This window comes from Gigantopelta aegis, chromosome 12, assembly GCF_016097555.1.
Source record: "Gigantopelta aegis isolate Gae_Host chromosome 12, Gae_host_genome, whole genome shotgun sequence".
Lineage (NCBI taxonomy): Eukaryota > Metazoa > Mollusca > Gastropoda > Neomphalida > Peltospiridae > Gigantopelta > Gigantopelta aegis.
The window spans coordinates 40,193,774-40,337,952 of NC_054710.1; the positions used below are offsets into that span (position 1 = coordinate 40,193,774).

At 36.9% G+C, this 144,179-nt stretch overlaps 4 protein-coding genes across 7 annotated transcripts; 2 read left to right on the forward strand and 2 right to left on the reverse strand.

The window, feature by feature from the left end:
- The first annotated feature begins 26 nt into the window (after positions 1–26).
- On the forward strand, positions 27–3,165 carry LOC121386040 (zinc finger MYM-type protein 1-like). Its single transcript, XM_041516839.1, has 2 exons — positions 27–340; positions 1,690–3,165. Exon 2 carries the CDS (start codon positions 1,702–1,704, stop codon positions 3,163–3,165), a length of 1,464 nt encoding a protein of 487 aa, XP_041372773.1. The 5' UTR covers positions 27–340; positions 1,690–1,701.
- Positions 3,166–3,269: 104 nt separating this feature from the next.
- On the forward strand, positions 3,270–4,220 carry LOC121386041 (52 kDa repressor of the inhibitor of the protein kinase-like). The gene has a single exon (XM_041516840.1). It carries the CDS (start codon positions 3,270–3,272, stop codon positions 4,218–4,220), a length of 951 nt encoding a protein of 316 aa, XP_041372774.1.
- Positions 4,221–30,500: 26,280 nt separating this feature from the next.
- LOC121386306 (AMP deaminase 2-like) lies at positions 30,501–113,099 on the reverse strand. 3 transcript variants are annotated; one of them, XM_041517163.1, is made up of 18 exons: positions 112,963–113,099; positions 111,364–111,589; positions 99,877–99,912; positions 87,354–87,495; positions 86,029–86,221; positions 81,968–81,985; positions 57,949–58,168; positions 57,174–57,303; positions 52,075–52,209; positions 49,458–49,520; positions 47,170–47,301; positions 45,131–45,294; positions 44,345–44,471; positions 43,191–43,354; positions 40,954–41,074; positions 38,671–38,844; positions 35,182–35,292; positions 30,501–33,102 (listed from the first exon to the last, which is right to left on the reverse strand). In XM_041517163.1, the coding sequence occupies exons 1-18, from the start codon at positions 113,021–113,023 to the stop codon at positions 32,917–32,919; spliced, it is 2,403 nt and encodes an 800-aa protein (XP_041373097.1). In that variant the 5' UTR covers positions 113,024–113,099; the 3' UTR covers positions 30,501–32,916. The 3 variants fall into 3 exon arrangements, with proteins under 3 accessions (XP_041373097.1, XP_041373099.1, XP_041373098.1); XM_041517165.1 differs by lacking the exon at positions 99,877–99,912; XM_041517164.1 differs by lacking the exon at positions 81,968–81,985.
- An 11,254-nt stretch (positions 113,100–124,353) lies between these two features.
- Positions 124,354–135,711, reverse strand: LOC121386297 (vacuolar protein sorting-associated protein 26C-like). 2 transcript variants are annotated; one of them, XM_041517147.1, is made up of 9 exons: positions 135,536–135,711; positions 133,629–133,772; positions 132,814–132,963; positions 132,241–132,321; positions 130,876–130,950; positions 130,577–130,657; positions 130,125–130,221; positions 127,518–127,643; positions 124,354–125,714 (listed from the first exon to the last, which is right to left on the reverse strand). In XM_041517147.1, the coding sequence occupies exons 1-9, from the start codon at positions 135,584–135,586 to the stop codon at positions 125,632–125,634; spliced, it is 888 nt and encodes a 295-aa protein (XP_041373081.1). In that variant the 5' UTR covers positions 135,587–135,711; the 3' UTR covers positions 124,354–125,631. The 2 variants fall into 2 exon arrangements, with proteins under 2 accessions (XP_041373081.1, XP_041373080.1); XM_041517146.1 differs by having other exon boundaries at positions 130,876–130,956; positions 135,536–135,709.
- Positions 135,712–144,179: the final 8,468 nt, after the last annotated feature.

Sequence of the window (144,179 nt, forward strand, 5' to 3'; positions counted from 1 at the left end):
TATCACCATGGGCGTAGGCTGGGGGGGTTCGGACGAACCCCCCCGCTGAAGCAAATGGTCCGCTTTCAGAAGTAAAATATTACTATTTTTTTTTTTTTTTTTTTTTAATTATTATTAAATTTTGTTTAACACAGTGCTGTATATGGCTCTATATTCATATAGGCGTCCATGCGTGCCCGTCGCTTGTTATTACATAGTTTTATTTTGTTATAAAATAATGTAGTACACCGAGCTCATGTTAAGCTTTCGAAATGTATGGTCATCAACAAGGATATGACGTCAGACGTTGACGAAAATATGATCCAAAGACATAGAAGCCTGGTGATTTCGAATTCCAAACGTAAGTACTTGCAAATGACACAGCCCAACTACATGTACCTATATGCACTAGTAGCGGCAGTATACTTATTTCAGTTGTTTTCCAGCCTAATTTTGTTTTGTTCAAAGGATAAGGAACATACACACTCGTTTTCAATATTTGATGCGCAAGCCAAAAATTAAAGCCGCATTATCGCCCAACCATACTATCCAAAGACATCTTATCTGCTCAGTGGTGTAGGAAGGTGATTTCCAAACGTAAGTAGGCCTACTTGCAACAGATATTCCCCCAACTATCAATATGCACTTAGACTAGTAGATATAGTATACTTATTTCAGTTGTTTTCCGGCCTAATAAATTGTTTTGTTCAAAGGATAAGGAACATACATGTAGCACTCTATTTTGAATATGTGACACGCAAGCCAAAATTAAAGTCGCATATCGCCTAACCATGTTATCCAAAGACAGTGCTCCACAACTAGTTAACGAAGGTCATGGTATGTGTTATCCTGTCTGTGGGATGTGCATACAAAAGAGCCCTTGCTGCTAATCGGAAAGAGTAGCCTATGTGTAAACATAATTATGGTCCTTGACCATATGTCCGACGCCATATAACCGTAAATAAAATGTGTTTAGTGTGTCATTAAATAAAACATCGGCAGTGTCGTACCGGATATACGTTTTTTCATTGGTTCGTATCGATAATTTGATGTAATTTTAGTAAGCGACGCCAGCTTCTCTGATAGCACAGTGCATTTTACTTCATAAACATGTTGGTAATAAATAAAATACCGCACTCGTTTCACTAGATATCATTAATTTTAGAAAACTCATGAACTTCCCAAAGTATCTGACCTCACTTTCGTTCGGTTAGATACCTTTGGGAACTTCATTCGTTTCGTAAAAATGATATCTAGGGAAAACCTGTTTAGTACTCTCTTGCTCACTCTCTTTTCCCCCATCTCCCTCTATCTCATGCATACGTGTCCACACACACACACACACACACATACACACTTGACATTGACAACTTACCTTAAGCTTAAAATGTCCAGTACTCATGGCGACTGTCATTTTAGAGTAGGCCTACACGATAGGTTTTATTAGCGAACAAACAAGAGCTTTTTAAAATAATTTTTGTGGTCATATTTTACTGTAGGAAACATGCTAACAATGTAACTTTAAATAAAACAGTAGAGCTAGTGTTGTTGCCTAGTTAGGCCTCGCATTATTGATAATATATACTGTAGTTCAACTCGAACCTTTGATCGTTGTACTCCGTTTTGAATTACGTATGCAACTTTCTATTCCAATCCAATACAATGGAATAAATGAAAGTATAACTTAGTGTGGTTTTAAATTGTTTGCAGCAAACATTCGAGATGGGCAGGCCAGAGAAAAGAAAACAGGAACTGAAAATTGCATCCAAGAGATGTCAATCCCTGGATAAATTCTTTAACAATAAACGACCACGACCAAGAGAAGGGCAAACCCAACAGGCACCACGAGAAGAACGCCCGACTCCTGACGAAAAAAGTAATCCATCAGAATCGCCATCAGGGTCTGCTAGCGAAGGATACAAAGAAGAATCCCAAACCAAGACACCTACTGCAACAATTAACGATATTGGACATATCATTACTGCAACAATGTCAGTACTAGATATTAAAAAAGCAATTGAAGGACTCTCTGATGGAGAAAAATATACACTAATCAAACACCATAGCCAGCCGTCCGAAACATATACATTTCCTATAATATATGTTGGTGGCTGTAACCGCAGTTTTAAACTCAGCTGGTTGAAGGAATATCAATGGTTAGTTTATAGCCAAAAACTCGATGGTGCCTTTTGCATCATGTGTTCACTTTTCTGTATGAATCGAGAAGGGAAAGGGCAATTTGTCAATCGGCCATTTATAAATTGGCAAAAGAAGTCCGAAAAGTGCAAAAGCCACGAAAGCAACGAGTACCACCAAGAGGCAATGCAAATTGCAGACACGTTCATCAAAAGTATTGAAAATCCTAATGCCACTATTCCAATTTTGATGGAAAACAATAGGTCAAAGAACATTGACAAAAACCGAGAAATACTTCGATGCATTGCAGAAGCAATTGTGTATTGTGGCAAGCAAGGTATAGCATTACGTGGGAAGAACGAACACTTGGAGGATGAGAAAACAAACCCGGGAAATTTTCTCTCCTTGATCAAGGTACTGGCTAGGTATTGCTCAACCTTACATGAACATTTAATGGAGCCACAAATGAAATGTGTCACTTACTTGTCACCACAAACACAAAATGAGTTACTCGATGTTATAGGCAATCACATAATTCTCGGTGACCTTGTCCAAGAGATAAAGACAGCACAGTTCTATAGTATCATGGCGGATGAGGTGACATCTCATAACACTGAACAGCTGGCTCTGTGCGTCCGCTTCGTGGATTCAGATGAAAATATTAGGGAGGAGTTCATACAATTTTCAAAAGTGATTCGCACCACGGGTGAATATCTGGCCAATGAGATCATTCACATACTGGAAAACCTTGGTATACCATTGAAAGATATGCGTGGTCAAGGATATGATGGGGCGAGTAACATGTCATCTGGTCGAGTTGGCGTCCAGGCTAAAATCCGAGAGCATGCTCCATTAGCAACATATGTGCACTGTAGTGGCCATTGCTTAAATCTGGTTATAAGTCACGCCTGTAACATACCAGAAGTGCGTAACATGATCGACAAACTTAAGAACTGTTGCCTTTTTTTCCGAAATAGCCCAAAGAGAAATGAACTTCTTGAGTTGATTACAGCGATTAAAGTCGAGAACCAAACAAGAGAAAAACTTTAATTGATCTCTGTCGGACCCGATGGGCGGAGCGCCAAAATGCCTACCAACACTTTTACCAGTGCTATTTCTTTATTGTTGATGCCCTACAGGTGATCGGCTACAAGATGCATCTTGAAGAATACAATGGTCTACATGAAGGTTTTGCAGAATTGTATTGGGATTGGAAAACACAGACCCGCAGTGATGCGCAGCAGTTGCTCACTGGTATAACAAGTTTTGGCTTTATTATAGTTTTCCTCACAGTCTACCAATATCTCTCACATCTTTCTGGACTTACTGTTCAGCTCCAAAGCTCCTCTCTGGATATTATTCATGCATATAATGCCGTGAACGATATTAAAGATATCTACAAGAAAGAGCGCCATGACGTTGACAGTAATTTCGAATCTGTAATTTTCAAACAGGCAGAGAGAATGGCAGCAAAAGTGGGTGTTGAGCCCAATAAGCCAAGGGTCAGTGGGAGACAGATATACCGTGCCAATAATGCTGCAAGTAGTACTGTACTGGAACACTACAAACTGAACTTGGCAATTCCTTTCTTGGATCATGTGTGTGAAAATTTAAACTCTAAGTTTTCTGGACTGGCTAAAACTGCAATTTCACTGCTAGGACTAGTACCATCTATACTTTGTGAAAACAACATGTCGATTGACGAAATCCTACGTATGTACAACGAGGATCTCCCATCACCCGAGGTGACCGACCTAGAATTGAAACGTTGGAAAATGCGATATGAAAATGTGTCACCTGAGAGGAGACCTTCTACTCCAGCTGCTGCGTTGAAGGATTGTGATGGAACCCATTTTCCTAACATAAAAACTCTTCTCAGGATCGCATGTACTATTCCAGCAACCTCCTGTGAGTGCGAACGAAGTGCAAGTTCATTAAGGCGTTTACATTCATATGCGAGGGCAACGATGGGGCAAGAACGCCTGTCTGCATTGGCACTCTTGCACATTCATTACGATAAGGAGATTGATCTTGACCGTGTCGTGAACGTGTTTGTACAATGTCATCCAAGGCGTCTTGAACTCTCATCGATAATTAAACCATAAACCAGTTACGATCTAGTAAGTGGAATTTCTGTGGTTTGTTGTTCGTTTGTATTGTTTCTTTGGGTTTTTTAAAATATATAATTGTAATATATATATATATGTATACGTTGTGTGTGTGTATGTGTGTGTGTGTGTATGTGTGTGTGTGTGTGAACAAGGGTCCACTTGGTTCATATCCGAACCCCCCCCCATGACCAGGTCACGCTACGCCCCTGATCACTAAGGGGTATTGGCGTAACCAGGATTTCAGATTGGGAGTGGGGAGCAACCCGCTATCGGTGGGTGCCACCCATAGTATGTATGTATGATTTTATAAAATTTAATAGTTAAAAAAAGAGAGAAAGGTTTGACATATACAATATTATAAGGAAAAAAAACCATCCGTGTTTTTGATGTAAGTGAATTTTAAAATAATAATAATAATAATAATAATTTAACAACATCATAGCGCATTGATTAATTAATCACCCATAGCAAATGAACCAAAATGAGGTGGAATTTACGTGACCACCATCAGTTTTGATGAAACTAACTGTATTTTTTTATTTGAATTCCAGAAAGAAACAAACAAGTGTTACCTACACATTACTGTATATATGATAATGCATAACATGGTGATTTTTTATTTTATATATATTTTTTTAATATCATTAATTTTTTAAAAGAGTTATTCATGGTCTACCGCTGAAGAGTGAGAGAGTGGAGTAGCCTGCCATGTTGCTGCACATTAATTGGACAATCACAATGGTGACGTTGCTCATTAGCACATATTATGTGCAAGGTCAGTTTGTTATTTTACTTTGTATTTTTATCATTTGTTCGGGAGGGATTTGGTTTTTGTTTCTGTTTTGGGGTTTTTTATTGGGGGGGGGGGGGGATGCAGACGTTGCCTCAGACGCGTAGGGATGATATATTGAGGTGGTGAAGGGATCTTGTGTGTTCAAATAGACCATTATTCGAACATTAGTTCAGAAGTGAGTATTTTAAATATGTACCACAGAAGATACTGCTCATAAAATGTGGACATAAACGGAACAGAGGCCCATCGTAACTTTACCATAGTTTGACACCCAATAGCCGATGTATTGTAATCTACTATGTTCTATAGCCCATCGTAACTATAACATTGACAATGTAATATTAATGGACGGAAGAAGGTTCCAGTTTTACTGATGTACATATAAAATGGTTCTGAAATTCTCACCAGTAGTCAAGGTGCTTGACTGTGATTATTTCATGGCAGACAGCTTTGAAGTGACAAATATTAGACTGAAGATGACAGGTTAGAGCAAGTAGTTTGGAAACGTGAAACTTGTTAACAGTGAAAACGTTTTGTGTGGTAATTCCACCCATGCAAATATAGTACTTTTTGTGTAAAATAGATGTACTCCATTTAGGTTTAGTAGATGTGTTCATCCTGCTACATTTTCCCGTTAGTAACTACATATATCATGCACCAGTTTATTATTTTTATTTATTGTTTTGTTGGAAGGATGACCAAGATAACGTCATTTAAATTTGATGTAATTATCATCCAAGAATAGACCGGCTTCCGAATGAGATAAGTGCCAGCTGGAGAGGACATTATGTAGACCTACATTTTTTATATTAACAAAAAGGGGATTATTGTGGTGGGTGCGGAACATATGGTGGTCAAAGTAGGGCCCCCTCCCAGAAACATGGTAAACTACTAATAGCACTACTGGGATAACAGATAACTGGGAGAACCTTTCAAATGATGATACAAGAATGAAACTTGGCACAGATGATGTCAATGGAGTGTTCTTCAAATAAGGATACTATGGCGGTTATCTTGCAAAATGGTCGCCATATTGAAAATTCAAGTGGTTGATTGACTGAGCAATAAATGGATGATTCATAATGACAACAAACAAAAAAGGATGAACAATCATTGATTAGTTTTAATTCATCTACATATGAAAGACACGTGGGGTCACAATGAAAAGTCAGTAGCGCGTATGACCACCATCTGCAGCAACACAAGCCATGCAACGTCTTCTTATCGACCCGATAAGTCTGCGAATAGTGTTCTGGGGGATAGTATTCCACTCCCGCTGTAGTGCGTTTTCCAGTTCTCTAAGGTTATTCATTTGTGGACGACGTGAGATGCGTTGACCAAGATAATCCCAAAGATGCTCTATTGGCAATGAACCAGGGGACATGTTGGCCATTCAAGCAAAGGGACCTTATTGTTCGCTAGATACTGTGTTGTAACACGTGCTGTGTGCACTCGGGTGTTGTCCTGCTGAAATGTGTGCATATCCCGACGCTGATGAAAGAAGGGAATGACATGTTTTTGCAAGGCGTTATCCCGGTAGTAAATGACATTCATTCTGCCACGGCAGACATGGTGATAACTGATCCCGCCCCACACCATGACACCATGTAGAAGGAAGTATGGAATTTTGAAAGACCTCCATGACACAGGCCTAAGAACAAGTTTGTTTTGTTTAACGACACCACTGGAGCACATTAATTAATCATCGGCTATTGGATGTCAAACACATGGTTATTCTGACTCGTAGTCATCAGAGGAAACCCTCTACATTTTTCCCAATGCAGCAAGGGATCTTTTTATATGCACTTCCACACAGACAGGAAAGCACATCCAACGGCATTTGTCCAGTTGTGGTGTACTGGTTGGGCCTTATAGGTCGTATGCCTGACAATCACTTTTTTAAAAAGGTATTTCAATGTATAAGTGGGATCTACGGTATTCGATTCTCACTCCCAAGAGATGGGTGTGCCTCAAGGTAGCATCCTGTCAGTAACTTTATTTTCTGTGAAAATAAACTGCATCACCCAGTGTTTAAAACCTGGTGTTATTAGTTCGTTACATGTCGATGATTTTCAAATTTGCTACAGGTCGTCCAGTATGCGTATCAATGAACGTCAGTTGCAGCTTTGTTTGAATAAACTTCATCAATGGGCAACTGACAATCGGTTTCAATTCTTAAAGTCAAAGACTGTCTGTATGCATCTGCCAGAAAAGATGTCACCATTTAGATCAAACAGCTGTTTCTGAACAAAAATCCGATTCCAGTTGTGGAAGAAACCACATATCTGGGGGTTAGTTTTGCACCTCATTTACAATATGTAAAAAAGATGGGCTTAAAGGCCCCCATTATGTTGTAACGTTATTGACAAGACTGAATGGGGAGCTGATCGAAAAGTTATGCATCGTCTGTATAGATTTCTAGTGAGATCAAACCTTAACTTTATATGCATTGTGTATGCGTCAGCACGCAAGTTTTACTTGCAGATGCTATTTCCTGTACACAACCAGGCACTTAAGCTTTGTCTTGGTGCTTTTAGAACATATGTGGAGAGCGTGTACGTCGATGCACACAAACCTAGTTTTCTCTGCATTATGTTACGAACATTATATGAATGCCAAAACATCCTGCACATAACGTGATGTTTGATAACAAATATATTTGATGTGAAACCGGATGCCATCCGAACATTTTGTCTTCGTATTAAAACTACATTCCCTGGAATATTTTTATTATTTAAGCTTATAGAACAGAAAATCCAATTACGTCTGGTCCATATACTACGCTGGCTTATCCAGGTCAAAACCAAAGCCAGTATTTTGAAAGTGGGACAATTTTGACGGGCTCGTACCGATCTCGGTTTTCTTTGGCTTATCACAAGTATAGAATTCCCCAACAAGAGATCTCGCAATTTTTGAACAAATTTAACTGTCTTGATTGAGGGGTCGTGTCATATCTCCAAAACATATTTATATCCATAGAGGTATGGTACAACGCCTTTCCAGGGGTCGCTGAGTGGGGAATTTCCCTTGAAATTTTGACAGTGGCCAGCTATTGGCATACGCGTTACATGTAAGGGGGTGTTACTAATTACGTAACGCTCTAGGGGTAGAGGAAGAGGGTACTGTGGTCGATTTACGTGACATTTTTCAAGACTATATTTTATTTTTATTCATTACTTAGACTTAAAAAGGTGGGGTTTTTGGAAATGCGCGATCAGTCTAGGATCGATCCTCATCGGCGGGTATACAAAAAGACCATGGTATGTGATATCCTGTCTGTTGGATGATACATATAAACGATCCCTTGCTAAAACAAAATGTAGCAGGTTTCCAAGGCGCGTGTGCAGGGATTTCAACGGGGTTGGGGTTATAGACTGTGTTGAGCGAAGTTTATATGGGGTCATGCTCCCCCCAAAAATACATTTCAGTTGTTTTTAAGCTTGGGTAAGTAAGGGTTTCGACCTCCAATACCCTCCCCCTGTACATGCACCCGATTCCTCTCTAAGATTATATGTCAAAATTACCAAATGTTAGACATCCAACAGCAGATGGAAGGAAGGATAGGACATGTTTTATTTAACAACGCACTCAACACATTTTATTTACGGTTGTATGGGGTCGGATGATTATTAAATCAATATGCTTTATCTATGATGTCGTTAACCCCCCCCCCCCCCCCCCAACTTTACCCTTTCCAAACGAAATAATATTTACTTGAATTTGTAGATTTTAACACGTAAAATTAAGAAGTGAAAACGTTCATTGTCTACTTTAGTATATTTTATTTTAAAAATATATACATGATTAATGTGTTCCTAGTATACAAACAAAACTTTGAAAGTTCTACTAACACTTTATAAAATATAAATTCTGAAATAGGAAGGTACGACTGTCGATAATACGTTGTCAAGATCAACTCGGTTTTAACTAAAGACTATAGTACCGTATCCTCAACCGAAAGTCTACTTAATCAAGGGTTTTACAGAATTACTTACAGTAATAAACCAGGACGGTCCATTACGATTTGAGGTTATCACACAATACCCTGTGATCTCAATAAAAGAGGCACGTCTTTTTGGTCTGTCTAGACATAGTGTCTGGGGACCATCTAAATATACACCTGCCAATCAGGAACCACAGGTACATGCCACGGAAAGAAAAGACAAATTAACCAAGAAAACACTCCGATTATTATTTCAGTACATGGGTTAATTTATGTACAAATCACAATACAGTTATTTCAGCACTTTGACAATGGTGGTTTATTTTGTATTGAAAAATAATATATAATTGTTACTGGCTGACTGGGATGGTTATTATTACAGAACATTGCGATGCATCCGCAAAAATCAGGTATGTTTTGTTTCTTCAGTTCGAAGACTAATTCCTGACGTGACACGTTAGTTATTACGTAACCACCAACTCGCCAGAGGGCGTATTCACTGGGATGGTACAAAATGGCTAAGCCCGTTATATATAAATAGCCGTTACATTTAACCGTTTTATTAATTAACTATACGATTATACTCGTTGATATTAAGTAATAGTGTGCATTGTATATCGTTGAATATGCATACCAGTCCAAATGCCTTAATTGTCACCTCCTTTAAGTTGGCCGTCTATCTTACTCTCAGCGCATGCGCACTCCATATGCGTGGTTTTTGTCTGCTGTTGGTTGCGAATGTAAAAACGTCAAGGTTAATAAAGAAATGTATCAATATCTCGATTTTTATGGGCTCTTATGACTTTGGAATTGATTGTACATTATGTTAAATGTGTAATATTTGTAACGTTTGTCTTATAAATGACACGAAGGTGTTTTTGTGTGTCTCTTGGTAAATATCTGATGTGAGTGGGCTGTACCATTGCTGCTGCTGCAATGGTTGGATGAGTGGTGTGTTATGTGCATTTAATTGTAGATTGAAATAAACAAAATAAAACATTGTGTACAGATTTAAAGGCCCCTGTTCCACAAACACTCAACTCTGAGTGTCGGCGTGCAGCAATATTGTACTGTACAGCACAGGTAAATATTGTATGATTACCCCACTTCTCTGTAATGGTCTATTCCGGCTCTGTTGCAGACAGCGGGTTAACTATTCTATATTTAGGATGGTTGATGAACCTTTCATTAATTAAATATGGAGAAATTCAAAAATTTAATTCAAAATTCCGATGGGACCCTGAAAAGGGTCCATACCGAAGTTTCGTACTTCTTGTCTTCGGACGAGGAGTCCATGAAATCAAGAACAAATGTGAAGAAAACCAAAGTTCCACTGATGACGGGGCCTTGAATAAACTTTCTCCTTTTGCCATTCAAAAGGCAATTATTGGCTTGGCTGGTGAGCTAAAATCTGTTAAGAAAATCAAGAATGGGTTGCTGATCGAGTATTTAACCGAAAAACACTCAGCCTGCCTTCTCAAATCGACAGTTTTTTGCAATGTTGCAATTAAGGTAACTGCTCATACCTCCCTCAATTCGTCAAAGGGAGTGATCAGAAGCAGAGATCTGGAAGGAGACAGTGAGGAAGAAATATGTGAAAATCTTAGCTCACAGGGTGTTATTGCCGTGAGGAGGATAAAGGTTCGTCGCAACAATGACTTGTTACCGACGAATACTTGCATCCTCACATTTAATATCCCTACTCTTCCCCAATATGTCAAAGCTGGTTACCTTAATGTCTTGGTGCTTTCAAAACATCTCCTGTGGAGAGCTTGTACGTCGATGCACACGAACCTAGTTTGGGTGCTAGACGTGCAAAGCTTTCTCTGCAGTATGCTACAAAGATTAAATCAATGCCAAAACATCCTGCACACAATGCGGTGTTTGATAATAAATATATGAAGTTATTTGATGCGAAACCGAATGCGATTCGAACATTTGGTCTACGCATTAAGCAGTTTTTATCAGTTTCCAACATTGATTTAACAGACATTTTGGAAACACCTTCATATTTTATTTTGCCACCTTGGTGTATCAAACCACCAAAAATTGTATTCGATCTTGTGCATCTGAAAAAAGATCGCACAGATGCAGTTATTTATAAACAACATGTCATGGAAATCCAAGAGCGGTACTGTGATTACATTCCTGTTTACACAGACCGATCACGGGATGGGAATTTTGTGGCTTGTGCTACAGTGTTTCCATCAGACGCAATAATTTCCATGAGATTGCCCGATTCAGCATCAATCTTTACTGCTGAAATTTGGGCAATCATTAAAGCCCTGGAACAGATTAAGGACTCATGTGCATTCAAGTATATTATTTTTACAGACTCGCTTTCGTGTCTCCAAGCTCTACAATACATGAAATTGGAGCATCCCTTAGTTGGGATGGTGATACGAAAGTGCGTCTTTTTATCAATTGCCAATAAAGATGTTATATTTTGTTGGGTACCCAGCCATGTTGGCATTACGGCTAACGAAAAGGCAGATGTTGCTGCCAAGTCTGCTTTGAACTTGCCCCGTGTTCATGTTGGTGTCCCCTACAGTGATTTTAAATTTCATATTAACCAATATATCTTTTCGACTTGGCAAGACGATTGGGACAGTGCGGTTGCGAACAAGCTTCATTCTGTCATGGCAGTCCTGGGAGAGTGGCAGTCATCCTACAGGCGATGCAGGAAGGATGAAGTAGTCTTGTACAGTGCCCGCATTCGTTTATTTTAAAGAAGGACCCTTCCCCTCAGTGTGAACATTGTCAGTGTACACCGACTGTGCGGCACATTTTGGTGGAGTGTGATCATCTCAAGCCGACAGAAATGTTTTCGAATCTTTTAAATTCCATCCAGAATTAATTGTAAAGTTTTTAAAACACTTTGACTTCTATACAAAGTTTAAAAATATACTTACCTTGATTTTATGTATGATATTATACTTTTCCCCCACAGCTCCTTACACTGTGTTTTTACATGAATAGATATAAATATTTCCACATACTTACCATTTGTGACACCCAATTGCCAATATGTATTTTTGTGCTGGGGTGTCTTTAAACATTCATTCATTCTACGCTGAAATTAATCATTTTAATTACAAACCTAGAGATCTTCAAGATCTCGTTGATCAGTTTCCATCCCCCTTTATTATTATGGGAAATGTCAGTGGTCAGACACGTGAGTGTACTGTACTCTTACCATTGTGCAGGGGGGAAACATTCTCCTTGAGAATAGCTGATGTAGTACAACTGCCCTTCTGGGGCTTTGTGGTTATTTTGTTTGTCTCAACTGCAAGGGCAAGCATTGTCCATACTCGCTAGACTGTCCACGATGGAAACTTGAAAAACGAGTTCAACAGGTGAAGGTACAAACTGAACTATCCTTCATGGATGCCAGAAATGTGGTAGAGACAGCAACACCGACTGTGGCTGACAAGTCATATGTAACTGCAGCTGCGGCCAAGGTCGCCACTAAATGTGTCGCTGTCAACACAGAGTTAACCAGGCATTGTGATGAAGCCACATACAACAAATTGTCTGAGAAACAGGTGCACAAAGCAGCACAAAAAGAAAACGTTACTCCCCAGCACGCCAAATCTGCTTTGGATTTGCCTCATGCCAGGGTTGGTGTACCTTATACTGATTTAAAACAAAATATCAACAAATTTATCGTGATTGGGACGGTGAGGTTGCGAACAAGCTTCATGCTATCAAGCCAGTCTTGAGAGTGGTAGTCCTCCTATAGACAGTGCAGGAAGGATGAAATAGTCTTTGTGTCGTGCCCGCATCGGTCATACTTACTTGACCCATTCATTTATCTTAAAGAAAGATCCTCCACCTCAGTGTGAGCACTGTCAGTGTACTCCGACTGTGCGTCACATTTTGGTGGAGTGTCAGTTTCTGAAAGAAATTCGAAAAGATATATTTGGACCACGAACTGTGATGGAATCCTTTCGATTCCATCCAGAACTTTTATTGCAGTTTTTACGCGATACTGAATTTTATTCCTAATTTTAATTATATCTATCTGTGATATTTGTATTTTTACACAGTCCTTTACACTGTGTTTTTATTTAACTGTTGAATTTTTATATTGATGTTGATCATCAAATTGGGTTTGCATTTACCATAGTTTGACACCCAATAGCCGATGTATTTTTCGTGCTGGAGTGTCGTTAAACATTCATTCATTCATTCATTACTCCCCAGCACAAGGAAATTGAAACCCAAGTGTCATTGAATTTTAAAAAATAATCCACCAAATAAGTCGAGCACTAGTGTCCCAAAGAAAGGCATTGACAAAAAATAATCAACAGAAGAACTAATGGTTTCTATAAAGTTGATTTCAAAGACCAAAATAATAAGATTTCTTTTAAAGGGACTTTCCCGAGTTTTCAGCATTGTAAGATATTTCCGACTAATAAAATATTTCTACAATTAAACTTACATATTAAATATAGTTTCTTGTTTAGAATATCTGTGTCTGTATATTTAATGTGTTTCTGGTTGTCTTAATATTTGTAAGAAGCCCAAACTGGATTTTGTCTTCAAATAATTTCGTACATACGAAACAATATTTTTTAGGAAATAAATTTAAATTTAACCTAGTACAAATATTAGAACGATCAGAAACACGTTTAATATACAGCCACTAATATTTTATACAGAAAAATGTATTTGATATGTAATTACAATCGTTAAAAAGTCTCTGTTTGTAGATAACATCTTAAACATTGCAGCAAAGTCAGGAATGTCCCTTTACGGCAGTGGTTTCTTCGAAGCATTTAATTCGATTGTGATACACGAATAAGAAACATCTGATTGGCTGGAAAACCCTTTCATGGGTATATAGTGATGACACATTTCTCAGTCTGAAACGGAGACATCCCATTGCCTACACAATTCTTTGGTGGTCAAATGGTATCGCACTCTGGTGAAGCTTCATTTGTCAGTCGTCTGTCAAGATGGCTGGACGTGATTACAGCGTTCTTTGCTATGTTCAGTTTGTTCTCTGTTTTCAGAATGCAAATACTACACTACTGACGACGAAACGTGAAAACACTGGAAGTAGCAAATTGCTATCATACGCAGTAAACTGTTTGAGTTCCTCCAGTTGTCGGTGGATAACGCACGACAAGGACTGGAATAAATGTGTTGGAAGTGAATCTATAGACTGCGACAAAGCATACAAGAATGGTACTGCTCGGAACAGTTTGGAGATATACCAAATGTTGCCATCTCCGATACAAGCTGAGGAAAACAAGAGACATTCGAACTGGTTGATCTAACAAACACGGCGTGTTGCGGTTCCCCAGTAATGCTGACGTTGAGTATGACGCAGAGATCCAGGGATCTAAAGCAAGGTACGTTTGTAAAACGAGATTTACATTCTGCGGTGACATGTTTAGTTAATGGATCGTGGGAGGGACCAATCAACGGCTGTCGACAAGACACGTGGATAAAAAGCCCGAACAGACGTCAGCTGATACCATGTCCTTTGAAATTATTGGAAATTCAAGAAAGAACAAACCCATCGAGTTTTCCTTGTTCGTGAAGACAGAGACAGCATTCACTTTACGTGTAACTGTTCCAAAGACTGGCAACTCACATGTTGCAGCTAGGAATGGTCTGAAGCCATTTACAAAGTAGGGTAACTCAATATCAGCTGAGATACCTCGTTTGCACGTGGGAAAGCAGTTGAACGTTACAATCACTGTGGACACACGTCAGTACAACGTCATCGTTGACGGCGAACATGTTTTGTCACTGACACATCACCACTCGTTCAGTGGAACTGTAAGTTTAAGAATGAATACAGTGCTACATATAAATAGACTCGTTTCAGTTATATCACAATTTAAAGTTACTCGACCCAGTGTGGTATTTTTGCCTAAACGTTTGTTTTTTGCGTTTACGACCCCCCCCCCCCCCCCAAAAAAAAAAAACATTTAAAAAGCACGGTTTTTCAGATCTAATCACGTGAAATACATTTCTGAGTGTATAGTCACCTACAAATTCGTCTGGCAAGCAGGGCCGGATTTAGACCTGGGGGGCGGTGGAGGGGCCTGGGGCACTTTAGGTTGGGGGGGGGGGGTGTCAACAGAAATTAAATAAATAAAAAAAACTAATTTTATAATTATTACATTTAAAAAAAAAGGAAGTCCTTAGTCGGGGGGGGGGGGGTGCCTCTGACAGGGGGCTGGGCAATTGCCCTCTTTGCCCCCTTATAAATCCGGCACTGCCGGCAAGTCCATGCTAGCACGACTGTCAAAGTATCCATTGACCCAAAGGCTTCAGACTACTTTTGTCACAACATGTATGCTTTTTGTCTGTTCCGAGCATACCAAGGTTTTTCTGTGCAGCAATGTTAATAACAGCTGGTAATGAGTACTACATATCCAGAAATGCATTTCAAGTTATTTTAATCTAATTACATTTTAATATTACTTTGAAATTTTGAGGTTGGCATGTTTGTTCTTAATTTGGGCTTGCATATTTTGGTCATTCTTATTTGCTGCAATATATAGCCCTGGACCTGTGTTTTGTACTAATGGATATTTGTCAAATCAATCTTTTGGTTAAATGCCTTCCAAAATACAAAACAATATTATCGATGTATCATTCTGCAGAGTTGCTGTCCTCTTAAATATACAAGTAAAATGGATCTACCATTCCGAAGAGTGGCTGTCCTAAATACGAAGCAACAAAAATACTTGGATGTATACCCTCATTCTAGAGAGCGTCTGTCTTTTTAAATATCGGGCAAGATGGGTGTATTATTCTGAATACCCATATCATGCCATATTTAGAAAAAAAAATTCTAATTTTCATTATTATTCATACTTGCCTAGTACTAGCACAACGACAATGCTATACGACCCTGAGTTATAACCTCCACTGCAGAATTATCTCCCCTTGCCGGATGTATAACCTACACCCGCGCATGGGTAGACCGTATATCCTCGTTATCGATTCAAAGTCCGGAATGACTGAATCAAAAAAGACCTCCCTCGGGGCGGGTGGGAGGTAACGGTTGTTGCGCAACTGACCGTCCGTATTGTAATCCACCAAAACATGCAAAAAAGCATGAATCTCACTAATACGACGGCAAGCCGCTAGTGAGATCAGAAACAAAGTTTTCCATGTCAAATGACGAAGACTGGCGAATTTCAAAGGCTCATAGGGCTTGCCTATGAGTGCATGAAGAACCAGAAAAACATTCCATTTAGGCAAAATGGAAGGCTTCTCAACCGTGTTTTGCAACGACTTAAGCAAGTCATGCAACACGAGATTCGTTGAGAAATCTTGACATCCACACTGCCTCAGAGTAGTGAAAATGGACGACCGGTGACTTCTCACTGTTTGAACCTTCAGCTGTTTTTCTTGGACAAGAGCCAGAAAGTACTCTGCTAAGTCATTAACAGTAGGCGACAAGGGATCCACGTCCCTCTCAGTCGCCCAACGAACCCAAGCGCGCCAGTGACACTGATAGACCCTTTCCGTAGACTGGCGCTTCGAAGAGGAGACGAGCTCAGCAACCCGTTCAGAAAAGCCTCGGTTTCGGAGGGAATCCCCGACAACCGCCATGCGTGAAGTCGGAAAAACCTCCGGCTTCGGATGCCACTCTGTCCGACACAGTCTCTGACTGAGTAGATCGGGTATCAACGGCAACCGCACCGGCTCCTGCACTAAAAGTGACAGGAGCGGAGGAAACCAGGCTTGAGCTGCCCAACTCGGGGCTACGAGCGTGACACGACAAGGTTGCTGTCTGATCTTTGCCAGAACCTTGCCAAGCAGAATCGGAGGGGGAAAGGCGTAAAAATCCAGTCCCGTCCAGTCCATGCTCAACGTATCGTACTCCAGTGCCAGTGGGTCTGGTACCGGCGATACAAACACTGGCAACTGATTGTTCAGGCGAGTGGCAAACATATCGAGTTGAGGACTCCCCCACAACTGAAGAACTTGATAAGCCACTGTCAGGTGCAACATCCACTCCGTCTGAACCGGGGAACGACGACTTAAAGCGTCTGCCAAGACGTTCACGGACAAAGGAATGTGTTTGGCCGATAATACCACTCCCCAATCGTCGCACCATTCCAGAATCTACAAAAAGCCGCAAGACTCAGTGACAGGGATTTGGTGCCTCCCCACCGATTGAGGTATGCAACAACCGACGTGTTGTCCGACCTCAACAAAATTCGACAATGTCGAATAACAGTCCTGAAATGGAGACAAGCGCGACGCACTGCTTTCATCTCCAACAGGTTGATGTGACGACTCCTTTCTGAAGGAGTCCACACCCCTGACAGATGTTGATCCAAAAGGTGTGCACCGAACCCCTCGAGGGAAGCATCGGTAAACAGGACCAACTCTGGAGAAAGTGGGTGTAAAGGAACGGCCTGGGACATACACTTGTCCACTAGACACTCTTGGATCGGAAGAATGAACCAAGGCCCCAATGGTATCACCAAATCCCAGCTGAGACCATCCCACACCCGGGACAAATGCCATTGAAGCGGTCTCTTGAACCATCTGAACCGCACATTCAGCGCCGCCAGCGATTCGAGATGGCCTATCAACACATGGAGCGTGCGCACCGACGCACTTTGCTCCACCAGAAGACGTTGCGCTAACGTCGTGAAATTGTGAAGTCGTGAATCCGTCGGAAGAACGGACGTCTCCACAAGGTTGAAAACATGCCGTCTGTGACGCCGCTGGAATTAACCAATCGTCCAAGTAATTGTGCATCCGTATACCCAACAGATGTACACGCCCGACCACTGCCTTTACTACCCGAGTAAAGACGTGAGGGTTTGTGGCCAATCCGAACGGCAGAACTTGAAACTCGTAAGCTCTGCCGTCGTAGAGGAACCGCAAGTACTTCCAAAAATCCCGATGGATTCGAACATAAGCAGGTAAGCGTCCTTCAAATCGATGGACGCCGCCCATTCCCCCACGTGAAGCAAAGCGCGAACAGACTGAACCGTCTCCATCTTCATAGATGGAATAACGACGTAAGAATTCAGCGGCTTCAGGTTTAGAATTGGTCGCCACTCGCCATTCTTCTTCTGGGCGAAGATCAGATGGGAATAAAATCCTGGAGTGCCCAAATCTACCTCCTGGATGGCTTTCTTGTCGAGAAAGTCGACAACCGGTACTGCAGGTAACCGGGGGGGAGGACTTCAGTGGAGGGGGTGATGAAAACGGAATTCTGTACCCTTTGCGGACAACCGACAAAACCCATGGGTCCAGATCTGGCAGTTCGCACCAACTTTGAACAAAATGGCGCAATCTGCCCCACACAGGAAGATCTGCTAACGGAACCTCCGTAAGCAGATGTCGATTGTCCACGCACCCTCATCCCGGCTGCTTCCCACCCCTGGGCGCCTTTCCCCGAGCGGAACCACGAAAATGTGCCGGCTTCTTCCGCAAACGTCCCTGTTTCGATGAACCACGGGCATTACCCTACTGCACGCCCGAATCAGACACCACAGGGATCTGATACCTGTCAAGAAAAGTCGATTTCTTAACAGGTGGAGGCTTAAAAGTAGACGCCACCTGGCGTTTACGAGCAGTTCGGGACTGAGCAGCAGGGACGAATTTCGCCGATTCTTGGTCCATGACCAACTTAAAATTGGTCCCAAAAAGGAAGATTTTCCTTACTGAGCGACTACGAAAGTAGGTTTTAACCACACCCGTCGCTCTCAGTCCCGCCAGGTAGTGATCCCGACGCAGAAGTAGACTGTTGGCTAAAACACGCCCAGCAAGCTGACCGACGTGATGAAAGGTTTTCGAAGCCGCCAACAAACAACCCTTAGCCATCGGCGGAAGACCCGTGACTGCTTTATCTAACCCAAATAGGAACGTACCTAAATGGTTATTGACTTGAAAAAGAAGTTTAGATAACCTCTCCAAAGTCTCTAAATCCGTGAGTGGCACACTGATATTAGGGGATGGGTGGCAGTCTGCCTTCACCCTAGCGGAAACGACCGCTGGATGTGAAAGGAAGGAAGCTCCCAGTGTCTTATACGAAGACGTGGACAAAACCTTCGCCGCAGACAACAGTTTCCCGGTAGCTAACGCTGCCAGAAACTCTTCCACCACCGCCCCTAAAATACGATCGCTACCCGCAATCAAAGCATCAATCTCCGCGAAGCGTCCGTCGCTAAAGGCTGGTTTCCAAACGAAACAGCCTTGTAAGACTGAACAGCCTCCTCCGACGGAATTGCATCCGCGCACACCAGTCGGACCTGTTCCCGTACAAAACCAAGAACCGCCTGGTAATCATAATCGCCGTCTGGCGTACCATCGGCCAAATTGGGAATCTCATCGAGAACCTAACCTGGTGCCGACCCTTCCCCCGAACCACACACCGATTCGGGGGAAAAATCCTCTTCCGAAGAAGAACTTTTTTCAAACAACGCGCCATGCGCTGACCGTAACGGAAACGAACCTGCATGGGCAGGACGATGCGGACCGGCCGAATCTGCAAACTGGTCCAACCCCGGCGGTGGAGGGACTGGTGGAGGCGATTCCCCAAGCCAGGCCATGAAATTCTCAAAAAGAGAAATATAGTCCCCCCGAGTCCGCCCCTGAGGGCGACCCGAAACCATCGGACCCTGAACGAAAGGTTCCGCCCACGCAGTCGAGGGATAACGCCTGGAACCTCTACCCCGATCTGACAGGTCTGGATTGACCATCGGTGTAGACACAGGCGCACCCAAGAAAGCTGCAGTTTCCCTGATCCCTGCCGAAGCTGGTGGCGTCGGCTGAACCGGACCGTCAGGAAATTCGTACATGTACGAATCCGCGTCGAATTCTGAATCCCAACGTACCACGTGTGCATTAGCCAACCCAGTTGACGTAGCCACGTGCGAACGATCTAAAAGTTTATGACGCTGTACAGGCGCCCCAACAACAGAAGGGACGCCCACTGGCGTCGCACCCGAAACAATGCCACCCGGCTCCGTGACCGAGACAACGTTGTGAGACTTCGAGATTTCGCCAAGTGGCTCGTTCACCGAAGTAGTGCCGAAAGATGTGTTGGCCGAAACAGCGCCCTCGGACGCCACGACCAACCCTGCACCAGAAATCTGTGAGACAAACGGCGCCGCGAAGCGGACTTCATTCTAGAGCTAATCGACCCCTCCACAGAAGGACCGATAACCCTGCCCCCATCAGCAAGATGGGAGTCGGAACTGATAGACACAGTCGTTCCTGCTACGACTGCACTCCCTCCGACTGTCGCCCTCGTTACAACCATAACAGGCGGCGCCTCCACCGACGGAGGCAAAAGCAAATCCCCAGGTGGAACGGAGCCCTACCTGGAAGAAACCTTCCCTGCTTCAGCCGAAGCAGGGAGCAACAGCGTCCCCTCCGCGCCAAGCGGCGCTTCGGGTTTACTGGTATCACCATGAAGATGGCGAACAGATGAGGAGGCGCCCTTGCGCCTACCACTTGTCCGCGAGCTCTTTGAACTGGACACCGACTTGCCGACCGACGGCAAATCGGTATGGAGCACGACCCCGGAGGTTGCCACTGTGCTCCGCCCGTCCCGTTCACGTCTAATCATCCTCTTACGCTCGGCATCTTTTGACAGCTTCTTAGCCTTCCCCCATGTGGAGGGGGACCAATTTACACAGATATGACACTGGCATTCAAAACAACAAGAACGACATGCCCGACATAACAAATGCTGATCAAACTGGGGCAGTCGTTTAAGACAACCCCCCTCGGCACACACAACCAACCGGTTGGAGCCCGAGGAAGCCGTGTCAGACATTAACCCCCTGTGTAAATCACCCAAAAGACCTCGTATGACAGAGTAAAACAAAATTACAAATTAATAAACAATTTGACAAAACATTTACTACAGAATTCGAACACGACTGCAATGGAGGACTGCAGAATCAAAAACGAGGATATACGGTCTACCCATGCGCGGGTGTAGGTTATACATCCGGCAAGGGGAGATAATTCTGCAGTGGAGGTTATAACTCAGGGTCGTATAGCATTGTTGTTGTGGTAGTACGGCAAGTTGAATAAGACTATTTCTAAATATGAAAGCAGTTTAAATATGAAATATGAGAACGAGGTAAAGAATGAAAGAAAGGAAAAAAAGAGAGAAAAAGAAAGGATGCAACAGAGTAAACTTAGAGATAGAAGTTAGTGCATTTTGTGTTGTCAGAAATTTATCTAGAACAATATACTGACATGCCTTGTTTCCAAGAATTTGGAATAAGATGCCCAATAGTCATCATATTCTTTGAATTGACAGTTTTTATATAGTATATATTTTTAACTTTGTATTTTATCTTTTAAAACATTTAAAAGAGCATATACATTAGGTTCTTGTTTTTGCATTTTACATTAATAATGAGTTAACTAGCAAATAGTATTAAGGTTTCTTTTTGTTATTTATGATTCCAAACACAACTGTCTGGTTATCAAATTGTATGTGTTCACCTTTGTCCTGGTTCCACTCTTCAATTTCTTTCCATATATCGAAGTCTTTGGAATAGTCAAAGAACAAATGTCCCAATGCTTCTGGCTGTTCATGGCAAAACGTGAAAATATATGAATCTACATATTTTATTTTAGCCATAAATATACAACTTTTAATTAAGTCCAGAATATTAATAATCAAATGTGTCTGTCAAAACCGATTAAGTCACTTTATTTGAGCACTCATAGGCAATATTCAGATAAACACCAAAAGTCAAAACTAAAACATATATGATTCTGTTTTAATAAATTACACAATATTAAAACACTGGACTAATGAAGTGCAACAAGTTCAAAGATGCCATCGCCATGAAAAGTATCCCAGTCAGAAGAGTACAGCTGTTGTTTTATACTGGTGTCACCAAACCTAGTAAGGGATGATAAACCACACTTGTTTTATGTCCAACTAACAGAGTTCAACAATATTTTCAAATACCACCAGTTCTATTTAGTAATCATATACAGTGGATGTTGCACGTAACAGACTTCGAACACACCAGTTCTATTTAGTAATCATATACAGTGGATTTTGCACGCAACACTTCGAACACCACCCGTTCTATTTAGTAGTCATATACAGTGGATTTTGCACGCAACAGACTTCGAACACCACCAGTTCTATTTAGTAGTCATATACAGTGGATTTTGCACGTAACAGACTTCGAACACCACCAGTTCTATTTAGTTGTCATATACAGTGGATGTTGCACGTAACAGACTTCGAACACCACCAGTTCTATTTAGTTGTCATATACAGTGGATTTTGCATGCAACAGACTTCGAACACCACCAGTTCTATTTAGTAATCATATACAGTGGATGTTGCACGTAACAGACTTCGAATACCACCAGTTCTATTTAGTAATCATATACAGTGGATGTTGCACGTAACAGACTTCGAATACCACCAGTTCTATTTAGTAATCATATACAGTGGATGTTGCACGTAACAGACTTCGAATACCACCAGTTCTATTTAGTAATCATATACAGTGGATGTTGCACTAACAGACTTCGAACACCACCGGTTCTAACTAGTCATCATATACAGTTGCACGGAACAACAGACTTCAAATACCACCAGTTCTGTTTAGTAATCATATACAGTTGCACGTAACAGACTTCAAATACCACCAGTTCTGTTGAGTAATCATATACAGTTGCACGTAACAGACTTCAAATACCACCAGTTCTGTTTAGTAATCATATACAGTTGCACGTAACAACAGACTTCAAATACCACCAGTTCTGTTTAGTAATCATATACAGTTGCACGTAACAGACTTCAAATACCACCAGTGGAGTAATTATATACATTTGCAGTTCTTCAAATACCACCAGTTCTAAGTAATCACCACCAGTTCAAATACCACCAGTTCTAGTAATCATATACAGTTGCACGGAACAGACTTCATACAGTTCTGGATGTTGCACGTAACAGACTTCAAATACCACCAGTTCTGTTTAGTAATCATATACAGTTGCACGTAACAACAGACTTCAAATACCACCAGTTCTGTTTAGTAATCATATACAGTTGCACGTACAGACTTCAAATACCACCAGTTCTGTTGAGTAATCATATACAGTTGCACGTAACAGACTTCAAATACCACCAGTTCTGTTTAGTAATCATATACAGTTGCACGTAACAGACTTCAAATACCACCAGTTCTGTTTAGTAATCATATACAGTTGCACGTAACAACAGACTTCAAATACCACCAGTTCTGTTTAGTAATCATATACAGTGGATGTTGCACGTAACAGACTTCGAACACCACCAGTTCTATTTAGTAATCATATACAGTGGATTTTGCACGCAAGACTTCGAACACCACCAGTTCTATTTAGTAATCATATACAGTGGATGTTGCACCTAACAGACTTCGAACACCATCGGTTCTAACTAGTCATCCGATACAGTGGATGCTGGACCTAATTGAGTTCAAACACCACTAGTTATGGGCTAGTCATCAGATACAGTGGATGTTGGACATGATCGAGTTCTATTACCACCCGTTCTGGACTAGTTATGAGATACAGTGGATGTTGGACATGATCGAGTTCTATTACCACCCGTTCTGAACTAGTTATCAGATACAGTAGATGTTGGCATTTGATATATCAGTCATAGTGCACTGGCTGGAGCAAGAAATAGCCCAATGGGCCCACTGACGGGGATCTGTAGTTGGGAGGTTTTAAATATTTGTGATATCTGGAATTATCATCCAGCTTTCACATATTTATTTTCGATTCATTACTGAAATAAAAACTATTTTTAAAGGACATAATTACCTGAAGATCTATTTTCTTGCCTCATTTTCTAATCCAGATGAATACAATATGTATATTGGATGTATTCGTACAATCAGTAATCCACTTAGTAACACTGGGTAATACAGCTTTAACAATAAAATAAATTATCTAAAACTAGGCAGCTATTTGTTGGATATTTTGACATTTGGTCGAGAGACGAAGAGGAAACATGATCCCGCCAATTATGCTACTCCTAGCGATAAATCGGCAAGGAATCTTTTATATTATCTTCAGTTTTGTCCATCCTCCCTCCTCTTTCTATTCTTGTTTGCATCACTTTTTTGCTGAAGCGAATAAATTAATTAAAAATAACAATAACCATAAAATAAACAAAACACCAACATACATAGATACATTTCTTTAATATTCGAATCAAAACAGCTGAAGATCACAGTAATTTTACACTCAACAAAAACTATCTCGGTACGATATGTATGGACTTCACTAACTGGTTATAAGGGAAATATCAACCAGTTATATCGTAAACACCAACAAAGAGACTCGCGTACTGGTACAACAAAGATATCAACTAGAATAAATTATTATTAATTAGTTATTTCTTCAAATTGTTACATGGCTGTCTGGTGAAGACACTGAATTATTTTTAACAAACCTACACCTCCTCGTACATTCTCCAATATATATATATATATATACATAGCCAAAATCGTTTAGCAATTTGGTAAATGTGCTCAAATAAAAGAAAACTTGTGACTTACAAAATACAATCAGACACTGGGTTTAATCGAAGCATCTCCGATTAACAAATCATTTTAACGACTATAGTTACACATTTTTTTTTAAAGAGTGTCGGTATGATGAATGTGTTTCTGGTTGTTCTAATGTTTATAATAGCTAAAACTTCATTCTATCATCCATTAAAGGATTTTGTAGGAGATATCACTGGCACTATAATTTGCGATATTCTCCTAGGAGATATCGCTTCTTATAATTACATCACTTGCATGTTTCAGCGCTAAACCTATCATAGGTGACGTCAGGCCACTCATTCTGCTAGTTAACGAGTCTACCATTGCCAAATATAGTGACATTCAACCCACATTACTGACATTGTTTACAATTGTCGCAAATGAAAAGAATGATAATGGATGACAAAAAGAACATCTCCCTCGTGTCTTGTGATGTAATGTGTCGGCACTCGTTAATAAAAGTATAAAAATCCTCAGCAAGCCTCGGATTTCATACTTTTATCAGCTCGTGCTGATAAATTATGATATCACAAGACACTCTGGGATTATCCTCTATTTATTCCCAATACAATGTACCTTTTTTCTTTCTTTTTTATTTTCAATTACAAAATTATTATGCTAAAATCCTGTTTCGGCTGTAACAAACATTAAGACAATCAGTAACACATTCAATACATAGACCCTGATATTGTAGATACAAAAATGTAATTAATGCTTTATTTATCAAAAACATCTTACCAAAAAGTAAAGTAAAATTTGTTTTATTTAACAACGCCACTAGAGCACATTGATTTTTGTATCTTATCATCGGCTATTGGACGTCAAACATATAGTTATTCTGAAACCTTTTTTTTTTTTTTTAAAGAGGAAACCTGCTGTCGTCACATAGGCTACTCTTTTACGATAGGCAGCAAGGGATCTTTTATTTGTGCTTCTCACAGGCAGGATAGCACAAACCATGGCCTTTGTTGAACCAGTTATGGATCACTGGTCGGTGCAAATGGTTTACACCTACCCACTGAGCCTTGCGGAGCACTCACTCAAGGTTTGGAGTCGGTATTTGGATTAAAAATCCCATGCCTCGACTAGGATCTGAACCCAGTATCTACCAGCCTGTAGACCGATGGCCTAACCACGACGCCACCAAGGCCGGTTAAAACATCTTACAATGGCAGCATATTCAGGATGGTCTTCTTTAAAGCAACAGACTCTAGTTTTTAAACACTACGACATAGCTTTCACTATTAGAGCCGTTTATGGTCAATGGAATCAAACATTATTTACATTTTATTCTTTAGCTTACGGTATCCATTTCCGGTTCTTCCGTAGAACCAAACTGTTTTTGGTCATCCTGGTGTTTCAAATAAAATAAAATAAATGCATTTTCATATTTTTAAAAACGCATGTGCGTCCGAGAAGTAGCGGTTATTGATTTGAGTTCGTCTATTTTTAGGGACATTTCCCGGTTTCAACGTCACACTCTTCTTTCATTCTATTGTAACTTATTCAAATGAGTTACAGGTTTGTAAATTAACTACAATGTAAATTTTGTGTCCATTTCTTACGGGTTAAAACTAGGGTCTGCACCTTTAAACAATACTAAAGTTACACATTTTAATACATTATATAACATGCCCAAATCTGAATAACACTGGTTCATACTAGCATTACTACCAAACAGCTATATAGGGTTGCCTGAATTTGATAATTTGCTCCAACATGGTGTGGTGTGTGTGTGTGTGTGTGTGTGGATTTACCATAGTTTGACACCCAACAGCCGATGTATTTTTCGTGCTGGAGTGTCGTTAAACATAGGCTTCGTCTCATAGGCTTGTGTATTCTAAATGAAAATTCATGTGTAGGAGTTGTCATGGTTGATACATGTATAATGGCATACAAAATCTTGTCATGCTAAAGGGAGTAATTTCCCTTTACAAAATTATCTACCAACTGTATGAGGTATATAAAGAATTCCGATTGAAACTCTACTAATGTCAAAACCTATATTAGCTCTGAAACTTTCTTTTTGGCCGACCGTTCAAAATTGTGCCAAAATTTCTCAATCAAAATTGCGCACCTTTTCTCTTTGGCATAATTTCTGCTCCATTCAAAATTCCATAGCACCATTACCCAACTTCAAGCAAAAGAATGGTTGGATACACAATGTAGAAATATTATATACAAATATATTATCAGTAAATAACTGGATATTGTAACACATTTAAAAAGCTTTTTATTTTTTTTGACATTTATTTTTCTTCTCTTTTTTTTGGGGGGGGGGGAGGGGGTCTGCTATGAGTGGGAAAGATTTCAAACTAATGATGTTCTTTTTAATAATAACATTGTGCGATTATTATTAAATATTACACACACATTTTTATCTCACATCACGGTTTCTGCTTGAGGATATGAGGGAGGGGGGGGGGGGGATTATGTACCCTATAATTGTTTAACATTTGTCAATTGCATGAAATGCACTCCCCAAGTTTCAAAACCATTTAAACTCATAACCACTCACTGGCGTAGTGCCCCCACACACACACACTTTGTGGCAGCAGTGATGTGGTTTTTTAAAATATATGTTGACATGTATTTATATGTTAGTTTTAATTTCTCACAAAAGATGATATGTATGTAGACTAGTTGAACACATTTGTTTAATTTAATTAAAATAATAATAAAATTGAAACAAATAAATTAACCTCCACTAACGGGATTCGAACCACAGATCCTCTGCGTGAGAGTCAAACATTCTTTCATCTGAGATAATGGGGAAATTCCCACTACCTACTGCTAGTAGGAACACTATAAACAAAAATTACTGCAACAAAATAATAATAATAAATATGTTGGAGACCGCTCATAATTATCAGTAATTGCACAAGCGTATGACGTGGGTGAAGAAAGAGTATTAATGTGCTTCTGGAACGAAAATATTTATGGCAATATAAAAAAAAATTTACAGATGAAATTGTTTACTATTTTGAATAGATCAGTAGGAAAACTCTGGTTCTAAGTTTCAAGGAGCATTAAAAAAAAGTGAAAGCAGGAAAACAGATACTTACAAATAAAACCCCTGTAAAATAAGATTATGAAATAAAGGAAGAAAACCAGTTGTATTTGATCAATCACATCAGTATTAAACTATATATGCATGGTGTCAGCTTTTCTGTTAAAAAAACCCACACATTATAAATGAATTATAAAAAGGGCTGTGATATAGTCTACTCACTTTCACATCCGCAGGGACATGTTCATCTTGGCATGATGTACAGAATCATTTAACAAAACATTAAAAACAATCCACTGAAAACTAAGTTAGATACACATTGTTCATACTAGTAACAATCATTTTTGGTTTATTATTGTTATTTATTTTTTAATTTTTACATGTATAAAATAGTATATATATTTCAATATTTCTATAACATTTTAAAACAATCCATTAAAAACTGTCATTAACAAATATAACTTTGGATATATAGATCTACATGTATGTATAAATCCATCAATCCATCCATCCATCCATCAATCTATATGTACCCACTAGATCAACACGTCTGTAGAATACATAATTACATGTACGGCTGTTCCAGAGTAGTTTCTGGAGTACTGGTTGTAACAAGAGAAAACTATATAGTGTGTTCATCGAACGTTTGACATCCAGCAGCCGATGATTCATAAATCAATACATTCTAGTGCTGTCGATAAACATACTTTAACTATTTAACATAAACTAATACTCACTCAAATGAAATTTCACAGCCTGCACAGATCAAATTATTAACAGATGAATACCAGTCTTCATCAAGAAGTACAGCAGTGTTCGAGATTAACGGTATCCCGATATCCCGGGGATACCAGACTTCAAGAAACCAGTATTCCACCATATAATATTGTTGTTTTTTAAAAAACATTTTTAATAGATGCAGCAAATTGATGCGCATTTCACAAATTCAATTACGGCATAGCAATAGACTGGGAACGAGAACAGTGTCATCCAAGTTTGTTACGATGTTATTTATGAATTTCATTTAAGTGGGATACTAAATTCTCCGGTGGGATACCAGATTTTGAAATGTTAGTATCCAACTGGGATACTACCCAAAAATGTTTATCTCGAACACTGGTGCAGTGTTTTCAATATTCCGTGGCATTTATATTCCTGCTCCCATCCACACTCACCCAGGAAGTTTTAGGAGAACTGCAAATTGATCACCTTGCAATGAAATGATTAACAATTTCATCTGAAAACTTCAAGTGATGGCTAGCCTGGCATCATTTAAGTAGAGTGATAATCCACTATTAATTTAAGACTGGACTGACTCCGTGACACAGTCGTTAAGCCATTGGACTACAGGCTGGTAGGTACAGGGTTCGCAGCCCAGTACCGACTCCAACCCAGAGCGAGTTCTTAAGGGCTCAGTGGGTAGGCCACTATACACCCTCTTCTCTCTCACTAACCACTAACCAACTAACAACTAAACCACTGTCCTGGACAGACAGCCCAGATAGCTGAGGTATGTGTCCAGGACAGTGTGCTTGAACCTTAATTGGATATAAGCACGAAGATAAGTTGAAATGAATGAATTTTACTTTAAGTAGAGTGATAGTCATTATTAATATATGATAAAACACACCTGAAACTACATTAGTAACAGCAGAAATACATTATACACAAAACTGTTAACAGTCTATGAATGAAACACACTATATAGTCAAAATTAATAAACATACATGAAAACATCAATGCCACCATACTACAGACCAAACATATAAGAGTAGATACATATAAAACACTATAGACATAATCAATAATATTATGAAATGTTCAAAACATCAAAAATAAATTGTACACAACATGATAATATCAGCTTATTTAAAGCCCAACTATTGAGTATATTTTAATTTGGCTTTTTTAAGTATTTTATAACACATAATCTACATTTTTCTTCTGATGATATGACACCCTTCAATTTCATTATTGCCTATTATGTGGAATACACAGACGAAGACCAAATGAAGTTTTCATGATAATTATGAAAGTTCACTGCATCACTATAATAACCCAAGTTAGTTAACTGAACTAGTAATAAGGTATTAATAGTATTAATAAACACTTAAACCTATTCATATGCATATATGGATAGTTTGTTTTGTTTAACGACACCACTAGAGCACATTGATTATTAATCATCAGCTATTGGATGTCAAACATTTGGTAATTCTGGCATATAGTCTTAGAGAGGAAACCCGCAACATTTATTTTCCATCAGTAGCAAGGGATCTTTTATATACACCATCCCACAGACAGGATAGCACATACCATGGCCTTTGATATATCAGTCGTAGTGCACTGGCTGGAACAAGAAATAGCCGAATTAGCCTACGAATGAGGATCGATCCCAAACCGACCGAGCATCAAGCAAGTGCTTTACCACTAGTCTTCGTCCCGCCCCTATATGGATAGCTGCATTCATATACGTAAAGTAAAAATCGCTTATAATTAATATTTTAAATGGGCACACATCTCACGTTTCAAGGCTTAATAGATACACTGGTTTGTTTACCCATAATATGTTGAGTATGTGACAATAAAAGGCTGATTAATGAACAAATTTTCTGAGCACATTATAAAGAATCTTTTCTGTTGCATTACTGCTTCCATTTTTAGAACACTTGAAAAGTTTCAATGCAAAATTACTCTATGACTTGAGGGTGGGACGTAGCCCAGTGGTAAAGTGCTCGTTTGATGAATGGTCGGTTTGGGATTGATCCCCATCGGTGGGCCCATTGGGCTAATTCTTGCTCCAGCCAGTGCACCACAACTGGTATATCAAAGGCTGTGGTATGTGCTATCCTGTCTGTGAGATGGTGCATACATGTATAAAAGATCCCTTGCTACTAATGAAAAAATGTAGCAGGTTTCCTCTCTTAACACTATATGTGAAAATTACCAAATGTTTAACATCCAATAGCCGATGATTAATTAATCAATGTGCTCTAGTGGTGTCATTAAACAAAATAAACTTCTACTCTATGATTTTTAAAAAAATTAGTTCGAAGGTTGCTGGGGTAATTTAAAAAAAAAAATTGTAATTTAAAAAACTGCACCAGTTACAAAATATGGATATGAAGTGAAAGTATGGTAATTAAGATATGCTATATTTATTGGGTATAAAGAAAAACAGTGATGGTACAGAAATTGTTGTTGACCAAATTTCCTTGAGAAAATGTCTCAGAAAAGTGGAAAAATGGTTCTTTCCTTTTCAGAAAAAAAAAAACATCACTTGGATCCAGGGGTTTATCAAATGGGGGAAGTGCCAGGGGTTTCAATGGGCTTTTTAAATTTTTATTTTTATTTTACGTCGGTGCCCCAACTGGATCTGCGCCTGTACATGCATCCAGGTTAAAATTTGGGATATGAACTTGCAAACAACCAGACTTAATCACAACGGTTAATTATACAATGATCATGTGACAATAACCTCGTATGATTATTACACCAGTGCAATAATACGGAGGTAATGTAATAACTTACCACTTCATAATAATATGTTTGTCAATGCAATATATATATTACATGTATCTACATATATATGGTTCACAATAAACAGTTATATAAATATTGTTTCTCCATGCTATTTTTATGGTATGGTCCTTAACAATCCACTAAATATAGTTGTGGCACACTTCTGACATCACTAGTCTGTAAACACATGTAACAGCTGCAAGCCTGCAGCAGTTTGTTTGTGAAACTGACATTATTCTGCATCTTTGTAACTGACTTTATTCAATGTTATTAACAACGATTGTTAACAGATTATAATCATACCTAACATTTACAATAAATCACAGTTCATGGATGGATATTAATAATCACATTTCCGTAAATGCCACACACAATTTATGGAACTCATTTGGGAATTATCTTATACCCATTATAATAAAAGTGAATAAAATAATTTTCAAATGTGTTCCATATATATATATATATATATATATATATATATATATATATATGTATTATATGTATATCTATATATTAATAGCCCGGTTATAATTAAACAATAAATAGTTTATAAAGTAGTTTGCTGAACACACACAAACACACTAAGAGCCACACGTTCTAATCCAGTTACTAAAATGTAAGTATTATATTATTAGGCACATTTTACATTTATATCAGTTGCCATATACTTTGTACAATTAAAAAAAAAAGCGTAAAGAATCAATACAACTGTGCTGCAAACAAGGATACTGACATATTGTCTCAATTAAGCCACATTAAACTTTATAAAGACACACATGGTTAGAAAGCTAGCATACTAAACTGTACCCCCCCACTCCACCCCACTCCACCCCACTCCACCCCACTCTGACCAATCAGCTACTACTGTACTTGAAGCATATTCAGTGTCTTACTAATGACTGGATGACAATCTTTGTGCAGCTAAAACTAGCAGCTTATCCCCACCCACATTAAAAAAAAAAGTTACATCAAGGGTGAGGGATTGTAGTAGAGTGGTTGAATAGAATGTTGTATAATAATCATTAGATTTGTATTATTAGTTTTGTGAATATTCGTTGCAATTATACATATAAATTCTTCACTAAATGTATTTAAAAATAACAGAATTTGTTCAACAGCTTTAATTGTATATTTAGTGAAAAATTATCAGTGTGAATTAATTTTTCTTAAAACTCAATTTAGATCTTAACTGCAGGGCTGCACAGATTGGAAATTTGGGTTACTTGAATTACTTTTTGGATAACCTTTTTTCTTTGCAAAACACATTTTCAAAATAATATCAAACATTACATAATTTATTGATTTATAATGAAATAAAATCATTATTTAATTTTTTTAAATAATTTAATGCATAAAATTATTTATATTCATTAATTTGTTTTTCCCTCTGCAAAATATCAATTAACAATGTGCAAATTTTGTGCAAATGACAAATAGGTTACCTAAAATCCATCACATCCTTCTACAAAAATGGTTAATGTAAATAATTTCAGTTTGGTTTGACGTGAGAAAAAAAATAAAAGAGTTTTGGAAATAACAAAAACAAAATACTATTTTTGTGTACAATTTAGAAAACAATAGACTCAAAAATAAATAACTTGTAGTAAATTCCACTGTATGAAAAAAAAGTGATCCCTGTGGGTAGGACTACAAGCAAACAACTGTTCCGCGCCATCATGCAGCACACAATCAAAATGATCATTCACGCAGTCTGTGCAGCCCTATATATAGATGTTAGTAATGTGTTCAGGTTCATGACTGCCCTCTTTGGTATGTATTCTGAACTGCATATCACGTGCTGTAGCTAGGATGGGAAGACACACCGTCCACAAACACTGAATGCACCGGTTTTGGTACAAAAGTGACTAACTGGAGACAGTGGCTCATGCAGCCTACTTGGATGGCCTGCGTTGTTCGTTGCGGTCATACGACAGTGAGCCGCGACAGATACACCGCAGTTCCTCAATGAGCGTGTCGTAGCGGTATGCCACTCGGATGTCCGGGATGTTCGTACGAGACACGTCGTTGCCGGCCACGCCCTCCTTCGTCCAGTTGGGCCCAAGCCAGTGCTGCTTCATCTGGTTTTAAACAGAATGAAAGCAAAGTTAAGAAAACAGTAAGTTAAGAAAACAGCAAGTGAAGAAAACAGTAAGTTAAGAAAACAGCAAGTGAAGAAAACAGTAAGTTAAGAAAACAGCAAGTGAAGAAAACAGTAAGTGTAGAAAACATTAAGTTAAAACAAAGTTAGGCCACATAAAAAAAAAATACTTGTTTAGCGTCCCCGCCCAACCTGAGAAATAATGCCTCCCAGACCTCCAAATATTTTTATTTTTTATTTTTAAAAAAAAACCCACTTCAAATAAAATCTATAAAGTCTCAAAACGTTTTCCCACCTATTATAGTTATTGTGCAATTACTGACGAACTTCATCATGACGTCCATTTTTTATCGGACAAAGGATGTACCACTTGCTCCTGTGTATTAACATCAACGCCATTTGTTTTGTTTTCTGTTCAATCATTATCATGTAAATACAACAATCATGCAATGGAGTGAGTGAACAGGTTAATGCATGCCTTTGTCTGTCTATAAATAGCGGCAAAAATTCGTTAGATGTCTTTTTCTTGCACTCCGCCATTCTACATACGAAATAAAAAATAAAAGCCTCCCTTCTTATAGCTGTAAAAATTGAAATGGGTGGATGCTAAACAAGTATTGTTTTATGTGGGTGGCCTTAAGGGACAGCAAGTTAAAAGTACAATGTAAGGTATATTTTTAACAAATATTCTGAGAGTACTGCAAAAACTATACATGTCCCCAACACGCCCCAATAAATTTTCACATTTCCTAAGTTCGAGGGGATAACTCTGTAAAAAAAATTGGTAACTTGCCATGAAAGTTAAACATGATCTGTAACAAAAGATCATACACTTTCTAAACACATATACACATGTATGTGCAAATAATATAAAAAAATTATATTTAGGGTAGCAACTCTGTAGCACACTGTTGTTCTATATCATGTTACCTGGCGTGGGAAGCCACTCTGTAGCACACTGTTGTGTTCTATATCATGTTACCTGGTGTGGGGAGCCACTCTGTAGCACACTGTTGTGTTCTATATCATGTTACCTGGTGTGGGGAGCCACTCTGTAGCATACTGTTATGTTCTATATCATGTTACCTGGTGTGGGGAGCCACTCTGTAGCACACTGTCATGTTCTATATCATGTTACCTGGTGTGGGCAGCCACTCTGTAGCACACTGTCATGTTCTATATCATGTTACCTGGTGTGGGGAGCCACTCTGTAGCACATTGTTATGTTCTATATTATGTTACCTCCTGTAGCACACTGTTATGTTCTATATCATGTTACCTGGTGTGGGGAGCCACCCTGTAGCACACTGTTTTGTTCTATATCATGTTACCTGGTGTGGGCAGCCACTCTGTAGCACACTGTTATGTTCTACATCATGTTACCTGGTGTGGGGAGCCACTCTGTAGCACATTGTCATGTTCTATATTATGTTACCTGGTGTGAGGAGCCACTCTGTAGCACACTGTTATGTTCTATATCATGTTACCTGGTGTGGGAAGCCACTCTGTAGCACACTGTTATGTTCTATATTATGTTACCTGGTGTGGGAAGCCACTCTGTAGCACACTGTTATGTTCTATATTATGTTACCTGGTGTGGGAAGCCACTCTGTAGCACACTGTTATGTTTTATATTATGTTACCTGGTGTGGGAAGCCACTCTGTAGCACATTGTTATGTTCTATATTATGTCACCTGGTGTGGGAAGCCACTCTGTAGCACATTGTTATGTTCTATATTATGTTACCTGGTGTGGGAAGCCACTCTGTAGCACATTGTTATGTTCTATATTATGTTACCTGGTGTGGGAAGCAACTCTGTAGCACACTGTTATGTTCTATACTATGTTACCCAATGTGTGGAGCCATTCTGTAGTAAACTGTTATGTTCTATATTATGTTACCTGGTGTGGGGAGCCACTCTGTAGCACACTGTTATGTTCTATATCATGTTACCTGGTGTGGGAAGCCACTCTGTAGCACACTGTCATGTTCTATACTATGTTACCTTGTGTGGGAAGCCTCTCTGTAGCATACTGTTGTGTTCTATATTATGTTACCTGGTGTGGGAAGCCACTCTGTAGCACACTGTTATGTGCTATTTCACACATGTCGCATGTGCTGAATTTCCACACCTGGGCAGCAATGCTGTATTCTTCCATCAGTGGTTCCTAGAAACAATGATAATAAAAATGATAAAACTTATAAATCAGGTCACCATGCTGTATTTTACTATTAGTGGTTCCTACAGAACCACTGATGAAATGATCAAATAAAATAAAAACTAAACTAAACTTGTTCTAGTCTAATGATTGAACACCTAATGTGCAACACATCAGAGGACCAATTGAAAAATACTACTTCATTGCAAAAACATTGCAAGTTATCTTTAAAATATATCCTCAGTGGCGGATCTAAGGGGGGACAAGGGGCCTGCTCCACACCCCTAAATATTGCAACAGTTATATATATATATTGTTTTTTTTTCATTTTTTAGGTTGGAGAATCCAAGGAATCCCTACAGGAACATTTGTGCCCACTACCCCACCCCCAACCCCACCCACACCACCCCAGTGGATTTTCTGGATCCGCCACTGATCAAAATCATCAGTACATACAGTACAAAAATCATGATTCAATACCTAAGGGTCATGTAACTCACCACAAATATTTACATAACTGAACCATTGGTCACCTGCTACTGTCGATGTTTGTACACAAATATGTTATCACGAGTTGCTCTTGTACATGTATCTCAATGTTAATAAAAAGGTACATGATTGTGTTGTTAGAAAAGTAATATTTCAACGGAGGCCATTCGCATTATAATATTATGTTGCATTTAATGATTTTAGTCTGACTACTTAATGATTGAAACATATTTTATTGCTTTTTAAAGAACAAATGGATCAGGCAGAAGTGACACTATAAGTTGTAGAAGCATCACGAGGAGTATATGGCTTTTTATGTACCCTCTGTGTAATCTTTTACCCCGAGCCGAAGGCGAGGGGGTAAAAGAACACACAGAGCGTACATAAAACGCCATATACCCCGAGAGATGCTTCTACAACAAATTTATCTTGCCGACATGTTAAACCATATAGCTAAATAATCAAAATAACGCCAGACAATAATTGTTAACAATTTATTAACGAACCCGTACCACACGGACGCGAACGAAACAACTTGCCAGTGACGAAATATAGTTCCATCGATAAACGAGTTTTTAACTTTAAATGTTTGTAATACGAAATTGTCTGAAACAGATATTAATAAAAAAATTTTTAAAAAAAACTTTTTTTTATCAGAAATGTATGTAGTAAAAAAATAAAAATATTAAAAACAAAAAAACAACTGTTGCTAATCGCGCATTAATACAATAACACCACGACCGTAATTAGGTGGCCGAGTTCAACATTGCAGCTTTTAAAAATATTGAAATAGTGTATTTTATAGTAAAAATAAAATTAATTATGTATACTTGATTGATTATCAATGTTATTTATAATCTAATTATTGCTTTAGAATTAACTGGGGCGGCTGGAAACTGTTGGAAATTACAGACGGGGTATAAGAGAATTTGGCTCCGCCCACAGGGGGATAAGGGATTTGTCCAACGGCAAACAACCAATGAGATTAAAGAATTTTACATGAAGGCGAGATAAAACTTATTAGGCCTACTGCCAATCGCATTAATTTCATGGTATTAGGATGCCATTGAAATTTCATTATCTGTTTTATTTTTATAATATATTTTATTATTACATACATTTTTGTACATGTAGTAATTTTATTCCTACAAATATAATACAAATCTTCTTTCTCCATCTGGCCTGTACATTAATATTGTTATTATTATTAAATGGTGTTGTTGTTATTGACGTTGTGTGTTTGTTTATTTTTTATCTGTTTGCTGAAACCAGTTTGTTTGGTAATATGCAATAAATTTAACTGAAATTGAAACTGAATTGAATTGTTATAATTGGTATGCCCCGAACAACCGATCAACATTCAACTGCACAATCAGATATGATCTTAAGAAGGATTTGAAGTATGATAATCATGCATCTATTGTCTTGGACCGGCCTCGGTGGCGTCGTGGTAAGCCATCGGTCTACAGGCTGGTAGGTACTGGGTTCGGATCCCAGTCGAGGCATGAGATTTTTAATCCAGATACAGACTACAAACCCTGAGTGAGTGCTCCGTAAGGCTCAATGAGTAGGTGTAAACCACTTGCACCGACCAGTGATCCATAACTGGTTCAACAAAGGCCATGGTTTGTGCTATCCTGCCTGTGGGAAGCACAAATAAAAGATCCCTTGCTGCTAATCGGAAAGAGTAGCCCATGTAGTGGCGACAGCAGGTTTCCTCTCAAAATCTGTGTGGTCCGTAACCATATGTCTGACACCATATAACCGTAAATAAAATGTGTTGAGTGCGTCATTAAATAAAACATTTCTTTCTTTCTTTCTTTCTTTCTATTGTCTTGGTTACCTGGATAGATCCTACAGAATGCTAATGGTAACTATTTAATACATTTTTCCTTTGCATATATACGAAACAAACATCTACCCATACATACATTGTATTTACATGAATTTCATAATCTATACTGTAGGCACAATTACAGTTAAGATTTTCTGAGACTAGCGATTATGGATCAGTAGAGCCCAAGTGTCTGCTGTGTAACAGGAAATTTTTGTGAATTTTTATTTCCATGGGTTTCTAAGTTACGTGGGCAGCCTCGAAAATATAAAATCTTGAAAATATCAGAAACATTTCAACAAATTCTATTAAAATAATATTCATTGTGATCATCATAACAGAATGGCAATTTACTGCAACTTGCTTCCATTTCAGTTGTCACAGTAATACCATACTATATTTAATTGCAATTAATTAAGTGCTCTATTGTTTAACTTTATGCATTGGCGATATCATACAAAGTTTTAATGTTTATTATATATGGAATAGAATATTCAATATGCTAAACCACAAAAATAAAACACTTTCATTTCAGAGTTGCCAAACTCTGCAAAAATAAGAAACCTCGAAACGATTTTAATCCCGAAACCATGAGAATTGGAGACCATGAAAATGTCCTATTACACTGTACAATCATTCACTGAAACATACCTATTACACCAGGACTTCTAGATTATGGTAGCCCCACTCCCATGGCTAGTGATATTCAATGTTGGGCTAGTAAATAACTACTATTGCCATGCCTGGCGGCTAGTGATTTTGGGGGTAAAATGTTGCAGTTAAGTCTATTTTGTAAATATGAATATCCTGCCCCAACCCAACCGTTAGTGTTTTTAAGCTCTATCTCCCTCTTTAGGTGGCATATATCTGACTATTACTATTATTTAGTAAACGTTTATAAACTTAAAGTGAAGTATGGCTAGATAATTGTTATTGTGGCTAGTAAATGTTTTAAATCACTGATCCAATGGCTAGTGGATTTTATAAAAATTCCAGAAGCCCTAGCTGTATTATAGTATGTATCTTGTGACTGACGTAAGTAAGTGATGGAGGATCAAACTGACCTTTGTGAAATGAAACTGTAGCGGGTCATCTGTGGAGACGGAGACATTGAGACCGCGGGCGAAGTAGTCGGGAAGCGGGTTTCGGTGGTAGTTGAGGAACAGCGAGTTGTTGCTCAGTGGAGACATGGCGATGCCAATCTGTGCCAGGTAGTACAGGTACTGCAAGACGGGCACCTGTGGAAATTCATTAATCAATGGGAAATTAAAGTTAACGGTTAACTTTATAATAAAATTGTTAACTATAAACTATATATATACAGATTATATACTGATGGAAAGAAATAAAGGATCACACAGATAGCAACAAGAAATAATGACTGTATCAAAAATCAATTCATATTGTCAGAAGTTGATTAGGAACATATAGGCAGCACATTCAATACTACAGACATTCAGTCCCACATTACAACTTGGTATGAAATACAAACATTACTATGCTAGTAGTGAATTAAATTTGGTCTACAATTTGATGTGTTCCCTTATTTCTTTCCATCAGTATTTCTTTTTTTACTGATTACTATGTATTGCCAATTGTTTAGGACGACCGGGCGACCGTAAAATGCACACCCTCTATTTATTGTGTACGAAGCCAAAACATGGATGCCAAGAGTGACTGTCGTCGACCTTCCTGAAGTATGAATGAATGAATGTTTAACGACACCCCAGCACGAAAAATACATCGGCTATTGGGTGTCAAACTATGGTAATGCAAACAAATGATGATCAACATCAATATAAAAAGATTTAAATAAAAACACAGGGTAAAAAACTGTGCAAAAGTACAAATATCACAGATAGATACTGACTTTTACTAAAAATTTCAATCTGTGCAAGCCTGTGTGATATGCTAATTTACCTTTCTGAGAACAAGCCCATGTGATATGTTAATTTACCTTTCTGAGGACAAGCTCATGTGATATGCTAATTTACCTTTCTGAGAACAAGCTCGTGTGATATGCTAATTTACCTTTCTGAGAACAAGGTCATGTAATATGCTAATTTACCTTTCTGAGAACAAGCCTTTGTGATATGCTAATTTACCTTTCTGAGAACAAGCCCATGTGATATGTTAATTTACCTTTCTGAGGACAAGCTCATGTGATATGCTAATTTACCTTTCTGAGAACAAGCTCGTGTGATATGCTAATTTACCTTTCTGAGAACAAGGTCATGTAATATGCTAATTTACCTTTCTGAGAACAAGCCTTTGTGATATGCTAATTTACCTTTCTGAGAACAAGGCCATGTGATATGCTAATTTACCTTTCTGAGAACAAGGCCATGCGATATGCTAATTTACCTTTTTGAGGACAAGCCTGTGTGATATGCTAATTTACCTTTGTGAGGACAAGCCCGTGTGATATGTTAATTTACCTTTCTGAGGACAAGCTCGTGTGATATGTTAATTTACCTTTCTGAGAACAAGGTCATGTAATATGCTAATTTACCTTTCTGAGAACAAGCCCGTGTGATATGCTAATTTACCTTTCTGAGAACAAGGTCATGTAATATGCTAATTTACCTTTCTGAGAACAAGGCCATGTGATATGCTAATTTACCTTTCTGAGGACAAGCCCGTCTGATATGCTAATTTACCTTTCTGAGGACAAGCCCGTCTGATATGCTAATTTACCTTTCTGAGGACAAGCCCGTCTGATATGCTAATTTACCTTTCTGAGGACAAGGCCATGTGATATGCTAATTTACCTTTCTGAGAACAAGGTCATGTAATATGCTAATTTACCTTTCTGAGAACAAGGCCATGTGATATGCTAATTTACCTTTCTGAGGACAAGCCCGTCTGATATGCTAATTTACCTTTCTGAGGACAAGCCCGTCTGATATGCTAATTTACCTTTCTGAGGACAAGCCCATCTGATATGCTAATTTACCTTTCTGAGAACAAGGCCATGTGATATGCTAATTTACCTTTCTGAGAACAAGGTCATGTAATATGCTAATTTACCTTTCTGAGAACAAGGCCATGTGATATGCTAATTTACCTTTCTGAGGACAAGTCCGTCTGATATGCTAATTTACCTTTCTGAGGACAAGCCCGTCTGATATGCTAATTTACCTTTCTGAGGACAAGCCCGTCTGATATGCTAATTTACCTTTCTGAGGACAAGGCCATGTGATATGCTAATTTACCTTTCTGAGGACAAGCCCATGTGATATGCTAATTTACCTTTCTGAGAACAAGCCCATGTGATATGCTAATTTACCTTTCTGAGAACAAGGCCGTGTGATATGCTAATTAAGCCGTGTGATATGCTAATTTACCTTTCTGAGGACAAGCCCATGTGATATGCTCTCTGCAAACATGAAACCTGCCAGCAGGTGTGTCACATTGCCGGCCTCCCCACAATGAGGTCGGAATACGAATGGCTCGAAACCACGCTCTCTGAAAACAAAATATTTTCGAGATTAAAGGTGATATATTATAAAAGTCTCCTAATTATATTTTCCTATTTTACATTTATTTCTAATAACAGTGTGATGTTAGCGTACATACAGTACAGGTAAAAGCTGTATGGAGTTTAGTGTACATATAGTACAGGTAAAAGCTGTACGTAGGTTAGCGTACATATAGTACAGGTAATAGCTGTACCTAGGTTAGCATACATATAGTGCAGGTAATAGCTGTATGGAGGTTAGCGTACATATAGTACAGATAATAGCTGTACAGAGGTTAGCATACATATAGTACAGGTAATAGCTGTATGGAGGTTAGCGTACATATAGTACAGGTAATAGCTGTACAGAGGTTAGCATACATATAGTACAGGTAATAGCTGTATGGAGGTTAGCATACATATAGTACAGGTAATAGCTGTACAGAGGTTAGCATACATATAGTACAGGTAATAGCTGTATGGAGGTTAGCGTACATATAGTACAGGTAATAGCTGTATGGAGGTTTCTCATCTTCTCAACTGGTTCAGCACTGTGAGGTTAGCGTACATATAGTACAGGTAATAGCTGTACGGAGGTTAGCGTACATATAGTACAGGTAATAGCTGTACAGAGGTTAGCGTACATATAGTACAGGTATTAGCTGTATGGAGGATTCTCACCTTCTGAACTGGTTGAGCACTGTGAAGTTAGCGTACATATAGTACAGGTAATAGCTGTACGTAGGTTAGCGTACATATAGTACAGGTAATAGCTGTACAGAGGTTAGCGTACATGTAGTACAGATAATAGCTGTATGGAGGATTCTCACCTTCTGAACTGGTTCAGCACTGTGAGGTTAGCGTACATATAGTACAGGTAATAGCTGTACGGAGGTTAGCGTACATATAGTACAGGTAATAGCTGTATGGAGGATTCTCACCTTCTGAACTGGTTCAGCACTGTGAGGTTAGCGTACATATAGTACAGGTAATAGCTGTACGGAGGTTAGCGTACATATAGTACAGTACAGGTAATAGCTGTATGAAGGTTAGCATACATATAGTACAGGTAATAGCTGTATGAAGGTTAGCATACATATAGTACAGGTAATAGCTGTACGGAGGTTAGCGTACATATAGTACAGGTAATAGCTGTACAGAGGATTCTCACCTTCTGAACTGGTTCAGCACTGTGAGGTTAGCGTACATATAGTACAGGTAATAGCTGTACAGATGTTAGCATGCATATAGTACAGGTAATAGCTGTATGTAGGTTAGCGTACATATAGTACAGGTAATAGCTGTATGGAAGTTAGCGTACATATAGTACAGATAATAGCTGTATGGAGGTTTCTCATCTTCTGAACTGGTTCAGCAAAGTGAGGTTAGCGTACATATAGTACAGGTAATAGCTGTACAGAGGTTAGCATACATATAGTACAGGTAATAGCTTATGTAGGTTAGCGTACATATAGTAGAGGTAATAGCTGTACGGAGGTTAGCATACATATAGTACAGGTAATAGCTGTACGGAGGTTAGCGTACATATAGTACAGGTAATAGCTGTACGTAGGTTAGCGTACATATAGTACAGGTAATAGCTGTACGAAGGTTAGCATACATATAGTACAGGTAATAGCTGTACGGAGGTTAGCGTACATATAGTACAGGTAATAGCTGTACAGAGGATTCTCACCTTCTGAACTGGTTCAGCACTGTGAGGTTAGCGTACATATAGTACAGGTAATAGCTGTATGGAGGATTCTCACCTTCTGAACTGGTTCAGCACTGTGAAGTTAGTGTACATATAGTACAGGTAATAGCTGTATGGAGGTTAACATACATATAGTACAGATAATAGCTGTATGGAGGATTCTCACCTTCTGAACTGGTTCAGCACTGTGAGGTTAGCGTACATATAGTACAGGTAATAGCTATACGTAGGTTAGCATACATATAGTACAGTACAGGTAATAGCTGTACAGTACATATAGTAAGGTAATAGCTGTACATATAGTACAGGTAATAGCTGTATGAAGGTTAGCATACATATAGTACAGGTAATAGCTGTACGGAAGTTAGCGTACATATAGTACAGGTAATAGCTGTACAGAGGATTCTCACCTTCTGAACTGGTTCAGCACTGTGAGGTTAGCGTACATGTAGTACAGGTAATAGCTGTACGGAGGATTCTCTTCGCCCGTCCACTCGTTCGGAGCCGGAGATTCGCGGTCAAACATGATGTGTTCCGACTTTGATTCGTCATCCACTGAATCAAATGCAGTCACCTAAAATTGTGATTTTGTTTCATAAGACACATATGGTGAATGTACATACAGAATATAGTGCTCTAAACTAATTTCTTTGTAGTTCATTCACTTCCCACTAGAAATATCAGTCAGGGTTCATACACTTTGGAAACAAAAAGGTTCCAGACCTTTTCCAGACTTTTTCCAAGACAATTTTTTTTTTTTCAAGACTCATGTTACTTTTAGTATTTGTGACTCATAGTCACCAGAGTTAACCCATTACATTTTTTCTAATTCAGCAAGGAAATCTTTTATATGTGCACTTTCCTACAGACAGGAAAACACATACCACGTGTACGGCCTTTGACCAATGGTGGTTAGAATAAGAACAAACTCAATCAACTGAATGAATCCACTGAAGTGGTTCGATCTCATGACGCAAGCACCTCCAGCGAGCACTCAACCGACTGAGCTAAATCAAGCCCTGAAACTGACCTGAATGCAAAACTTTAATGTAAAATTAAGGCTTCTATTATGGAAGCTATTTTTCATGCAATTTGAAAAGGCCTGAAATTTGCATATTAAAATGTTGCCTTATTAAAGTGTGTAAATAAAGAAAAAAAGAAAGAAATGTTTTATTTAATGATGCACTCAACACATTTTATTTACGGTTATATGGCGTCAGACATATGGTTAAGGACCACACAGATTTTGAGAGGAAACCCGCTGTCGCCACTTCATGGGCTACTCTTTCCGGTTGGCAGCAAGGGATCTTTTATTTGTGCTTCTCACAGGCAGGATAGCACAAACCATGGCCTTTGTTGAACCAGTTATGGATCACTGGTCGGTGCAAATGGTTTACACCTACCCATTGAGCCTTGCGGAGCACTCACTCAGGGTTTGGAGTCGGTATCTGGATTAAAAATCCCATGCCTCAACTGGGATCCGAACCCAGTACCTTCCAGCCTGTAGACCGATGGCCTAACCACGACGCCACCGAGGCCGGTAGTGTGTAAATATTTCACTTACATACTGCAGGAAAGCATGGAGCTCAGGGTGACTCCTTGGATCGTTGGTGACCTCGAACAGAGGAATGAAGACATTCTCCAGAATCTGCTGAAAGTTCTTCACTTGCTTGTTGGTGTGGTACACGTCACTGAACAGAAACAAAACACAGCATGTCAGAGTTAACATTTAGTAGGGCTTCTACAATTCTTATAAAATCCACTAGCCATGGGATCAGTGATTTTAAACATTTACTAGCCACGATTAAAAATTCACTAGCCCTACTTTAACTTTAAGATAACACAATTTTACTAAACAATAGTAATAATTAGGTATGTCGCCTGAAAAGGGAGATATGACCAATGACTTACTATAGTCTGACCAATGACTTACAATAGTCTAGGAATCTGACTTACTACAGTCTGACCAATGACTTACTATAGTCTAGGGACCTGACTTACTATATTCTGACCAATGACTTACAATAGTCTAGGAACCTGACCGATTATAGTCTGACCAGTGACTTACTATAGTCTAGGGACCTGAATGACAATGACCGGTGACTTACTATAGTCTGACCAATGACTTACTATATTCTAGGGACCTGACTTACTATAGCCTGACCAGTGACTTACTATAGTCTGCCCAATGACTTACTATAGTCTAGGGATATGACTGACAATGACCAATGACTTATTATAGTCTGACCAGTGACTTACTCTATAGTCTGACCAGTGACTTACTATAGTCTGACCAATGACTTACTATAGTCTAGGGACCTAACTTACTATAGTCTACCCAATGACTTACTATAGTCTGGGGATCTGGATGACCCAGCGCACATTGTCAGAGTACACTTTGTGAGTGACGGCCCACTTGGCCAGCTTGTCCCACTCGTTGATGTTGCGGCCATAGATGGAGAGGCGATACTCAGCATTCTGGTACTTGCTCTCCTCCAGGTCACTCATCACCTCCTGGGAAACAAAACAACGAAATGCTGGTTCAGCAACATCTTTTTATTTTTATTTTTGTTTATCTCCACTGTCCCCTTTCCTTTTACTCCTTTCAATTCCATCTCATTTCTTTCACTGTGCACCTCCACATCCCAGTCCTTGTCTCTCAAACTGTGACATGTGCTTGTCTCTTGTGGCTATCCATGCCACACACACCTATCATTCCCCATCAGCATTTAGTCTGACCACTTTGGAGAGTGTTCAGTAGTTACTTCTGGCATTGTTAAGAGGCACTTGTAACCTACTACCAGTGGTTGTTAAAGTTAAAGTTTGTTTTATTTAATGACACCACTAGAGCACATTGATTTTTTATCTTATCATTAGCTATTGGACGTCAAACATATGGTCATTCTGACACTGTTTTTTTTTAGAGGAAACCCGCTGTCAACACATAGGTTACTCTTTTTACGATAGGCAGCAAGGGATCTTTTATTTGCGCTTCCCACAGGTAGGATAGCACAAACCATGGCCTTTGTTGAACCAGTTATGGATCACTGGTCAGTGCAAGTGGTTTACACCTACCCATTGAGACTTGCGGAGCACTCACTCAGGGTTTGGAGTCGGTATATGGATTAAAAATCCCATGCCATGCCTCGACTGGGATTCGAACCCAGTACCTACCAGCCTGTAGTCCGATGGCTGGGTCAGATCAGCTTTATTAACGGCAGAGGACAAGAATGCCAGGTTGTTCAGCAACATCTAATTATGCCTTAAACTATAACTATCTGGATACAGATTTTCGAAGCCATCTTTCTGCTACAATATCGTAAAACTATCGTAAGCTATGTAGAGATGGGCGGTATTGAAATTTTAGGTTCTTTATGGATATCGGTATTTTGGGGGTGATTTACCTCGGTATCGGTACGGTATTCGATACTGACACGATACCGATATCAAGCACTATTTTCGGTATACTCGGCTTTAAATGCATGCCTGTGTTATGGCTCACCTGCTAATTTCATCTAAATACAATTAAATTCCATACACAAGACTCTCGTCTGATTTATTATTAATGCTTTCCAGGAAATATTTTTCAATACTGAAATTTTTGTATTTTAAGATTTGCTCGGTATGGTAAATCGGTATTGACATAATACCGATACCGAATTGTATATATGGTATACCGCCCAGCTCTAAAGCTATGGTTTTACGATACTATTGGTTGGTATCACTAGGGAAATAATAACAGACAATTGTTATATCTAAATTTGAAACATACTTACTAATAAATTTAATAACAGTAAAAAAAATTATTTTATCTTGAAAATTGTTTTTGGTTCTTAACAATAACACTCTTTAAGAAAAAGAACCAATATAAAGTGACAACATCAGATATGACCTTCCTTGACAAAGTGATTATTAAGTTCATCGGGAAATGAACAAACTCACGTTGCGATGATTGGACTAAATGGATGAAGTTAAATTGTAATTAATAAATGTAATAGAATTTAATTATCACAGAATTGTTAGATAAACTTTCATGTTTAATAAAATCAAGATGATAGGAATGGGAATAGAAATGCCAACTGTATCCAGCTGTTTAAAAGAGGTATCAGAGATCAGCAGCAGCAACAGAGGTAAACCCTGCCTGCTACCGACCCTGGTCGGGCTACTTGTGCTCTCTTGCACTTGTCAAGCGTGGGCGGTCCCCCTCTCCAACCACCTCCTCAAACCTGTTCCTGTCCTGGATGCAGGAGCCGGCGCAAGTCAACACCTACACCCATGACAGGCGTGCACTACAAAGCTATATCTCTCTGAATGTGCACGTAAAACCCTATGACTATGACTTGAGAGATAAATTAAAACCTCTGATCTAATTCATGTTGATCAATTCACCTTCAGAACATGTGCGAAGTATTTTCCTTGAATATGGTTGTCTGTTTTAATGAAGATTTCCCTCAGTCGACTCTGCCCCACAGGATTGTACTTGGCGTTGAACTTGTCAAACCGGTGGAATGTATTGCGATCCTAGAAAAGGTAAAAATAGATCACTATTGATGATTGAAGAAGTTTGTTTTGTTTAATGATACCACTAGAGCACATTGATTTATTAATCATCGGCTATTGGATGTCAAACATATGGTCATTTCGACAGTTATAGAAAGGAAACCTGCTACATTTTTAGTAGCAAGGGATCTTTTATATGCACCATCCCAAAGACAGGATTGCACATACCACGGCCTTTGATATACCAGTCGTGATGCACTGACTGAAAAGAGAAATAGCCCAGTGCATGGGCCCACTGACAGGCAGGGGCGTTGCCAGTTTTCTAGAAGGGGGGATCACACAGTTTTGAGAGAGGAAACCCGCTGTTGCCACTTCATGGACTACTCTTTTTTATTAGCAGCAAGGGGTCTTTTATATGTACCATCTCACAGACAGGATAGCACATTCCACGGCCTTTGATATACCAGTCGTGTTGCACTGGCTGGAATGAGAAATAGCCCAATGGGCCCACCAACAGGGATCAATCCTAGACCGACCACGCATCAGGCGAGTGCTGTACCACTGTGCTACATCCCGTCCTTAGCTGATTAAAGGATGTACTGCAATCATAGAAAATTGAAAAACCCATTCAAGGATTTTTACTCTCATCTTTTCATATATATTTTGATTATTTAAAAATCCTAAAATTGTTGGAATGAACCTTAAACTTATTGAAGAATGTATTGCAAACCTATAAAAGGTCAAACTAGATCAAGAATTGATTCAGAAGGCATTGTGATCTTAGAAAATATGAAAATAGATCACAAACTGATTAAGAATGTACTGCAATCCTGGAAATTAAAAAATAAATCACAAACTGATTAAACATTTGTTACAATCTTGAAAAGGTAAAACTAGATTAAGAATTGATAAAGAAGGCATTGTGATCTTAGAAAATATAAAAATAGATCACAAACTGATTAAGAATGTACTGCAATCCTAGAAATTAAAAAATATATATCACAAACTGATTAAACATTTGTTACAATATTTGAAAATGTACAAACTGATTGAAAGATATTGGTTTCGTTCTCATCATTTAAGATATACTTCATGTTTTTCAAATAATTTTTATCTTTACTATTAAAAAATATCTAATTAATACTAAAGTTGTTTTTTTCTCTTGAGAAAGAAAACTATACAAGAAATAAATTAATTGAACTGCATGTGTGACAAATGTTTTAGATGTTTTTGATAGGATTGTTTCAGTAGAATATAATGTAAGTTAAAAAATAATTTTTGGACATCCTAATTCTGAGTGATAAAGAAAGAGAAACAAATATTAAATAAAATAAAAATATATATAATAGTATATAATATGACTTTTCCAAAATACAACTTTTCTCTGATAGTAGTTGTTCTCCGTTTATTTTGTATAAAATATGTAGGAAATGAAATGTGTGCCTAATATTTTAGTAATATTCATATAAAATGTTAAATCATCTCTCTCAAATGATGAAACATACATAACATATAACTATGTTTTATTTATTATTAAAATATCTGCTTAAACTACAGAATGTTCTTAATGTTTTATATACTGACGTTCAAAAGAAACTTTACAAGGCTTGAAATTGAATTACTGAAAACCAACAAATGGTATGGTGGGATATGAAAGTAACATGAAGTTCAACATCTAAACGTCACAATGCACTTCGTGATACATGCAAAGTGTTTGTTACCAAATTATTCAAATTTTACTTATGTAAAGTTTCTTTTGGATGACAGTATACATGTATATTATTAACATAATCAGAAGACACATATTTATAAATTAAAATATTAAATCATCTTTTACTAATAATTATACAGGAACATAGCTAGTGGGCCCCCCCCCCACCACCCCCCCCCCCAAAAAAAAAAAAATAATAATAATAAAAATAATAAAAAAAAATAATAATTATTGATATTTACGTTTTAAGAATGCACCCTCCCTGAAATGGCTACAAAATGATATTTCAGAACCTCTATATTTCAAAATTTCATTGGGGGGGGGGGGGGGGGGGGGCATGCCCCCAGAGCCCCTACTGTCTTGGGGCTTCTATGCTTATTCATTCCAAGAATTCATTTGCTCCCACCCACCCAAAGCTACGGCCCTGTTATAGAGACACAAAAAGGATTCAATTGTTCCAACTCACTGCATGAACATCCAACATGTCAACACTCAGGTCAAAGGTGGTGAGGTTCAAACTTTTAAACACCTGAAAAGTTGAAATTTAACAAATACAGTCACCGCATTAAACAGGACATCTTTCAAGCTAACTGTTGCATATCTTTTAAACACCTTAAAAGTTGAAATTTAACAAATACAGTCACCGCATTAAACAGGACATCTTTCAAGCTAACTGTTGCATATCTTTTAAACACCTTAAAAGTTGAAATTTAACAAATACAGTCACCGCATTAAACAGGACATCTTTCAAGCTAACTGTTGCATATCTTTTAAACACCTGAAAAGTTGAAATTTAACAAATACAGTCACCGCATTAAACAGGACATCTTTCAAGCTAACTGTTGCATATTTAACAAATACAGTCACCGCATTAAACAGGACATCTTTCAAGCTAACTGTTGCATATCTTTTAAACACCTGAAAAGTTGAAATTTAACAAATACAGTCACCGCATTAAACAGGACATCTTTCAAGCTAACTGTTGCAAATCTTTTAAACACCTGAAAAGTTGAAATTTAACAAATACAGTGACCGCATTAAACAGGACATCTTTCAAGCTAACTGTTGCATATCTTTTAAACACCTGAAAAGTTGAAATTTAACAAATACAGTTACCGCATTAAACAGGACATCTTTCAAGCTAACTGTTGCATATCTTTTATATATAATGATATACAAGTAGGTTCTTTCATGATAGAGCTCGGTATATATCATGTTGGAACTTTATTTGAATCAAATTAAACACGTGTGTAATGCAAAAAGATTCCGGTAACAAGTCGAGGCTGTCTGTAATTTTTCTATAAAAAATCCTCTTCCCTTTTTTAATAATTAAGTTTCCCCAATAAAGCGGAGTGTGTAATGCTAAAACATTTCTCTGGCTATGCCCCTGTGAAGTACAAAAAATAAGCTTCATGTATATCATTACTCAATGCATCATTCTTCAAAAAATTTCAATTAAAAAGACTTTCATGTTTATTGTTCACTGAGTAAACAAGTTCTGAGGGCTTGTTTTGTTAACATATATATGGCCGATGAACAATGTATGGTTTATTAACTTAATAACATGTATTCCTTAATTATTCTCTGATAATTTCATAAACAATCAGCCTGATATGGCAGCAAATTTTCTCTCTGCACCAAATTTAATGTTGAAATAACAAGGCTCGAACTTAAAATTACATCACCAGTTAATTGCTGTGGGTGAAACGGCCCAGCAACAGCAATTTTGAGCCTCCCTAAGGCAATCTTTCTAAAGAGAAGGAAGGAAATGTTTTATTTAACGATGTACTCAACACATTTTATTTTCAGTTATGTGGCGTCGGACATGTGGTTAAGGACCACACAGATATTGAGAAGGAAACCAGCTGCCACCATGCAATGGGCTACTCTTTCCGATTAGCAGCAAGGGATCTTTTATATGCACCATCCCATAAACAGGATAACACATACCATGCCCTTTGATGTACCAGTCATGGTTTTGCAGCAAATAAAAGATGACAATTGCTGTCGGTGGTTATGTTATTAAGTTTGAGCCCTGTACTTAAAAATGTGCTGATTTGTTGCTAAACATTCCTTTTTCATTATAAATTGTATATATTGTACTGAAACTAATGATTTAAAGAATATGGTTATTTAAAGTTTAGTGTGAAATGCCCGAGCGCATCAGGCTTATATGTCACATCGTCGTGACCTATATTTTTGGTCAGTGACAGAAAATATAGAAATTTATCTAATCATCATATCTTGCCAATGTTTGTAGTGATTGCAGGATAAAAAAATAAATACACCTTGTTTGCCTTACACCATGTTTGATCAGCAAGCCACTAACAAAGTCTTGATCAGAACTTCGCAGCTCAGAAAATGAACATTAACAAAATATCCTTGTTTATATTCGAAGTTCTAGTGGCTGTTGCAAGCTGACTGCATTCGTAGCACGATCAGTCAAACACTGTTAAAAGAAGTATCCACTGTCTAAACATTACAGAACAATACAATCCAAAATGAATTTTGGGAATGGGAGTGTTTTAGGGTAATACCACCAAATCAAATCAATTCCCATAGACATAAATAGTAACATATATGGCTAAAACTCCACAAAGCAGCGTAGCAGATATAAAATACTACCACCCCTCAACCTTAAAGTAAATCAGAAAAAATGGGGGGATATAAGCTGCTCATTTCAGAGATAATGGATAGAAGGAAGGAAATGTTTTATTTAACAATGCACTCAACACATTTTATTTACAGTTATATGGCATCGCACATATGGTTAAGAACCACACAGGTATTGAGGGAGGAAACCCGCTATCTCCACTTCATGGGCTACTGCTTTCAATTAGCAGCAAGGGATCTTTTATATGCATAATCACATAGACCGAATAGCATATACCACAGCTTTTGATTTACCAATGGTTGTGCACTAGATGGAGCGAGAAATAACGCAATGGGCCCACTGACGTGGATTGATCCCAAACTGTACGCACATCAAGCGAGCACTTTACCACCGGGCTACGCCTTGGCTCTTGAACTGCAGGGAGTAATTAATGGTGGTGTGTAACCGTAAACTAGAAATGTGTCCGTACCTCTTCCAGTGACATTTCTTTCCCATCAGTCGTCCTGGACACGATCTCATCACCTTTAGTCCTCATCATTTTCTTGATGAACCGCAGAAGGTGTTTCTGGTTCATACATGAAGAGGCATGGACGTGTGTGTCGACCTGTATAGACAATAAAAAATATAGATACGGAAATACTTGATCACTTCCTAGGTCTCTTAATGCAGAAAGTTATTTGGAATGGATCGAAGGATGGATGGATGGATGGATGACTGGATGGATGATTGGATGGATGGATGGATGGATGGATGGATGAGTTGGTGATTGGGTGTGTGGGTGTGTGGGTGGGTGGATGGATGGATGGATAGATGGATGTTTAACTACACCCAAGCACAAATTATACATTAGTTATTGGGTGCCAAGCAAAGGTAAGTATATTAATTAAGTGATTACCAAATCAATATACAAATTAAAGTTAAATTAAAATACAGTGTAAAGAGCTGTACAAAAATATGAATATCACAAAAAAGTATATTAAACTTTCATATAAAATTCAGTCTATGCCAGGAAAGGCGAGTGATCACTCCCGCTCCCCTCCACACTTATCTGGAAGGTCTTAGGAGAGTGGCAAACTGATCGCCTCTCACTAAAACATTTAATACATTTTATTTGACACATCAATAGATTGCTTGCCTAGCATAATTTCAGGAGAGTCATCTTCAGCTCACCTTGATTTTACTCATGACGAAGACTGAAATTTGTCATCTCGGGGGAAAATGTTTAATGAGTTGTGGGTGGAATTGAAATTCTATCAGATTTCGCTGACAAATACATCTTTCCTCCTCAGTCCATTATATGGTTATTTCGACATATGGTTGAAAAGAAAGAAGAAACCTACTGTCATCACAATAATCCAGCATTACATTTTATTCTGCAACTATTGTTTGTTTTCACAGATTATGATGACCAACTGAAGCAATAAAATTCTCATCCCAATCAGTGTTCTAAGTGTATCAGTCTGTGGTATGTGCTGCCTTGTCTGATGGAAAAAGCATATAAAAGATACCTTGCTGCTAGTGGAAAACTGTCGCAGGTTTCCTTAAAGACCATGTGTCAGAATTATCAAATAGCAGATGATTAAGAAGTCAATATGCTAAGTGGTGTCATCAAATGAAACAAATGTTTAAAACTGCATCATTTTTATATCATACAGTATGTGAAAAAGAAGTTTTATGTAGTGGCAGACGTAACAAAGTTACCTATTTAATATGCACAAAGGGTTTTAAAACATTTTTATATCATACAGTATGTGGAAAAGAAGTTTTATGTAGAGGCAGACGTAACAAAGTTACCTATTTAATATGCACAAAGGGTTTTAAAACATTTTTATATCATACAGTATGTGGAAAAGAAGTTTTATGTAGAGGCAGACGTAACAAAGTTACCTATTTAATATGCACAAAGGGTTTTAATTTTTTTTTATATCATACAGTATGTGGTAAAGAAGTTTTATGTAGTGGCAGACGTAACAAAGTTACCTATTTAATATGCACAAAGGGTTATAAAACATTTTTATATCATACAGTATGTGGAAAAGAAGTTTTATGTAGTGGCAGACGTAACAAAGTTACCTATTTAATATGCACAAAGGGTTTTAAAACATTTTTATATCATACAGTATGTGGAAAAGAAGTTTTATGTAGTGGCAGACGTAACAAAGTTACCTATTTAATATGCACAAAGGGTTTTAAAACATTTTTATATCATACAGTATGTGGAAAAGAAGTTTTATGTAGAGGCAGACGTAACAAAGTTACCTATTTAATATGCACAAAGGGTTTTAAAACATTTTTATATCATACAGTATGTGGAAAAGAAGTTTTATGTAGTGGCAGACGTAACAAAGTTACCTATTTAATATGCACAAAGGGTTTTAAAACATTTTTATATCATACAGTATGTGGAAAAGAAGTTTTATGTAGAGGCAGACGTAACAAAGTTACCTATTTAATATGCACAAAGGGTTTTAAAACATTTTTATATCATACAGTATGTGGAAAAGAAGTTTTATGTAGAGGCAGACGTAACAAAGTTACCTATTTAATATGCACAAAGGGTTTTAAAACATTTTTATATCATACAGTATGTGGAAAAGAAGTTTTATGTAGAGGCAGACGTAACAAAGTTACCTATTTAATATGCACAAAGGGTTTTAAAACATTTTTATATCATACAGTATGTGGAAAAGAAGTTTTATGTAGTGGCAGACGTAACAAAGTTACCTATTTAATATGCACAAAGGGTTTTAAAACATTTTTATATCATACAGTATGTGGAAAAGAAGTTTTATGTAGTGGCAGACGTAACAAAGTTACCTATTTAATATGCACAAAGGGTTTTTAAAAAAATTTCACTTGAATTTTACATAAACTTATATCATGAATCTTGTATGGAGTCATAGAAAAAAAGGACTACTTGCTTAGACTAATCAAAAAACATTTGAATTATTTAAAGTACAAATGAATATGATTTCCCATCTATTGTTTGTCAGATAGCATAATAAAAATAACAGGTTATTGGCAAAGAATGGAATGGAATGAATGAATGAATGAATGAATGAATGAATGAATGAATGAATGTTTAATGACACCCCAGCACAAAAATACACATTGGCTATTGGGTGTCATGAAAATATTATTTATATATATATGTATGTAAAATCACAGTGGAGAATAATTCTGCTCAGACTTTCTGTTTATTATCTTCAAAGAATAAAGCTAATATCCTATGTCATTATGTCCATCAACTGGGCGGCCCCAGTGTTAAGTGTCAGTGGATGCCTCTCTGATGTTGTAGAAGATGAATGTTAAGTGTCAGTGGATGCCTCTCTGATGTTGTAGAAGATGAATGTTAAGTGTCAGTGGATGCCTTTCTGATGTTGTAGAAGATGAATGTTAAGTGTCAGTGGATGCCTCTCTGATGTTGTAGAAGCTGAATGTTAAGTGTCAGTGGATTAAGTGTCAGTGGATGCCTTTCTGATGCTGTAGAAGATGAATGTTAAGTGTCAGTGGATGCCTCTCTGATGTTGTAGAAGCTGAATGTTAAGTGTCAGTGGATGCCTTTCTGATGTTGTAGAAGATGAATGTTAAGTGTCAGTGGATGCCTCGCTGTGTAGAAGATCAATGTTAAGTGTCAGTGGATGCCTCTCTGATGTTGTAGAAGATTAATGTTAAGTGTCAGTGGATGCCTCTCTGATGCTGTAGAAGATGAATGTTAAGTGTCAGTGGATGACTTTCTGATTCTGTAGAAGATCAATGTTAAGTGTCAGTGGATGCCTTTCTGATGCTGTAGAAGGTGAATGTTAAGTGTCAGTGGATGCCTCTCTGATGTTGTAGAAGATGAATGTTAAGTGTCAGTGGATGCCTCTCTGATGCTGTAGAAGATGAATGTTAAGTGTCAGTGGATGCCTCTCTGATGCTGTAGAAGATGAATGTTAAGTGTCAGTGGATGCCTCTCTGATGTTGTAGAAGATGAATGTTAAGTGTCAGTGGATGCCTCTCTGATGCTGTAGAAGGTGAATGTTAAGTGTCAGTGGATGCCTCTCTGATGTTGTAGAAGATGTATGTTAAGTGTCAGTGGATGACTTTCTGATTCTGTAGAAGATCAATGTTAAGTGTCAGTGGATGCCTTTCTGATGCTGTAGAAGATGAATGTTAAGTGTCAGTGGATGCCTTTCTGATGCTGTAGAAGATGAATGTTAAGTGTCAGTGGATGCCTCTCTGATGTTGTAGAAGATGAATGTTAAGTGTTAGTGGATTTTGCGATAGATGCCTCTCTGATGTTGTAGAAGACGAATGTTAAGTGTTAGTGGATTTTGCGATAGATGCCTTTCTGATGTTGTAGAAGACGAATGTTAAGTGTTTAGTGGATATTGCGATAGATGCCTCTCTGATGTTGTAGAAGACGAATGTTAAGTGTTAGTGTATATTGCGATAGATGCCTCTCTGATGTTGTAGAAGACGAATGTTAAGTGGTAGTGGATTTTGCGATAGATGCCTCTCTGATGTTGTAGAAGATGAATGTTAAGTGTTAGTGGATTTTGCGATAGATGCCTCTCTGATGTTGTAGAAGATGAATGTTAAGTGTTAGTGGATTTTGCGATAGATGCCTTTCTGATGTTGTAGAAGACAAATGTTAAGTGTTTAGTGATTTTGCGATAGATGCCTTTCTGATGTTGTAGAAGACGAATGTTAAGTGTTAGTGGATTTTGCGATAGATGCCTTTCTGATGTTGTAGAAGACGAATGTTAAGTGTTTAGTGGATTTTGCGATAGATGCCTTTCTGATGTTGTAGAAGTCGAATGTTAAGTGTTAGTGGATTTTGTGATAGATGCCTCTCTGATGTTGTAGAAGATAAATATTAAGTGTCAGTGGATTTTGCGATAGATGCCTCTCTGATGTTGTAGAAGATGAATGTTAAGTGTTAGTGGATTTTGCGATAGATGCCTCTCTGTTGTAGAAGATGAATGTTAAGTGTTAGTGTATTTTGCGATAGATGCCTCTCTGATGTTGTAGAAGATGAATGTTAAGTGTTAGTGGATTTTGCGATAAGATGCCTCTCTGATGTTGTAGAAGACGAATGTTAAGTGTTAGTGGATTTTGCAATAGATGCCTTTCTGATGTTGTAGAAGTCAAATGTTAAGTGTTAAGTGTATATTTTGCGATAGATGCCTTTCTGATGTTGTAGAAATCGAATGTTAACTGTTAGTGTATATTTTGCGATAGATGCTTTTCTAATGTTGTAGAAGTCGAATGTTAAGTGTTAGTGGATTTTCTGTGATAGATGCCTTTCTGATGTTGTAGAAGATGAATGTTAAGTGTTCGTGGATTTTGCGATAAGATGCCTTTCTGATGTTGTAGAAGACGAATGTTAAGTGTTAGTGGATTCTGTGATAGATGCCTTTGTGATGTTGTAGAAGACGAATGTTAAGTGTTAGTGGATTCTGTGATAGATGCCTTTCTGATGTTGTAGAAGACGAATGTTAAGTGTTAGTGGATTCTGTGATAGATGCCTTTGTGATGTTGTAGAAGATGAGTGTTAAGTGTTAGTGATTTCACGATAGATGCCTTTCTGATGTTGTAGAAGTCTCGATGTGGCACTTCCTTCTGAGAAGCAGATTCCTTCAACTCGTTCAGTAGAACGTGCAGCTGGAACTTCGAGGAGAGGAACGACAAACGTCGGAAGCAAAATGATTTCCTACAAAACAAATGCAAGTTCTTTAATGTGTATTCCTTTCATATATAGAGGATTCGTCATGAGTGTTTTTTAATATGGAAAATATTAACCGAGTCTATGTTAATTGGTATTTGTCGAGGAAACTTGCGACTGTTTTTTCGTTAGAAGCAAAGAATCTTTTATATGCACCATCCCACAGACAGTATAGCACATATCATGGCCTTTGCTATACCTGTTATGGTGCATTGGTTGGAATGAGAAATATCAATCACTTAAAGAGGCCCCTCACTGATGGGCTCTAAATGAGACCTTACTGCAATAATGACCCAATTGCTAACTGGCTCCTAATGGGACCTGATTGCAATAATGACCAAATAGTATTGTTAAATGGCCCCAATGGGACCCGACTGCAATAATGACCCAATATTATTGTTAAATGGCCCCTAATGGGACCTGACTGTAATAATGACCCAATAGTATTGTTAAATGGCCCCTAATGGGACCCAACTGCAATAATGACCCAACTGCTAAATGGCCCCAAACGGGACCTGACTGCAATAATGACCCAATATTATTGCTAAATGGCCCCTAATGGGATCTGACTGCAATAATGACCCAATATTATTGTTAAATGGCCCTTAATGGGACCCGCCTGCAATCACTTACAGAGGCCCGTCGCTGATGAAGGCATACATGAGGTTCTGGTCGTCCAGGTAGGTGCACGCGTCGGGGTAGGGCCACTCGATGGGCTGGGACTGGGCCATGTCCTCCATGTTGCGGTAGACATACATCACGCCCTGGATCATCTTGAAGCAGCAGTTCACATTCTCAGGCATCTCCACCTTGAACGGGTCGCCCGACCGCCGCGGTGGGTGGATCGGGTGATCTAAACGTTCACAAACAGCAGAGCATCAAAACTGTTACATATCTGTTTATATAGGTTCTAGGATCCAAACATTCGGTAAATGGCAGAATATGAAAACTGTTATAGATCTGTTTTATGATCCAAACATTTGGAAATAGCAGAGTATCAAAACTGTTATAGATTCTATTATTATAGCCTCTTTGATCCAAACATTCGGTAAATAGCAGAATAAGAAAACTGTTATAGATTTGTTTTATGATCCAAACATTTGGAAATAGCAGGATATAAAAACTGTTATAGATTTGTTTTTCTAGGCTTTATGATCCAAACATTTGGAAATAGCAGAGTATCAAAACATATAGGCTTTAAGATCCAAACATTTGGAAATTAATAGCAGAATATAAAAACTGTCATAGATATGTTTTTCTAGGCTTTATGATCCAAACATTTGGAAATAGCAGAGGATGAAAACTGTTATAGATTTGTTCATATAGGCTTTATGATCCAAACATTTGCAAATAGTAGAATACAAAAACTGTTATAGATTTGCTTATATAGCCTTTATTATACAAACATTTGGAAACAACAGAATATAAAAACTGTTACAGATGTGCTTATCTAGGCTTTAGATGTATATCCACACTTTTAAAAATAGAATATGAAAACTTTTACATATACATGTGCTTATCTAGGCTTTATGATCAAAACATTTGAAAATACAATATGAAAGCTGTTACAGATTTGTTTATCCAGGCTTTATAATCTTAAAATTAGGCTTTAAGGTCCAAACATTTGGAAATAGCAGATTATGAAAACTGTTACATATTTGTTTATCCAGGCTTTACAATCGAAATGTTTGAAAATAGCAGAATATAAAAACTGTTGCAGATGTCTCTATCTAGGCTTTATGATGCAAACATCTGGAAACAGCAGAATTATATATGAAAACTTACTGATTTGTCTATGTAGTTTTTCAAAATTAGAGAACTTCACGTCGCTGTTTTATAATACATGTAACTGATAAATACTATAAGGTATATCTTAACTAATTTTAACTATTAAAGGGACAGTCCTGAGTTTGTTGCCATTATAAGATGTTCCAACTGATAAAATATTTTAATGACTAAAATTACATACTAAACATTGTTTATCTTTAGAATATAAGTGTCTGTATATTCAGTGTTTCTTGTTGTCCTATTATTTGTATGTTGCCCAAACTGGATTTGGCCTCCCAACAATTTTGTATGTATGAACAAATATATATATACATTGGGAAACGAAATGAAGTTTCAGCTAGTATAATACTGGGACGACCAGAAACACATTTACATATACAGACACTGATATTTTATGCAGGAAAATGTATTTAATTCAAATGTGTTGTCTTTGAATCGTCTCTGGTAGTCCACAACATCTAAACAATGGCAACGAACTCAGGACTGTCCCTTTAATATTCAAATACACATTTTCTTTTCGGGTTTTTTTTTGTTAATTCTATTTTACAAAATATTGATTATTTACTCAAATCTAATGAAGCCAATTACATCTATGAGTTTGAAATATTACATCTACAAACTTGTAATATTATCAAGCAATATATAGATTTAACACTTGTAAAACTGTAAAATGCAATCAAATCTTGTCTCTTTTTTTCTCAATATTTTTTTTACTTTATCAATGAATGATCTCATGAAGATATGAATGATTGAATGAATGGATGGATGGATGGATGGATGGATGGATGGATGGATGGATGGATGGATGGATGGAAATGTTTTATTTAAAGATGCACTCAACACATTTTATTTTCGGTTATATGGTGGCAGACATATGGTTAAGGACCACACAGATATTGAGAGGAAACCTGCTGTTGCCACTTCATGGGCAACTCTTTTCGATTAGCAGCAAGGGGTCTTTTATATGCACCATCCCGAAGACATGATAGCACATACCACAGCCTTTTGATATACCAGTCGTGGTGCACTGGCTGGAACGAGAAATATCCCAATGGACCCACGAATGGGGATCGATCCCAGAATGACCATGCATCAAGCGAGTGCTGTACCACCAACCTACGTCTCGCCCCGGATGGATGGATGGATATATGGATATATGGACAAGTGAAAATGAACAGATGGATGGAAAGATTATGGAAAGATTATTGGACAGATGGGAGTCAAAACTAGACAGAAAAAATTAAACGGAAAAAAAAGAAGAAAGAAAGAAAACATGAAAGAATGAGAGATAAATCATTATTGTTAATTATTCATTTGGCTTTTATTTAGACCAATACAAAATATGCCAAAATATGCCACACATTTCCACCCATCAGCCACATGCATCACATGCAGGAGTAGGTATTCCATCAACAGTTGGCATGGCAGGTTGGAGTTTATCTAGCTTTCTTAGTGCAGTTGGCAACTGAATATCAGCAACATGTGAAACTGATTCACTGCATCTAAGTGCTGAGTGTTAACACTGTCTCTTGTTGACCTGATCCATCCACTGATGATGTCCAGGGTAAAAATAGATGAAGTGTTTCTTTCTTGTGTCTATTTGTGCTCACACAACCTCACAGAAATGTTTGGAATTTATTAAATTTGTCGATGGTGAGTTCCATCTCTGCAGGCATCAGAGGGTAAAAATAGACTCAAGTGACTCCAGAAAGTGAAGGTTAAAACTGCACATGGCCTTTTTATCATTTCATTTCAACTTATTTTCCTGCTCATATCCAATTAAGGTTCAAGCATGCTGTCCTGGGCACACACCTCAGCTATACCTGGGCTGTCTGACTAGGACAGTGAGTTAGTTAGTGGTCAGTGAGATGGAAGAGGGTGTAGTGATCTTATACCCACCCACTGAGTCGTTAAAACTCAGGTGGGAGCCAGTACAGGGCTGCGAACCCTGGACCTACCAGCCTTGAAGTTTATTACTTAAAACACGGAATATATGGATCACATCGGTGTATTAAAACTTATTTAATAATGTTATGGCTCTTAAATCTTTAAAAACAGTTCAGAAAACCAGTCAAATCTAGAAATGGGGGTTTCCAACTTAAAAAGAACTTGAAATATGTAAATTACGGTGTGTATATTGGTACAGGTAGGTTGTATTATAATACATATTATTTACCTTTTAAATCATAATATATTGGTATACCAATAACACCATACATCCCTACTATATATCCAGCCAGTGCACCACGACTGGTATATCAAAGGCCGTGGTATGTGTTATCCTGTCTGTGGGATGGTGCATATAAAAGATCCCTTGCTGCTAATCGAAAAGAGTAGACCATGAAGTGGCGATAGCAGGTTTCCTAGATCTCAATATCTGTGTGGTCCTTGACCATATGTCCAACGCCATATAACTGTAAATAAAAATGTGTCGAGTGTGTCGTTTCCTACTTATATAGTTGCCAAGAGAAGTTAATGGTCCCCAAGAAAAACTATTATCCCCTCAAATTATTGGTTAGTAGTAAGGGGCGGGATGTAACCCAGTGGTAATGCGCACGCCTGATGCGCGGTCATTCTAGGATCGATCCCTGTTGGTAAGCCCATTTGGCTGCTTCTCGTTCCAGCCAGTGCACCACGACTGGTATATCAAAGGCCATGGTATGTGCTATCCTGTCTGTGGGATGGTGCATATAAAAGATCCCTCGACACTAATGGAAAAATGTAGCGGGTTTCTTCTAAGACTGTCAAAATGACCATATGTTTGACATCCAATAGCCAATGATTAATATATCAATGTGCTCTAGTGGTGTCGTTAAACAAAACAAACTTTGGTTAGCAGTATGAGAATGACAGATATAAAACATTTATTACCTATTCGGGGTGGGATGTAGCCCAGTGGTAAATAAGCTCTCACTTGATACATGGTCGGTCTGGGATCAACTCCCATCGGTGGGCTCTTGGAGTATTTCTCATTTTAGCCAGTGCACCACAACTGGTATATCAAAGGCCATGATATGTGTTATCCTGTCTGTGGGATAGGGCCTATAAAAGATCCCTTGCTACTAATGAAAAAAATGTAGTTTCCTCTCAAAGACTATATGTCAAAATTACCAAATGTTTGACATCCAATAGCCGATGATTAATAAATCAATGTGCTCTAGTGGTGTCGTTAAACAAAATAAACTTTACCTTGTTACCTATTCTGAGAAGAAAAATCACAGGACTTTTGTAATTACATGGTGTACGGATTTGCCAATACAAACAATCATGAAATAAATAAAGCAAAAATCAACATAGGAAAGTATCTACTCGCCCACTGAACTAACATCAGTTACACTGCAAGTGATTACTAGTATTGCCAGCCTGCATGGGCTAAAGATGCAGGTTATTAGTTTCTATTTCTGTATCACAAAGCTGTTTGAAAGCTAAGACAAGAAAGTTAATGGTGTCGATTATCAGTCCAGAAACAGGTGATAAAACCCTGCATGTATACGAAGAATACCTGCCTCGGTGGTGTCGTGGTTAGGCCATCGGTCTACAGGCTGGTAGGTACTGGGTTCGGATCCCAGTCGAGGCATGGGATTTTTAATCCAGATACCGACTCCAAATCCTGAGTGAGTGTTCCGTAAGGCTCAATGGGTAGGTGTAAACCACTTGCACCGACCAGTGATCCATAACTGGTTCAACAAAGGCCATGGTTTGTGCTATTCTGCCTGTGAGAAGTGCAAATAAAAGATCCCTTGCTGCCTGTCATAAAAGAGTAGCCTACGTGGCAAGTGTCAGCATGACCATATGTGTGACGTCCAATAGCCGATGATAAGATAAAAAAAATCAATGTGCTCTAGTGGCGTCGTTAAATAAAACAAACTTTACTTTACTTTGTATACAAAGATTCTATTATACTGCCGATAAATGCATTTACCTGCCTTCATTACCACTCCTTTAACTGGCAGAACATGATACATATGGTGCAGATTTATGAAGATTCCAGAAAAAAAACTATTGGTAGACATGTAGGTGCACAGAAGTTAGTTTGTGAAATGTTTAATGACACCACTAGAGCACAATGGCTGTCAAACCATTGATATTCTGACATACAGTCTTAGTGGGGGGAACCTGCTACATTTTTCCATTAGTAGCAAGGAATCTTTTACATTCACCATCCCATAGACAGGATTATGCACCAGAAACCTGCTGTTGCCACTTCATGGGCTAACCTTTTCGATCAGCAGCAAGGGATCTATTATATGCACTTTCCCACAGACAGGATAGCACATACCACAGCCTTTGATGTACCAGTTGTGGTGCACTGGCTGGAGCAAGAAATAGCCCAATGGGCCCACTGACAAGGATCGATCCCAAACCGACTGCACATCAAGCGAGCGTTTTACTTTTACCACTGGGCTACATCCCACCCCTGGGCTCACCGATGGATATCAATCCTAGATCGACTGCACATTAGGCAAAGCGTTCTAATTTACCACTGGACTACATCCCGCCCTGGGCTCACCGATGGATATCAATCCTAGATCGACTGCACATTAGGCAAAGCGTTCTAATTTACCACTGGACTACATCCCGCCCTGGGCTCACCGATGGATATCAATCCTAGATCGACTGCACATTAGGCAAAGCGTTCTAATTTACCACTGGACTACATCCCACCCCTGGGCTCACCGATGGATATCAATCCTAGATCGACTGCACATTAGGCAAAGTGTTCTAATTTACCACTGGACTACATCCCGCCCTGGGCTCACCGATGGATATCAATCCTAGATCGACCGCACATTAGGCAAAGCGTTCTAATTTACCACTGGACTATATCCCACCCCACTGTAAGACCAAAACACATGGCTGACAGACCTACATGTACATGCAGGACATATACTGATGAGTGTGTATTTTCACAGCAGCACATGCAGTGATGAATGAATTCTTGTGTGACAGATGCATTCAGTGTATACAGGTTTTGTCAACAGCAGCAATGCACTGCTGATTTGTCTTGTTCTGACCCTATCACATGTATTTACCACTAAGCACCAAAACCATAACGCCATGGTGTGAATGAATGACAAGGCTTTAGATCTCAATACATTTGTGCACAGCATGTTTTATTGTCTGTTCTGAGTGCAGTGAGGTCTTTTTAGATCAATAATATTATTAACAGCTGGGGAAGAGTTGTGGATATATATTTTAAAATTCATACCGAAAGCTTAACATCTGACTGGTTTTGAGTTTAAATGTTTTGAGGTCAGCATGTCTGTACTTGATTTGGACGTGATTGTTTTGAGGTCAGCATGTCTGTACTTGATTTGGGCGTGATTGTTTTGAGGCCAGCATGTCGGTACTTGATTTGGGCGTGATTGTTTTGAGGTCAGCATGTCTGTACTTGATTTGGGCGTGATTGTTTTGAGGTCAGCATGTCTGTACTTGATTTGGACGCGATTGTTTTGAGAAAACATGTCTGTACTTGATTTGGGCGTGATTGTTTTGAGAAAACATTATTTTGGGCATAACATTTATCGACCTTGACTTTGGTGCAGTTTAAACCCCTGGATGGATGGATGAATAAATGAATGAATGAATGAATGAATGAATGAATGAACAATGAATGAACAAAGAATGAACAAGTGAACAAACAAACAAACAAACGTATGAACGAACGAATGAATAAATGAATGAACGAAGGAATGAACAAACAAACAAATGATTAATTAACAACATCCAAGCACAAATATAAAATTTGGCTAATGGATGTCAAACAAAGGTAAATGGATGAATGAACTGATTATCAAAATCAATATAAAAATTCTGAAATGCCATTGATCAAATCAGTTAAATACTAGCCTAATAATGTAGTGTTAAATTTGCTAATATTTATGTTACACAGTAGAATGTATCATATTGAAACAATGTGTCTTATTATTTACATCATTTGGCCAATTAAAACATGACAAAAAAAACTTTTTACCTCATCTTTATGTTATATTGTTTATTTTTTTCTAAATTGTTTTATGTAACAGAAAAATCAACCTCTACTGAGGAGATTTGAATCACAGACTCTCATTGCCAGAGTCCAGTGCTCTACCAACTGAGCTAATAGGGAAATCCCACTAGCTACTGCCAGTAGGAGCACTTTATACCAACACTACTACATTGATATAGAACATTACATAATATATAAACCTAATGCAATACAGTATATTAAATTAGACTGGAGTTAGCAAACATTCCCGAAATTATGTTGAGTAGTATAGATCATAAATGTCTGTACATGTAGATATATGTACCATGGGAATGTGATATATGTGTTTATGTGACAAGTAAACACAGTTTATTTACAGAAGATGTACTTTTCACTTAGACAAACATTCCCCAAGCATATTTCCAGATACTTTACACTCCTTGAACTCGCAGGCCTATTCATGTCTCTAGGTGGTGTACTGTACTCCACGGGAATGACACAATGAACCTCATAACCGACTTGCTCCAATTACAACCTGTGTTATATATGTCATTTTAAAAATCCACCTTACACAATATTTCAATAAATCTACCACTGGTTTTTCTTCTTCGTCTTTTTTTCCCCCGTTTCCCCTCCCCCCAATTTTTTCCCCAGTTTATCTGGGGGTTTTTGTTTTTTTAACCCAAGTTTTATAATTGTAATATGGAATTTAAAACCAATTATATATTTATGAGAGCACAAAATTAAGGTAACTCAGTGTAATCTCAAAAACTGTGAAATCACTTTTGTGTCGTCGTGGTATAATTTTGGTTTAATTCATGGACTAGAGTAGCCAACAAGTTTAAGAACACAACAAACATATAATAACATTAACATAAGTACATTTAATACCAATTTACGATACCATTTTTTTATCCATGAATTTAAGTACACACAGAAACCTTTTCACTAAAAATTTAAGCTCACAAAAATAAACAATTTCACAGCACATAATTAACAACTAGTCAATGATATAGAGAAAATACTACAATCATTTCTATTAGATACCATTTATCTTACAAACTGTTTCAAAATGTATCTAACATGAAAATGAGTTGAATACATTTTTAATTGAGCTGTAAGGTAAATAGTATCTGATGGACACAAGTGGAGTATTTTATTATTTCAGCTACATTGTACGATGACCTAGAGGTCAAATGAGCTATTGTGTAATGTAGCTTTGCATGTGACGTCACATTAGTGACATCAAAAGTCGTATTCTGCTAGTATAGGTTTATGACTTTGCGTTATCCGTCCTCATAATCTGTCCATACAGTGGTAAATACAGTTAATTCTCATTAACCTACATGTATATGAAGAAAAAAACAATAGCTACATGATTATTAATAAAATTTCTGTTCACATAAATGAAGAAATGCAACAGTCTATCAATATATAACACTACGAAAATCCCGTAACTATGTAGAAAAAGACAGTTAATTGGAAATAGTTCTATTTAACTACGTTCTAAACACATTTTATTTACGGTTATATGATGTCAGACATATGGTTAAGGACCACACAGATATTGATAGCGGAAACCCACTGTCACCACTTCACGGGCGACTCTTTTTGATTAGCAGCAAGGGATCTTTTATTATATGCACCATCCCACAGACAGGGTAGTACATACCACAGCCTTTGATAATGTATACCAGTCGTGGTGCACTGGCTGGAACGAAAAATAGCCCAATGGGTCTAGCGACGGGAATCGATCCCAAACCGACCACACATCAAGCGAGTGCTTTACCACTGGGCTACATCCCGCCCCACAGTTAATTGATGAAGGCAGCAGGATGCCGGCGAATCATACGACACAACTGTAATGAATGTGTATCCTTAGAATGTCACCTTATTCGTGCACGTTAACAAACTATCAAACGTTGAGAAAATTAAGTGGTTGAGACAAAGACTTTGTTTTCACTCACGAACTATCAAATAACTGTTCAAGTCAACACATTTTAATATATAGAATTTCACATATACACAACAGTTGTTTGTTTTAGGTTTTGCTGTTCCTGTTTTGTTTTTATTGGACGGGTTGTAAAATTGTTATATCATCCAAAACAAAAGTTTGATTTTCCAAACCAGTAATGATCATAATTATACATAACAGAGTTTATAACTAAATAAATATTACCTGGTACATTAAAAAAAACCCACCTACACAACACCTAATAAAATTACAAATTCAAAATAATCTAGGTTCCTCATAAAATAATTGATATTAAATTAATTAGTAGTGAACAACAAACATGTTAATACGGCACACAGACATTAGTATGTGTGAATATAAAACATCTATCAAATTGAACACACCCCACACCCATGGAAAACAATGCATATAAGTACAGAAAAGCTAGAATTCTATACTCAAATTTTGGTACATGCTTTGATTCAAAAGCTCAGGATTTTGCAGAACTTTTCATAGTCCCATATACAGTAAGCATGCATGATTCAACATAACCTTCCAAATGTACTTATGCCTGAAACCCTAGTAGTAGTAGGCACATGTTAAAAAGTACTCTCCAAATCCAGATACATTCTGTGTATTGTTATTTTAACCTTAACACATTTTTGTAAACCAGAGAATAGAATGTACAAATTAAAATGTACGTCCTCTGACAAGTGTTGACATGTTGGTGTCTGAAAACACTGGCTCTGTGTATATTTATCCAGATAGGTTATGTATTAAGTACATGTAAATAGAACAAGTTCAACTTCCATTGTACAGGCTTTATTTCATGGTAATTGTGTATTGTGCAATATCTTGTTATTATATAATTGCTGTATAAATACAATGTATACATCATGTACATGTGTAATTTTTAATTATTTAATTTTATCTTTTTTATTTATTTGTTTTATCTTTTTTTTCTTTTTCTTTTTTTTTTTCTTTTTTTTTTTTTTGGGGGGGGGGGGGGGGGGGCATTGCCATACATCTTTGTGACAATAAAAATATATTTAAATTCTTGATGAAAACTATACTGAAAAGCCAAAAAATACTAATAATTGGCATCCAAACATGTTTCCAGTACATATGTATATCTATAATCAGAATTAACTGCAATTTATATTTATAATCAAAATATTTATGATCAGAATTATTTGCTATTTATGTCTATAATCGGAATATCTATAATCAGAATTAACTGCTATTTGTAGTTATAATCGGAGTATGTGTAATCAGATAATATTTGTAGTTATAATCGGAGTATGTGTAATCAGCATTATCTGCTATCTGTAGTTAGAATTAACTGCTGGTCGGTAGTTATAATCGGAGTATGTGTAATCAGCATTATCTGCTATCTGTAGTTAGAATTAACTGCTGCTCGGTAGTTATAATCGGAGTATGTGTAATCAGCATTATCTGCTATCTGTAGTTAGAATTAACTGCTGGTCGGTAGTTATAATCGGAGTATGTGTAATCAGCATTATCTGCTATCTGTAGTTAGAATTAACTGCTGGTCGGTAGTTATAATCGGAGTATGTGTAATCAGCATTATCTGCTATCTGTAGTTAGAATTAACTGCTGGTCGGTAGTTATAATCGGAGTATGTGTAATCAGCATTATCTGCTATCTGTAGTTAGAATTAACTGCTGGTCGGTAGTTATAATCGGAGTATGTGTAATCAGCATTATCTGCTATCTGTAGTTAGAATTAACTGCTGGTCGGTAGTTATAATCGGAGTATGTGTAATCAGCATTATCTGCTATCTGTAGTTAGAATTAACTGCTGGTCGGTAGTTATAATCGGAGTATGTGTAATCAGCATTATCTGCTATCTGTAGTTAGAATTAACTGCTGGTCGGTAGTTATAATCGGAGTATGTGTAATCAGCATTATCTGCTATCTGTAGTTAGAATTAACTGCTGGTCGGTAGTTATAATCGGAGTATGTGTAATCAGCATTATCTGCTATCTGTAGTTAGAATTAACTGCTGGTCGGTAGTTATAATCGGAGTATGTGTAATCAGCATTATCTGCTATCTGTAGTTAGAATTAACTGCTGGTCGGTAGTTACTTGTTACAGGGACAGATTCTAGTTTCAACCCGTAAAAATTAACACTATAAGTTTACAAACCTGTAACACATTTGGATAAATTAAGTTACAATTGAGTGAAACATGTGTCTCTGATTTTGAAATGTTGAAATACCCTCTAAAAAAAAGACTAAAACTCGACTCCGTGACTGTTACTTCTCAGACGCACGTGCATTTTTATAAATATGAAAAATGCATTTTGTGATATTGAAAACACCAGGATGACCAAAAACACTTCGAATATACATAAATTGATAATCTAAACCATAAAATCTAACAAAAGTATGATTTCAGTTATAAAATATTGCCTATAATAGTCAAAAATATGTTTTAGTGTTTAAAAACTAGGGACTGTCCTTTTAATGGATGGCTGATGTAGCTCTGTGGTACAGTGATCACCTGATGTGCAATGGGCCAGAGAATCAATCTTCTTTGGTGTACCCACTGGTCTTTATCCCATTCCAACCATACCCCATGGCCAGTACATCAAAGACTATGACTCATCTGTGAGACATGTGTATAACAGATATCTTGCTATTTGGCAGCAGTGGGTTTCCTCTTTATTTAGACCAAGTGTTGTAATAACCATCTTGAACACCAAAAAGCCATAAGATAAAAATTGGATGGGGTGTTGTTAAATATTCTTTACTTTTTCCTCATATTATTCAAACCTGGGTTTTATTTATAAAATTTGACTTGACACCCATGGCTTTGACTTTGAGAATTTGAGTGTTGTTTTACAAAATTTAGGGAATTTTCAGTTTCATTTAAAAAACATCTTAGTAAGCCTTGTTTGAAAAGACTAATACTATACTTGTATTTATTCAAATCAATATCTTGTCTTATGTATTTTTTTCAAAATATGTCTTTATATAATAATAATAAATGATAATTATTTACATAGATTGTGAAATTTTTACTCCAAACGTACGAATAAAAAATGACATAGTTAATGAGGAAAGGTGGGGAAATGGGGCCGATTATCGGAGTCTAAAAACATAGGTGATAAAACCCTGTCAAACCTCACCATGAAAGAACTTGTAAGGAGTGAATATTGCTCCCCTAACTTAGATTATGAGGAGCCATTTAAGATATTATCACCATATTGAGGATTGATTTTTAATCCTTTTGTGTTACCTGTTGTTTGTGGGGGGTTTTCATTTTGGTTTTATATTCACATGATAAGGGGAGCTAGTAACTGCTCTCCTTGAAGTAGTCTCAATCAAAGGATTACTGGCCTCAGTGGTGTCATGGTTAAGCCATCGGACATAAGTCTGGTAGGTACAGGGTTCACAGCCCAGTACCGGCTCCCAACCAGAGTGAGATTTAACTACTCAGTGGGTAGGTATTAGATCACTACACCCTCTTCTCTCTCACTAACCACTAACAACTAACCCACCTACACAGACTGAAGCTCTCGACTACAACAACGTGTCTATGTGGATGTGGACAGGGAGAAGAGACAACAACCCACTTCCTCAAGGACTGCAGGCAGCACCAAGAAATAAGAGACCAGGGCCCGGTAACATAAAGCACTCGTAACACTTACGTGAGACGTACCCCATACATAATGTGCGGCGTATGTCTGACGTAAGTGTTACGAGTGCTTTGTGTTACAGGGCCCAGGGGCCTAATTCACAAAGATCTCTTAGGCTCTGCTAGACAACAAAGCATCCTCTTTGCAAGACTTTTAGCATTGCACTGCAAGATCGCAAAGTTGCCAGAGTTTAGTGAATTAGGCCCCAGATATGGCCTGCTTACGTATCCTTGGCGACAATGAACACCTTAAGAAAACTGCCCAGTTCACCCTGATGTCCGATAGAATAGATTAAGTTGTGAAAGCAACCTATTTAGGACTTGACAGTCATGATTAGAGTGAACAAAAAGAAGAAGAACAAGAATTAGTCTAAGGGGAGTTATGGGGTGCCAGAATGATGCCTGCCACAAAGTAAGCTATTGATGTAGATGCATGAACATTAAAGTTTGTTTAATAACACCAGTAGAGCATACTGATTAATTAATCATCATCTATTGGATATCTAACGTATGGTAATTTCGACATGCTGTCTTCAGAGGACACCAGCAACATTTTTCCATTAGTAGCAAGGGATCTTTAATATCCATTCTCTCACACATAGGACAGCACATACCACATCCTTTGATATACCAGTAACTCAGGGTTGAAAATTTGCTGATTTTTTTTTTTTTTTTCAAGTTAACCTTTTGACAAAATGAATTACTCTTATCATTACTGTATGATTTTCTTAACCCTAACCCTAAACTTAACCCATTTTTGTTCGGGGGGGGAGGGGGGGCACGTACCATACCCCCTGTTGACTGTGGTTGCATTTATTTCCATAGCGCCATATCCAAATATTTCTTTCTGGTAGAAACACTGCAGTTAAGATACATGAATCCATGCACTCTTTACTAACTGGCAATTATGTCTTGGCATACACAATGAAAATCTACAAAGATTCCTGAACAGAAACCTAGTTAAGATACATGAATCCATGCACTCTTTACTAACTGGCAATTATGTCTTGGCATACACAATGAAAATCTACAAAGATTCCTGAACAGAAACCTAGTTAAGATACATGAATCCATGCACTCTTTACTAACTGGCAATTATGTCTTGGCATACACAATGAAAATCTACAAAGATTCCTGAACAGAAACCTACTGGGGTACACAAACGCAAGTACGTTCTTTAGCCATAGTTATCTCATGATACACCTATAATAAATTTAAGCCAGTGCACCACGACTGGTATATCAAAGGCTGTGGTATGTGCTATCCTGACTGTGGGACGGTGCATATAAAAGATTCCTTGCTACTAATGGAAATATTGTAGTGGGTTTCCTCTCTATGTCGGTGTCATAATGACCATATGTTTGACATTCAATTTCAAAGGCTGTGGTATGTGCTATCCTGTCTGTGAGATGGTGCATATAAAAGATTCCTTGCTACTAATGGAAATATTGTAGCGGGTTTCTTCTCTATGTCGGTGTCATAATGACCATATGTTTGACATTCAATAGCTGATGATTAATAAATCAATGTGCTTTAGTGGTGTCGTTAAAAAACAACAACAAAAAACCTATAATAAATTTAACATTATTATTAACAAGGATTTCAGAATGGAAACCAACAGTAGTGTATATGAATGACTACATGCATGACAATTTCCTGAGTAATATCAGTGTGGTGAACACAAACAAAGTCACTGACTCAATGCATACACTATTAATAAACATCAAATTGGATTCACACAGTTACTTTAACACACACACTGCTTAATTGAACCCAATCCTTTATAACTGTGTGCACACTGAAAAGTTAGGTTTTGGTTCAACCGATTTGGTTACGGGTGGAGGTTTGAGAAAAGGGCAGCTATAAAGTGACAAAAACATTATAGTATTATGATTATCTGGTTCACTTCTGGCAAAATTTATATTGACAACAAACAAGATCTTCAAATTCAGGTCCCTATGTGCTCTCAATGACCTGTCATAATTAGCAATGGATGAATCATAAAATATAGAGATCATACTTGTCCATGCTGTTAACATAGTGGATTTGTCATTTTGACAATTCTAACACTTTTATGATCATAATGCTTGTTGGTGTTGTGAAATGGTTCTGACATTTTTTTTATTCACACAAAAGAGCTAATTCCATTTAAAGCTTAAATATTTTGATGTAGATATGATTTTTTTTTTTTTTATTTAACAACGCACTCAACACATTTTATTTACGGTTATATGGTGTCAGACATAATATGGTTACGGACCACACAGATATTGAAAAAGGAAACCCGCTGTCGCCACTTCATAGGCTACTCTTTTCGATTAGCAAAAGGGATCTTTTATATATGCACCATCCCACAGACAGGGTAGTACATCCACGACCTTTGAAATACCAGTCATGGTGCACTGGCTGGAACGAGAAATAGCCCAATGGGCCCCACCGACAGGGATCGATCCCACACCGACCGTGCATCAAGCGAGTGCTGTACTACTGGGCTACATCCTGCCCCCTGCAGGTATGAACTATTTATAGCGAAATGTAAACATTTACACAAGAATACATCAATATTCATGAAGTCACAGACAATTAAAAATCCTATTTAAATTAGTAGAATGTATGCTGGACCAGCACGACACTGTATTGTTATAGATGGATCTACTAAATATTTCACAGTTCTAAACGAATGTTCATAAAGTGCAACTCCAGCTGTGAGTATTCTGAAACCATCACAACCTACATGTCACGTAAAGTTTGTTTTGTTTAACACATTGATTAATTAATCATCGCCTATTGGATGTCAAACATTTGGTAATTCTGACTCGTAGTCATCAGAGGAAACCCGCTACATTTTAATTAAACAGTGAGACAAGAACCCTTCCACATACATGTAGGTTACCTATATCAACTAGCAGCAAGAGATCTTTTAGATACACAAAAACCCCACAGTCTTAGAAAGAAATAGATACACTTTGCAAAAAACAGGCATGGCAGCAAATCATGGCAGCTGATATACCATACATGTATATATAGCACTATATATAGTGAGGGGGCAAATAGAACCACCACCCCACAAAAAAACCCCACAAAAAACACCAAATAAAACCACCTAAGGCTGATCCATCAAAGAAAACTGATCCAATAACACAGCACAGCTCATGCAGGACAGTATTTATCTTCCAGTGAAAAGATAAAGTTTTTGTTTAACGACACCACTAGACCACATTGATATGTTAATCATTGGTTATTGGATGTCAAACATATAGTAATTTTGACATAATATAGTCTTAGAAAGAAATAGATACACTTTGCAAAAAACAGGCATGGCAGCAAATCATGGCAGCTGATATACCATACATGTATATATATAGCACAATGGTTAGGATAGTGAGGGGGGAAATAGAACCACCACCCCCCAAAAAACACCAAATAAAACCACCTAAGGCTGATCCATCAAAGAAAACTGATCCAATAGCACAGCACAGCTCATGCAGGACAGTATTTATCTTCCAGTGAAAAAGATAAAGTTTTTGTTTAACAACACCACTAGACCACATTGATATGTTAATCATTGGTTATTGGATGTCAAACATATAGTAATTTTGACATATAGTCTTAGAAAGAAAACCCGCTACATTTTTTCATTAGTAGCAAGGGATCTTTTATCTGTCCCATCTTACAGACAGGATAGCACATACCATGGACTTTGATATACCAGTTGTGGTGCACTGGCTGGAACCAGAAATAGCCCAATGGGTCCACCGACGGCAATCAATCCTAAACCAATCATGCATAAAACAAGCACTTTACCACTGAGCTACGTATATGTCCCCCCCCCCCCACACACACACACATACACACACACACATACACACACACATACTGTCATACACACATACACATATACACACACCTTCTGGTAAAGAACACCCCACCCTTAAAATTGTATATCACAGTCATAATGTTCGTTTGCTCACAGCTTGGGACATATTTAGTTTAAATCTCAAATTATCAGCTGTTGTGGGGTAAAGATATTTTTTAATTCAGTAATAATCCTCACATTATCACCAGAGAGATCTCTGGGGCAGAGTAATAACAAATAATAATAAATTAAAATTCTGTTATGGCATTATTATTATTTGTTTAAAATCTGTAATAAATCTCATTTTAATATTAAAGGTCTGTGTTATTCAGAGATAAAATGACCTTCAGTTCTTTTGAGATTTTCTTTTACCAAAGAACAAAGACAAGAACAGTATTTGGTTGACATATTAAAATTTGGAAGTCTGGAATTCATGTTTGTTTTGTTTGGGGTTTTTTGTGGGGTTTTTGTGTTTATTTATTATGTTTTAATTATTATTTTTAATGCCTACTTTATTATTTATAAAAATAATAAATATAAAAATAAATAAATAAATGAAAAAAATGTAACAAATAAAATAAATAAATAAATAAATGTAAACAAATTAATAAGCCATAAAATATTTTCATTCAGCATGTACTGGTTAGTTAGTTGAACAAAGGGAAACAAAGTATACTATAATTTTGGTCTAACTATAAGTAAGTAAACAAACAGTTGTTAGTACATGTACATGGTCAGTATAATCTGTTGTTAATAAAAACAATATTTCTCTTCTCTAACAAACAAATATCACATGTACTTAAACGAGTGGAATATTTTTGTTATAACACGGGTGGAATATTTCTGTTATAACACAAGCGGAATATTTCTGCCGAAATTGCACTGACCTAAACAGCATACAATATGGTGAACAAAATCAATGTTTAACCCTTTCACCTCTAATAAAACACTAGTCTAGCCACAAATCAATCATATAAAGGCCTGTATATACATATATATCAGAGAATGAAGGGTAAAACGGATTATGTCAGCATTATAGTTGTCTACTCAAGCTCCCAGTTCAGTGAAAAAGTATATATATATTATTTAAAAACAATCTTTTTTATTTAATCTACTGAAAAATGTTCTTTCTTTTTCTTAATCTTTCTTTTTAAAAACAACTACAGCACTTGTTAAAAATTACATTTTAAAAAATAATTATAATAAATAAATTAAAATATTAATAATTTTAAAATGTTTTTCTAATCTCTCGCAATAATCCTTGAAGAATTTATAAGCTTCATACTGTATATTACGGAACAGATACTTTTAAATTAATTGTCTAAAAAAGTTTTGTTTAAAGACACTACTAGAGCACATTGATTTATTAATCATTGGCTAGCTCATTGATTTATTAATCATTGGCTATTTTGGTAATTCTGACATTTAATCTTAAAGAGAAAACCCACTACATTTTTCCATATGCACCATCCCACATACAGGAAAGCACATACCACAGCCTTTGATATACTAGCAGGATTACTGGTATGTGTGTGGTTTAAAGAGTAAAATTCACTGATTATCATGAGCATTATTAATGTTTAACCAACACTATTAGTATATATATACACAATGTATTTTATGTCCTTGCAAGGACAAAAAACCTATGGATGTGTCAGGGGTGATCATACTGTTTTCAGTTCATTTAAATCAAAGGAATATCTTGTGTTTAGCTCAGCACATTTTATTTTAAATCTATTTGGTATCCAACAATCGTGTTGCTATTTATTTATCGGGGTGGGGGTTGGTGGGGATGGGGGGATCGAGTTACACTCCCAAAATTTTGCTTGAGCAGGAATGGGTTTTGATCCCCAACACCCTCCCCCTGCACACCCGCCTGCACAGGCCTTGTGACTCATCACACTTTCAGGCCAGTGTTCTTCCCCTGAGCTTCCTGTACATTCTGCTACCAGTTTGTGGGAATTTCCATGGTAGGTCAATAACCGGCATATTTCATTAGTGTCTGCATGGACCTGGTCTCAAGTGCAGTGTACACATACTTAAATATCTAGCAAACTGAACATCTGATCCCCAGGATATTAGGTATTGTATGTAATATCACAGACTCTCTGTTCAATGGTACTAGACTATGGTAGAGTTTGGAAGGTCATTCTGACATTACTAACAATGGTTTTATCAAGTTATTCTGACATACTAAATAAACAAGGCTTTTAGAACTATGGCATACAAAACGTGGTTTCACTCTGTCATGATACAATTATGCTATACATGTCTCATACCATGTTATACAAAATTAATTAAAATTTCATAGGTAATAAAGGAATATTTGTTTAACGACACCTCAGCACATTTTAAAACTACAGCTCTTTGCAAGGGCTTAAAATAGGAAAAAAGAAAGAAAGAAATGTTTTATTTAACGATACACTCAACACATTTTATTTACGGTTATATGGCGTCAGACTTATGGTTAAGGACCACAGAGATTTTGAGAGGAAACGCGCTGTCGCCACTACATGGGCTACTCTTTCCAATTAGCAGCAAGGGATCTTTTATTTGCACTTCCCACAGGCAGGATAGCACAAACCATGGCCTTTGTTGAACCAGTTATGGAACACTGGTTGGTGCAAGTGGTTTACACCTACCCATTGAGCCTTGCAGAGCACTCACTCAGGGTTTGAAGTCGGTATTTGGATTAAAAAACCCATGCCTCGACTGGGATCCGAACCCAGTACCTACCAGCCTGTAGACCGATGGCCTAACCACTACGTCACCGAGGCCAGTGGCTCAAAACAGGAAGTAAAATAATCACCTGCTGTTATTATTTATTTTTAATAGCAGGCAAAACGAAACACGTCCTGCTAAGAAAAAAGATCTATATAGGGTACTTGGCCTGCTGGAAATACAACAGCATAGGGGTGGAGGGAGGGGGAAGCATTTGGGGGTTAACAAAATCTCAGCACAAAGAAACCTGCTTTGAAAAAATATATAGTGAAACCTCTCAAGACCGGACCCTCAGTAAACCAGACATTTTACAGAGTCCCTTTTTAAAAACCAGTACAGTATGTAACCTCCCTAAACCGGATCCCTCTTAAAACAAGATAAATGTCTTGGTTCCAAGGGTGTTTGGTTTAGAAGGGTTTCACTGTATATACATGGCCTGCTGGAAATGCAACAGCACAGGGGTGGGGGGGAGTTTTTGGGTGTAAAAAATCAGGATCTCAGAGGTATTTCAGAGCTTTTTGGAATTAAAGTACCACTGATGCTGGTGAGTTCTAGCAGGTCAGGGGCCTAATTGACAAAGATCTCTTAGGCTCTGTTAGACAACAAAGCATCCTCTTTGTAAGTCTTTTAGCATTGCACTGCGAGATCACGAAGTTGTGTTTAGTGAATTAGGCCCCAGGATCCTATTTCACAAAACATCGTAAGTTTATGTCTGCGACTGGCAGTTATACCAGGCATACATTTACACCTGTCTGACATCTATTTCACACAGAACTTACATTACAGAAGATGGAGCATTTTAAGGACAAAATAAAATGAAATATATGTACTTTTAACTATATTTGTTGTACTATAATAGTAATAAAAACTGTAGTTTAGTCGTAGATTTACGTTTAAGTGCAAAACTAGGCTTACGATGTTTTGTGAAATTGGGCCCAGGTCAGGTCGTATGACTTAACGTGCACATTCACAGCAAGCTGTTGTAGCACACGCCCGTCACGGGAACAGGTGTCAACTTATGCCGGCTCCTCCACCCAGGACAGAAAAGGCTTCTGTGTGGGTGGGAGGACTGATCGCCCATGCTGGCAAGTGCAAAAGAGCACCAGCAGTGCGACCAGGGTCGGTAGCGGGTGGGGGCATTTGTGGTGCTATTTGATTTTGAATGTCCTGTAGGATTAAGTCCATAAAAATAAAAGATTGTGCGGTTTTCATGACGTAATTTAGCATATAATTTGGAATGGTTCATCGAAAAGAAATGGAGATGAATTCTAGCAGTGGAGAGCTGTTTTCATAAAACATTTGTTATTTTACATGTTTCAGCCCTTTCAAGCCTGCAAATTTAGCAGGATCCCCAGATTCTGTGAATCCCAGATTTTGGGTTGGAAGTGTTACATTGAGATAGAATCCAAATATATCTGTTACATTATTTTTATGATTTCGGCAGAATCCTTTTTAAATATCCTTAAATTTACTACAGCTCACTAAATATATCTCAGAAGTTTTAATTTTTAAGAAACAATACCCGCTTGTTTTAGTGATTGAAATTTAGAAGTTTGTTTTGTTTAACAATACCACTAGAGCACACTGATAAATCAATAAGTGGCTACTGGATGTCAAACATTTGGTAATTTTGATGATTAGTCTTAGAGATGAAACCTGCAACATCATTCAATTAGTAGCAAGGGATCTTTTATATGCACTAGCCAAAGACAGGATAGCACAAACCACAGCTTTTGATATACCAGTCGTGATGCACTGGCTGGAATGAGAAATAGCCCAGTGGACCCATTGACAGGCAGGGGCGTTGTCAGCTTTTCTGAAGGGGGTGTTCAAAAATAATTGAGGCTGCTAGGACGGATACCCCCTCGGGAAAATGTTTGTATATCTAGCAGCCAAATGCTGCATTCTAGTGTATTTTGGAAGGCAATTTAAAGATATATGAGATATGAGCAAAAATAATTTTCGATTTTGTTTTCATTTTTAGTTTTTAAAAATCATGCTGGCTCAAAAAGCCCCCCCCCCTGACGACACCCTTGACAGGGATCGATCCCAGACCGACCACTCATCAGGTGAGGAGGACTTTACCACTGAACTATATCCGACTCTTGTTAGTGAATTAAAGAACTGTGCTGTACTTGTTCTGTGTACAGCTATGTCTGCTATACACTGGGTACATGCATGTGCTGTGTCCATTTGTATAGTAAGTATATATTGTGCTGTATCAGTATTTAAACAAATTAGTCGTGAAGTGAAATACATGTGCAGAACTTGTGCTGCCCACTAAGGTTATGCTTTTGTTTTGTTGTTGTTTTTTTATTTGGTTTTTGGGTTTTTTTTTAAATTATGGTGTTTCTGAAATGTTACCAGTTTGAGCTCAGTGGTGGATCCAGAAAATCCATTTAGGGGGGGCCCTAATGAAATGAGGTGGAATGCCAAGGGAACTTTGGGGGAGGTTTGGAAGGGGATCGTAAAAAAATGAAAATTAATATATAATAAAAATATAACTATCACTAAATTTAGGCCCCCCCCCCCCCCCCACCCCACCCCACCCCGATCCGCTTTTGGAACTGATAGGTTCAAGACAGAAGTGAACAGAGAAAGTACTAGTAAAACTAGTCTTGACCTATATGTAATTCACTAAACTGGGAGCTTGTAAGGGTTGGGGGTTTTTGGGGTGGGTTTTTTAATCCCCAGCTTTTTTTCTTCTTTTGTTTTTGCTTTTTTTGTTGTAGTTGTTTTTGATTTTTGTTTTTGTTTTAAAATTAATTTCTAATTTTTAAAATCAGAATACCATTGTTACTTGATACAGCCAAAAATATCCTATGACTAATTTTTACATAAAACAGCTTTTTGTAGCACATATATTATTATATTATCACTATAAATATCTTGTCTTTTTCATAGAATCAAAAATATCCTGCAGCTGTTATAAAGTCATAATATAATTTAATTTTTTTTTTTTTTTTTTTACCGAAATCAGAATTGTTTAACAGTTTCTATGAAATATAACATGATAATTTTGTAAGACATACATTTACCATATGGCTGCATCAAAGTAACATGATGGCAGTACTAGTGAGGCTAAAAGGGTCACATTTAAACTAATTACTATCAAAATGTCACAAGCTAAATTTAAACATGTTTGAGTGAATTATCTGAACTAAATTACCAATTACATGCAAGTGACGACATAACAGGTTTGCAGCAACATTACCCGATCACAGAATCCCTTCCCACTAGATATATAAAAAACAGAGCGACAAAACATTGCCTGAAATATTTAAAATATTTCACACTTAACAGTAACTGTTTAAAATATTTAAAATGTATAGCTAACAATAGGATGTTTAAAATGTTTTTAAAATCTACAACTAAGATGCTGTTTAATAAGTTTTAAAATCTACAGCTAATAGTAGCTGTTTAAAATGTATAGCTAACAATAGCTGTTTAAAATGTTTTTATTATCTACAAGTAACAGTTGCTGTTTAATAAGTTTTAAAATCTACAGCTAATAGTAGCTGTTTAAAATGTTCAAAATTTACAGTTAACAGTAGTTGCCTAAAATGTTTAAAATGTATATCTATTTAAAATTTATATCTGTTTAAAATGCTTGAAAAAGGTACAGCTGTTTAAAATATTTATACCTAAATGCAGCTGTTTAAAATGTTTTATAGATAACAGCAGCTGTTTAAAATGTTTAAATTATTTATATTTAACAGTATACATGTAGCTGTTTAAAATGTCTAAACTATTTATAACAGCAGCTTTTTAAAATGTTTTATAGCTAACAGCAGCTGTTTATAATGTTTAAAACATTTTTAGTTAACAGTAGTTGTTTAAAAATCTTTAAAATATTTATAGCTAATAGCAGCTGTTTAAAATGTTTTAAAACATTTATAGCTAATACATGTAGTAGCTGTTTAAATGTTTAAAATACTTATAGCCAACAGCAGTTGTTTAAAATGTTTAAAATATTTGTAGTTAACAGTAGTTATTTAAAATGTTTAAAAATATTTTTAGTTAACAGGAACTGTTTAAAACGTTTCAAACATTTTTAGTTAACAGTAGCTGTTTAAAATGTTTAACATATAAGCTATATATGAATCCTTCAAACCACCGTACCTCAAGCGAACAGTCTAAGACTGAGCTACATCTTGCCCCATTTCAAAACAAAAAAAGATTTCACACAATTAATATTTCCAAACATCGGAAGAGAACAGAACACTGAGCTGCATTTCATCTTGGGACTGTTAATATCTGCCTCTCAAAGATGTCACCTTATGACTGGTCGCAATCAATATATAAGACTTTTTTCTTCCTTCTTTCTATGTTTATACCGGTGCATCATACATAACCAATATTATCAATTTAGTCACTACCGTTTGCAATCATTTCCAGTCAAAATGAAAGGAAACCATGTCTTAATTCTAAAACTACATGTACCTTTTTTTTCATACATTCACTTTTTAATATTTTCAAAGAAATTGAGATTTTTTTTTATTCATTGAATTTCATTTCATATTTGATGGTTTAGCAAACCGATCCTTAAACCAGAATATTTGTACATTATACATGTCATGAAATAAGACAAATCACACATGCTTTGATAGTAATTAAGGCTGTAAGTGACCCTTTTAGCCTAAAAGACATTAACGAGGCAAAGATTTTAAAATGAGGCTGCGTGCTATAGCATGGAAGGTTACCTTGGATGGACATCCGATCTGAAGGCAAACAAATATTTGTCACTAGAAAAACATTATGCAAGGAAGATGACACAGAACTTCAGCTCTGTGTGTAACAAACGGGTACATATATGATTAAAATGTTTTTAACCATGTACAGGTATAAAAGTTACACTGATTAATCTTAAGATTATTAACAAAAAAAGACACCAAACCCAGTCATATTACCTGTTGTATCTTTAAAAGATATAAATAAATTTAAATTAACACTTTTTTCTTGATGTTTCAACTGTATAAAATTATAATATTTATAAGTTGTTTACGTTGGGTATGGCTAAAATGTTAATGATAGTCAGGGTTTCTGCCAGAGGGCAAAACGGGTATGGCACCATACCAAAATTATTTGGCAGATGTTTTGTTTAAAGTTAACCTTTCGACAAAATGAATGACTCTATCATTATTGTATGACTTTCTTAACCCTAACCCTAACCCATTTTCTTTCTGGGGGAGGCCCGCAAACTCTTTGTCAACTGTGGTTGCATTCAGCAAATATTCAATTCCATAGCACCATTCTGGCAGAAACCCTAATAGTGTTAACTTTTAACATGGTAGGTCTTTTTTTTATCCCTGTGGATAGAATTTTAAAACTTTAAAAACGTAATAATAATAAAATCGTCACTGCATGGTCTACAACACAAGCAAAAAATATTCTACTCTAGCATCTTGTCTAAATTTAGCCAACATATTTCATTAGTCGCACATAAACCTGGCATGGACAGATGTCTGAATCTGTTTGAATAATCCACTTGTTGCGGAACAAAATGGATATATTCTGTCCTACACATTGATATTAAATATTGTCCGGTCATAATGTTTATAGACCAGTCTCAACCAACTCTTCAGTATTCCAAACGATAAATTATGTTTGATCTTACGCAAAGGTGGCACATAAAACAGATAAATATATGACATTACTGAATAATAGAAATTCAATGTCATGCATTTTTTTTTTTTTTTTTTTATTTATTTATAACATTAAAAAAATAATAATAATGATTTTTTTAATATAATAATAAAACAGTTCTTAGTTGTATTATACAACACATTAAAACTTGTGCAAAACCAAGAGCACAATATAGGTGACCCCAAAATTAAAATATACAATATATTTGTGAGAAGGCATTAATAGGTTTTTTTGTAATTTTTATTTTTTATGTACACTGAAACCTGTCTAAACAGAAACCTGAACTAACTAGAATCCTGTAAAAACAAGTGAAGTTTGAGGGTCCAAAATTTTTCTAAATTCTAAAATGCTATCTTCTAAGCACAGGACCCTGTCTAAATTGGATAAATATTAGTTCTCTGGCATGTTCCAGTTTAGACAGGTTTCACAGTAGATATTTTCTGAGCATAAGTTTTTTGTTTTTTTTATGGGCCAACCTTTCTGTTGCTGAGAATTCTATTAATTTAAAAAATAATAATAATAATTTAATCAACTTTTTTTTTAATCCTCCCATCTGCTTCATGTATACTTTCTTTCATAAAATAAATAAATGTACACATTAAGTTTTTGTTAATCCTTCAATTGTTTACTCCAAATTTTTTAGTTTTCCCAATACACAAACAAATACATCAATGTCTACATGTGTTTTATGAAGTTAAAACAATCAATTATCATTTTGTTGATATAAAATCTATTAATTCCAAAACATTTTAAAAAACCAGATACATTTTGTTTTCTTCCTATCTGTAACTTAAATTTGTTTTGGGTAGATGTCCATAAACCAACAAACAAAACAGGACATTCCTAAGGTCAGAAAGAAACTGTAGGAAGGTTGGTGGGCATTCTCAAGGATAAATGCATCAAGGGATTTTGAACCTAATGCAAAAGTGTTAATGATAACGAAAAACGGCCAGGGCACGTCAGAAATGAATCGCACTATGGATTATTTCAAATTGAACACACGCACTGAAAGAAAAATGCACACTTGGAAGTTCATGGGTATTAACTGTGTGGCAAAGAAGATTATTTTCTTCAAACATTAATTTCTAAATATCCTTTATAATTTCAATCCTAATATAAAAAAAGCTATGTTCCAATAAAGGTGAAAAAAACCCATGTATATTTATTTGTATATATCAGTTTTGTTTTTGTCACATGAAAACGAAGCTTTTGTTTAAAATTATTTGAATTTTGAAAAATAATTTCAAAGTTAAAAAAGCCCAAAATAAAACACCCTAACATTAAAATTTTAATTAGCAACATTTGTGGGAGTCAAAAATTTGGATTGTGATGTTCTGCAATAAACCTCAGAATTCCATACTGATGTCTATTAATAATCAGAAATACACCCATGATTTAAAAAAAAAAAAAATTAGATCACAGTAATAACTATTTCCTTATTCACTTAAACAAATAAAATAATATTAATAAATATAAATGTTTACTTCATTATCAAGCATATTACTGAAGTAATGATGGAACAAGAATTTAGTTTTAAGGGTCAACAATGATTTAGTGGAAGTATTTTTAATCTGAATGGAATGGGACAATCTTCCTCTCACTACACAATCTGCAATAAACTGTTTGGCTTGCTGTATAATTCTACCAACATTTTTGAAGTAACAGGTTGCAAATTTGACATGATTCCGTGTTTCTGAGAATCCTAGATTTTGGGTTGGAAGCTGAAAATTATGAGATGGAAAATAAGTGAATTACATCATGTTTATGATTCTGATGGAATAAAAAAAGAAATCCCACAATTCAATAACTGAGTAAGTATGGATTTTAATTTTAATTTATTTTGATAAAAAAAACATAATGTCTAGAAACAATCATTATGCGAGTAATCCAATCTAAATGTTTGGTTTGGGTAGGTCAATCAGATTTCTAATTTCAATTTTTTTTTTTTATTATGTCTACAGTAAAACAAGCATTTGAGCTAAGAAACAAAAAAAGATATGAAACACTTAACAAGACTAGATATCTAGGGACAAAACCAATTACTAATGTTCTAAAACAGAAAAAAAGAGAGTTGAAACTCCTTGCATGACTTGGTCATGCAGGTTACAGCAAACTAAAATGTTTATAAAGGGTCAATGATCATGACCCAATGTGTTCAATCTGAGAACAACCACCTGTTTAACAGAACTAAATCTTTTCTGGGGTTTTTTAAATTATTATTTGTTTTTTAACGGTAATCTTCTTTGTTGTGTTTGTGAGTTAACACCCATGAGCTATGAAGACAAAGAGTACCTCGTTCATCATAATACATAATACCCGGACTTTGGGGACAAGCTGAAGAAATAAACAAAGAACATAAAACACATCTCTTACCTCAACAAAAATAAACAACATCTTCTACTGACATATATATGATAATATGTCAATTTTAAAGTTTTATTTATATTTAGCATGACACTTTTTTCTCTTAAACAAAAATAAACAAATTGTCTTAGTTTTATTTAAAAATATATATATGTGAGAAATTTATATTCATCTTTGTTTTAGTTCGGCATAAGATAAGATGTATTCCTTGAATAAAATAAAACATATATGTATTACCTGTATACCCAATGAAAATCTTAATAGCTAATTGACAAAAAAGAAGTTACTTTTTTTCTTTTTTTTTACTTTTATATTAAATGTTCTTCTTTGAACAAAACTAAACTGAATTTTAGAGAGAAAAAAATAGAGGAAACAAACATTCAAATTATTTCTACTTTGATACGACTTCCATTGACAAATTTCCATTTAAATAATATTGCATCTGTTTTTCCTTAAAGCATGCATAAAGATTATTGTCATTCTAGCATCTTACTTTTTCATTTCTATTTTTATATATCATATTTAAAACAAAATTAATAGATGATTTCAGCCACTTCTTTAAACATGATTTTCAGTTCCACTGAAATGCCTATTTAATAAAAATATTTGATTTTTCTACATGTTTTACAACTTCTAAACAAAATGTTGATGTTATAACTTTCTTATATTAAGAAAAATAATTTCCAATTTATTTTTTTAAATTGCCGACAAAACCACCAAGATACATGTAAAGAGTAAGAATTGTGATAAATACCTGCAATGCTCTTTCTGCCTTTATCTGAATTCTGGTCTACGATCGCATGAAAGTCTTCCCGTTCCCCAACGGTCTGGAGAAATCGGGCGGTAATCCGAGGAAAGGCCTGGTGCGACAGAGCCATGTATTTCTCCCGAATCATTAGCGCCTTGACCAGACTTTTAGAGGCTTCTTCCAAGTCTTTTAGAGGAACCTGACAAATTACCATTGTAAAAAAAAGTTAAAGCACTGCTGACTGCTGTTGCAAGTTTTCATGGTGGACAATAATCAAAATGTCTTTTGCATGTGTTTGACTATTTTATTGTCAAAGCTGTCATTTGAGAAATTACAATTAAATAAAGTTAAATTTTGATTTCTTTATTAACACCACATTGATTTATTAATCAATTAATGGCAGTGGAATATCAAATATTTTTTAATTTTGATCTGCAGAGTTTTTGCCAGAGAGGTTTTTTTTAAAGTTAACTTTTTCACAAAATTAATTACTCTTATTATTACTGTACAATTTTCAAAACCCTAACCTTAAATGTAACCAATGTTCTTTCTTGGGGAGGCCCCCACACACCCCCATACTCCCTGTTAACTGTGGTTGCATTCTATTCCATAGCATCATACCCCAAAAAAGATTCTGGCAGAAACACCGGCAACTGATTTTTTATATGCACTTCCCACAGACAGGATATCACATACCATGGCCTTTGATATACCAGTTATGAGGTATTAGGTTATACATGGCAATACTGTTACAGCGTAGTAATAATAATAATTTTTTTTTTAAAAAGAGAGGTCAAGAAGAAAGATTTGCAAAAAAGAAGTTTTAAACTCCCTAAATAATAAGCCAATTACACATAAATGTATAAACTGCAGGAGTGATCAGCCAATCAGATGACAATGCATAAAAATCCAGCTGTGGTCATCCAATCATAGAAGACAATGTATAAAATGCAGCTGTAATCAGCCAATCAGATGATAATGTATAAAATCCAACAGTGATCAGCCAATTGCAGATGACAATGAATAAAATCCAACTGGGATCAGCAGGGCTCAAAACTCACTAAAAAATATGGTGGCCCAAAAATTAATAATGGATGTTGGCAAATTATGGTTAGAGAACCACAAGCATGATTTTAATGTGGAATACAAATATTAATAGAGCCTCATATGTTATAGCTCTAAAGAAGACAGCCTACATAATATTATTTGAGCGACTAATGCCATTATTTTTTTTTAATTATTTAAATTGCCCATTTGGCGACTTAGCCACAGGCGGTTTCGATCCCTGGATCAGCCAATTTCCAGTGACAATGTATAAGACCCCTGCTCACCCCACTGGTGTCTTCTCCACTGACGGACACTCGTTGAAAGGAAGGAATGAGGTCCAACTGTTCTTCCAACAGCTTCTCCACATCATCAGGAATTACACTGTCGGACACGAGTCGCTCTCGCTCGACAGGCGACATCAACGTGCTACAAATAGACACACCACAGTGAAATACCCGCTCTCTGCTACTGCTCCGCCATCCCACTCCACAGCTTCTACTCCACTAGGACATCTCACCTGCTGCATCAATTATTACAGCAGACAGATGAACCTGTTCGCTATAAATTAGTCTATATATGCTTTGCTGATAGCACTTTTAAAGATTTGTCAAATACACTTCCACAAAAAACAATTGGTATTCATAAAAAAAGAGAAAAGAATTTATCACATCTTGAGATATAAAAACAAAATTAATTTGTATACCTGAACCATTCGGATATAAGCTGAAAGCATATTATCGACATTTGAATCAAGATAGGTATTTAACTGTTAAAGGGACATTCCTGAGTTTGCTGCATTGTAAGATGTTTCCGACTACTAAAATATTTCTACGATTAAACTTACATATTAAATATATTTTCTGGTTTAGAATATCAGTGTCTGTATATTCAATGTGTTTCTGGTCATCTTAATATTTGTAAGAAGCCCAAACTGGATTATGTTTTCAAATAATTTCGTTAGTCGATAACATCTTAAAAATTGCAGCAAACTCAGGAATGTCCCTTTAATTACATCAAAATAAGCATACAGCTAGGGCTTGAATTTAATGGCTGCCATGCAGCAAATTGCCGTAATGCCTTATTCATGTACTCCCATGCCTTGGGAAGTAAACAGAATCAAAGCCAAACTGGCCATGCCTTAATTTGCATGTTAGTGATCGGTCATCATACTCGAACAAGATTACTGAAAGTTGTTTTTGTAATAAAACATGAAACTTTTCACTTATTTATTTTGAATGGGTGCTGTCATGATATACTGAAACACTTTTTGAAGTCTGTCTTGCTGCTCTAAGGATCCCCATAAATTTCCATTGGTCTAGGCCAAATGGTCTTGCCCTCGTATTTGTAAAATTTGAGGCCTGAACATATATAAAAGCATGGCTATCTCAATCTTTACAACTTAACAGGCATCAAAATAAGTTAAGAGCAGTCGTTCAGGTTACTAGTTTACCACAGGTCAAGAAAGTCGAGAACGGTACTTCGCTCTCCCCAAAATGTTTTTAACAAAAAATACCATCACCTAAATTTTGATCATGGCTATTTAACTATAAGTTACTCACATACATGTAAATGTCAATAAAACGAGAGCAGTGACATACATAAATAATAAAGTATTGATCAATGGGTTTGGGATAGAATGATAATGGAATTGTAAACTTTATAAATGTGTCGTAATAAGTTACCTGCTGGCCTGCAATTTATGGTAACCAGGGGACATTTTGTTCACTATGGCATTGTGTATGATAACCAGGGAACATTCTGTTCACTATGGCATTGTGTATGATAACCAGGAAACATTTTGTTCACTATGGCATTGTGTATGATAACCAGGGAACGTTTTGTTCACTATGGCATTGTGTATGATAACCAGGGAACATTTTGTTCACTATGGCATTGTGTATGATAACCAGGGAACATTTTGTTCACTATGGCATTGTGTATGATAACCAGGGAACATTTTGTTCACTATCACATTGTGAGTCACTACACAAGTTTCAGAGATCGCTACATAGTTTTAAAACATTAAACAGTTGCTAATCAATTTTCAACTGACTAGAAATATCGCTAAAAAGATTTTGAAAAGAAAATGTTCCCTGCATGGGTAACTAGGCACTGTGATTACTTAGATGTTTGCTTACCCATACCAACTGTAGATCTATAGTTTATTGTATTATTTTTGTTTTACTACAGTTCCAAACAATTTTTGCATATATCGCCTCCATGTATCAACGTATGGTGATTGAGTGTAAATAAAGTTGTGTTAATTCTGTTCTGTTCTGTAGTCTAACATGCTGCAAATGGTAACTGACCATTAATGCTAATTATGGTTGGGAATTTTAGAGATGTGTTGCAGTGTATTTTCCCTTATACGTAAAAATTCGAATAAAGTACAAACCAGTTAAGATTGTGAAAAAAAGGAATGAACAAGAAAACCATTTCTAACAATGTAGATATAACATACTGTGGAAACAGAATCTCATTCACCAATATTTATATCTAAGTTATACAGTGAAACCTCTCAATAGTGGACCTTCTGTAAACTGGAATATCCTTAAAACCAGATGTTAAAAATTAGTATAGAACTTAACCTCTCTAAATCAGTATGTTATATCTAGATTCTTAGAAACAGAAATTTCACTTGTTCCCACAGGTGTCCAGTTTCGAGGGGTTTCACTGTATTACACCAGTTTTATATAACATATCCTCTGCCTTATTCTTAGCTTTAGCATAAAATATCTATGAATATTAATAATTGAGCAATGAAGAAAGTGATCACTAAAACAACATCTGGCATTTCAATAAATGATGTCATATATTATATATTAATTCTAAAATACAAATAGTAGACTACTATAATAATTGTTTTCATAATAATAACAATAATACAAACTGGGACTAACACTGTAAGCTAAATTAAAGTGCATGCATATATAAGTACACATATCTATCTATACAAGTAGTTATCCAGCAATAATGACACATGTAACAAATGTTAATAATTAATTACCTTCCTGCCATTTAGCATTGAACTCTGTCCTATACAAGTTTCAATCTATTAAACCAGTCTTAGGAGTCACAGTCCTTATATAGGCAGTATAAGAATGTACTGAAATGGCCTATACAAGTTTCAATCTATTAAACCAGTCTCAGGAGTCGCAGTCCTTATATAAGCAGTATAAGAATGTACTGAAATGGCCTATACAAGTTTCAATCTATTAAACCAGTCTCAGGAGTCGCAGTTCTTATATAAGCAGTATAAGAATGTACTGAAATGGCCTATACAAGTTTCAATCTATTAAACCAGTCTTAGGAGTCGCAGTTCTTATATAAGCAGTATAAGAATGTACTGAAATGGCCTATACAAGTTTCAATCTATTAAACCAGTCTTAGGAGTCGCAGTCCTTATATAAGCAGTATAAGAATGTACTGAAATGGCCTATAAATGATCTACTAGAGAATGGCAGTCCTCTTATATATATAATGATTCACAGAAGTAATTTTAACTTAGGATGTACAGTAACATTCTGTAAAGAATCTCTTGTGGAATGGCAGTCCCATAGATAATGATTCAAATAAGCAATGTTAGCTTAATTAGGATGTACAGTAACATTCTGTAAAGAATTGTTTGTGGAGTGGCAGTCTTCTTATATATATAATGATTCACAGAAGTAATCTTGACTTAGGATGTACAGTAACATTCTGTAAATAATCTCTTGTGGAATGGCAGTCCTATAGATAATGATTCAAAGAAGCAATGTTGGCTTATAATTAGGATGTACAGTAACATTCTGTAAAAATTCTCTTATGGAGTGGCAGTCTTCCTATAGATAATGATTCATAGACGCAAAATCTTACTTAGGATGTACATAAACATCCTATATAAAGAATCACTTGTGGAATGGCAGTCTTCCTATAGATAATAATTCATAGAAGCAATCTTAACTTAGGATGTACAGCAACGTCCTATAAAGAATCACTTGTGGAGTGACAGTATTCCTATATATATATGATTCACAGAAGCAATCTCGACTTACGATTTACAGTAGCCTCCTATAAAGAATCTACTGAAAGTGGCAGTCCTCCTATATAGTGACTGAGGAAGCAATCTCAACTTGGGATGTACAGAACATCCTATAAAGAATCGACTGTGGAGTGGCAGTCCTCTTATAACCAATGATTCCTTGAAGCAATCTCGACTTAGGATGCACCAGATTGGACAATAATGCACCTCCTGGGGAGTGGCAGTCCTCATATAGACGAAACGCCTGATAGCGATTACAGAAGCAATCACAACTTTCCCAAAATATCCTTTCGACTCTGCCTTGTACAGATAGTTTTGATTCTGGGAATAAAGTTCTGTCATTTAGCTACATGTATATAATGTTCCAACAATCTGCTGTCAACCTTCCCAACAAAATTATATATACTATATAGTGTAATGATTCATAGAATCAACCACAGTTTTGCCAACTGCCCATTCGATTCTGCTTTGTGATAATGGTTTTCTCATTCAGATATACAACTGAAGAGTATAAACTCCGTACATCTACTGCTACATGTAATATGCTGGCAGATTCAGGGTTGGTTTGGGGTTTTTTGCTAAACGTAATATATTGATATATTTATTATCAATGGAACAAATACAATTAAATTCATCGAAAATCACAAACTAATTACTGTATACCGACACACCATTACATAAAATCATTATTTCTTTGTATCTGATGGCTGCTAAGGGACTTAGTACCTTATTAACATACTTCATTTGGAGTGATTTACATCTTTTAAGTATCCAATTAGGTATCAAGCACAATGTCTGGATTTTTCTTCTTTTACACTGTATAATATATATATATATATATCCACCATCCATAAAATAATTTTCAAAAAAAAGAAAAAAAGGAAAACAAATGTGGAAGATCTACCAGGAATAAACTAACCATTATGGTTCCTCCAAACATTTCTCTGCCATCCATGTGACCAATCCTGATAACACTTAAATCAATTATGCAACAGCTTTTGTCATAACCCATTTCAAAGAAAGAAAGTTTATTTTGTCTAATGACACCACTAGAGCACATTGATTTATTAAACATTGGCTATTGGATGTCAAACATTTGGTAACTCTGGCATAGAGTCTTAGAGAGGAAACCTGCTACATTTTTCCCATTGGTAGCAAGGGATTTTTTTATATGCACCATCCCACAGACAGGATGGCACATACCACAACCTTTGATATACCAGTAGTGGTGCACTGGCTGGAATGAAAAATAGTTCAATGGGCCCACCAACAGAGATTGATCCTAAACCAACCGTGCATCAAGCAAGGCCATAACTCATTTCGAAGGCTGAGTTTAAACACATTTTGATTTTGATAAATTAGGAGCTGTATGCATTATGCATTAAAAAAAAAGATGTCAGTTCTTTTCTTTTTCTTTCTTTCTTTCTTTCTTCCTTCTTTCCTTCTCTGTTTTATTATGGTCACAGTAACCTAAGAATTTAACCATTGTCCAACTTGTGCAAGCTGTTGACACTGTTTATCAGGTATGTGTAAACTACTATTATTTTCACACCCATTATTCATCTCCAAACTGGTTTTCTCTCACTCGCCATTCCTTGAGTATTGCTAATAATAGAAGTACCTGATCATAAGAAATAATCATCGTAGATCACATGCTTAATTTACCTCTACCTGATAACAAGAAATAATCGTTCTATATCATATAATTAATTTACTTCATCTCTTGCATCTTCAGTGAAGACATACCTGAGCTATATAGATTAATGGAAATCAATACTGTTGGCACGGTAACCAATATATAATTATATTGGTTCTAAAAAATATGGAATACACATAGTCCCTATCTTCTCATTACATTATGCATGTTTTACAACAATGGATGTACTGCATTGGTCTCTGCATTGTCGATTTGGATCTAGCATGTCAACATTTTTTTTTTTTTTTTTTTAAATTGTATTTAATCCAGACACATAACATGCAATATATATATATATATATATATATATATACTCTTCAAAAGAAGAACCGCAAAACCACATTGTCGTAACATTTGGAGAATTGATTTAATTATTGAATGGTGAGTCCGATAATTACCAAATGTTGCAGGATTGTTCACAATTCACTCTAGTCCATTGTGAGTAAGTGATAGGACACACCACCAAGGTCAAGGTCATCTGGAGTCAATACCGGGTGTGGCCTCCGCGTGTGTTGACAACTGCCTGGCACCGCCTGCCCATTGAAGCAACCAGAGTACGGATGACGTCCCGGGGGATGGTGGCCCACTCGGTCTGCAAGGCTGCTGCCAGCTCGGGCAGGGTCTGGGGCTGTGGTTGTCGCTGTCGGAGGCGTCGGTCCAACTCGTCCCATAGATGCTCAATTGGGTTCAAATCCGGAGATATCGATGGCCAAGGAAGGACATTAATGTTGTTGTTCTGTAGGAAAGCCGTTGTGAGACGTGCTGTGTGAGGCCTGGCGTTGTCATGTTGGAACACTGCGTTGGCGTTGGCCATAACTGGAACGATGTGTGGCCGGAGGCTCTGGTCAATGTAGACCTGTGCATTCAGGTTGCCCTGCACGTGGACCAGGTCAGTTCTGCCAGTGTGTGAGATGGCTGCCCACACCATGACACTACCCCCGCCGAATCTGTCCACTTCCTGCACGCAGTTTGCCGCATAACGTTCACCACGACGCCTATACACGCGACATCTTCCATCATGACGTCGGAGCAGAAATCGGGACTCGTCACTGAACCACACCCGTCTCCATCGCAGTTGAGGCCATTGTCGATGAATCTGGCACCACTGCAGTCGGAATCGACGGTGTTGTGGTGTTAAGATGACACCTCGAACTGGACGTCTGGCACGAATTCCTACCTCACGTAGGCGGTTCCGTACGGTCTGGTCGGATATCCTGCGCAAACCTGGTATTGCTGCGGCTGTGGAGGTGGCAGTAGTCAATCGTTCCCGAAGGTGGCGTACCCGGATGTAGCGGTCCTGCCCGGGGGTAGTGACCCGTGGTCGACCGGATCTAGGGAGGTCACGTGTTGATCCATGTTGCTGGTAACGGTCCCACAGTCTGGAGATGGTGCTTGGGGACACATGGAATGCCCTGGCAACGGCCGTTCTGGATTCGCCTGCGTCTACTCGGCCGATGGCATTGTTTCTCTGTGGTTCACTGAGACGTGGCATGTCCTGGATTGTCAACTGTCGGCCAGATACAGAGGCCAGGCAATCGAACACCCTGCACTTTTATACTGTCGGTGTTCATGTTGCACGTGCAGACAACGCACGTGCAGTGGTGACATGGTTTGCACGTGGCTGCGTTTTTGCGAATATTCACATTTTGGAACTTTATTGTACAGTAGCTGCGTTTTATCGAATGTAACCGTGGGAATGTGTTTGGGACATGCAATGACCTTATATTCACAAAGCATGAACCGGTAGGAAACATAAAATCGGAGTTATAACCCATTTGTACCCTTTTGCGTTTCTTTTTTTGAAGAGTATATATATATATATGTAAAGTTTCATCGCAAACCGCGATAACGCCATATTAAAAACCATTGTGCGAACACGACTCAGACACTGTTCACACGTAGACAAACAGAAGTTCTAATTCAATTTTTAGCAAAACACGATACGATTGTCTAAGGATATATCACAGATTGCAGAGAAACTGGCATAGTGTTTATGGTGGTTTGGAATAAAATATTTTTAGGACTGGGTGTGTATAGTACGCGGCATTTATCACGTTTTGCGATATATATATATATATTTATTTATTACATACCCATTAAATCTTACTATAAATACAGCTCTGAATAAAAGAATTGAATACAACTTTCCGTATTCAACTCAACTGCCGGAACTATACCGTATTCAACGCTACTATTTATAGTACATGGTTACCAGGAATGCCCTTCGCGATATGTAAACAAAGTTTGTGCTTGGTTTGTTTAAAATTTTATTTTGTGGAAAATTTGAACTGAAAACAGACGAAAACGGTGACAAATATTTACAATTTAATGAGCGCGATACCAAAACTTGAGACGGGAACACTACTAACCAACAAGCTTTTAATCCACGATATAGTTAAGGTCGACGACAGTCACTTTTTGGACCCTTGTTTTGGCTTCGTTACATCGTACACAATTCTTATTCTTTTTCAATAAATAAAACATCTCCAACCATAATTTTGTGATATGATATATTTGACAAAAGGTACGTTTTATTTCTTTTATCTATCAAAACTTTAAATTAATATTTTGTCCAGAATTATGAAAAATAACCTGTAAACAGCGTTGTCTGCTTGTTATAGGAATTTGACAGGGGTCAAGGTTAGTAGACTAGTTTTTATTTTAATGTGGCGCAGCATTGTAATAATACAGCTAATTTTGAATTTAAATGACGTCAGTATTCCAATGACATCACTTTGGATCTCCTTAGAATAACCATAAACTGGGTACATGACGTTTCCTTTTTGGAAAAATTCCAATGTAAAATTGCTATTGAATTTTTTTTTTCTTAATATTACTAATGCACCTGGATGTTTTTGAACAAAATCTTTTGATTAAAAAATTGCACTGGAAATATGGATTTCTAGTGAAATTACGGTAAGATATGCTATATTTATTATGTACGAAGCCAAAACAAGGGTGCGAAAAGTGACTGTCGTCGACTTTAGCAACAATGCCGTCTCCTCACATAGAAAACTTGAATGAACTGTCAACCGGATTATTCAGTGGAGCGATGATTTATGGAGGCACATTTAATATAAACTTAAATTTTTCAGCAACAAATAATTCCATGAACATCAATAAAAGAAAACACACCGATGACGACTCAGACACTGAGTGAACAATTCTTGACATTTTTCTTCGTTGATAAAACTGGCACGCTGAAGGTTTTTTGACGTATTACGAGCAAATTAAATATTATATTGTTCGTGAATTTTAGCTATTACATTGTCTTTAAAAGGCATTTCAAACAATATCATTAAAAGTATAGGTAACTTTTCACTCGTTCTTTCTTTTTTTTTGGTTCTTCGGTCCGCGTAGTAACACAGCTGAACTAGTTGTGTAAACTTAGAAATCCCCGTCATTAGCTAGCAGTGTTACAATTTCTGAATTATTATTTGGAAAAAAAATTCCAATTTAGGGTATGTAATAAATACAAAACTACAAGACTGTGAATACAGAAATCAGAAAACCACATATATGTAGTTTTGTCTATATAGAGATAGAGATAGAGATAGAGATACAGATAGATATAGATATAGATAGATAGATAGATAGATAGATAGATAGATAGATAGATAGATAGATAGATAGATAGATAGATAGATATATATATACATATATACATATATACATATATATACATATATATACATATATACATATATACATATACAGTAGAATCTCGTTGGCTCGACCTTGGAAGGGTCGATCACACCGCAACGCTCGAACCAAAAATGAAGTCCCGAGTTTTTTGTCCTGTAAACCCTTATATTAACTGATGATGGGTCGAATACGTCCAGAGTCGACTATAAGGCTTCGCTCGAACTAAATTATCGGTCCCGTCTGTGTTATTAGCTATATTTCCCTCGAACTGGTGATACATCAAATATCAAATGGAAAACCACCGAAAAGGACCTACAATTGCCGCGCTTGCGCAGTTGGTTATTACAACTTTTGGATTATAATAAATTAGGCGAAATGAGTTATAGATGGATCGGAGAATCGCGACACTAGCCAAGCAATCCTTACGTTGCCATACCTACCATGTTGCGTGTTCAGCCAACAGCTATCGGTAAAAGTCTTTCAAGTACAACTAGTGTCACGGTGTCTTTTCGATGAAGCGTGATACCAGTCAAACAATTGGCCTCAGTGGGAAGCTTTACTCTGAACACGTCTACCAGACCAGTTTTCAATGAAACCAGGGGCGAGGTACTCCGCTATCATCACTTCGGCAAGGGTTTCTCCATCACTGGAGTAATTTCTAATGAATCCTTTCACTCTGATATTTTGTTATATAACATATTGATGAATTTTGTACTGGTGCTGAAACATCCTGACACCTATCTAATTCAACTTTCTAACTTATGTTACGGAAATATCCGATGTTGACCGAATGGTTCGGTCGAACTACCTGATGGGTCAAACACTTTCTCAAGCACCGACGGGGTTCAAGCCAACGAGATTCAACTGTATATACATATATATACATATATATATATATACACAATATATATATATATATATATATATATATATATATATATATATATATATATATATATATATATATATATATATATATATACCAGGCATTGTATTTGGGAATTGTTTTACGATTCGTATAAAGTCACAAAAACATAGATATTTTGGGACATTCCATCTCATAATCTTACACTTCCAAATCAAAATCTGGGATTCATGAAAGCATGTATATTCATATTTATTATAATTTTACATTCCCATTTTTCCCATCCATATAAAAACAAAAGTCAGGATTTCTGCTAGAAAATAATTTGAAGGTATGTAATAAAAAAAAAACAGACCATAAGTGGCCCTACTAGGTAGTCATAGGTTTGAAATTCAACACTGCATTTCATGTACTTTGACACTTTTTCAACAGCTGTTCTCTTATTATAATCTTTCTAAAAACAAATCATGAAAATGTATCCATTAATTTCCTACGTTTTAAGGTTTTTACTTTTACCCTTCATACCTTCTGGCAGAAAGCCTGAAAGAATAACTCAGATTTCACTGTTCAAACTTATGAAGCTTCTGGACCAAATAGACACAAGTCTGTCACTAATAACATAACCCCGAGCATCAAAATTAGCTAAAATTGGTAATTATATGATGAAGTTTACAAGGACATATTTTGACAACATATGTAACAACATATTACCATATAAAAGATCACAATATGACAAGAAAGCTATTCTATTCATACAGCGGGCCCAGCAAAAACTACATGCAAATAAAAAATTATGTAGGTGCATGCAACTTCTACACAACGTTACCGACATCCATGCTTATTCTTTCAAAGGTCTTCCCATCAAGGGTAATCCTATGAACTACTACACACAAAACCTATTTTTCTACGTTAGAGTTAGTTTTGTTTTAAGACACTACTAAACCACATTATCTTATTAATCATTGGCTATTGGATATCACAAATATTCATACTGGTAATACTGACACGAGTTTTCAGAGGAGACCTGCTACATTTCATATCCAATTACAGTTCAAGCATGCTGTCCTGGGCACACACCTCAGCTATCTGGGCTGTTTGTCCAGGAAATGGGGTTAGTTGTTAGTGGTTAGTGAGAGAAGAGAGGGTGTAGGGGTCTTACACCTACCCATTGAGTCATTAAAGCTCGCTCTGTATGGGAGTCGGCACCAGGATGCGAACCCAGTACCTACCAGCCTTATGTCCAATAGCTTAACCACCAAACCACCGAGACCTGCTACATTTTTCCATTGGTAGCAAGGGATCTGTCCCAGATCAGGCTTCTGGCTATCCAGAGATGGGATCCAGGACAGACATGCTCAAAACCTTAGTGGTATAGGAGCATGTTAAAATATATCGGACTTGGACTCCATAGCAAGGGATCTTTTATAATTATGCACTTTACAACAGATAGGACAGCATGGCCTTTGATAAACCAGTGATGGTGCACTGGTTTTAATGGGGGAAACTATTAAAGAACACGAGTGTTAAAATGCTTCACTAAATGCAATCTTTAACATTTCATTTACATTGATATTTCATTCTCACATTGTTTAGACTGGCGACAGAAACAAAAGCTATATCTCAAATCATATATCTCTCTCACTGAAAGTTCTAAAATGTTCCACTAATTGCAATCTTTATATTTCATTCTGACATTGTTTAGTCTGGCGGGAAAAAAAAGAAGCTATATCTCAAATCATTATATCTTTCTCTCTATAAAAGTTCTAAAATGTTCCACTCATTGCAATCTTTAACATTTCATTTACATAGATATTTCATTCTGACATTGTTTAGTCAGGTGAAAAACAACAAAAGCTATATCTCAAATCATTATATATCTCTCGCACTGAAAGTTCTAAAATGCTTCACTAATTGCAATCTTTAACATTTCATTTACACTGATATTTCATTCTGACATTGTTTAGTCTGGTGACCAAAAAAATAATAATAAAAAGATTTGAGTGAAAACTGTTAGCGGCGATAAATTCTGATACTCATATCAAAAACATGCTTTGTAAGTATTTTAAGAGGTATATGTCTACTGACTGACCTTTGACGTAGAATGAATAAATGAATGTTTAACAACACCCCAGCACAAAAATAGAGATCGGCTATTGGGTGTCAAAGATTCAAAGATGAATCAAAACAATTTGCTTATATATTGGTCCAGATTATATTGGACTTTGACTCAAACACATCAGATGGTAAGTGTTTGTAGGTAATATCGATGGAAGGTCTAAATGTCCTCGACTAATAATTAAAAGCTAATCTAACAAAGATCTATAAGGTTATGTGCAATTTAAACTACCATTCTGATTCTAGTGATTTAACAGTTCTTGTTCGATTACCTGAGAATAGGAAGACCTGGCCTACACGTATATTCAGCCAGCCATTTCTCAACAAATGTTTACAAACTATTTTCACTGTTTCCTAAAGACTGGTCATCCAGTTTAATAATTAATTAAGGTGTTGTGTAAAAAACCCAGTCTAGCAAATATTAGTGAGAAACGGCTGCCTGAACGTAGCCCTGTACCAACTCACTCTTTAACATTGAAATTGAGGCAAAGATCTTGGGGTCTGAAAGGTAAAGCAACAGACTAGCATTATTATATATTATTGGACACAATATTTACAGAAAGAAAATGTATTATTTAACGATGCACTCAAAACATTTAATTTACAGTTATATGGCGTCAGACATATGGTTAAGGACCACACAGATAAAACCTGCTGTCGCCACTTCATGGGCTACTCTTTTCGATTAGCAGCAAGGGATCTTTTATATGCACCATCCCACAGACAGAATAGTACATACCATGGCCTCTGTTACACCAGTTGTAGAGCACTGGCAGGAATGAGAAATAGCCCAATGGGCCCACCGATGGGGATTGATCCTAAACCGACCGTGTATCAAGCAAGTGCTTTACACACTGGGCTATGTCCCACCCCAATATTTACAGACACCATCCACCTTTCAACATTTATTTTAATACGTACAAAAACCTAACTATAGTGTGGGTTTTTTAACAACACTACTAGAGCACATTGATTTATTAATCATCAGTTATTGGATGCCAAACATATGGTAATTTTGACAGTCATAGAAAGGAAACCGGCTACATTTTTCTATTTGTAGCAGGGCTCAAAACTCAGCCAAAAATATGGTGGCCCAAAAAATAATAATGGATGTTGGCAAATTAAGGTAACTGAACCATGAACCACGAGCAAGATTTTAATGTGGAATAAATATATGCAATACAAATATTAATAGTGGCTCATATGTTATAGCTCTAAAGAAGATCGCCCAAATAATATTTTTGGGGCAACTAACGCCATTATTTTTTTAATATTTAAGTCACCCAAACAGTACATTGGTCGCACTTGGCAACCTGGCCACAGACCGTTTCAAGCCCTGTAGTAGCAATGGATCTTTTATATGCACCATCCCACAGACAGGATAGCACATACCACAGCCTTTGACATACCAGTCGTGGTGCACTGGCTGGAATGAGAAATAGCCCAATGAGCCCATTGACAGGGATCAATTCTAGACTGACCGCACATCAGGCATGTGCTTTACCATTGGGCTACATCCCGTCCCTAACAATAATTCAAGACATATATTAATGAAATAAGCAGCCATTCAATGTTGGGATTATTTTTTAGTGTTTCTTCTAGAATCATAAAAATTATGTAATATAGATATTTTTGGATTCTGTCTCATAATCATACACTTGCAACCCAAAATCTAGGATTCATAGAATCTTGCCAAATTTGCAGCCTGTTAAGTTATAGTGGCTTTTGCACTTCCTCGCTTTGCAGTGAGGAAGACTGATGGAATGTGGGAAGGAGGAAAGAATATTGTTTAATGACATATTTTATTTAAACTATGACTATTATTTGGAGTCTAACGTATGATTATTCTGACATTTTGTCAATAGCTAGGGGAAAAAAGTAACCCACTGCTTTTATAGAGGACTACTCTTCCCAATAAAGCTGCAAGGGATCTTTTATACTGTGCCATAGACATGTATGTGAGAAGAACTGATTATGTGGGAGGGGGATTTATTTCACTGAATGAATGAATGAATGAATGAATGAATGAATGAATGAATGAATGAATGAATGAATGAATGAATGAATGAATGAATGAATGAATGGATCGATCGATCGATCGATCGATCGATCGATCGATCGATCCATCAATCAATCAATCAATCAATCAATCAATCAATCAATCAATCAATCAATCAATCAATCAATCAATCAATCAATCAATCAATCAATCAATCACTGTTAAATCCCAACACCAAAAATACATCTGATTCAGCTATTGGGTGTCAAACAAAGGTAAATGCAACAATGATGTGAAGATCAATATCAATATAAAAATTCAAAAGTTCAAATAGAACTCGGTGTCAAGAGCTGTGAAAAAAAAATATATATCACAGGTTAGTAAATTTAAAATCTGGAATAAATTCGTATCAGTATCTCTTAAAAATTTCAATACAAATTCAGAATGGAATCGAAATGATTCCATCACATTTCTTCTGCCAAGTTTATTTTACCGAGGGCAAGCAATCTTGTGACCTATCCTATCTGAGACAAACACTGTACCACTAAGCTACCCCTGCCCCTGGAATGTGGGAGAAATTATCGTTGGCCAGGTGGCTAACCCCAGTCATTTCAAAACAAACTTTTTATGCATGGCTGCTGATAGGAGCCTTTCCAGTTGAAGAAAACAGGGGGGGGGGGGGGGGGGGGGGGGCATTAGAGGTGCTGCAAGCTCCCATCACTGCATAAATTTAGAACATGGCTATTAAATATTATTTAAAGCTCAAAACTGACAGAAGGCAGGTAATATAAATTAGATGGGACTGAACACCTTTGCCCATTTAGTTTACAATTAATTAGAAATAATTTACCGTTAAAATGTAATAGATCACTACATCTGATACTAATATAACTTACTTATATATTGTTCATCTATTTATGGGGAAAAAATGTAATTGAATTAAACGACAGTTTCCATACCGAATAAAAAACGTTCTCGGTGCAGAAACCTCCGAAGCCTACTTTGTGAAGTCGGTCAAATTGCCTTAAGTGGTTCATATAACAGTTACAAAGATAAAAAAAATGACAAACAATTTATTTATATATACAGTGCCCATCCCCAAGACCTAAGGGTTCTTACGGGCCTGATCTTACCCGATTATTTGACTTTTTTTATTTGTTTCAATACATCTATTTTCTTGTTACAAAGTTATAAACCAGCTACAGTTATGTGACTCGAACGTGATGTGATGCACAGCGCTATGTGGCACATTCACCAATCAGAGCTATCGGGGTCAGATTACTTTTACTTTTGGAACCCTGGCTGTACGCACACATTGGTCAACTTGTTACCCGATTTGTGATCATGTCTAAAAATAGTTTTGAGAGTATCATTATTATATGGCATCCCATGTTTGGAATAAAATTCAGTTTAACGGCTAATGCTGTTTGGGTTTTTTATTAGCCCAGGCTAAAAATGCCGCGTTAATAGATGTTAGAGCCCTTTGTAACACAGATGGGAAAGGAAGGTAAAAAAGACATGATACAAAATGTTATGAGAGGGAGGACTATACCCTAAGTTCAGCCAGCCATTTCTCACTAACATCTGCTAACAAGTTTGACTGCCACAAGTTCAGTCAGCAAATGTTTTACTAACATTCGCAAACCGACATAGCCATTTGGTTTAATGTGAAGTGCATTAACCAGTCTAGCAGACGGTTTTTTCTGCTTGGTCTGGCTGAACTTGGCCTTTGTTGCATAATTATTGAATTAAAATGTCACATAAATGTCCCAACAATAAAGTATCATTTTATTAGTTTAATTAATTGCAGGCCTATATGTAATAAGTTGTTTTTTGTTTTGTTTTATTTTTTTGTACCCCTCGTCATCACTCGTCATGACAAATGAAAAGATGATTATATTATCCGCCCAGGAGGTGAAGTGTTTTCTGTTGAGTTAATGCTTGTTATTTTTAAAAAAGTATCTTGGAACATAATTTAAAAACCAAAAGCAGGTTAAAAAGAAACAAGTGGTCAAAGCAAAACAGAAAGGAGCTACCTTTCGATGAACTAAGTCAAATCAACCAATTAGCTGCATTTTCAATTTCAAATCAACCAATTAGCTCCATTTTCAATTTCAAATCAACCAATTAGCTCCATTTTCAATTTCAAATCAACTAATTAGCTCCATTTTCAATTTTGATGAACCATTCTAAAGTATGCTTCTAAAATACCTTCAAGAAATTACGCAACATTTTCTATTTGGCTTTAATCCTACGGGACATTTGCAAATTCAATAGCACCCAAGACCAACCCTCTCTCGCTACTGGCCCTGGTCGGGCTGCTTGTGCTCCTTTGCACATGCGAACACAGGTGACCCCCTCTCCTACCCACCCCCAATATTTTTCTCTCCTGGATGGTGGAGCCTGCACCCATGACTGGTGTGTGCTACAACAGCTTGCTCTGAATGTGTATGTTAAAACCTATGACCTGACCAAACCTGGTAAAACAATTTTTTTTTTTTAATTAGCATCTCTGGGTTAAAGCAGAGACATGTCAGTCCCCAAAACTACCAAGAAGATCTGATGCAAGCACTGTCATTATCATCAGTCAGTGTTTCTGCCAGAAAGAAATTTTTGGGTATGGTGCATTAGAATTGAATGCAACCACAGTCAACAGGGGGTAATGGGAGCCCAGACACGCCATTAATGTCTAAATGTCCTGGACTGAACAATATATCCAAATTATCAACCATCATACAGCCAGTAAACGATCTGACTCTATGATCGTTTTTATTGGGGAAAAAACTACATGGTTAATACATATATAAAGGATATTCCCCGAGGGTCTTGTGATATCATAATTTATCAGCACGAGTTGATAAAAGTATGAAATCCATGGCTTGCCAAGGATTTGTATACTTGTATCAACGAGTGCTAATAAATTATATCACAAGACACGAGTGGGGAGAGTATTCTTTTTATCATCCATCATCATTCTTTTCATTTGCGACAATTTTAAACAATGTCAGTAATGTGGGTTCAATGTCACTATATTTGGCAGCAGAATAAGGATTCGTTAACTAGCAGAACGACGGTGGCATAACATCACTAATGAGGTTTAGCACTGAAACATACATACATGTAGTGACGTAATAAAGAAGCGATATCTCCTAGGAGAATATCACAGGAGATATCGCAAATTATAGTGCCAGCGATATCTCCTACAAAAGTATTTAATGGATGATAAAAAACATTATACATTCATATTAAAAAATCTAATCACTGTCTGTATTAAAAACATTTCACTTGGTAATAAAAACAAAATAATTTAAATTAAAATCAACACAACAAACATATTACTGTACAACACAAAGTGACCAATCCCTGCCAGTGAATCTTATCACAACATCAAACATATATTTAGAACAGAACAAAATATAATAATAAACATATTGTGATTAGTTAATTTACAACAAAAAATTAAAAAGTATTTCAAAAATTCGAATATTATGTTAGAAATTCTCCGGGCTGCACATATGGAATCCAGGGACAAGATTTAACAAAGTCGGTTGAGTGCTCGCTTGAGGAGCTGGCATCGCAGGATCAAATCATCTTGTTGGATCCATGCAACTGATTGGGTTTTTTTCCTCATTTCAACCAGTGCACCACATCTGGTCAAAGGTCATGGTATGTGCTTTCCTGTCTGTCAGAAAGTCCATATAAAAGATCCCTTGCTGCTAGTGGAAAAATGTAGCATGTTTCCTCTGATGACTACAAGTCAAAATTACCAAATGTTTGACATCCAATAGCCGATGATTAATTATTAATCAATGTGCTCTAGTGGTGTCAAAACAAACTTTATATGAAATTAATCTAGGATAGTACACATGGAATCCAAAGCAGCCCGGTGAAGATTTAGAAATGTTCAATACTAAATTGTATACCCACGGGTCAGAATTTAGCAGACGATGACAGGATTTGAGGCTGAAATAAAATTATATAATTATAAAAATAACCATTTCCTTCTACAGGGTTCATACACCTGTTGATTTTCCATGACTTTTCCATGACCCAAATAACACAATTCCATGACCATATGATTATCATTTAAATTGTACTGATGATCTTATACATCATGTATATGTGGATATTTGTATTAAAACAGTAGTATCACTGCTAAAATCAGTTTAGGCCCAAAACACATCAACGCTGGGTCTTGGTCTGACAAAGACACCATGTATTTTGACATTTGGATCTGTAACTCTGTGTTTTCAATATATATATATATATATATTAACTATACTAATATCTTTAGATACAGTTTCTTCTGCAAACACCAACAATAAGTAGCAACATCCTACTTTGATTGATATATATCTTTCCGGTTTTTTATCAACAAAAATAAATTGAAATATGGCAGGGTTTTTTTTGAAATTTTGTAATTATAGCTTATGTTTGCCTAAATAAGAAGTTAATCTATTGTTGACCATTGCTTCTATGCTTTTACAGGCCTCTGAGAATTTTGAAATCTGCTCACCTATTTATCGGTTATGCAGAAATAAATCCTGGTAACCCATTTCCTTTTATATATCCATATATCCATATATTGGGTCTGGCTTTTCAAACAAGAAAAAAGTTCTAAAAAAGGAAGGAATATGTAGTGGTGGTCATCAAACCATCTTAACAGGGGTTTCCCCAGAGCCGTTAGGCGTAGCGGCCCGACACGCCTTGGTCCGTAAAGTAAGGGCTTTGACGGCGTGGAAGCGACTTAAATCAATTGCCGCTACGCCTTGATTTGAAGTGCTTTAGAAAAACAATTTTCACAAGTACGAGCGTGGCAGTCGACTACCTCTTGCAAACAACTTGTGTACCAGTATATCAAGCACACCTAATTACTATGACAGGTAAAACACTTCCTAAATACCTAACAATGGACCAGTCGTCAGCTCACAACTGGTGTTTAGTAATTTTAAAACATCTACTGGGACCGCTAATCCGTCAGGAAGGTGCTTACGCATAACAGGATTTCCGTGCCGAGCAATCAAGCTTCAAGGCCGACCAAAGAAGATGCCCACTGACAGAATCAATTGTACCATTTAACTAAATAAAGGATAGGTGAAGCACTTTTTAAAAGTACAGTTAAGTTGGCAATCAATCATTTCTATCCTAATACCCCCTTCCCAAAACTCCCACACACTGAAAACATCCAAGGCTCGCACTGTCGGTAGCCAAATTAGCCATTGGCTATTAAAAATTATATAAAAAAAAAAAAAGGCTAATAAAATTTGCAAGTGGCTAAACAATTTTCTATCTTCTGATGTGAACAAACGGTTACATAATCTATCCGACAGCTCAAACATAATAATAATACCAAATATCTCGCAACCGGTAATGAGAAATCCAGAATACAGCAATCCAGAATACAGCGTAGGCGTTATGATGTTTGTTTATTTTAATAATCACTGTTATTAATTTTAACGGCATGCATTCAACATGTATGACAGCAATGTGACGGTAATTCAATGTCTGGAAGATCTGTAACTTGTTATTTTAACTTTGTAAAGTCTTTGAACCAAAGTAATAAAAACAAACCGACAATGCGTGTCAATTTGAATACACATGCCAGTTCAGGGCCGAATGACATGTAGGCTATCCCAAGAGCTGAGTTCAGCCAGATCGAGCAAAAACAAAACGTTCGCTACACTGGTTTGTGCGCTTAATGTTAAACCAAATGGACATGACGGATACCAATCAAATAGTTCGCGAACGTTAGGAAGAACATTCGTTGGCTGAACCGAGGAAAGCTCTCGACATGAATATACGTCACGCTTCAGAGTCAGCTGACACCCACGTGTCAAGAGGCTTAGTTGCGGACATGAACAATACGATTACACAGAAGTAAATTTGTAGAAAAACAAGTTGTTTGCATTAATTAATACCTAACGGCAGTTTCATTTATTTCCTTTGTCTTTGTTAATTTTGTACCTATGGTCGAGAGATCGCGATCGCGGGAAATGAACATGCAGTATTTATACAAATTGCAGTTAAACGTACACTGAATTAGTTTACAATAATCATATTTGTTAGATAATGTTAGATATATATTTGTAAGACTGTGAGGTGACATTTAATAAGTTAGCTGGATTTTAAAAAGACCGTAAATTTTAATTTTATTAACGGGTTGATGTTTTTGTTTTTGTTTTTTATAAATGGAATATACTGTGAAGTCAGCATTCTTAGCCCTAGGTATTTTACAAGCAGACATCACAACAAGCATTTAACACAACGCTGAAATCAACAGCAACAACATGGCACAAATTATGAAATTGTTGTGGGTGGGGAATTGATGGGTTTACTTTTTAAAAAAGAGCATGATTAGCTGGATTGAAGGCAAACACTTAACAGTTTTCAACCCACTACCCCACTTATTTTGGATTGATTGTGTTATACTGATGCGAAAAATGTAAGCGCCTTAAAAAAATCCTGGGGAAAGGCCTGCTTAATCATACTTAAATTGTAATTATAATAATGACATTGAAAAGTTACAGTTAAAGTTTGTTTTGTTTAACGACACCACTAGAGCACATTGATCAATTAATCATCGGCTATTGGATGTCAAAGATTTGGTAATTCTAACACACAGTCATCAGAGGATACCCACTATATTTTCCATTAGCAGCAAGGGATCTTTTATAAGAACTTTCCCCACAGACAGGAAAGCACATACCACAGCCTTTGTCCAGTTGTGATGCACTGGTTGGAACAAGAAAAAACCCAGTTAGTTGAATGGATCCATCTTTTGAAAAGCATGTCTTGGACACAAAATGTGGGTGAATTTTGTTTTATTAAGTCACTCCTCATTTGCCTTTGTGCTTTCCATCACATTTTCCATATAAGCAAGGCAACTTTAATTATTTCAACTTTTCCCCTAAATGATCTCATTTCGACCTAATATAATGGCAAAATGTCATGTTGCATAAAAATAGTATTAGGTTACATGGCCCGGCATTATTATTGGAGTAGATGGCATTATTATTGGAGTAGATGGCATTATTATTGGAGTAGATGGCATTATTATTGGAATAGATGACACAGTTGAAGCCATTGCAGTAAACTTGAACAAATAAAAACTGTTGAGACACAGGGTCAAAACTGACGTGCACGCTGCTGACTTTATACTCAATACACACCAGGGAGGTCCCAATACATTTCTGTATCTCTTAAGCTAAGTTTAAGGGCCATAACTCTGTAAAAAATGGGTAAATTGCTATTAAAGTCAAACTTGATTTGTAACAGTACATGATAAAGATATACACAAAACGTTCAACTCAATATTAATAGACATGTGGTCATGTTGGATAGAAAAAGCTGGACAACAGGGGTTGTAATTTTTTGGGCATGTTGCCCTCAGGCAGACAAATGGGCCTACTGATATTAATAAAACTGCTATAGCCACTTACGCTATATATAGAGAGAGAAAACATATAGTGTAAATAACTGTGGTCTGTGTATAACTGGTTCCCTGTCTCCGTTTGAGGGGCGGGACATAGCCCAGTGGTAAACCACTCGCTCGACCCGCGGTCGGTCTGGGATCGATCCCCGTCGGTGGGCCCATTGGGCTATTTCTCGCTACAAAGTGGTGGAAATTTCGACCTGGGACGGGGCTTGCTGAACGAGTACTCGATGGTTTCCTCTCCCATGGCCTGTGTAGTTCTTAACCATAAGTCTGATGCCAAATAACCATGTAGACAAATATTTTTTTTTTTTTAAAGATTTCTTTCAACTGGGAACATGCATAATCTCCAAAACTAGGGGGAGGGGGTGCGCAAAGCCCTCTACCAGTAATTCACTGAACTGCTATGGAAAGGAATACTTTAAACTAGTTATTTGGTGTTGTTATTTTGACACTTAGTTGTGAGGGGATGGAACTAACTACCACCACACAGAGTACATCTTTCAAAAAGTAGCAAGGAGTCTTTTACATGATATAGTGTGACCATTTAGTTCACTGGAATTGCCATCTATCATTCCATGTAGGCCTACATCTTACTGAGGTTCATGCATTATGAGTGATGATGAAAATTCTGAATTGACCAAATTCATTGCTATTGATAAGTGAATTTTGGAGGAAACTGTGATGCCCTCAGAAATATACTCTTCAAAAAAGTAGGGGAACCTGAAATATTAATGTTAATATCAACTATTAGACCAAACATACGTTTTGACCACAGACATTCTAGTAAAGAACATTCAGGTCTGTTCATCAACACACCGAAACACATTTCATAGTTTGCACATGCATCACGCAGTTGCCCCGTACACGTGTGTGGGGTGTCATTCTTGATGTTGACAATTTCCAGGAAGGTCCATTAAACATTGTGGAACATTATTTCTGTCAATCTTTTTCATTCTGTTGATCATACAGTTGTTATTGTTTTGTTTTTAGTCATTTTTATTGTTTGAATTTGTGATCTACTGATAAAAAAAACGTTAACTTTCAAATTTCACTTCTGACCCAATCGTTCTTCAAGATCTTTGGTGGTCATAAAACCTACTGTAATACTGAACTACTGGTTGTAATGTTTTCCCAATTAATTCACTATTATCATATAACTATTCGCCACAGATAATATACTTTACAATTTTGGCAACTGTAAATTCTTATTAGAGTTCCTCTACTTTTTTTTTAAGAATATAATTATAAAGCCTAGTTACTCTTTTTCCAAGTCATTATACAGCAAACCTATTTTTTTTTTAAAGCAGGGCTTGAAATAGTGGCCCGTATAAAGCCAAAAGCAGTCCATTTTTTAGATCTATCAGTTGAAATAGAAATTCATCTGGTAAAACTACCAACAGAAATGGCCTGTGATTTTTCACAAGACAGGTGTAAATTTGATTCACTTATCTGCTATTTACTTTGTGATTCTGTTGTATTTCTTTTAGGGCCGGGACATAGCCCAGTGGTAAAGCATACGCCGGATGCGCGGTCAGTCTAGGATCGATCCCTGTAGGTCGGCCCATTGGGATATTTCTCATTCCAGCCAGTGCATCACAACTGGTACATCAAAGGCTGTGGTATGTGCTATCCTGTCTGTGGGATGGTGCATATAAAAGATCCTTTGCTACTAATGGAAAAATATAGGTTTCCTCTCTATGACTATGTCAAAATTACCATATGTTTGACATCCAATAGCCGCTGATTGATAAATCAATGTGCTCTAGTGGTGTCGTTAAACAAAACAAACTTCGTTTTCTTCTGTTGTATTTTAACTCTATGATGCTCTGTAATACATCTCAGAGGTCCTAATTGTCCCACACACTGTCCCAAACCATCTCCTTACCCATGTGCTGTCTTATTTTCCAGCAGGCCATATTTTTTTCCTTTAGAGGTAATATTTCTTTTGGCCTGCTGTATAGAAAAACATAACAGCAAGCCACATTTTACTTGTTATTTCAAGTCAGGAAAAGGTTTTCCGATCTCTTTATAAACCATAAGCAAATCACAAGCTGTTTTTTCTAATGATTTTAATTTCATACTTTTGACTGTACTGTATTTCTTCTGGCCTGCCGTTTAAAAAAATAATAATAGCAGCTAGCAACATTTTACTTGCTACTTCGAGTCATGAAAAGGTTTTCCGATCTCTTTATAAACTATAAGCAAATCACATGCTGCATTTTCTTATGATTTAAGTTTCATATTTGTGACTACTGTATTTCTTCTGGCCTGCTGTTCTAAAAAGAATAACAGCAGCTAGCAACTTTTTACTTGCTATTTCGAGGACTTAAAAATAATGTTCTCTTTATAAACTATGATATGCTGCATATTCTAATAATTTAAGTTGGCCTGTAGTTTTAAAAACAAATAATAGCAGTCCACATTTTTCTTGTTATTTTGAGTCATGAAAAGTTTGTCCGATCTCTATAAACTATAAGCAAATCACATGTTGCATTTTCTAATGATTTAAGTTTCATACTTGTGACTGTACTGTCGTTCGAAGTAGTTTCGTGTTTCCTTCTCTTCGATGGGGTACTCCGGCACCTCGTAGGGTGCAGAGCCATCTCGCTGAAGAGACCGGTTCGATCCACAGTGACTTCGGTTGTAGATCGTGTCCGCTAACTCTTGCAGCTTGTCATCCACTTGTGTGTGGATGTGCTTGGGAAATTTGATTCTTGTTGGAGAAAAGACTGGTGAAGGAGAATCTGAAATGAAAATAAAATATTTATGTAAAGCTTAAACATTTACCTAGAATGAGATTTTGTTTTTAGGATTGCACCAGAATATGGGTATTTTGGGATTCCATCTCATAAATGTCTAAATGTACAATGTAGTGTCTAATCAGGGCTAGCTCAGGGTGAGTAAAATGTTTTGCCAAATTGTCTATTAAACTTCAAAAATTGCAGAAATTTCCAGTTACTTTCTAAAAAATGTCAATTTTTACATGAAATTATTTTGTCAAATTAAAATAAAATTTGTCAACTACTTTCAAAATTCACAATTGGCGAATTTGGTGAGTACCAGAGCTAGACCTGCTAATGAATGATAAACTGACCCAAGTAAAATCAGAAATCAGATGCAGCGACCACATTAGCTAGCGTACTCTGACAGTAAGAGAGCTAATATCAATCATTATCGAGCTCCCTGATAAAAACCCTTCCAAAATAAAATCTGGCATTTGCAGAAGCACAGAATCATGATAAATTTGCTGTCTTGATAGTTATTATCAAATTTAGGTTCTGGCCATGGGAAATAATTCTCACCTGTCACATGGTTGCATACTAATCACTACGCATTTTTACACAGATTACAACTACTTCTGAGGGTAGAATGATAAAAATACATGGTAAAAAGGTCTCAGATAAGAATATTTTGCCCGAATATCTCTCTCATTTTTGCTCGATTTAGAGGTTTCACTCCAGCTCCCGTCTCTTTAGCTAATGGGTATGACATCACTATATTTTAGACATAGGCTACGTAACTTGCAATCATTTGGTTGTCAACTATTGCCAAAGCAAATGTTACATATTTTCTTCTAGCCTTCTGTTTCCCTACATATTAACATCAATATGGGGATGGGCGCCTGGCGGTGACTTGAGCCACAAGTATTCACAACCAATAACCTGAATGTGTTATACATGTAGTTGTTATACAATATACGTGGATGTTGTGCTTGATTTCTGATTTTACTTGTGTCAGTTGATCATTCGGTAGACACTACATGGCCTAAATCCTTACCCTAAACTGTTAACATCTGACAACACAATGTATTATGATAAACGTGCAGTTGTGTGTGCCGTTTTATTGTGTCGCATGGTAGGCCTATTTATCGGAGTAATGGTCAATATGTGGTTGTTGCGCCTGATTTCTAATTTTACTTGTGTCAGTTGATCATTAGTTAGACACTACATGACCTAAGCTCTTACACTAAATTGTTAACATCTTGCAACATGAGGTATTATGGTAAACGTGTAGCCGCGTGTGCCGTTTATTGTGTCGTACAGTATCATGAGTATGATCGAAGACTTGTGTAGCTTCTCTAAAAACAGTTTAATTATCTTGTCTGTGTAATTCTTACCTGACGCTCCTCTCTTTTTAACATCTTCGTCATGGTTCATTTCATTCTTTTCAAGATCCATAGATTTTTAACAGCTTGTATCGTAGACAAATTGTTATTTATATCTGATTTGTTTTGCCACTAATCAGCTGTTTCGCAAATCGTCTGCGACGGAATATATCTCATAGAGGGAGCAGTTTCAAATTAAAACCTTTTACAATAACTGAAGAAGAAGAAGATAATAAGCTTAAAAAACAATAAGTAAGCTGATGTTATTTTTATATTAGTCTATCTTAGCACAATAGTTTATCTGTATTGTAAAATGTTTTGTCAGCATGAAAGTGAGACGAAGGCATTAACATTAAACAATGATGTATCCCTCCACTAACTTGGGCTGCGTTGTGTCAGCGCTGAGTAGGCCAAGCGCTGTGTAGGCCAAGCGCTGTCTATATTTTTCGTTAAAGGAGACCGGACACCAAACCATATATACGGCGTAAGGAATGTGTTTGCCGTCATAAACCACAACACGCAACTACCGCGCTCCCCTTATTGACCAAGTTGAGCGTGCCAGTCTTGGTTGGGAGGGGTGGGGGGGGGGGGGGGTTCGCCGATCTCCGATGTTTGCCGGAAACTGTCGACAATTGATGAGCTAGACCCGTGATGTCATCGATGAGAGGAAAACTGAAGAAACTACCAAGCAGCATGGACGAACTTAGCGATTTGAGTGACGAAAAATTGTGTCCAGCTTGTGCTAAACCGTATCAGTTTGAACCACTTATTAGAGACTTTGTCCCTAATCCTGGAAATGTTGTCTTAGACGAAAATTCGGATGAATCAACTGCTGACGAAGCCACACGGTCATAGACTAGCATACAAGCATTTTTTTAAACATAATTTTTTATGACAATTTTTAATGTAAACTGAAGCAAATAAACCTAATTAGAAAAAAAAGAACACAAAATGTAATAATATTTCATCATAAATCTTGTTCAGCATAGATGTAAATATGACACGTCCATAGGCCGATTTCGCAAATTTGCAAAAAGCGTCCCCTCCTCACCAAAGCAAGATATAATAATTTTAAAAAAACTAAAATTAGCACAATTTTCTTTGTTCTCTTTTAAAACTAGTTATCCTCCAAGTTTTAATGTGTTTGGTTAAACCGAGTATTTTTTATTATTAAGAAAATGTGTTGCCATTCTACTGAAACTGTCCACAGCCGGGTACAGAAACACAGAAATGTTGGAAAATATACTGTTGCCACATACTGACAATCATTTTACAACTAATATGTCTTATAGACAATATTATTATGTAGTCTTTGCATTTATTCCGTAGGAACTGGGAAGGGACGGGCCTAGGGACTTGTTCTCCATCACACACTCTAGGATGAAAATATATGTTTTAAATTTTCAAGTTACTCTGCATAAATAAAGATGGTATAAAGATAAACATCTAGTTTGTATTCCTCACAAGAGACTGTATCCCCCCACCCCCCACCCCCACCCCCCACCCCACACACACACTCACACACACTTCAAATATCGTTCCTACAGGCCTGTACAAATGTAGATAATATGTAGAGGGTGAGGTTAGGAACCAGTTCCTTTTATCTTTAGGATTTTGTAATCATGATTTCAAACCAACTGTTTCAGGTAGTTTGCTCCACATACTGACATAAAACACATTTGTTATATATTGAAATAAAATAAATATAATTACAATATATCCAGTGTTATTTTCTTTAATCATTCATGGAGGAAGAAGGAAGTCCTGATGAAAATATACTACAGGTAAAATATATTACAGGTAAAACAAAATAATATATGATGCTTATTCCATGTGGTAACTATTGTTAATTTTGCTTTAAATTGTTAGATGCCAAAAGTGATTAATTATATTACTAGTATTTTATGGTAACAGTCGAAAATTAGACGACAAATTGTTTCAACCTCTGCCAAAGGTACCAGGTTTTCTGCCAGAAAATAAGTTGAGGGTACGTAATAAAACAGGCCCACTTGTGAGCTTTTTTTTTTATCACATTAATTTTTGCCATTGTAACCAAAATCTGATGTAGAGTTTATACCCGGTCCGTCAGTGCCCCACCTCCCAAAGTCGTTCCTACGGGCGTGTAAAAACTAAATATATTCAAAGGAGTATATTGGGTGGTTATAGGTTTGAAATGTGTTTTTTTTTTTTATTGAACATTTTATTTCACGCACTTTTACAAATTTTAAACAGCAATTATTTTACTATAATCTATCGAAAAATAAAACATTATATATATTCATTAATTTCTGAGATGTTTTAGTACATACATGTAAGTTTACCTTCCGCACCCTCTGACAGAAACCCAGGGTAGGTATTAAAACAATTATTTGGTGTAGAGTATTTTTAATATGACATACAGAAAGCATTGAAAAGTACAATTTTATTATGCTTTAATAATCGACATTAGCTTTAAAACTAATTAACCATCATTCCTTCTGGCCAGAGTACATATGTTGTTCCTGCCAAAGTGTTAGCATTTTAATGTTAATGACAATATACTGAACTGACGATAAACATTGTTAACTAACGTAATAATTAACGTTTTGAAGGTGTTTTGTTATGAGGTTAACAAACCAACTAGATCAAGAGACGTTAGTATGGAGTCGTTATGGGCTGTCGGTAAAAATTAATTTTGTAATTATAGGTAAATAAATGTTAAGTTTAATTGGACACGCCAGTTGTTCCATTTCTGGCAGTTTATTGCTCACCCTTACTAATTGGTGTTCCGTCACCTTAATTGATGGCCCATCACCTTAATTGATGGCCCATCACCTTAGCTGATGTTCCCGGTACCATTGACGTTTATCGTACCATTGACGGTTGACTATTGATCGGTGATCACAAACAATAACAAAGGCAATTAATTACGACAATATATTTATTATGTACTTTTGTTAAACAGTATTTTGTCCACAATTTGAAAGCACATTCAGTCACACTGAAACCGAGCTTTGCAATTGTTGCGACGGAGTGTCACGAAGAGTAGCTGAATGTGGGTGCTGTCGGGTTTCTTTCTGTAGTAAGTGTATTAGTGATTAATATGTGGATTTTTTTGTATCACTTAACTCGAAAATGATTGATGTAAAGGTATTTGACGTCAAACATAGGATTGTTGTGGTATTAGAGCGGGACTCGTTGCCTACCGTTTGGTAGTCAGGAATTGCCAAAAAAAGACATAGGTTGGTCTCTGACTGTAATGAGAGCGTGTTTATGTCCAAATGTCCGTCTAGCTCTCTTACAGTCAGAGTACTCGGGCTATTTCTGGGGATGCATTGCTGTTACTGTTGCAGTTAAACACTGCGCAGTTAACCATCATATAATTACGTCGACAGTATATAATAACACTAATTATCTTGTAAATTAAATTTCGATAAACCTGGAGACAAAAAAAGAGAAAAAAGACGACTAAAAGGCACAACCAAAGAATCAACACGTGTACCGGTATTGCTTGGTAACTCTCACCGATGACGTTTTGCCTCGCTTTCGTTCAGATCTATGCATAATCCCGCCCACTTCTGTTTTTACCCCAAACCTAAGACGTGCAGCTGATCGGTGCCTCGCAGCGAGCCGGGCGTTAGAGTAATGCGGTCTTTGACGCTAACGTAATCCATTCTCGGAACCGGCGTGACGTCACATGGCCTAGTTACCAATCATTCGGGTCTTTGGGGGTGAAGCAAAGCCTTAGTGATTACTGGTTTACATAGAATAAAGTTATCATATTAACATTTTACATGCCTTACATATTGTCATTTATTTTCTGTAGCTAACACATAGTTGCAATACGTCTTATGTGTATTATAACAGCTTGGGTTGCCATATAAGAGAAACGAACAACGGGAATCTGAATTAGTATAATCTATATTTAGTACCGATGTGTTTCCGTGTACTTTGAATGTCGAGGGGACAGGGCAGGTTGGGCAGAATATAATTTTTGTTGATGCAATTTTCAGGTAATGTTAATTATAAATTTTAACAATTTTGAAATGATAAGATAATTATTAATATAATACTTATGATGTGGGCTACAAAATATATAATTTGTATTTATAATAAAATTTGTATGCATGATTAAGTTAATTATTTTTACGATTTAATAATTATTTTATTTTCAAATAATATGTAATAATTAAACAATGGCAAACTTGTTACTTTACAAGTTCAAAATTACAATAGTATTATTGTCATATAGATGTATTGGCAACAGTATAATGTTCTAATGAATACATTATTTTATTCTTAAAACAAAATACAGTTTCTTGAAATAATGAAATGCTTTTGTTTTTACAGATTGCAAAATTACCACATGATGTTGCCCTTCCTTACCGGTTGAATGCAGGCAACAAAAAATAGCAATAATAAAATATAGCCATCCTCAGACCTTGACATCTAGGGGGAGCAATATCTCTCTCTACTTACCCATCACACCTGAGATTAGTTTCAAGGAGAATAATATATAGTTTCCTTTGGCATGTGAATTTATATACATGTAGTATCAATATGGTAATATTTTAAATTGCCCCCCATAAACTACATTAGGGAGCAAATAATCAGTTCCCTCAGTTATTTTCATGTCGAGGTCTACAACCTAATAAAACGTAAGTGTTAACTCGTGGAACAAACATGCAAATGTTTTAATAATAGGGTTTAACCTGGTATATTTAGTAATAAAACACAAAAACTTACCTGAGTAAATAATGGTTAATATATATATGTATAACATTGGTGTTATTTTATATCTAGTCAATGGATATTGCAGATATTTTCTTGTTCAGTCTTGTGCTGTATTGGAATTGTTATTGCAGTTCAGTTTAAGTAATATCTACAAAACTAATTTTTAATAGTATACAGCTGGAGAAAGGAGGCAAATATGGTTGTTAATAAACTGATCTATATCGGTATGCCTTCTACTAGACTACACATATTTAACCTAAGTTGCTTTTAACCCGGGTTAAATTACCTCATGTAGATGCACTTATGTAGCATATTCAAGGAAAATATATGAATGAGATAGTTAAATGCTATATTCTCCATGTCAAACAGTGTTTTCAAAATGGAAAACAAATATTAGATATAGCAGTTGACCATTCATTTTATTGCAGGCAATTTCTAAAGCAGATTACACACACGAACACACACACACACACACACACACACACTGAACTGTAGAATACCATAAAACTACATATGTAAAAAGGTAAGTCCTCTAACTTGAACAAGTAAAATTTACATTGATCCACAATAGAATAGATTTTTATGTATTTTTAGATTTATGTATATGTATGTGTAGTGTTTTCCCTAGCTTGTTTTAGCACGGTGCAGCACCATGCCTCGATAGTCTAGCACCATCTTGCCTTAATCAACACCATGCTGCCCTGAGATTAAATAAGCCTTTTGCACTAATTAATTCTAAAATTGCCTTTATAAAACACCCAAAAAGGTATTATTAATTAATAAAATATGCCTTTTACATCTTTTGCCATTCATTTATTAAAGCAAGCACATAAATTACATTAATGTTTATTTCAATTAATTTTTGTGTATTTTTAATGAAAAAAAGTGCCCCGAAAATGGTGAAAATGCCCCAAAAGTGTTTGGTCTACCATGCCTTGACAAATTTCTAGGGAAATCACTAATGTGTGTGTGTGTGTGTGTGTGCATGTGTATATATATATATATATGTATGTACCTATGTATATATATATATATATATATATATATATATATATATATACATGTATATATAATATATCTATATATATATATAATATATCTATATATATATATATATATATATATATATATACATGTATATATAATATATCTATACATGTATATATAATATATCTATATATATATATATATATATATATATATATATATTATATGTATACATATACATATATAGATATATATACACTTACACACATACATACATACATACACACACACACACACACACACACATATATATATATATATATATATGTATGTATACACACACACATTAGTGATTTCCCTAGAAATTTGGCATATATATATATACTGAAGCAAAGGCACACACATTATTTACCCTCTGCACCAAAGTAAATACTAAACACACGGAGAGGGGGAGGGGGGGGGGACCTATATTTTCCTACTGCAGGCCTGCTACAGACACATTTGCAAAAAAAATAAAAATAAAAAGTTTAAAAAAGAATTTAGGCCTATATTATAATTATTATATGTGTGTAATTTAGCAGTATAAACTTTTATTTTAAAATTAAAAAATAAATAAACAAGATGTAGTAGCTGTGGTATGGCAAAATAAATATAAGTATAGATAATATCCAAGCAACTAAGATTAAATGAAAAATAAAGACCACACAAATTTAATGATAAAGTAATATAGTAATATACTCTATTCAAGAACTGGATGCATCGTTTTGTTGGGGGGGGGGGGGGGGGTCATTGAAGACGATGCAATTGTGTATTTTATTTACAGTATAATGTGGGATTTTTATCACTGCACATGTTTTAACCATTTTGTTTGCTAAATTAATCTCTGTTGGTGTCAACAAGTAACAACATTAAAGTCAACGTAGTCACATTCTATGAGGGAAGCCATGGAATTCCATCAGGTTTGTCGTTTTAATGACCCTACCCACAAGCGGCGCCTAGTCTCTTCTTTTTGGAAATTTGTAAAACGAGATTTTTTTTAACATCATGTTATGGTTTATGCAGCCAAATGTACAACATGTGTTAGGCATCGTGACCGTTAACTGTTGTAAATGATCGACCAAAGTTGCCTCATTTCACTATCAAACCATACGTAACTAAGGAGAAGCTTCACCGCGTCACGTGATAAACAATGGCGGCCAGGGGTCGAAGTACCCGTATGTTCGGTTCCGAGAATTACACACTACATGTCTTTTGGTGTCCGGTCTCCTTTAAACCAAATCATTTTCCATTCCCGTTAATGTTAATAATTACTAATAAGCAGCGTATCACACCAAACCCATGCAAAACATCAATAAGAACTGTGGCGTTTCATACTTAATTTACTTAAAATAAAACGGGGTGGGGGTCACATACCATTTAAAGGCATACTGTCACAGATTTAAGGACCTTATTTCTCAAAATATGGATAATAAATAAAAATTGTATTAATTGTTGGAAACCAGATCTAGCTATCGCATCACCGTAACTGAACCATGATGGAGTGAAATCCATGTCATCCCTCTCGGCAATTTTAGTTTTTGAATTATGGACCATTGCCATAATTCAATTATTTTTACAAAATGTCATTAATAAATGGAGTATGGCGGTTATGAAGATGGCTGAATAAAGAACATTTAAGGACAAATGAAATTATTTTTGTTCAAGTAATACTTTGTTAGACCATTAAATAGGTCAGTGGTCTGTGACAGTATGCCTTTAACAGAGTTAAATTGTTAATAAATGTTTTATTAGCAACCTTTATTAGTCTCGTACCGGCCCAACCGGAGGGAACTATAGGTAGCATCTCCATCCTTCTGTCTGTCTGTCCGTTCGTCAGTCTGTCCGTCAGTTTGTTCCACATAAAATGCATCGGATGTTTTTACACAATGCCTTGAGATACTGATGTGAAATTTTGTGTATAGCTATATCATGTACTGTTACAAGTTTGAAGTTCATGACGATTTGTCAGGGTGGGTTTTTTTTTACAGTTATAGCCCTTAAATGTAGAAACTATGTTTTCGGATTTCTTTTTGTACTTTTGTTTTTGTAATGTCTTGAGAGATCAAGCTAAAATTTTGTGTATAGCTTTATCATGCACTGTTACAGACTTGACTTGTATGGCGATTTACCCATTTTGACAGAGTTATGGCCATTGAATTTAGAAGATACGAACATTTATTGGACCGGGTTGGGGTCATGTATTGCTTTAGCAGTATTCTCAGAATGCTTGTTATACTAAACAAAAATCATAGTTCTAATTGTGTGGGTACCCTGCACTGGTTTCAACATCTACTGTATATTGCATAGCAATTATATACTAAACAAAAATCTTAGTTCTAATTGTGTGGGTACCCTGCACTGGTTTCAACATCTACTGTATATTGCATAGCAATTATATACTAAACAAAAATCTTAGTTCTAATTGTGTGGGTACCCTGCACTGGTTTCAACATCTACTGTATATTGCATAGCAATTATATACTAAACAAAAATCTTAGTTCTAATTGTGTGGGTACCCTGCACTGGTTTCAACATCTACTGTATATTGCATAGCAATTATATACTAAATAAAACTGTATTTATTTATTTATATATTTATTGTCAATGGATAATAGTTTTTGCACAACTAATCAATGTCACATATAGGCCTATTAATCAAAGTCGCGGCTGCTTTTACTCTGTAAACAATGATCGCTACACAATCAAGAAAGCAAATTCAGTAAATTATTGATTTTTAATATTGTTGTTTTTAGATGTATTTATTAAAAATTCATATTTGTTTAGCGCATTTGACACTGTTCTTTTGACATTCTTTGTGATTATAGTTAGGTCTTCAAACCTTCGGACCATTGAACCTTTGCGCTATTAAACCTTCAGACTATTGAACCATCGCAGTGGCGTAGGCAGGATTTTGTAGGGGGGAGGGGGGGGGGGGCACCTGTGTAGTGGGATATGACACAATTTTTTTTTAAATGTTATTGATAAGCGAAAAGGTAAACATTTCCCGGGATTGGGGGGGGGGGGGGGCACGGCCACTGAACCGTCGGACTATAAAGCTGTAGGCTAACCGGCAAAAGGGATGACTTCAGCTTTCCAACAGTCAATTTTTTTATTCATATCGAGCAATATTTCTTCAGCCCCAGCTGTTGGTGTTTATATTTAGCATCTTCTGAGATACCTTTGTGCATATTCGTCTTATTCAGAGTTTAAAGACGGGCATATCGCTCTGGTAGTGAAGTTCTTTGATCAGGGTCATAACATCCAACGACTCATTTCAAGATAAGACGCATCACTGACAATCTAATTAAAATTAGCTCCACTGGTTAATTACTATTACACCAGTAGAGCTAACTTTAATCAGATTGCATCACTGACTAATTAGCCCGAGTAGTCATAACCGTCCAAATGTCCGTCTAGCACGCTCATAACCGTCCAAATGTTCGTCTAGCTCTCTTACAGTCAGATAGTCGGGCTACTGACTAACATGTTTGATGCAGTACCCTATTTTGACCGTGTCAATGCCTTTTCATCCATTTGGTGAACGTTGTATAATTCAACTAGGGTGTAGGCTGTACTCGTGACATATGCACAACTTTCGCGACCACCTGATACCACCACTGCTTTTACAGTGATTTTGTGAGTGCATGTCATCACAGCTCCATTGAGCTCTGTCCTGTGCAAGTTTAGGATTTTTAGGCAAATCTTGGGAGTGGCAGGTGGTGCAGGAGGGATGAAACATGGGATCTCCTATGGGGAGTGGCAGTCCTTGTAAGGACGAGCACCTGACAGTGGATTATGGAAGCATTCACGACTTTGCCTAAAACACCTTTCGACTGCCTTGTGCAGAGATATCATTCTGGTCACGGAATTCGCACGGTTTTGACAGCTTCTAGATTATGGTAGCCCCACTCCCATGGCTAGTGATATTCAATGTTGGGCTAGTAAATAACTACTATTGCCATGCCCGACGGCTAGTTAATATGTTTAGTCAAATGTTGCAGTTGTATATTTTGTATCTGAATATCCTGCCCCCGACCCTCGCCCCCCAGTGTTAAGTGTTTTTAAGCTATACCTCTCTCTCTTAAGGTGACATATCCGGTTTTTAATATTATTTAGTAAAATTTATTAACTTAAAGTAGGGCTAGTTAATTTTTAATTGTTGCTAGTAAATTTTCAAAATCATTGATCCCATGGATAGTGGATTTTATTTAAAATAAATAAATCTAGAAGCCCTGATACAGTGTTCATATTTACTCAGATGTATCTTAATTTAATCTTACTAAGTGTTTGCCAAGTACTGGGAATTTGGGTACACGGGGTTGTTGTTTTAAGGAGCTTCAAAATGTTTAGAATTTGTGCTGGACGTTCGATTTCGAACACACAAATTTCTACAGATTCTACATTTGAGCTAGATAAAAACACATCCTGAATAGATTTGGGGAGAAAACCTAGTTATTCAGTCTAGTATACTGAAGGTAAGTCACGCCTCATGCAGGGCCAAAGGAACTTGGAGGGTGGAGGGGCACAAACCCCACAACCGAGGACGAAAATGTACGGTTTTTGTCCTGCTCTTTAAAAATAAATATATGGCTCGTTTACACACACACACACCCCACTAGAACTTGCAACCAACTAATTAGAGATTGTGAAAATCCCCCCATCCCCACCGCCCACATATCAAACCTATGGGCCTGTCATGGCGTAGATCATCATTATTTAGGCAGCAAAGTGTAATGATATACATCATTTTGTATATTTCTGCTTGGGATCTACTGAACTCTTTGAACAGAATATAAATATGATGTTACTGGACTTTCTAGTTATAGGTCGGGAGAACTATGGCCAGTGCATCCCCAGGCGCATGTGTAGAGGATGGGGTCTAAGGCTGTGGTGAAAAGAATGTTTTAAGGGCGGATTGTGTCGTGCTCCCTCCAAAAAAGGAAAAACATTTTGGAGCAAAGAATGGGGGTTTCCTCTCGCATCTCTTCAGGCTGAAAATCTCCCACACGGACGAGTGCCTGTGTTTCCAATCCTGTCCACCTTCGACACCCTGCGACAGCAAACTTGGCCCACTGCAGTGGACCTGAGGGAGAAACTGTGGGGACCGGCGACGTCGCTAAGGCAGACGGCGGAATTCGTCCACAATACCAGACTACCCATCTGACATGGCCGGGATCGCTAAAGAAGAAGATGGGGGTTTCCCTCAAGAAAATTTTGAATATCACAAGTTCAAACACAGCATTTCCAGTCTTATGTGCACAATAACCAGGAAAAGAGGAGGGGGATGGGGGGGGGGGAGGCATGGCCACCACACCTCCACTGTACCTCACTAATGTTTCTTATGCATGTTCATGTCCTTGCACTTGTTATTCTAGATGGTGAGCATTTTTCCATACAAGACAAAAGTGAACTAACATTTAAGTTTCAAACGCAACATATATTTTTTGCACATGCATATTATGTACAATGTGAAAACATAGACAAAAAACAGAAAGTAATGTTTTATTTAACACCACATTCAACACATTTTAATTATGACTATATATAATGTTAGACATTAGAGAGGAAACCCGCTGTCACCCCTTCATGGGCCACTCTTTTCAGTTAGTAGCAAGGGATCTTTTATATGCACCATCCAACAGACAGGATAGCACATACCATGGACTTTGTTACACCAGTCTTGGAGCACTGGCTGGAATGAGAAATAGCCCAATGGGTTCACCGACGGAGATCGAACCTAGACCGAATGCGCATCAGACGAGTGCTTTACTAGTGGGCTACGTCCTGTCCCTATGAAAATATATTAGTGCCGGTTTTCTCATCTGTTGCCAGATCTGTTATGTATTTCACTCGATTTAGTGTTGTCAGTCACGGGTCCAACAGGAGTGAATTGGGGGGTGCACACCCCACCCACCCCAACCTCAAAAAACTAAATTTCTTGAAAAGTCTTGTTATTATCAAATGTAAACAATGCATTTATCAGTCTTTGGTAGGAAGTTATGTGAACTTCTGCTCTCTTCCACATTCGCCTGGAAATTTTTAGTAGACCGACCTTTTTAAATGATGAACCACTCCTTGAATGCTGGAGGTGTCCTTTTTAAATGATGAACCACTCCTTGAATGCTGGAGGTGTCCTTTTTAAATGATGAACCACTCCTTGAATGCTGGAGGTGTCCTTTTTAAATGATGAACCACTCCTTGAATGCTGGAGGTGCCGTTTTTAAATGATGAACCACTCCTTGAATACTGGAGATGCCCTTTTCAAATGTTGCACCACTCCTTGAATGCTGGAGGTGACCTTTTAAATGATGAACCACTCCTTGAATGCTGGAGGTGCCCTTTTTAAATGATGAACCACTCCTTGAATACTGGAGATGCCCTTTTCAAATGTTGCACCACTCCTTGAATGCTGGAGGTGACCTTTTAAATGATGAACCACTCCTTGAATACTGGAGGTGCCCTTTTTAAATGATGAACCACTCCTTGAATGCTGGAGGTGCCCTTTTTAAATGATGAACCACTCCTTGAATGCTGGAGATGCCCTTTTCAAATGTTGCACCTCCTCCGTAGAACAATCCTGCACCTGCCCCAGTGGTTATTCACCAGTTGGTACCACACACATTGCAAACCTGGCAATAACATTTTTTAAATAACCTTCATTTCAAACTTTATGTGACTGCTCAAATAGCACCATTTCAGGAGAGTGATCTTCAGCTCGCGTTGAATTTGCTCATGGCAAAAACTGAATTGATTTCTTTGGCAGATTTTTTTTGGGGGGGGGGGGGGGGGGGGGGAGAGATTACCTGTTAGGCCATAATAAAATAAACATTAGACTTTCATCCATTGTTTTTTTTTTTCCAAGGATAGGTGCATTTGTAAAAATTTTCCCTTTGTTTCTCTCTTTCATATTGTCTTTACAAAATAAGGAAATGCACTTGGACATCAGAATCGTGTTAATTTCAGTGGAAAGTTTTCGGTCACCAGGTGATCATCATGGAACACAAGCACAATGTTGATTTCAAAGTCTGAAAGAAAAGAGAATATTTATTTTTTTCAAACTGTTCAATGCCGTTACAAAACACTTAACTTAGCTGTGAACTGGAACAGTGCAACTTATTTTGGTCATGGTGCTGTATCTAATTTAATGTGTGACAGACTGCTGAAAAACTTATTCATAATACTTAGTTGGCTCCTAGCGAAAACAAAAGAAAGAAAAAAGACTAAGATGCTGTTATTTTTTATAGAATGGCTTTGAAATGTTATTTAATAAACTTGAAAAAAAGAAATGTGCAGATGTTAGATCTTCAAAGGTGATACAATCCCATTTCAGGCACGTGTATAGGAATTTGACCAGGAAAGGGCCTAGAATGTGAAGAACAACAGAAAAAAACATTATAATTTGGTTGAAACATATGGTTAGCTACTCCTACTAACAAAACAGTAAGGGATTTTTTTACATGCACTTTCCCATGAACAGGACAGCACATACCACAACCATTGATGTGCCAGTCTGATTAGCACTGGTTGGGACAGGAAAAAACATTAAGTGGTATTTTAATTTGGTTGAAATATATGGTTAGCAATCGATAAAGCAGCAAGGGATTTTTTTTACATCTACTTTCCCATGAACAAGACAGTACATATCACAGCCTTTGATGTCTTAGTCACAGGGCACTATTTGGTTGGTACAGAAACAAAATTATGTGGTACTTTAATTAAGTAATGTCTATATCTCGCCTTTTTACTTCGTAAAGGCAACACAAAAAAGATGAAGAAACATTTTTAGTTTAAATATAAACGCAACATAAAGAGTAAAGTTTTATATCAGTATGAGTGGTTTACAACTACCTGTTAATTTCTGTCACCTATTTTGAAGTTATTCGTAGAAAGAGACGGACAGGAAAACAGTCGTGGCAATATCATGTAAATTGGAATATTTCTATCACCTATTTTTAAGTTATTCGTAGAGAGAGACAGACAGGTAAACAGTCGTGGCAATATCATGTAAATTGGAATATTTCTGTCACCTATTTTGAAGTTATTCATAGAGAGAGATGGACAGGTAAACAGTCGTGGCAATATCATGTAAATTGGAATATTTCTGTCACCTATTTTGAAGTTATTCATAGAGTGAGATGGACAGGTAAACAGTCGTGGCAATATCATGTAAATTGGAATATTTCTGTCACCTATTTTGAAGTTATTCATAGAGAGAGATGGACAGGTAAACAGTCGTGGCAATATCATGTAAATTGGAATATTTCTGTCACCTATTTTGAAGTTATTCATAGAGAGAGATGGACAGGTAAACAGTCGTGGCAATATCATGTAAATTGGAATATTTCTGTCACCTATTTTGAAGTTATTCATAGAGAGAGATGGACAGGTAAACAGTTGTGGCAATATCATGTAAATTGGAATATTTCTGTCACCTATTTTGAAGTTATTCATAGAGAGAGACGGACAGGTAAACAGTCATGGAAATATGTAAATTGGAATATTTCTGTCACCTATTTTGAAGTTATTCATAGAAAGAGATGGACAGGTAAACAGTCGTGGAAATATGTAAATTGGAATATTTCTGTCACCTATTTTGAAGTTATTCATAGAGTGAGATGGACAGGTAAACAGTCGTGGCAATATCATGTAAATTAGAATATTTCTGTCACCTATTTTGAAGTTATTCATAGAGAGAGATGGACAGGTAAACAGTCGTGGAAATATGTAAATTGGAATATTTCTGTCACCTATTTTGAAGTTATTCATAGAGAGAGATGGACAGGTAAACAGTCGTGGCAATATCATGTAAATTGGAATATTTCTGTCACCTATTTTGAAGTTATTCGTAGAGAGAGACGGACAGGTAAACAGTCGTGGAAATATCATGTAAATTGGAATCATCATCCCGCGACACACATCACCATCACCAATCTGAATGTTCTGGATCTCGGTCGCTGAAAAATATAATTAAAGGTGCATTCTCATTAACAACACCACTAGAGCACATTGATTAATTAATCATCAGCTATTGGATGTCAAACATTTTGTATTTCTGATACATAGTCATCAGAGGAATCTTGCTACTTTTTCTTAATGCAGCAAGGGATCTTTTATACACACTTTCCCACAGACAAGAAAGCACATACCACTCCCTTTGACCAGTCGTGGTGCACTGGTTTGAACGTGAAAAACCCCCAATCAGTTGAATGGATCCACTGAGGTGGTTTGATCCTGCAATGCAAGCACCTCAGGCAAGCATTCAACAGACTGAGCTAAATCCTGCCACTCTCAGTTACAAATGCCATATTTTTTCTTTTTTTTTACATTTATTTGTGATAAAAAAAAACCTCCAAATTAACTGATCCTACATTGCATTTTACTCAAGAATATCAAAACTGTAATGTACTGCCACTCGATATAAAAACTGTGGTTTCCCCAAGAAACATGCTGCACCACATGGGATACTTACTGACCAAGCAGCAAAGAATCTTTTATGTGCATTTTTCCAAAAATAAAAATTACCAAATTGTTGACATGCAATAGCTGATGATTAACAAGCATTCTAGGAGTACTGCTAAAGCAATACATGTCCCCTACCGGGCCCAACAATTTTTCGTATCTCCTAAATTCAAGGGACAAAACTGTGAAAAATGGGAAAATCGCCACGAAAGTTAAACTTGATCTGCAACAGTACACGATAAAGCTATGTATCAAATTACATCTCAGTATCTTCAGGCATTGCAAAAAAAAGTCTGGAATTTTTTTTTTCATATCACCTATTTCAAGGACCATAACTCTGTACAAAAATGGGTAATTTTTTTTATTAATGTCAAATCTGATCTGCAACAGCAGGCCTGGAAGTAATTTTTTTAGTGGTGCCTGTCAAAATTACTTATGTCAGTCAATTTGAGCCTGTCAAAAATGAAACTGTGTCTGTCAACTTATTACTATTGTTATTTATTACTCATTTACTATTGTATTATTCCCGTAGAACTATTCATGGCAGTGTCTGCACTTAACTTTTTTTTTGAGTTGCCATCCGGGCAAGTGGTGACAGCACTTTCACTTGCCCGGATCTATTTTCACTTGCCCGAATAATATTTTCAAAAAAACCCAACAATATTGCAACAGATTATAAGAAAAAAAAAATTATTTTGAGTATTTTCCTGCACTCAACCAACCCACTCTTTAAATAAATAACAGACATGCCACTGTGACTCCCCACTGTCACTGTCAATACATTTGTGGTATTTCCAACAAACAAAGATGCTTGCGTTCACCAAACGTTGAGCACTGGTATAACCGACACAGCTCCTTCCTCCCCACATCCCATCTCAATGAAATAATAATAATTTAAAAAAAACCTAAAATATAATGTTCAGTGGATACGATCTATGATGTGTACACATAACCAGGACTGAATCTTGTCGACATGAATTTGTGCCCAATTTTACATGCCACTTAACTTACCTTACACCTATTCTTATATTGGGCATATGTTTATATGTAAAAGCAGACCTACACTTTTTCATGGTGCACAGGCGGCTACATAGCTGTACTTTTATTTATTTATTAATTATTGATTTAAAAAAAAAAAAAAAAATTGGTTGCCAGGCGGGCAACCTTACTGTGGGTTTTCAGTCGCCCGTCGTCGTTTTCAGTCGTCAGGGGCGATCGTTAAATTCAAACCCTGTCATGGTGTAGTGAAACCCAGCAATAGTCCTTCCCACAGAGAATGCCTTTTTTTCATACAATATAATTTATTACAAGTTATTTATTTTTGAGCTGACTGTTTTCGAAATTGCATACAATGTTTTTGTTGCTTTTCGTTATTTCCAACACACTTTTACTATTCTTCTTACATGAAACCAAACTCAAATTATTTACAAAAAATGTTTTGTAGGAGGATGGAACAGACTATAAACATTACACCCATGGGCCAAATTTAGCCATATGTTAAAAAGAAAGAAAGAAAGAAAGAAAGAAAAAGTGTTATTTGAATGGGTATTCAGCTTACAGGGGTTTGGATTGAGGTAAATGTTTGTGTTGTATTCTGTTCACTATTAAAGATAGAAAAAGTAATGAAATCAGCAAATAAATACAATCAATTGTGGATAAAATAAAGCAAGTTATAATCACTTGAATTTGGGGGTGGGGTTATTTTAGCTAAGGTCACAAATCTACAGCATCCACACAGACACATACAGATGCATACGGTTCACACGGATAAGAAATTACCACATCTTCTAAAAGGTGAGGATGTACAAATTGCAGATAGTTAAATAGGTGGGCAGTGGAAACATACACACTAAACATGTAAGATGGATCTATTTCACTGCTGTAAAATGTACATGTACTTGCCGATGTAGTGAAATTGTGGCATAAATTACAAGAAAAAATGTATCCAAGCTGAACATAATTGAATAATTCAATACCGTCTTTGGCAAAACCTTCGGCACACCCGCAGGTTTCCACGCGGACTAGTTGAATTTCTATAGATTTGATTGGTGCATCACAATACTCAACCATCAGCTGAAAAAAAAAAAAAATGAAATAAAAGATTTAAATCACAACTAACTTGGGGCTGTACTTAGTTCAAGTGTCATCACTAGAGCACATTGATTTATTAATCATCGGCTATTGGATGTCAAACATTTAGTAATTCTGACACGTTGTCTTAGAAGAAAACTGCTATGTTACTACTAGCAGTAAGGGATCTTTTATATGCATTTTCCCACAGACAGGACAGCACATACCACAGTCTGATATACCAGTTGTGGGACACCAGATGAGATGGCAAAAGGAAGAAAATTATATAATCTTAACGATTTGAAAAGAAAAGTGGGTATGGTCCCCCCAAAAAAGGTTATGGTTTCTGAAGACTTACCTCTCCTGTTAGTGGTTTGGTAATTTGCAGACATGAAGAATCGAGTCTTCCTTTCACTTTAAACCTCGGGATATGCTGCTTCTGTCAAAGACAAATGTACATTTTATTACGATAAATGGATCTATAACAAAAAATATAATTGAAATTTTTTATTAACAAATATGTTAAAAAAATCACAGGCCACAATACTTCAGAGGGGTACATCAGTAAGTTTTCAAAGATGGATAATTTAATACAGGAAACATTTTGTTTTTAAAATTTGGATTAGCTACAATTAGTGATCAGACGAGTCTACTCACATCTTTCACATTGGTCAGCGTGTCGGGAGCGATTGTAAAGTTGACTGGTTTCAACTTGCATTTCTCTTCTTGATCCTGTAACTACAGATTAAGTAGATTTGTAAAAACATAAAAACTGGAATGAATTTAAACATGAAACCTAAATAATAAATACACAAACAATGTAGTAAACATTTTGGAGTAAAATATTTTCTTTTGCTTCCAATTCCTTGCGTTTTAGAGCTACCAGGTTTCAAGGGGTGGGGGGAACTAAAATTGTTAGTGACATCACTGTGGAAAAAAAGAAGGAATTTTTGTGCTTTGAAATATACATGTGCACATATATTAATGTACATAGAAACTGTAACATAATAAACATGATATTTGCCAAATGCAGTGTATCATGGTGGTGGCAGTTGTATATTTTTGTAAAGTATGAACCATGAACACAAAATGATGAACATAAACATTAAAAAACAGTTAACCACATCAAGCGACCTTTCTTACCATAACAACCATTAATATAAAAACGTTATCAAAGAAATTTGTCTGAATAAAGCCTTTTAATGACTAAAAGTACATATTAAATACATTTTGTTCTTTAGAATACCAGTGTCTTCATTTGATTTTATAATATGTTTTTTGGTACAAAATTATTAGGAGGTAAAATGCACTTTGGGAAAATACATACAGAATACCCAGAAATACTTTAAACATTGTAGATCCTAAAATTAATACAATTATAATATTAATGCAAAAAATGTGAGTTTATGTTATTTTCATTAATAATATGATGCATTTATTTCTGTGTTTTGTCTGTGTCCCACGTTATTAAAACAAAACAAACAAAGATTAAAATTCTAATATATTTATAAAACACAACTGTTCACAATAGTCCAACCAGATGCCAGCCATGTGTGACAATTACAGGGTCTCTGGCCACCCTATCAAAAACCGACATGATCCACTGCATGTGAATGGGTTTTAGCACGCCAGTCCTGAGGTTGACTGTTTCTTTGTTTTGATCTCACCAAAAACAAGAGAGACTAAACAGGTTGTTAACTGATGTGTACACAGACATGTTAGTGGATTGATCTCACTGAAGACGCCTATAACTTGGATTGAACTGAAAAATACACAGACGTGTGTTAGGAAAATAGTATTTCAAAGGGAGGCCACTCGCATTAATTTCATGTTGCATTTTAGTCTGCTCACTGTTATTCGTATTAATTTAGGGATGCATTAATTTCAGGATCTACAGTACATAGACATTTACATTCTAAACAAGAAAATGTATATAAATACAATTTTAGTCATCAAATAAGTCTCTGTTAGTCAAAATTATCTGAAAATAGAATCGTCCAGGCCAATCCTTTTAAAACCAACCTTATTTTCAACAATAAATTCACACTGCTTTTGTAAATCTTTGTTCAACAGTGATCTCTTTATCTCCACACGAATACAGTACTGCAAAAGAAAATACATTTATATAAAATACATACATAAAAAAAAAAAATATATATTACATAAACAAAAATTCATGTAAACTAGGAAAAGAAACTAAATTACATGTAAAAGTGTAAATAAGCAGGGGCCCAATTCACTAAACTCTTGCAAATTTGCGATCTCGCAGTGCAATGCTAAAAGACTTGCAAAGAGGATGCTTTGTTGTCTAGCAGAGCCTAAGAGACCTTTGTGAATTAGGCCCCAGGTCTCTTAACAATTATGAGAATGATCATTTCATTATAAAACTATACTGGTAAGGTGTACCAGGCCCCTATGATTTACGAACAGTTTTCGTTGACATAATAAATTTAGGACATCATTTACACAGTAATGATTACATGAATTTGTTTTGGCAAAACTTAAAAATGGATTATGCATATCTTCAATTCTCAGAGGCCTTTGTAAGCCCTTTTAGATCACTGTGAGAAATGATCATAATGATATAACATTTACCTGAATGCTTACAAACACACCATGGTAAGTCTCGTATAAAGACTTCCCAGCTTTTGGTCTCAATGGAAGCTCAAATGGAATTTCTGTTTTCCCTGATGGAAACTTCCCTGGTTTGGCTACTTCAACGTTATAATTCAGCAAGTTGATCGGCTGTACAGAAAGAAAAGACAGATAAATGGATTAATTTTTTTTTTTTTTTAAATCAGTCTTCAGTTTTACATTACAAATCATTTATTTTATAAAATAAAACATGTTTTAAGGCATTCATAATTCACATGAAACATGTCGTATACCCTCAGGATAATTCGGAATGTTTTCAAATTATTTTTAAATCACTGGCATGATTCTGCAAGTAAGGTTTTGATTGGTGGACATGAGCTCCAACTGGCTGCTGTTAGATCCACATGTAATAGTGGAGCTAATTTTAATTAGATTGACTAACCACTAACCAACTAACAACTAACCCACTGTCCTGAACAGACAGATGAGGTGTGTACCCAGGACAGCATGCTTGAACCTTAATTGGACATAAGCAAGAAAATAAGTTGAAATGAAAAAAAAGGAAATCAGTTGGAGTTTCACCACTGATCTGAATCATCAGTTATAATCAACCTATTAACTGTCAATTACACAATCGGTTAGAATGATATGAATATAAGACAGATTTGGTTTCAAGAATCATACACCTGTTGCCTATTTTTTTTTAGCAACATTTAGCAAGTCCACTGCCATGCAGCAATGCTTTACAACAAACCAATAACCTTTTCATGGATGACTGGAAAAAAACTAAACATTGGTCTAATGATGATGTTAACCTTTAAGGAATTGTAGAAAGCTTCGAAGAGGCCAACACTTTTGGAACTGAGCTGTAGACTGACTATGCCCTCCATGACGAGACTGACTCCCTGGTGTTGGAGCTCCCCTTTTGTCTGAATAATCACCAGACCAGACACAACATCCTGCATAAAAATAGAGAGAACAAAAAAGTTTGTTAAAGTCTGTTTTATTTAACGGGACCACTGGAGCACACTGATTAATTGATCATCGGCTATTGGATGTAAAACATTTGGTAATTCTGACACATAGTCATAAGAGGAATACCCACTACATTTTTCCTAACGCAGAAAGGGATCTTTTATATGCACTATCCCACAGACAGGAAAGCACATACCACAGCCTTTGACCAGTTGTGGTGCACTGGTTAGGACGAGAAAAACCCCCAATCAGTTGAATGGATCCACTGAGGTGGTTTGATCCTGAATGCAAGCATCTCAAGTAAGCACTCAACCGACTAAATCCCACCCTAGACAGAACAATATTAAATAGCTTACACATCATACCCATTTTAAAGTTTGTTTATTTTGTTTAATGATACCACTAGAGCACATCAGCTATTGGATGTCAAACATTTGATAAATATGACATGTAGTCTTAGAGAGGAAACCCGCTTCATTGCCATTAGTAGCTAGAGATATTTTATATGCACCATCTCATACAGGATAGCACACACCACATCCTTTGACCAGTTGTGGTGCACTGGGTTGGAATGAGAAAGACCCAATCAGTTGAATGAATCCACCGAGGTGGTTTGATCCTGCGATGCAAGCACCTAAAAAGCATGCACTCAAACGACTAACCTAAAACCTGCCCTAGAGAGAACAATATCAAATAGCTTACACACAGGGATGTCATCATACCCATTTAAACATAAAAGCTAAACTGGTCTTTAAAATCTATGCTAGACAGGAGACATGGCACAAATAAGAACTCCTGCACAGGATGGATGTGTTGAATATTTAATGGCGAGTTCTTAAAAAACCTGATGATAAATGTAAAAATAAATTTATATATAAATAATGTTTTTTAAAATGTTAATAAGAGTCATAATTAACAATAATAACATACATGTATATCATGTCAGAGCCAGACTACTCTTTAAAAACTACAGGGGAGGATCCAGCTTGGTCATTACGAGTGCTCAACTCAGGTGCTTTGGTTGCAGAATCGAACCTCTTCGGTGGAAATATTCTCTTATTTTATTTTTTTCTGTCTCAATCAGTGCCACAGCTGGTATATCAAAGGCCATGGTATGTGCTGTCACATCTGTGGGAAGGTGCATATAAAAGATCTCTTGCTGCTAATGGAAAAATGAAGCAGTTTTTTTTTTTTTAAGATTAAAATAACCAAATGTTTAACATCCAATGGCCGATAATTATTAAATCAATGTTCTCTAATGGTGTTGTTAAACAAAACAACTTTTAACTAAAAATTGTTTTGTTTAACAACTACAGCACATCGATTTATTGGATGTCATACATTTGGTAATTTTGACATTTAGTGTTAGTGAGGAAACCCACTATATTTTTCCATTAGTACTAGTAGCAAGGAATCTTTCATATGCACCATCTCATATAGGATAGCACATACCACAGCCTTTGATATACCAGTCCTGATGTACTGATTGGAATGAGAAATATACCAAAGGGTACACAGGGATCGATCCCAGACTGACCGCGCATCAAATTAGCGCTTTACAACTGGGCTACGTGCCGTCCCATAACTTTTAACTCGGCGAAAACAAGTTTCACCGTTGGCAAATATTGGAAATTATGTTTGCTTTGTGGTTTTAGTATTGACAAAAAAATGCAATATTTAGTTAAATTTCACGACGTTATATTAGTGCATGCACCTGTGTCACTAATTAATTCAGCTGTATACTTACCCCTTCACGATATATCTTGTTAACTTTTTTGAGGCGTATGTCCAGCGCCATTTTGTATGGTCATGTGACACATGTCAGATTTTTGTTAATGATTTTTACATTTAAGATTAGATTCTTTAATCAACCACCAAATATATAGGCTGTGTCAGGAGCATTCGGAGTAATAATTTAATCAAATAACAATATATTATTTAATATAATTCATATCTAGCACCGACTTTGTATATGTGTTAAGCGAGGGCAATTGTACTTTGCATCTTTTATACGGAGCACCGGCGAAAAGGTTCCGTTGGACCAAATCAATTCCCATCATCGATTATGTTAACATTTTCTGATAAACCATATCTATGCAAGCAGCATTTTAACGTACCCAGACAGTGCACCAATAAAATGTATGACAGTTCACATGCAATCCATCTATAAGGAAATGGAGGTTACGTACACGTGCAATGAATGAATGAATCAATCAATGTTTAAGCGACACCCCACAAAATATATCAGCTATTGGGTGTCAGACAATGGTAAATATATAAATTAATTGAAGTTCAACATCAATACTGTTTTTTTAAACTCTAAAATTAATTTAAAAACAAAATGTAAAGAGCTGTGCCACAGTATAAGTATCACAGGTAAGTATGTTAAAATTTCGAGTAAAAATCAACATTTCGTAGAATCTTCGAGATGGGTTTAGGATGGATTTAAAACGATTCTGTTACATTTCGTCCACCAAATTATAAATTTACCTCGTTGGTCCAAAATTATGACACTACACTAAAATGTAATACGCTGAAGGTGCTCACAGTGATGTGGCATTTCAAAGATTTAATAAATATGTTTTATTAGCAGCCCTAAATTTGGATAATTCCATGTTTAGGGACCCTGCACTGGTTTCAACTATCAGTGTATACTGCATAACAATATACTAAATAAAAATGTATTGATTTACTGACAATACACTATAGTATTTATACAAATATATAATCAATGTCACATATTACTAGGCCTACCAGTCAATGCCGCAGCCACTTTTAATCCGTAAATACTTGAGGTGCACCTCGAACATTGACATGGGACTCTTTAAAGGAGGGGACAATTAAGACATTTGGCCTGGTATGCATATTCAACGATATATAATGCACATTATTGCTTAATAACAACAAGTATAATCGTATAGTTAATTAATAAAACGGTTAAATGTGACGGCTATTACATATAACGGGCGCAGCCATTTTGTACCATCCCAGTAAATACGCCCTCTGGCGAGCTGGTGCTTACGTAATACCTAACGTGTCACGTCAGGAATTAGTCTTCGAACTGAAAGAAACAAAACATATCTGATTTTTGCGAATGCATCGCAATGTTCTGTAATAACAGCCATCCCAGTAAGCCAGCAACAATTACATACTATTTTTCAATACAAAATAAACCACAATTGTCAAAGTGTTGAAATAACTGTATTATGTTTGTACATAAATTAATCCATGTACTGAAATAATAATCGGAGTGTTTTCTTGGTTAATTGGTCTTTTCTTTCCGTGGCCTGTACCTGTGGTTCCTGATTGGCAGGTGTATATTTAGACGGTCCCCAGACACTGTGTCTAGACACACTAAAAAGACGTGCCTCTTTTATTAAGACCACAGGGTGTTGTGTGGTAACCGCACGGATACCCCTCCAATCGTAATAGGCATTACCAGCCGCCTTGCTTTATTACTGTAAGTAATTCTGTAAAACCCTTGATTAAGTAGACTTTCCCATCTAAAATCACTAAACTGACTGATTACGTCGTCCCAAAGAAAAAAAAGAGTATCACTTGGGTATCGTGAGTGGTCGTCTTTGCTCGAACATACCCTACCAATAGGCCTAATAATATGCATTTTTTCTTTGGGTTTTTAAAAAAAAAGAAAATACTATAACTCCATTTCGTTCTATTGATGCAAACTGAAATATATGTAGTTAAATAGTTTATTATACTATCAAGTCATTTATGTTGTTTTACAAGTCAGGTTGATGAAAGCGAAGCGGCTTGTAAATTAGACCGTTTGTTTACACTGTGCATAGAGAAGATGGACGGAGCTGACGTCATTTCGCCCCAAGCTATACCACCGGTCGTCACAAAAACGAAACAAAATGGCTGCCCCCATTTAGCAGGAATAATCATGTTTTTTTATTAACTCTAAAATTACGCGTTTTTCATTTGTTAAAGTGTCAGTAGATGTTGGTGGTTCGGGTATGCATCTTTCCAACACATAAGGCTCTTGTTTGAGTTGACCCTACCTTTAATTGGGAACAGCGTAACCTTGAACATATGGCGATAAGTTACATATGAGTGGCATACAGCAACGGTAACAACCACTACACAACGAAGCATGAATGAATGAATGAATGAATGAATGAATGAATGATAAATGAATGTTTAACGACACCCAGGTGACGAAGTAATTTAGAAAGAAAATATTTGGTGTAACGACGTACTCAACACAAAGCAGGACGTAGCCCAGTGGTAAATCGCTCACTTGATGTGCGGCAGAGGGAGAGGTAGGGAGGGAGGGAGGAAGGAGAGATAATGTTATTTTCCTTGAACACATTTTTATTTTTATTTATATTATATGTCGGACATAAATGAGAGAGAGAGAGAGAGAGAGAGAGAGAGAGAGAGAGAGAGAGAGAGAGAGAGAGAGAGCCGGGACCCATACACTTGTCCAGTCAAGAGTGTGTGTGTGTGGGGGGGGGGGGGGGATATTGTTGTTTCGTCGGTAAATTCTTGTATTTTGAGGGTTTGCTATGGCACAAGTATAATATCTCCCACCGCCTCCAACCACAATATTATTCTGTCTGCCTCTCTATATGTAGGGCCTATTTTGGATCAACACATAAAAAAAAAAAGGCTAGATGACATGCGAGTTAGTATTTTTAGATACCTTTTCGGTATGAACATAACTTGGGCCCAACTCAACGGTTTCGGTATAAACATAACTTGGGCCCAACTCAACGGTTTCGGTATAAACATAACTTTGTCCCAACTCAACGATTTCGGTATGAACATAACTTGGGCCCAACTCAACGGTTTCGGTATAAACATAACTTGGGCCCAACTCAACGGTTTCAGTATAAACATAACTTGGTCCCAACTCAACGATTTCGGTATGAACATAACTTGGGCCCAACTCAACGATTTCGGTATAAACATAACTTGGTCCCAACTCAACAACTTCGGTATAAATATAACTTGGTCTCAACTCAACGGTTTCGGTATGAACATATCTTGGGTCCAACTCAACGATTTCGGTATAAACATAAATTGGTCCTAACTCAACGATTTCGGTATAAACATAACTTGGTCCCAACTCAACGGTTTCGGTATGAACATAACTTGGTCCCAACTCAACGGTTTCGGTATGAACATAACTTGGTCCCATCTCAACGATTTCGGTATAAACATAACTGGGGCCCATCTCAACGATTTCGGTATAAACATAACTTGGGCCTAACTCAACGATTTCGGAATAAACATAACTTGGGCCTAACTCAACGGTTTCGGTATAAACATAACTTGGTCCCAACTCAACGATTTCGGTATAAACATAACTTGGTCACAACTCAACGGTTTCTGTATAAACATAACTTGGTCCCAACTCAACGGTTTCGGTATGAACATAACTTGGGCCCAACTCAACGGTTTCGGTATAAACATAACTTGGTCCCAACTCAACGGTTTCGGTATAAACATAACTTGGTCCCAACTCAACGGTTTTGGTATAAACATAACTGGGGCCCAACTCAACGGTTTCGGTATAAACGTAACTTGGTCCGAACTCAACGATTTCGGTATAAAGATAACTTGGGCCCAACTCAACGATTTCGGTATAAACATAACTGGGGCCCAACTCAACGGTTTCGGTATAAACATAACTTGGTCCCAACTCAAAGATTTCGGTATAAACATAACTTGGGCCCAACTCAACGGTTTCGGTATAAACATAACTTGGGCCCAACTCAACGATTTCCGTATAAACATAACTTGGGCCCAACTGAACGATTTCGGTATAAACATAACTTGGGCCCAACTCAACGGTTTCGGTATAAACATAACTTGGGCCCAACTCAACGATTTCGGTATAAACATAACTTGGACCCAACTCAACGATTTCGGTATAAACATAACTTGGGCCCAACTCAACGATTTCGATATAAACATAACTTGGACCCAACTCAACGGTTTCGGTATAAACATAACTTGGGCCTAACTCAACGGTTTTAAACAACAGAGGGTCAGAGGACTCCCACGTTACAAACTTCAGGCAAGACGGAGCAGGGGTGTGTGGTGGGGTGCTGATAATTCTGAATCAAAAATATTATTGGTAGTAAATCTGAAGGCAGAGAGAGAGAGAGAGAGAGAGAGAGAGAGAGAGAGAGAGAGAGAGAGAGAGAGAGAGAGAGAGAGAGAGAGAGAGAGAGAAGAGAGGGAGAGAGAAGAGAAAGAGAGAGAGAGAGATCCTGCGACGCAAGCACCTCAAGCTAGCGCTCAACCGACTGAGCTAAGTCCAGCTCTCTCCCCCCCCCCCCCCCCCCATGTAATATGGTAATTGTCAAAGACTGCAAACGTATGTTAGAGATACCCCAAAGGGTCTGCAACATAGCCTCTTTGGCAGGCGTTGGTATCTACCCAGTGAGCATTAACATTATGCAAAAGATGGAAAGAAAGGAAGAAAGACACATTTTATTTACGGTTATAAGGCGTCAGTGTAAAAGATGGTAAAATACTGGATGAAACTACACAATGCAACTAGTGACACACTAATTTTCCAGGCTTTCCAAGAAGATATAAAAACAAAACTTATGCAAACTCATCCCTAAATATTCTGGACATTTTCAGTTCAACACATTCTAAATAAAACAGTAAATATGTTAGTCACAAGAGACATACCCTCCAACAGCTCCATAGCAAGTGCGTCTAACAATTGGAGGAAACACTTTCAAGAATTATTCATACAATGCACAGAACAATTTCATAAAATATAACATCGAATGATCGGATTATTTGCTGCATGTTAAAAACGTTAAAACTAGAAAACCTCTGACTAGTTTACGGATCAGTACACACCCACTTGAAATTGAAATGGGCAGGTACAAGAACATATCAGCTGATCAAAGAAAATGTACAAATTGTGTTCTAAACATGACAGAAAATGAAACACATTTTCTTGTAATATGTCACTTTTATAATGACCTCAGACATAGCATCTCTGATAAATTAAAAAAACATAAAGGATATGATACAACTAATATTAAAACAGTCTATTTTACTCTGACGAATCCTCCCCATGACGTAGAATCAGATATAGCCTATTTGATTTATATATGTATGTATATATGCGCATGTATATATGCGCATGTATGTATGTATGTATGTATGTATGTATGTATAAGTGTACGAGACGGTGGGGGGGGGGGGGGGGACCTCAAATTCGGGCACAATTGATACAGTTATTCGGGAAAAATGTGCTAACCTGAGACCTTTTTACCATGTATTTCCATCATTCTGCACTCAAAATTAGTTATATAAAAATTATTAGTTTGCAACCCTATATAGCTGTTTGATAGTAGGCCCTAATCCTAATGTCACAGTGTAACATTTACAAGTATATTTAAATGTAATTTATATTTTAGCCGTTCATATACGATTCAATTAATTGTTGTGGTGTCACCTGTCGATTATGCAATAATCGACTTTAGTTACTTAGGGGCTAGCAATCACACCAATTAGTGTGAAACTAAATCACAGCAATGAAGAAACACTACGGGTTTTAATTGATGCCCCTAATTGAAACCCGGTCTGCCAACAAACATACCTATTAATTATTATGTCAGCAGTTAGCGATTACAATTTATCATGTGACAAAATAATGGGTAGGTGCCGACGAATGACACAATTCTCAAAGAGGTCTTAGCCTGGGTGTGTTGCCTGGGGCAACACTGTTGGCGGGAGATGCATTCCCAAGGAACATTAAGACGTAACTATTTGAACCGGGTCTTATTAAAGAAAAACAGAAATATATTGACCCGCATAGAGAACAGAATCAGGGACCCAAGGACGGAATCTCTGCTGTCGTTCCCTTCAAGTTCTCGGTCGCAATGTCAACTCTATCGTTCACCTAAGAACTTAAATAAATAAATAAATAAATAAATATATATATATATATATATATATATATATATATATATATATATATATATATATATATATATATATATACTGACACACAATGAAAACACAGAACAGATATTTTTCAATAACAATTTATGAGAGGAATCCATTTACTGGTACTTTTGTCTGGGTTTTAATCCTGGTTTTGTTCTCGTTACACATACAGTAGCAGAAACACACACAATGGTGTGAAATGCGTTCACTACATGCTCAATCATGCTGCATGCAATGCACGTGAAATGCCAGTATGTGGACACACAATAGTCACGTAACGGTGTCATATTCCTCGTCACATTAAGAATGCCACGACTCAGAGAAGAACAAAGGGAGCGAGCGTTGGGCATGGTTCAAGGGGGGGGGGGGGGGGGGGGGGCTTCGCAAAGCCAAGTTGCTAGGACCTTCAAAGTCCATCCATCAACTATTGGACGACTTGTTGAACGTCATCAACAGACCGGGAGTGTTCGTGATCAACCTCGACCTGGTCAACGTCCCGTTAAGACCCCACGCCAAGATCAGCAGATTCGACGACACCACCTCCATGACCGGTTCAGAACTGCGACGATGACAGCAAGCAACACGATAGGACGTCATGGAAGGCCTATCCATCCGATGACGGTCATCCGTCGACTCAGAACGGCTGGACTCGGGTGCAGACGCATGTACAACAGTAACATCATAACACCGCGACATCGTGCTGCGAGACTACAGTTTGCTCTCCAGAATGGTAATCATCCACCAGTCGTTTACCGGAGCATTGTTTTCTCTGATGAGTCCCGTTTCTCTGATGTGTGAAAGAACGTGATCGGTTTGGCGGCGGTTGTCTGATGGTATGGGGGGCAATCAACTGTGATTTCAGGAGTGATCTCATCATTGTCCACGATGCCCTTACAGCCCAGCGTTATGTTGACGTTATTCTAAGACCAGTTCTCCAGCCACTTTTGCGCCGTCACCGAAGACCAGGAGGTCCCCTTCTGTTTCAACAAGACAATGCCCGTCCACATACTGCAAGAATTACCCAGGCATTCCTGCAACAAGCCGATATCACCGTTATGAACTGGCCCGCCGTTTCACCGGATCTGAACCCAATTGAACACGTGGGATGAGTTAGGACGTCGTGTACGTCACCGCCAGCCACCACCGCGTAACGTCGTATATTATTTATTCATATATGTTAACTTGAAACTTCTGTTCCTTCATTTATACTAAAAGGCAAAAGTTATTGTGACACACAAAAGACAAAGATAATTGATGATAAGTTTCTACTGCCGTGTATGAATCGTTATAACATGGAAAGAAAAATGTCCGAAGGTATGGAAACGAGCAATAGTCCATCAAAAGGGCGCACCTGCCATGTGCAGATCAGCCACATCACTAGAGGGTTCCAGAGCGAACGTCACACAGTCAGTAGCGAGTGTATCCACCTTGAGCACTGATACAGGCCTGGCACCGTAGTCTCATTGAGGCCACTAAACGCCGGAGAAAGGGATGGTACGGGCTGTGAGGGTTGCTGGCTGGAATCTGTTTCGCAGATGCGTGGTTCGGATCCATGTGTCTTGGCGAGGGGTTGTCACGGGTGGTCAGCCGCTACGGGGACGGTCTCTGACCTGGTTGTTTTGTTAATATCGTTGCCATAAGTGCCATATGGTGTTTCTGTGGACGTTGAATTGAAGTGCGACGTCACAATGCGAGGTCCCAGATCCATGCATCCCTATGACTCGCCATCTGTCATTTTCACTCAGGTTGGCATGAAGAAATTACATCAAACAGTTCACTAATAGTGTTTTTCTGACTTCTGGACCTCTGAAGGCTGCACAGAGTGGCAATGATTTGCGACTGAATGTCTGGCCTTTTATGGTGAACACTGGATATGATTTCTCCCGAATATTCCATGTTTCTTGCACAAAGCATGCAATCGTTGCAACAACTGCTTGGTTGCTTTTTTTTAGCTGTTTCATGCACATTTTCTCTGGTTTACATCCATAAATCCATTCACAAATTTATTACTCCAAACAATCCATGTCACAATAACTTTTGCCTTTGAGTATACATTCGTGAGAAACGAAAGAAAAGAGAGAAAGTATACTCTTTGTTACTAATATCAATAAATGTTGTAAATGTAGATTCGGGCACTTTCGTTTAATTCGGGCAAAAGCCAGCCTGCCCCTACACCCTCCACACCCTACAAAATGGAAGCCCGTAGGCCTATGGCCTTAGTCGCTAGGTCCATGTAATCTCTTAATGGACGGATCAGTGCTTTTAACGAGTTCGAGGTTTCAGTATTTTGTATCGAAGGAAAACAGGCTTAGGTATTCACCAAGTGTATATAATCGGCAATAAGTAGAATTTCCGGTTCACGTACAACTTTGTGCACGCGTACAAGTAGTAAATGTGAAGACAACTACGCCATTGACAATATAACATTAACTCGAGTAACGGAG

Bases quoted from the DNA above. Each gene is read 5' to 3' on its own strand.
- LOC121386041 (XM_041516840.1), top strand. From the start codon at position 3,270: ATGCATCTTGAAGAATACAATGGTCTACATGAAGGTTTTGCAGAATTG.
- LOC121386306 (XM_041517163.1), bottom strand. From the start codon at position 113,023: ATGGATCTTGAAAAGAATGAAATGAACCATGACGAAGATGTTAAAAAG. The intron at 49,521-52,074 runs GTACGGACACAT...TCAACTTTTCAG, and splicing joins AAGAAATGTCACTGGAAGAG to GTGTTTAAAAGTTTGAACCT. The intron at 45,295-47,169 runs GTGAATTGATCA...TTTGTTTCCCAG, and splicing joins ACTTCGCACATGTTCTGAAG to GAGGTGATGAGTGACCTGGA.
- LOC121386297 (XM_041517146.1), bottom strand. From the start codon at position 135,586: ATGGCGCTGGACATACGCCTCAAAAAAGTTAACAAGATATATCGTGAA. The intron at 132,964-133,628 runs GTTAACATCATC...CTTTCTGTACAG, and splicing joins CTTTCTACAATTCCTTAAAG to CCGATCAACTTGCTGAATTA. The intron at 125,715-127,517 runs GTGACAGAAATA...CTTTTCTTTCAG, and splicing joins TACGAATAACTTCAAAATAG to ACTTTGAAATCAACATTGTG.
- LOC121386040 (XM_041516839.1), top strand. From the start codon at position 1,702: ATGGGCAGGCCAGAGAAAAGAAAACAGGAACTGAAAATTGCATCCAAG.